Source organism: Lepisma saccharinum, chromosome 6, assembly GCF_977018435.1.
Source record: "Lepisma saccharinum chromosome 6, izLepSacc3.1, whole genome shotgun sequence".
NCBI lineage: Eukaryota > Metazoa > Arthropoda > Insecta > Zygentoma > Lepismatidae > Lepisma > Lepisma saccharinum.
The window spans coordinates 69,531,065-69,675,243 of NC_139234.1; the positions used below are offsets into that span (position 1 = coordinate 69,531,065).

Here is a 144,179-nt window from a genome sequence, read left to right on the forward strand (position 1 = left end):
ACAATTGATGTTGTTTCTGAAAGAGCCCTGAAGCAGTGCTCGAAGTGAGGGCGGATGGGATTGGATGTTATCCCCCATCTAGGAAGATTTTCGCAAAGCATCCCACCAGTTGTTTAATTGTTACCATGTTAAATCATAGGAGCAACCCCCGCCCCTAACTAACCCCATGGCTCGTCCAAAGATCTCCCTGTCACGGTATCTAGTGACATGTGAAACTCAGTTCGATATAAATTATTTTTTGTTTATTGATTCATTTTATGTTCAAATATAAAAGTGTGAGGTTTTTGATTTTGTGGATAAATTTGTATCCGAGCCAGACGTCGGGAGTTGGGAGACGGGTTTTTCCTGAGTGACAGCCGCCGCTTAGAAAATGACATATTTGCACCAACACGGAGAAAATAAAGGATTATTTTCGTCGCTACCGGGCTTGAAGTAACAGCGGGTGAGCAAACCCATTCTTCACGGATGACCAGAAAAATCAGCTGGAGCCCAAGCCTGCAAGGATCGAGGACGCGCTGCCGACCGCGTTTCAAGACAATGGACACAGGTCATTCGCATCTCCTCCGAAACCGAAGCCAAGCCACCTTGAGCGTGCTTTTCAACGGACGAATTTGAATCTCTTATAAATATGCGGTACTACCATTCCAGACACAGTTTTTGACCCGGATTTCATAGAGAGAGCATCTCTGCGCTACACTCTCTCGTGGTTATTGTTTTGTGTCCGTGGACTTCGTTTCCTTAAGTACCGTGAGCAAATTGCAGATAGAGAGTTACCAGCGTGCGCCTTATTTTGGTGAAGATTACGCGGTGATCTGTTTTTGCCAAGCGTGGACTACATAATTATGGGCGGCTAAAGGAGATAGAAAAGGGAGTCCGTCGCCTCCCCGGCACCCGCAACGATGCAGAAGCCAGCCAGACGACGCCGAAAACAACCACTGCTTAAAGCCCGAAGGACGTTTTCAGATCGACGTTCCAACTGAAGCCCGTTACCAGACCAGAGAGAGAGAGAGGGAAGGACGACTCCAGAACGACGCCCTATCGAAGCCCATTACCAGAGAGAGATGATTGCAGATCGACGCCCAATTGATGCCCGACGCTAGAGAGATTCCGGACCGGCGCGTGACCACGTACACCCGACGCTAGTGACAAGAGGAACGCCCGAAGTACTGAGGAGGTGCAAGTACACCATATCGTCGCAATTATTCTTCGTCGCGATCGACCTCGGAGAACAATTTCGCCACAAAGGAACCGTGTGCAAGTCCCGCGTCCAGGAGAGATGAATGACCACGCAATATTGCAGAGTCCGGTACAGTATTCTTCAGAGGGTCTTATGTCCATGTAAACGTGCATTGTTAGTATGAACACCGTACTGTTAACGCCGAAGTCTCACTTATTTTCAAAGTGACTCAGGAAACCCCAAACCTAACTGCCGTGTCTGATAATTTTTGGTATTGTTGTAAAAGGGGTTATTTCATGTTCAGATGTTCTAATTTAATAGTCTGCATTCAGGGTTAGAAGCTCCATTTCATTTCCTTAATATTTAGTGTAAATTGTCAAAGTGTGCTCCATTTTTTGTGTAACCGACCGCCCCGTCGCGCCATTTAATTTGTCAATACATGACTGATGAGTACTTTTAAATTGTGGAAAGCGTAGGTTTTTTTTTATTGCAAGGTCGTGCGCGTGAAGTAGCATTATTTGTTGCATAGTGGTTTTTGATGTAATTTTTGCTCGCGCCGACGATTGATTTGTGTATTTCCGGCAGCTGGAGCCAATTAAGTTTTTGCATCGCTATGTAATTGTGTAGTTGTTCTCATTGGACGAGAGAGGCTTATGTGTATTACCCCCGTCCGAGAAACTTGTATAATGTCGTGCTTACGACTGGATGCATACGTTCATTCGAACGAAAGATTTAACCACGCCGACCCAATGGACATTTCCACTTTGACATGAAAAACGTTTTAAATCCATTCATTTTACAGATAATGACACAAACATGAGATGTGCAAAATATCTCGGCGATATTTGTTTCGGTTCTCGAGAAACACGCCTTCAAACACCGCTGAAATTCACCTACTACGTCACGGATTTGAAAACGTCCTCTCCACAGACAGGAGGTCCTCTGACGTCATCACTTAGAAATGCGTGCAGGCGGGGCTTCTGCTTATCCCGACAACTTAGCATGAGCCGCGGAAGCGACAGAAAATTCACTTGCTTCTGTGTAAAACAAGTATCTTACAACTTCCAGTGCAAAAATCTGTGCTTCATTTCTTGGAGATGAATTATGCCCTAGCAGTATAGTAGTATTTACTAAAATTCAGCCACTCGGTAGAGGGTTTTCCCATTAGGGTGCCAAAGCAAACCTTGTAACAGTCAATGGCTGAACACGTGAACAGCCTTGTTCATTGCGAATACATAGGTTAGTTCTGACTGGCAAGAACTTAATATTATAGGAATGCCTTTTCTGGAATTACAGTTATTTTCGTCATAATATTTTCTTCACAAATTTTAAGATAATACTTTTAGAACACACAGGTTTACCCACCAATTTCTGCAATATAAGAGGTGATACGGTTTAAAAAGGTACGGTGAGTTTTTCAATTTCCTGCAGTAAATGACAGTTTTCTTCAGTTAATATATATATATTGCAAATTTTTGTATTTAGCCGTATTCGAAGTCGGGGTGCAGGAGTACATCCCCCCCACACACACTCTACTACCAACTGCACAATCTAAGTATCACCCAACCTGCCATGATAAGAGACGAACTTTTTCTTCTGTCCCATCTCATTTCGAAAACATTCACTTGTCCCATCTCCTTTTATGAGACGAGACGGAACATGCCTCGTCTCGTGAGCAACACTAACATTAACAATAGAAGCATCCCCCTAGATGTCCCCAAAGTCTCGAGCAAACATCCTCCCATGTAACAATTTCCAGTTCAATGAAATGTCAGTCACAAGGAAACAGTCATGCCCAGGTCGAGAGTCAAACCTGGAACATGCGACTTTCTGAGATAAATCATGAATTTTGTGTATAATAATTACAACGCCAGTTCATTCCTGGTAATTCTGAATCAGCAGTTTGGTTTGCATATATAAGCAGGATAATATTTAGTTTTCGAAGGCTGTACCGTCGAAACGAGGAGTCAAAAATAATAATAATAATAATAATAATAATAATAATAATAATAATAAAATATTAAGAAAGGATTTTTTTGTATTTATAATGATAAGCCTCTGCATACGTTGTTAATTCTATATTTTTCTAGACTTGAGACGAGAACGAGAATTGCCCTCCCAAACCGAGACGGATGTTTATAAATTGAGACGAGACTGTCAATGAGACATTTACAAATAAACACGAGACAGACATTTACAACTCTCAACGAGAACGAGACCAAGGATGCCATGTCTCGTCTCGATAGGATCCTTAGTGGTGAAGTTGTGAACCAACCAATTAATCCGTTCGGGGTAACGAGATGAGGCGGCTTTTTTCGCAGTACAAAATTCAAAATAATTATATCGTACCATTTCAGTATGGGATATTGTTATACACATGGGCGTGTATATATAGTTCACGGGGGGGGGGGATGGATCAACTTTTGGTATGATTAGGGTTGCTTTATTTCGTAAGTGAAAATCCAGGACACTGCTGGCCGGAAGCTTGTTGGGGAGCATGGGGGGAGGGGATGTTGGACCCGACAAAGTTGTGTGTTTGTAGTCACGAAGTATTGATACTTTTCTGTTCATCTTCTGTCACTACGTTTTTAAGAACCAAATTTCTTTAATATGATTCGAGGGGGAAAAAATAACTGATTTGATAGTCTCAATGCAGTTTCTTATCGCAGAAATTACGAAACTATCAGGAAATTGCAGATATTGGTCTGAAGCACCATCTGGTGTGTGGAATTACGAAATTTCCTTCCCATCCGTATCTTGTCCTATACGTCTCTAATTTAAGAGAATGAAATAAGTCCGAAGGAATTTTTTATGAACAAGGGGATAGAACAAGGAAGTTGGTAATTTTAGTGAACCAAAAAAGAGAGGGGTTGGACTCGTTGAATCCCCCTTAAATACGCCCATGGTTATACACATTATTTCCTTGTAATAATTATACATAAACTAAGTACAGATATGTACTATGCAACTAATGTAATCTTCTCAGTGTGTTTTCTCTTATCTGCACAAAAATGTTTGATCATAATTTGCGCAACAGAAATGGAACACAAACTGAAATTACTTTATGGAAAAGAAAGTTAAATAGGCTTTATAAATAAAGTTAAGAATGTGAAAATTCCTATTTTGCACTACATAGGTTACGGTAAATATCGATCAATATTAGTTTAAAAAATATTTTTGAGTGTCGTGTCAGCAACCAATTTTATAAGCAATATTTTTTGCATTGCCTGAGAACACACCCGCAGCTGAACCCTTTCATTTATCTTGCACGTGAGCAGCACGGATATTTCATAGAAGAATGATCATTACAAAGCATAGCTTCCTATCGCTCCTTCTTCCATTATTTAAATCGGTACAGATTTGTAAAACTGCTGCACGTGTTTGCTCACCGTGGGCTACCCATCCGGAACTGGACGCTCGAAGCAGACGACAAACGAGCTCTCCCTAAGGAGTGACGTAGTAACATGGCGGCGGCGTGTTTTCAGCGCAACGCTAGCCTCCCAACTTTGGAAGTCTCGTTTCTGCCTTAAACTGGACGCAGAGACACGCGAGAACTTGCAGGGGCCATTTTTCCAGGGTGTAGTTTTTAAAATTGTTGTAAAAAAAATTGAGTGGAAATGTCCATTGTCTTAGTTAACCGCTTTCCGAGGGCTGGCACTTAAGTTAATTTAAAAGAGCACAGGAGCTGGCAGACAAATGCCCTAAATTCACATTAAGGTTTAAAACAAAAAAAGGAATGATATGTTAATGAGATCCGTGATTTGTATCTATACTTCACATGTAAAAATACCTCAGAGGTGTGGAAGAGAGAAAGAGTGAATGAGTGAGCGTTTGAGGAGTCTTTGTAAACAGTTGTTGATTGCAATATTTTTTTTTTGTAGTTACAATATATATTCACTTTTTACCGTTCGTCAGTGTTGTTATTTGACGTTTTTTCAGGTACCAGATATTATGCTATTAGTGTGTTATGATTGTTCGAATCTACATATCAAAGGTAAACAAAGCAGTGTAACATTTCAAGGTATTTATCCCCGCCTCGCAATAGTATGACAATAAACGACCGTCTCAGTACAACTTGAAAACCTGGACCGTGAGATTCACGACCGGTTTCCCGTACACATAACGACGTTTGGCCCCGTGCTGGGGTATGATTGACACGTCATTTCGGGGACCGTGAGTGCACTCGTTACATCCCAGATACATTTTTCACTTCGAGCGCTGCCTTGAAAATCTCTATAGTCCTTCCACGCCCGTAGCAAGGTAGGGGCCAGAGGGGAAGGGGCTCAGCCCCCCTCTCCTGGCACTGCCATCAGTCCCCATTGACATTAGGTAAAACTATTTTGTATAATTTGTTTGCAGTGAAGAGTGAAAATGTAGATAGCTCTCAACTTTAGGGATAAATCCACACAACACGAACAGCAGCTATTACATTCGCTCATCTTGTTTATGAGCTGTAAGTATTTAGAAGATTCTCTTCTCTAAACTTTAGAAAATTTCTTCATTGGAAATTTTCTTTGTCTGTACTTTCGCTGCCCCTGTTGTGACCTCCCGTTTAGACGGAAATCTGTGACTTTGATGTCATCATGCAAATTCCCTCCGCATCTGCATCAAAGGTCAACAGCTCCCAAGTTTTGGGAACGAAGAGGAGTTTCATTGCTTCGGCTGGGGGTGAAATGTACTATAGGCACTGTGGTTGAATATTGTGCATTTTTTGTGTGTGTGATATAAATATCTGTATGATCTAAAGTAGTATGGAGTGTCTAAGGAATGATTTCAGTATCAGCCAATTAACACACAAAGAGCTGTTTTAAAACATGTAGAAAATGTAGTATAAATTTTATATAACTTAATGATCCCCTCTCTCGCACACACATAATTTACTTCATTTAATACTGTTATTTTTTTAGAAATGGACTTGGTTTACAAAGGCCCTCCCCCCTGATAACCCGTGAGCCCCCTCTGGAGATCAATTCTAGCTACAGGCCTGAGTCCTTGATCAATACACTTTTAAGTCCTGCATTTTTGTTTCTTCTTGACATCTTCAAAATGACAGAACAGCAATAAGGTGCTTAGTTTGTTTGAGTTTGGTTTGAAGGCCACTTTATACACAGAAAGGCTACTCGGGACTGGACCTACAGTTTCAAGTGGGATCCGAAGCACTCCCTGCCTCTACCAGGTATCAAACCCTAAACCCCTTTATAATACATCCTGAGCACTGACAAAAGGATATTCTCTTTCACTTTTTTGCTGAAATACACCATTATCATCAGGATCGCAATTAGAACAACCTGCCACGAGTTCAGAATCACCGGTTTCGAATTCTTCGGCTTTCACTTCATCGCTTGCCTCAAGTTTCAGAAATTTGTGCAAAACTCCACTTTGTTTTTCTATATTGCGCTCTTTTTCTCGTTCGCGTTTACGATATTCTGAACCCGAGAGTTTTTTCCCTTTTATCAGACATACTTTAGTTTACCATTACAAATGCAATAAATATTTTTTTTTAAATCGCTTACGACGACTTGACAAATGGATTTAATTTGAATTTTCTTTGCCCCAAGAAGACCAAACTGCCTCAAATAATGCAGCTTCCATTTTTTATACATTTTGACACCCTCTTGAGCTTGCCGCCCCGTGCAAATGCACATGTTGCACGTACGGTAGAGCCGGCCCTGCTCTTGCGTATATCATACTGTAGGCCAAGCGAGTGATAACCATCTGAAAGATGAATGATGAATAACTACACCACCCAACTCAATCTAAAGGTTCTTGGTTCAATCCCAACGCAGTTTTAACATTGCGTTACCTGGTGGAGGCTGCTTTGGGCTTCTCATCCAATTTTCGCAAATGCGATGAGAAGATATAGAGTTAGGTGAAGTACTCCGATTTTCATCTATTTCATCCCGAAATATGATGAAAATAATATAGCCTTATAGCTTTTCAAATTACGTACGTGCAATATGGCGCTGGAATTTTCAATTCTTAGCGCTTCACGTTGTGCTAATTATCATTTGTTACCAAATATCAAGAAAAGAAAAGAAAAGGTATAGGCCTAGCAATATACTACGCGGTAAGGCGCAAATAAATAAGATTAGGTCAAGGTTTTAACTGGATTATTCGGCGATTGGTTGGTGGAATATTGAGAATTAATAAAATTTTCTGAAATAAACGATTCAATTACTTCCCGTTACTTAGACTTCGGCTAATAAACAAGATGAACGAATGTAATGGCTGCTATTCATGTTATATGAATTTATCCTTCATCAAGTTATGAGCATATGTCTACAATCTCACTTGCCACTGTTACAAAATAGTTTTACCTAACTTCAGGGTGGGGTTACGGCAATGCCAGGGGGCAGCTCAGTTCCCCTGACCTCCCCTTGGCTACGGTCATGGCGGGAAAGAAGTAAAATAAACCAAGTCAATTAATCAATCAATCAAAACACGTGTAATCATCATAATGATTACAAATAATGACTGCAAATAATGATCATTAATTGAACAGCCACAGGCTGAACCTCGCCCTTTAATAAAGGAAAATTGAAATTGAAATTGAAAAATTGATTCCATGAAAATTTTCAGCAGAAAGTAACTGTAAAAATAACTTACGTTGGTTATTTTGAAAGAATATGTAACTGTAACTGAGTTACTTATGAAAATGAGTAACTGTTACTGTAACTCAGTTAGTGAAAACCAAAGTTAAGTAAGAAAAATACAAATACAGTGCATTTCCCATATTTCCCGACTTTTCTCCGTTTGGCATCATTTGCAGTAGCTAATTCAAGTAGTTTTGTGTTATGCCATGAGAGGCGCTACATTCGATTTAAATGCACGTCGTTCACTATCTTACCGGTAGAGGGTGCGATGATCAGTACCTCAACACTAAATGTTTTTGTTTTCCATCACCTGTAAATTATTTTTAATATTACTCAACTTTAATGAGTTCATAATGAAAATGAGTGCTTGAAATTATGTTTTCGTATTATCTCTCGAAGATTATATGTAATCTAAACCATGTAAGTGGTTGTGTAGTGATTCATATGAAGTGATAACCTGAGCCACCGTACGGCAGTTCCAAGTTTTGTGCAAAAAAAAATAGTGTGGTGGCTTAAATTTCACATTGCCAAATTGTGTCAGTGAAGTAATAGGGGAGCTTTAAACTAGTACAGGTGTCCTAATGGTAAAAATGTACTAACCTAAATACGTGACGAATTCTCAATTATGCATCATTTAGGTAATTAGCATATTCAACTAGCCTATTTGTTGAATGCATTTTAAAATGAAAATAGCTGTCAATCGCTTATCTTAACAGCAGCAAACATACATTCGGTGAGTAAACACCAAACATGTGCATTCCTAAGCGTCAGTTACACAGCTATATAACACATCTCGGTAATATTATAGTATAAGGGAAACATGTATAAATCATATATTTCGCGGTAACACTTTCCTATACCGGAGACGAATTTCTTCAAATTTACAGGAGAAAGTACTTACGCAAATCATTCTCTGTAGCGTTGTTGATGTTCGGGAATGTAGTTTTGATCCATTTTAATGCGAATGCATGTGGTTTTCTACGAGAATCTATTTCCGACTCGCTATTGCTGTTGCCGCCATTTGCTTTCTGCACGAGAGCACAGTACGCTCTTGTATTGTCCGTATATGCTAAATTGAACGAAAGGAGTGGTAATGGAACCTAACCTAACCTAGTAGGCATACCTCGTCCCCGTGATGGTTTGTGGGGCTATCGTGAATTTTTGGGCTAATGTCAATGGTTTTTGGGGCTACCCGTGGATGGTTTGTGGGAAATAAGGAACAACAGTAAGTACTCGTTAATGTAAGAAATAGACATTATTTTCGTTAGAAATTCATTATTTCACCTAAAGAAATGTTCCGCAATGTAGAATAGTACATTAGCAATGTAAAAAATTGTGAAATAAATCATTGATAGGTGTCTCCGGTATAGTAAAGTAGTACCCTATTTTGGAATGTGGAACATTTCCTAAGGTGAAATAATGCATTTCTAACTACGATATTGTCTATTTCTTACATTTCCGTGTACTTACTGTTACTTGTTCTTTCGATTCTGTAACACATTATGGCAGGCGATAGCGAACTGGTTCAGGGAAACAGGGCTAGAGTCTAGTTTACGTCCTTCTTGCCTGTTTACAAAACCGTGCTAGCAGACAGCCGGCGCTCTGGCATCTCGTAGGGTAAGTAAAAATGTAAAGGTAAAGTGCTCCCCTGTGTTTAGCACCACGCCATGAAGGCGTATAGGGGGTGTGGGGGTAACGCCCCACACTTTCTTGATCCGGTCATGAGTGGGGGTGATGTGATCAGCATCACGCCCCTGACCACCTTTACCCCCCAGGGTTTCCCCCAGGTACCCATGTTATTCGACGCTGGGTGGGCGCCGGGTCCGCTTCCATCGTTAGAAAAGTTCCCGGATTTGAACCGGCCGGGGATCGAACCCGGGACCTTGAGCATGGTGGTCAGACGCATTACCGACTGAGCCACGTTTTTCTTTTTACACTTTCTGTCACTAATCATTCACGGGAACGAGGTATGCCTACGAGGTTAGGTTAGGTTTCATTAGCACTCATTTCACCCCTAAATATGTGTTTCATCATCAAAAAATGTCCTCAGTACGTTCAATCACGCATATATCCGGACAACATCGGTTTTTCTCGATTTTCTCCTCCAAGAAATTTTTCCTCGCCTTGGGATTTAGTTTGTTGAATTCCTTATACAATAACCTTTCCAACGACAGACGTGTCGGACAGAGATTTTCGCAGAAAACGACATGTTTTCTCATTAAAATGGATCAAAACTACATTCACGAACTTCCACAACGCTACAGAAAATGATTTCTGTAAGTACTTTCTCCTGTAACTTTGAAGAAATCCGTTTCCCTTATACTATAATGTTACCCACATCTCTCTCCACCCTCTATTTGCACAAAATTTTCTTCTTTTTACTTTTGTCTGATGAACCAACATCCATGGAAGACTCAAAGAGTACATGGTACAGTCAACAGCAAAAATAATGGTAGGCAAATTGTCCACCGCTATTTTCACTACTTTTGGTAAATATGCGATAATGCCCGGACACCTTTAACTCATTTATTTCCTTAATTTTACCACTGGTACTTACCTTTTCTGCATTGCGGAACATTCTTTAAGGTGAAGTTATGCCTTTTTCCATAAAATAGTGTCATATTACGAGTGATTATGTCTTCCTTGTTCCGCTTTGGTAACAGACAATATGGCATGCACTCGTCATGGATCATCGTGCCGTGCTTGTGTTTTGTCGTTTTGGAGTGGGTATGCAGTGTTTCAACCTTCTTATCTGAAAAATACCTACTTTCGTGTTCATTATGGCATCACAAACCACTAACGGATATCCCCAAAAAACCATTCGTGATAGCCCCAAAAACCATTTCTGGCAAGGTTAGGTTAGGTAAGCATAGTAAAAAAAAATCTCGTAAAAAAATGCACATTTGGAAACACTGACGAGACCGTGTGACTTTCGACGCTCTCGCCATCTGCACGCACACAATGGAAACAACGGCATAATATGGCAGGCAATGCAAGTTTCTTACGTAAAATGTGATTAATTATTGTTCGGCAGCATTCAGATACGAAGTTTTTAGTTACCCGTGAAACAAAATACCTCCAAGAACGTCCAGAATGCTAAAGAAACTCATTTCAGTAAGTACTTTCTTCTGTAAATTTGAAGAAATCCGTCTGAGCGATATCGCATATTTACCCTACTTTTTTTTTTATTCTACATCCTGTATTGTTTTAAGGGTAAAAGTTCGGTATATCGGAGACACATTTCTTAATTTTTACACAAGAAACTACTTACGGAAATGAGTTTCTGCAAGCTTTCCAACATTCGTCGAGGTATTTTCTTTCATCGCGGAATATATATGACCGGGAAATCATGTATTTTTCAAGAGAAATAACTCACCGACGCATAATTGTCATTTCTTTCACTACGTGAACTGCATGCATCGTACGTTTGATGACGTAAGCCCCTGTCAGTGTTTCCAACCCCTTTTTTTCACTGTGCTTGCCTAACCTAACCTTATCGAAAATGGTTCATGAGGCTATCTGTCAGCTACCGTGCATTATGGTTTGTGGGGCTATCCCTCAGCTACCCGTGTAAAATTTTCATTCGTGACCAACACGATAGTAGGTATTTTTCAGTGAAGAAAGTTGGAAACACTGCATACCCACAACTAGAGTCAAAATGTGCCTGCCATAACGTGTGTTACGGAAGCAAAGAAAGGAATCAAAAAAATCACTCTGTATGTGAAAAATTGTCTTTGTTTTCGTGTAAAAAGCATAATGGCACCTTGAACTATGTTCCGCAATACACAATTGGTAAGTACGAACCATGCAAAACACACAAAATATCCGATTTTAATGTGTCTCTGATATACCGAACTTTTACCTTTTTAAGGAATGAATTAAATGTTCGATCTAACACAACATATTTCTTCATTTTTACAGAAGAAACTACTTACGGAAATTACTTTCTATAACATTGCGGGACATTGTGGAAGTGTGTAATGGTTTCTTTTTTCTGTTCAGGGTATGTAGCCACACTGACCATTCACAATAGCCCCACAAACCATTCACATAGTGTTAGGTTAGGCAAACATAGTAAAAAAAAAATAGTTGTTTCTTTTTTATTTCTGCTAAAATAGCTTCTCAATGAAAGAAAATATCTTCAAGAACTTGTACAATGCTATAGAAAGTATTTTCCGTAAGTAGTTTCTTCTGTAAAAAAGAAGAAATGTGTTTGTGCTAGATCGAACATTTACCAGGAAGGAAACTATGTTGGTTCGAAGCAGACATTGTTCTCCACTTATTGACATCTTTATTTCAATTCATTGTCATCACATTGTGTAATTCAGATGGAATGAAAATGGTGGTGGACAATTCGCCTACTGTTTCTTTTGCTGTTGGGTTTACAAGGTAAATGGTATGAATTTACAATACCGGAAGTATCTCCAATTGCTTTCAAATATGGCGGTCACATATAGAAATTGCAAAATAACGTGCAGATATTACCGCTATGATTGTCCATACACTAATTATGGTAACCATGTTTGATGATGTGTACAAGTGAAGTTCGCTATGGGTTGCTTTACATGTGAGAATGTGGCATCTTGCATAAAGGTGGAAAACATGTTTGCCCCACGAACCATTCATGGTAAGGTTAGGTTAGGCAAGCATAGTTAAAATTCAGGGTCGTCATAAACATAGTTTTGGATGCTAATCATTGCAAAAAATAGTTGTTTTTTTCATAAATCAAGGGTGTTTACTCCGTTCACGGACCCACTTATTTCGACTTATTTTGCAATTTCTAGACGTGACCGCCATTGTTTTAACTGCAGATTCCTGATTACGAGGCCAAAATTAGTGAGTATGTCGTTTTTCGAAGCAATTGAAGATACTTCCGGTATTGTAAATTTGCTTCAATTATAGGCTTACTATGCATCTGGAATTAAGTTTCTAAACCATTTGTAATGAAAACTATCTAACCTCTGAAATAATAATAAATACAAACCATAATAGCTGTGTTTCTATGACAAAATGCGAGATTCCTAAGATCATTTTGTAGTGTTCCAACTAAATGATGACCCTGGAATTCTGACCCTTATAAATGAAGGAGTAGAAAATAGCCAAGAAAGGTAGTTTTTTTTATCTTGGTCTGTAATTTGTCAATTTTTTAAAACAATTGACCATAAAGATTGCAATTTTTGTTTTGATGGGTGCAATTTGTGATGCTGGATTGGTGGATCAGCTCATTAAGTGGTCAAATTTTGAACTTGCCACCTATGTTCCCAAGTCCTGCCCTAGACATGGGTGTTCTTTGTGAGTATCCCTTCATAATTTCATCTAGTCATCACTCATTCCCACCCAGATAGCACGAAGGTTTGTGGCACGCTTGATATGAGCATGATGCAAGCAGTGCTGGATCTAGAAATTTTGGGCCTCTGCAAAATATTACTAAAGGCCCATTCTATATAAAATATACGTACTTGTGAAAGAACATTGTCAAAGCTTTTGCTGTTATTCAGGTTCTAAAATGTGTGTGTGTGTATACTATACAATACACACATACACAGAGAGCTCTGGAAACATTTGATTTGATTTTCTGCCACTTCTGGCTAATTGAGACGACGATGAATAATGATAGAATGAAATTAAGGTAGGAACACTAACATAGAACAACCATACCCAGGCTGGTTTTCGAGCCTGGTATCCCCATCGTAGCATGCTGTGATAACCACTGAGGAGGTCGGCATGTCTCATGAGAGCTAGGTAGAATTGTGTTGTATTTTTCACACAGACGTTTTTTTTAAAATCATGTGCAGATGAAACTTTTGGCCCAAGTTCCTTTTGTTTTATTGCGCATTCATTCCCAGTAGTCTACGATACTTTGTTTCTTCCATCAACGGAGAATTCCTTGTCCATGGGGAGCGTGCATGCTTGGTAAGGAATTTGTTGTTTTTTCCAACATAAATAACTGTTTTCGAAATCCAGTGTTCATTACTTTAAGGAAGGTTCAAATTTCATGTGACAATGATTGCCGAAATTCTACGAAAATTAGTCTTTGTGCTAGGAGAATTTGAAAAAAAACATAAAACAATCTGATCCGTTACCAAACTTTTTGATAAATCACTTTTGAAAGCTGTTTAAGGAGAACAATTCAGCTGGTTATGATGAACCAATACCTGTTTCATAACATATCTGTAAATGGTCTGCTTTTGCTATCAGAAGTTCGTCATGCATTGGGTTGGGTATGCAGTAGTGTTTAGGTAAGCAAATCAGGTTTAAGGGCTCCCAAAGTAAGTAGTCGCATGCAACATGTGTGTAAGTATTGGCTATACATTTATGTGAAAAATCGTACAGCAAGATTTTGTGCCGAAATTGGACTCTTTGAGAGAATCCTAGGCCTCCCCTGGTTGCATTGAATTCTCTTCGCTCACTTTCGCTGCTACTGTGCACGCTTTTTTTTTTTTTTGTTTTTTTTAAAAAATTGATTCAGCATTGCGTATTCATTGGTGTACATAGCTGAAGAGTATTTTACTACTCATGTGCGAGAGGTTTTCCAATAACAATTCCCTGCTTCTGCTGTACCTCACAAAGCAACTGTTTTACAACCAGTCAAACACCAACAAATGATCCCACAAATTGTTTAAAAGTTGGTATATATTGTTGAAAATCAGTTCTCAGATGTTTTCAGCAAATTAACAATGTTTTTTAAAATAATGCAATTGCTTTTATTTAGATAAATGCTAACATAAATTTATAAACCCAGTGATAGCCTACAGGATTAGTTTAGTGCAGAAAACCCGGTGTAAATATCTCTTATGATTTTCATGATATACATTTTCAAAGTTTGGATTGCATGACTTTTGAAACATACTGTAGTATGCACAATTGCTAGTAGGTGGTTTCCTGGCACCTAGTTTTGAAGAAAAATTTTCGAGCACTGCACATACAGTAAAATCTATACTCCTAGTTCCACACCACAGATCTAGGGAAGAACCACTTGCAGTTAGAAAGAAAATAATGTTCAGTTAGTGGTATGGAAGCATTAAATGGAGGATTTTAACCGAAAAGTACTGCATATTAACCAACTTAAAATGAAGAACGAAACCTTTCACCTTACAATATTTCGGTGGTATTTTCTTCTTTGTTCTGTGGTGTTTTATTTGAGTATGTTAAGGGCAAGATGCCCATAAAGGATTGCTCATCCACAGGCTCCCCCGCACTGCAGGGTTTCGCGGTTTGTAGATCTGGCACTGGATGCAAGCTTGTTTCAAACATGCAGCTTTCTGTGACAAGCTTGTCATGTCAAGATTGCTGCAAGTTTCACACACGGTAATTAGTTGGCTTGATTCAAGCATGATGCAAGCTTACAGCTTGCCATTATATGCTTACAGCAAATTTGTTCTTGTTGACTTGACATGAAAAGCTTGTTTCAAACTTGAAGCAAACTTACTGTGCTATCTGGACCATGGTTTTAATACAAGAGTGGCAATGTGAGATTTTTGTTTTCGGTATTGCATTTTGGGGGATAACGCAAGGGTGCTAGGAAAAATAACATTACTCAGTTCAAACACAAAAACATTTCCTCCTCTTCCAGAAATTGAAGATAGTGGACAGAACTTGCTATGAAAGAAACGTGTTGATGTAAGTGCCAAGAAAATGCCTGCAACTGTGGAATCTGATATACCAGGTGAGTCATTTATATTTTGTGGCTGTTTACTTTTTTACAGCACGGGAAGTAAAATCTATGTTATTTTTATGTATAATAATCTAAACGACTTATTTAGATATTACTGGAGATAGATTTCTGTCTCAATCTGTTAAAGCGTATTTATGAAACCTTGAAATTTACCTTACACACGCATATGTGCTTATGTGGACAATTTATGGGTAACCGTTACTCATTGATGATGTAATTTTTAATTTGCTCAGTTTAACTTGAATTTACTAAAGATGAAGTCAGGAAACCTTGTTGAATGAACAAGTTTATGAAGTAATGCAAATGAAGGGCTCGGGAGTAAAACATGGTAAGTGGTATTTTGGTGATTATTGAGTTTATTAAGAAAAAAGGTTATTAGAAGCTATTCTGTAGATAGAGTGTTCTTGTGTTGTGTTTACCAATTTTAAGAAGGCTTCACTGAGTCTGATGCAAATTGCATGACATGGTAATTACATACGAAAATTGAAGGATGGCTCTTTTTTACTTTGTTACTCAATAATGACCAAAATGTCACTTACTGTGTTTTACTCCCAAGCCCTTCAAATAGAATGTTATGTACTATGTACTTAAAAATTGGCTTGCATATAATGTTACTGTTTTCTCCATTTTCTAACTTCACTGAAGTTGTAACTGTTGAACTATGAGATTACATAGTTTGATTTTTTTTTCAGAATCTCGTAGCATTACTGACAGTGTTGGCAGCCATCACAGTGATGCATCTGGCCACACTACTGTTACATCCAGGCCTCGGATGGATGTTGTTTGTGTTATGGATCTGCATCAAACAGAGCATATTTTGCAAAGAAAAAAGTCGTTTGAAGAAGTTCGGCAAGCTTGTGCCCTAGTTCATGCCAATTGTCACCACATTCAAGTAAGCAGTGTTTTGCTATTTGTTTCCCAGAAAAGTGATGTGAATTGAGATAAGTGCAAGCTACTCAGCTCGTCATGTTGAATGGTTATATTCCAATATTTCACCAAGGTCATTTGCATTCTTCAGGGATGGTAGAACAGGAACACTTACATGTGGATACGGTGTAGTAAAAAGAGTGTAAAAATGGGTATCCATAGAAAGTTAAAAGGTTGTAGTACAGTAACGGACAGTTCTGGGTTGTAATGATACCATTAAGAGTCAGTGAGGTTGTTACAAGCCAGAAGTGTCCATGTCTGTACAACATGTAAAAGAGTGGGTTAAAACCTGTTTGAGTACAACGTCACCTTGTAATCAATAGGTCCCGGGTTCGATACCTGGTGGAGACACATAGCGGTTCGGGTCCCACTTTAAACTGTAGGTCCAGCCCTGATTTAGCCACTATGCATAAAATGGACTTAATACACCAAGTCAATCAAATCTTGGAGTAGAAGGTTCTCTCACATAGAAACAGACATGTTTTAACCTGTAACTTTGTGCATGTAGTACTAGAAGAAAGGGTCTAAATATGGACTCCCCTTTTTATGTTGTCATTTTCGGAGGAAAAAAATTAATATATCAAGCACCTGCATTTAAAATGCATATCTATGAAATATATAATTAAATGTAATAGCATGCTAAAGAATAGAAGGTCTCCATTTTTAAAAAAAAAATCAAAAAATGGTAAAATGTTGTATTTCAAAATTTTGGTCTAAGTATGGGCTACTAGTGGCAATATCACAAAAGGCAATTAAAATTTTTAAAATACAGTCATTTATCGCTAAAACATTATAAAATTCATATTTAAGAATAATCTGTTGTTTTGAAAATCACGCAGAATGGGAAAAATCGAAATTAAGAAAAACATCCAAATATTTGTTGAAAATGTGATCTCAACATTAGATCTCATGTCATAGCCCATATTTAGACCATCACGCTATTTTTCTTCTTCAACTTATTTTCGCTCTCTGTGGTAGATATTTCACATACAAATCATGGTATTATAAAAGCCCACATTTGTTTTATGTACCACTAATATCATAACCTATACAAAGCAGATGAGAATTCTGAATACGCTGAGTTAAAACATCCCTGCAAAAAGTTTTCAGAGGTCGCAATTCTATAACAGCGTCAAGGCCGAAACTAACCACCACTTTCTCTTGTGAATAAGCGCCGCAGCCTTTGTCCTTGACAGATAACCAGATCTAGTGGCCTCTACCAGGCTGCACCACTCGGGAGCGCTGATAACTCCAAAACCCATATTTAAACCTTCGCCCAGATTTAGACCTTCTCCTCTACTACTTTCTAATTTTGTATAGATACTTGTTTTTATAGTTTTTAACTCTGCTGGCTCCAAATGTAAGTATAGTGGAACCTCAGTTTTAAATTTTTCAGGGAACCAAGATGAAAAAAGATCTTAAAATGCAGGAAAATTTTACTGAATTATTTATTGATTTTGTTTTTTTACTTCGCTTTTCTGCCACTTTTGGCTAATCGTGAAGATGAGGATGACTTATGATATGATGAAATGGATGAAGGGACACTCGCAAAGAATACTCGTGCTTAGGCTGGAATTTGAAGCGGAGACCCTTGCCATCATAGCACACTGTAATAAGCACTCCAGCATGGGGACCAGCAGAAAATGTTATTACATGGTGCTTTATTGGGATCATAGAGATTGAATGTATGTTGTATAATGGGGGAAAATGTAAAATTCAGGAACATAAAATCGGGATTTCACTTTACTCCTATTTTAGTATCCATGAAGTACCCTTGGTGAAATATTGGAATGTAACCATTTGATGTGCCAGGTTGAGTGCTTTTCTGTGTATATTTTGATGTTTGCACATGGTGTGAGGAGAGCTGTGATGTGGTTTCTTTCTCTTTGGTTTGCATGTAAGTAGAATATTTTTGTTTAAAAACACACAAAACAGATAAACAGCATGATATGGGACACTTTAAAAGTTTGTCTGAGCTTTATCCTCCGTCTTGGAGTTGTCATCAGGGCTGGTTGGGAGACGGCATACCACCATGTATCGAACCCAAGATCCCTTGATTACAAGGTTCCAATGATGCCACTTGCTGTGTAGCTGGGAGATGTTGTTGCAGTGTGGAACTTCGACCGCATCTCCTTCGCAGTCTCTCAGCCAACCCTGATGATGATTTGATTGGTTTGATTTGGTGTTTTAAGTCCACTTTGTGCACAGTAAGGCTAATCGAGACTGGATCTACAATTCAAAGTGGAATCCGAACCACTATGTGCCTCCACCAGGTATTGAACCCGGGACCACCCTGATGATGACTCCGAGATGGAGTCGAAAGCTCGGACAAACTTTTCAAGTGTCCCATATCGTGCTGCTTATGTGTTTCGTAACAAGAATGTTGCCGGCACATAGCGTAAAACGTTTTTTAGAATATTTTTCTTAACCCTTTTCAGTTTGAGAAATTGGACTTTGGAGAAACAAATGTCCTGGACACCTTCTACAATGCGGATGTTGCTGTTGTTGATTTGTCTATTCAGTTACAACAAAGTGCCTTGTTTTACCACTTGGGAGTCCGTGAGAGCTTCGGCATGAAGGAGAACATTCTGCTTTACAACGACTGTGACACGGAAGCTACCTTACGCCTCAAGGTAATGGTCATGGAACAATGTTCTCCTGATGGTAGATGTTTAACATCATAGCAGATTTTATATCTTATTATTTCAGACCAAAAACCTTGCCTTTCACATGAAAATAAACCTCATTATTTTCATATCTTTGATCTGATTGGCAAGTTTTGTAATTTTTGTGCTGTGTTCTTTAAACCTCAGTGTGGTAGATATTTGTACCTTCCTACTACATGCTAATTGTAGAGTGGTTTGGATGTACTTTGAAGACAAGATCCAGTTCCAGTTAGCCTATCTGAGCAAAAGTGAACTTAAAACATGCTTTGCCAAAAACTTGAAGGCTTGGGAGGTGGCACGTATCCACAGGGAGGAACCAAACCACCAAGATCAGGTTTTTGTGACGTGCAATGCCTTATATGGGTGGCTCAAGTATTTTAAGTATTTTGTGCTGCCCAGGTGGCCGATCATGGTTGGTACTCAACTCACAATCCTGTCACTGAAGATTCTGGATTCAAGCCCTGGCCTGGATGTTTCTTTGAGAATGTCTCTTCACTGCATTTAATCATAATTCATGCTCATCATCATCGTGATTGACCAAAAGTGGTAGAAAAGCAACATAAAATGTACAAATTCAACAGGGGGATCATCAACAATAAATTATACAATTAGGTTTTTGCAACAGAGGATCCATTATTGTCATTCCGTTCTGTGGGTTCAAATCCTATATTCCCTGTTGATATATGAGTTCTAAACCATGGAGGGCAGTTCAGTTTGTGTTTATATACTGGGTATTTAGAACAGGACTGACATAGGTTAGTTTATAGTTCACTCTGCATTTGTAAAGTAAATGTCTTTATCTAAGATAAAACCTGTTACAATCATCTGGTTACATATATATGATAGCAAGGGAAGATATGTGTATACATTAATTATGAAAGTGAAGAAGCCATTCAGCTTCTTGGGCCTCCCTGATGGCACAGTGGTAGCTTTGTGGCCTTGTAATCAAGGGGTCCCGGGCTCGATACCCGGCAGAGGCTCATAGTGGTTCGGATCCCACTTTAAACTGTAGGTCCAGTCCTAATTAGACTTACTGTGCATAAAGTGGACTTAAAACACTATTTCAACCAACCAACCATTCAGCTTCTTCATGGAATACTTATTATTTCATATGAGAACAGTTTTTGATAGTGGTAGATTTTATATCGGTACTCTATCAGTATGGGCAAAAATATGTATCTGCTTTTCCCTGATTATCAGTGTTGCACTAATCAGTTTGCATTGCTTTGAAATGTTTTCTTTACATGTACTAATTTTCTTCTTAAATGTATATTCAAAGTGTGTTATGTTCTAGCGTTTCTTAAAAATTGCTTTTTTACACAGTGTACGATAATTGTATTGGAAATAATGATATTAAAAGTGCTTGTGATACATGTTTTATTATTGCAGATATCATGTGGCAGCTATACGTTTGTGTCATACAAGGTTGTGGAGTGTGGAACGTGCGTCACTACAAATCCAACAGCAGTTAGGGTCAGTGGGGAGGAAGGAAACGTAGACCCCAAGCAACATCTAACTCTGAGACTGAGGAGATTGTTGCAAGATGTTGAAATACAGTCAAAGTAAGTTCTGTTTTCATGTTTCTTAGGCAACACTTTCTTGAGTGTTCGCATAATGACAGGAGGTTATTTTATAAAAAGCGTGAAAAATGTCTGTACATAGGCAAGTCAGTAAGTAGGTCACAAATGTTTATATAAAAAAATACTAAGTGAGATACTGATCTGAAAATCGCTTTTACTTTTCAACATAATCTCCACCAACATTGATACACTTATCCCATCACTTTGTCAGTTTCCCAAAACCTGCTGCACAAAAGTCTTTGCACTGCTGTCCTAGCCACAGTCACACCTCAAGTTCAACATCTTCATCATTCCGCGAAACGTTTGCTGCCACTGTGCACACACTTTTAAGAAATTCAAACGATTATGCTGTAGGCTAAATCATGAAGACACCCTATTGCGGTTGCTATGCTATCTCATCACAAGACTGGATTTTAAAGGGAAGTCCTTTTTTATTTTTAAACACGGATCATGGAATAAATAACAACAGTGTTGACAATTATCTTCCACCAACAAGTTTACATGCTTTTGACTTCCCTTTTTCAGCCCACATTCCTTTTTTCCCCCCATCATCTTTGGTCCCTGTATTGACAAGTTATCAAATATTTTGTTGGGCTGTTTTTTCCCTGAACAAAACATTCAACAATTGTCTATTTGGTGCAGTTTAGAGGAGAGAAATTACAAGCACCACCTTCCTTACCTCCTTACTTTCCCTCCATAAGTGTTAGGAGTATGTTGCAGTGATTGTTGAAACAATGCGATCTGGGCTTACGCATCAACAAATGCATTGTAAGTGGCATGCCTGTTGGGTTGAAAGTGTACTTTATCCACTAGATTTAGACATTTATTGTGGAGTTTTTTTTTAGAAAAGTTTTAACTTAACTGTGCGACAGTGACGACAGTATTAAGTGTCAGTAAAATAACGAAGCCAGGTACAAGTGGCACCAAGCTATGGAATGCGGTAAGCTGTTGCAAGGAAGAATTCATCGAAACAGGTGGAAGATTATTCACTGTATTTTACCTTTAAAAAAAGGAAATTAAAAGTGACTATATTTTTACACTCCACTAAAAATATTATTTTAAATGAAAGCAAAATATATATATACCATTCATATATAAAAAAAGATACTGTACGAAATTTAACTTATCCCTTTTTATATATAAATGGTATATATTGCACTTTCAATTAAAATAATATTTTTAGTGGAGTGGAAAAAATATCTTCTTTTTTTCTCCTTTTTTTGGAAATAATTTTCCCTTTTTTGTCCTTTTTAGAGGAAAATGTTTCCCTTTAAAATCTGGTCTCTAATAAACACTCACCTGTCAGCTCGAATCATCTCCTCCGCCCGTGCCATCTCCTACAGTCCTTGAGTACAGGCCATTTTTAAACTGAGTTGCACGTGCATGCATCTGCTATCTAGCACTGCTAACTGAATATCATCAAGCTGGATTGTGCTGCCACCTAATGACACCTTTAGAAACTACTCTGTAGTATTTTCGGCTATCCCACATCAGTTTGTGACCTATTTACTAACTTTCCCTCGTACTTACAAGTGGCTAGTCTTCACTTCTTCTGTCCAATGTTTCAGATTCTTCTTCGGGGTATCCCAGGAATTAAAACATTCCAAAAAGGGAGAAGGATGAAATAAGAAGACATGGCTGTGCTGAATGTAAAAGTTAGTTGACTGCAGGATGGGGTGGTAGTGGAGGTGTACTGCCTTGAACAGTAAATGTGATGCCTGAGCAACACAGAACCGGTTCTCCTTGTATGCTTACTCTTGCAACCTAAGGAAGGATCTAAAATGGATCCAAAAATGACAGAAAATGCGTGTAAATCCACTTCATGCACAGATAAGACTAATTGGGATGAGATCTACAGTTTAAAGTGGGATCCACCATGTATCAAATCTGGGAACCTATGTTTACCAGGTGACAGCATTATCATTACACTATCAGGGAAGCTCACTTGGAAACAAGGAGTGAAGTCTAGCCACTTAAAAATACAAAATCTTTTTTCACATTTTTTAATAAAAAAAAGTATTTAATAGACGGAGGCCATACTAGTACCAGTGGTATCAATTAGAGTTTAATCACCATCATGAGTTCTGGAACCTCGAAGTCCTTATTATGCCACCTGCCGCTTTTGCAGAATCCATATATCCTGGATATTATGAATAATGTAATTTTCAATTTAATTTGCACCAGTATTATGTGAAAAAATACATTATGTGTCTGACTAGCGAGTATTTCAGTTTTATAATTATCTTTTGTGTGAAATTATAAATATTTTAAAATTAAACTGGTAAATTCATATAATATAGTTCCAATGGAATTGTTATACATTAACTGGTTCGATATTTAAATTTAACAAGCACAAAATGGCATTAAATAATGGTACCTTAATTCCTGGTTTCCCTGCACCTGTTAACTAAGGACCATCACCCTTGATGAAATTTTCTTATGGTAGTATTGTTAATAGTAAATGTTAACAATATAACAACAATGTAAATGTAATACCATACGGTATTGTTGCAATAAGGTACTGGTATTACCAGCATGCTTTATATTGAAAGGAAATGTTTTCTCAAAAGCTGAGGCAACAATTTGGGTGTGCCATACATTCAATGGCATCTTGATTTTGAATTTATTTATTTACTTTCAAGTAAGGTTTGAGTTTTGGCATGTAGGACTCAGGGTCCAGTCTTCAAACCAGCTTCAGTGTAAGCAGCTTACATGTAACATTTTTGCCATATTGTATCGACTTGGTGCAAAGAATGTGCAATGTTAACTTTCATTCCATGTTGTGGTTGCAGAGCTCACATGAAAGAGAAGTTTCTCTCTGACCTGAGGAAGGCGAGGGAAATGTACACGGGCGATGCTCTTGCCAAGGAACTCCATAACATGAGGAAACGTTTAGACGACCCCAATGTCCTCTCTGGAGAAGTAGTGCTCAATGTGTTGATATCATTCAGGGAGATACAGGTATGATATGTAGTTATTTTTCCTTCATTCTTTTTCTTAAATATAATCCTTTATATTGGTTTTGCTTTTGTAGTATTATATACAGTGGTACATCTCCATAATTTGCATTTTCATATAATCCATCAACTTTTTTTTGTGAAATAGTATTGTGAATATCTAGTGTGATGCACTAGACATTCCAGCCACATTACCAAAATTATCTATTGTGTTGTATATAGTAGTATAATGTAGTTTGCAAGATATTGTACCAGGTGGTTATAATTAAAGTGACAGTGTTCAGAGTGGTACAGCACGGGCTGTAATGAGAGTAGCAGTCTGAAACTTCGTAGATATGCTAATGAAGCAATGCGCTTGCGAATTATGCAAAAAAAGATGCAAAAGATTTTTCATTGATATGTATATCATTTAATTCATGTATACATCACCAGTTCTTTGTCAAACAAATCTCTCAAATTATGTGTCCACTTTATGCTCAGATAGGCTAATTAATGGGACTGAAGCTACAGTTTAATGTGGGATGCGAACCACTATGCAATGTGCCTCTTGTGATTACACGATGACAGTGTTGCCCAGCACTATCGAAACTGAACCCTAAATTTTGTAGCACTTTTCATTGGGTGTTTTGTGTTTAGCGCATGGAGTTCCCAACATTGCTATTTTTTTCTTGCTTTGAGATTGAATATTAATGAATGGAAGTATGAAGCTTCCAATACAAAACATTTGTTCATCGATGTTTAGTAATACAAATTAATTCCAAGGCTGTATGAATACACAGAGTTGCTGCACAACATTCACAAACCTCCACAGAGTGTAGAGGCTACCAAGGTGAACAACCTTTCCCATATGTCCTGATCATTGAGCCCTCAAAAAATGGGAATTTCCACCCCACATGGCTTGCCACTGAAAGTTATAATCTCTGTTGGAAAACATTTGTAAAATGATACAGACGCACTGTTGTAACAAATTGGTACAAAGACCTATCTTCGGTCAATGAATATCTCTGAACAAAACTTAACAGAGCCCTTCTTCAATGCAAAAACATATAATGGGATATGCAAAATATGTTTTTAAATATATACATACTGTGTTGTGCTTATTGAAATAGCTGCTTTTCAGTAGTTCAATTATTTATGAATGTATTGTTGTTATTCCCTCTCTTTTCTCCAGGATTATGATGCTATGGTTCAACTTGTGGATGATCTGAAAACAATACCTAATAAAAAGAATTATATCAATACTCCAGCGATCAGGCATCTTTATGCTTTTGCATTAAACAGGTATTTTTTTCTGTTAACAATATACAAATTAAGTTGGGTATTATAAAAAGTGGGAATGGTTACAGAGTTTGTGCCTCATAAATTGGCTCCTTTTTAGATGAATGTTCTCAAATGTAAAGTTAATTCCATCTCACAAAAGCACTTCCTTAGAAATTTGATCTGGAAGTTAAATCTTGCAATTGTACACATTTTCTTTGAATATATTTCACAGAGATCTGCTAACAAGTCATGTGATAGAAAGAATATAAATTGCACCAGTATTTAATGCCTTAAGTGACCCTATCATGTAAAGTGTCTATATATCAGGTTGGTGATGGACACACACATTTCTGGTAAAAAAAAAATAACAAAGAATTTCAACAATACAGTTTGGTGTTTCATTCTGAAGGTTAATCATAACCTTTACTTGTTTCATAACGCATCAAACTTTTGGTAGCACAATAAGTTTCCAAACTGTTCAAGTAACGAATATAAGGTAAAGTAAAGTTCGCCATGCATATAGCACCATGCCATGAAGGCACATTTAGGGGATGTGGGAGTAGGGTCCCACATATTCTCGATCTCGGCCATTTTGGAGGTGGTGATCAACACCACGCACTGGCCATTTTTAACACCCCCCTCCCCTCTCGGTTGTCACCAGGTACCAATTGAGTGAACCCCAGAGCTGCTTTATGCAGGTACAGGGCAGGAAAAATTCCGACAGATCATCGAACTTGGGTCTGTAGCATGATATTCAGATGCCCTACCGACTATACCACCACGGCTCAAGATGTAACCGAGATGCAAAACAATATAAGTTTATTGTAAAATCTTGTGTGTCATTCCACATTTTGCCATATAAATAATCAAAGTTGCATTCTTTGTATAACTTGCAGGATAATCCAGACTCAGAAGTTTTTGTGTGTGCAAAAAAAGCTGCAATTATCATGTATAAAACTTAATTTTGCATATAATTTAATATTTTGTGACAAAATGTGTTGCATTACGGTTCATAATCACATATTTCATGTTTCCATCTAAAACTAAGTGTGCATGGCGTTACACATTGAACACAGCCCCAAAACATATTTTTTTTAAATGCTATTCCTGTATTATTCTGTTGTCTTCCAGGAGAAATAAGGAAGGAGACAGAGAGAAGGCATTGCAAGTTATTACGAAAGCTTTGGAGAAGAAAGAAAACCATGTACCTGACATGTTGTGTCTGTGTGGGAGAATTTATAAAGATAAATTCGTGGAATCTCTACACCGGGACATGGAGAGTTTGCAAAATGCTATTTATTGGTACAGAAAAGGTTTCGAGGTTCAACCCAATGAGTATGCTGGCATTAACCTGGCAACATTGCTTGTAATAGCTGGGAACGAGTTTGCCAAGTCTGAAGAACTGCAACACATAGGTAAGGAATGCAACAGAGACCTGAAAATAACTTTTTTTAGCACTCATAGCATTGGAATAAGGCCTTATCAAGCAAAGCATTGTGTTATATGTCGCCCCCTACATGCTGTGAAAGTTGGTCAGTGTTTTATGGCGACAGCCTGATTTACCATATTTACTCATGTATAATGCACACTTTTTTCCAAAAATTTTCTCCCCAAAAACTGTGGTGCGTATGTTATATATCATTGTAAACCTTGAATCCTGCAGTTTCTGAATATGAAAACAGTATTCCATACAAGATAACGACACTAATGTGAAATGCGGTTGAAATAAGTTCATCAAAAAATGAAGAAACGTTCTGATTTTTATGGTACTTTGGATGAAAGAAAACATAAGGAAAAAGATAATAAAAATTAAAATGTGTTACTGGCCAAATAATATGACATACATGGAGTGTGTAAATTCATTAATGGAAGAAATCTTGGGCTGCTAACTGCTATTTGGAACTGAATGTGCCTCGTATAAATGTTACATTAGTAACGGAAACAAAAAGTATATGTTTTGAAAAAGGAGGAATGAGCAATTGAATAGGTATGACGTCATCACTCTTGATCAGCATAGCAACAGATTTACAACCTACAACTAAGAAAGCCATTTCTTGAAACTGGATTGTACTGTGCATTATATACGAGATATAATTTTTTGTCACTTTTACACATCCAAAACCAGAGTGCGCATTATACATGCACGAGCACTATACGCGTGTAAATACGGTATATTTGTTGTATATGTTTGTTTGTGCACTTTCAATACAGTGGAACGTTTATAACTCAAACCTCAACATCTCAAATTCCTTGATAAGTCGGAATTTTTCGTAATCCCTTTGAATTGTCCATAACACACAATACTAATTTTACCTCAACTCGAATAAAACCTTGATAAGATGAATTTTTGTACAGTTTATGGGATGCCGTTCAAGCTCAATAACTCAAAGGTAGAGTATGAAAAACCTCTGTGAGTTGAAGTTAAATTCTAATCACCTCTATAACTCGAAGTTTTAGTCACACTGACCTCAATAAGTCAAAGTGTAGGGTGCGTACGTACAATGTCGGGTGATCAACAATCATGTCTGGTATGTAACCATCATTGTTAATGTTTATAGACCTCTATAACTCGAAGTCGGCGATTTTGGCCCTCAATATCTGAAACCTTGGTAAGTCGAAATCCTTGATACCTCGATTTTTTTATTTTTCCCCTCAAGTTCGAGTTATCAAGGTTCCACTGTATTATGTTTTTGTATATTTTCGTTGTGTTTGTGTGGGTTTGTTTATTTTGTGCTCATAATATTGTGTTTATGTATATTTCTGTCTGTTTATATTTCAGTGTTTTTACTGTATATATGTGTGTGTATGTGATAATGTGTTTGCATATATTATGACGAGACTAGGTATTGGAGAGACCATCCCGTCCAGCAACGCACGGTGACGCAGCATTGTGATTGCTCTCGTGAGATTATACCTTTATATTTCCAAGTTACAAAAAAAAAATCAACATCCAAAGATAAAACAAAGGTTGACCAACCGGCAAAAAGGATCAGTCCGGCTAATGAATTTAGCTCACCCCTAGCCCTTACCTTTAATTTATATTCCCGCAGACTTTTAGAAGGAAAAACAAAACATCTAATCTATGCTGATAAATTAAATTCGTAAACTCAACTAAGTTCAACTGTTTCACTTAACTGGGAGGGGGGGGGGAATATGCTAGTTTTCAGTACACCCCAACCCAGAACAGCAGACTCGATCATAAAAAAAAAACTTTTACTGAAATGGAAGTTCGGCTTATTGCCTTGGGAGACCAGAGCGTGATAAACCTTCCCATCCTGAAAGAAATATTATGATTAACATGATATTAATTAAATTACACTAAAGCATGCATGGATACAAATCTTTGATTCGGAGTCAGAAATATTGGTTCGACGATAACTATTTATTTTCACCAGAACGTAAACAAACTTGTATTTGACAATAAGTATTCTTCTCATTTACCATGTGCCAAGTACACAATACTACCCTTCCTACCAGAATATTACATAGGTTTCATGTACTGGCATTTATTCTCAAAAAAGATATCAAAACTGAATCATTCATCAAAAGTTTTTCCGTAAAGACAAACGTGTGAGACCTATAACAATCTTTACGACTGATAATAAATACCACAACGGTTATTATTTCCTTTTGTTCAATATGGCTGCCTAGGATGCCAATTTGCCCGCCGAAACTAAACACCACGATAACACACGAATTATGGCCATAATTTGACACTCGGATGCTAGCATTAATTTATACGCGAAAGAACTCTTGTGTAGTTCACGATCCTTCCCGTTCATATAACTGCGATGCAAGAAATGACAGCGGATTAGTACTTACAGGACAGCTGACATCGGAGGAAAATTCCATGACCTTTAACTTCAAATATCCGTTTGTAGACACCATGGACAGTAACTGCTCAACGGAGTTTTTGAAGAACAGTCCTTCACAAACAATTTAAGGCAAATGGATTCACTTATCAGTTCCAATTAGGTTTGATTTCCATTGATTCTTATCACAATTACTTTCACATTCGCCAAAGCTTCTTCTTTCTCCCGGACCGAGTTTTTGAACTGTTCCGCCGATCCGATTCCCACTATGTCCATTCCCCTGCTTATGCACAGGCAACGGGTTCGATGACCCGTTCCTCGAACCCGTTCACTTTTATTGCGCCGTCTTCCGGCGTTGACGAAAGTTCTTTCTTTCTTTTTTTTTTTTTTTTTTTTTTTTTGCAATTTCGCAACATACTTTACTATTGCGATAACTTTGTAAATGTACATAGGCTAATCTAATTTTGAAAATATTATTTTTTGTTGTATACACATTCCAATCTTATTTATAACCCTTATTCAAACTTTCGTGTTAATTTTGACTTAGAGTACATTGATGCCATCTATTGACAACTTTTTGTATTAATCTTCAGTTCAAGGTAAATTTAACACTCAAATGCCATCTATCGGCAATTTCGGCACAATCTGCCTAATTTACTTTACAATTGTCACAGTTATGACAGATATTGTCATAGTTGGCGTCCAACTAAAGGCCGAACCCATCTAAACAATTCTTACAATAGATTAATATTCAACTGAACATAGAACATTTACTCTCATAATCACAAAAAATAAACAACACCATTTACAACATCATACTATTTACAACAAGAACACTATATGAATTTCACAGGAAGGGAATGCTCATGTCGCCCTGGTCACCACTTGATTGCAAATTTCGTCAGGTATTGAGTGAGTGTATGACCCATCAGTCGCATGCTGTCCCGCCGCAAAACCTTGCTCACTTGGCTCCACAGCCCGCCGCAGGCAAGATTCCACTTGGACTAAAAAGGCAATTATTACCTGATATTTCGAATCCGGACAAACTGGGCATCAACATTCTAAGTAATCCCTTATTATTATTTTTTTTCAATAACACATGCCCAAACCCGCAAATGAATATCTTACTGTGCAATTTGTGTAACTCTCCTATCTTCACCACTTACTATCGTTAGTAACTGTAGTTCCCAACTAGCATACTCCGGTCCACCGCTGAATCCCTCCTACTTGGCCATATTAGCCCGCTGCAGGGGATCATCTACTTGACCTATATGCGTCATTTCTGAACAGGACACCTCACACTTGATTTGTATAAGCAGGCTCACTCACGAATCGAACGTGTGAGTCAAGTTCCTGCAACCTTTCATCAATCAATTAAGCTCTTCGTGATATACCTCTACCACGAAGGTCTCATGAATGTAAAGTCTCTATGCATTTCACAATAATGTTTCATTATGCATGTCGAATCAAATTCGATTATTTTAGAAAAATCTTTCAAAGTCAGATGGAAATACTGTCATTAAAAGTTATCTGCTGACATGTGTTTCTAATAACACGCGTGCCCAAGTTATCGCACCTTTATCGCTATTAACATGTTCCATCAGGATTCCCAGGCTGCTGACAACGAACAGAAACAAATTAACAATATGCGAAAACCCCTTTCTAAAAATTTCACTACTTCACCTAGAATGCAGGTTACCATCGGGTGTGAGTGTAAGAACTACTCCCCCTACCATCACCATACAATCTGAGATAAAGAATATAAATTTCAATTATTCCTATTAAACCTCTTTAAGGTTAGTTAGTCCGAGACTTTTCTGTGTCGGGATGAAACCTGTCCTCGGTTTGCTTGCTATCCCCCTTTGACACTTTCTCGAGTCACCATGTTACTATCATGTATCGGAACTACCACCCTAAAGGAAGAGCATGTGAACCTGTCCTTAGGTCACAATAGTGGACTTTATGTTCCCGCAGAACAAAACAAAAGCATAATTCTTTATTTAAACAAAGATTTCTCTTTTAAATTTATTTATTAATATTATATGTAAATACTTTTAATATAGGGTTTGCATACACGTTTCTTAAATTTCTGCATCAGAGCCGGAAACTAAATTAATGGATCAACATGTCTAGCAATAGAACTACTGACTTTATACCATCGATACCGTCCAAAAATATGCCACATTGTTACCCTATGGCCTTAAATGATATTACATCACGATTTGCAAGAGACAATACATGCACGCAAAAACTACTATGCAATCTGTATGTCCCAGTTTTACATACAAATAACATTAATGACTTCAATACCTATCTCAATTTTTTTTTTTTTTTTTTTTTTATTTATTTATATAAATTTATGCATCTGCATAAGAATTTTAGCTCACATATTGTACATCGCACTAGAAGACTAAACTCAATGGCCATGACCAAATCTAAAAGTGGATGACAGCGTTACTCATCATGAAAGTATGTCACATTCCCAATAAATTTTCACAAGACATGTTCGAATGGATATTTACTCCCTGTACTTCCGAAAAGTTTCACCGAAAGTTAACTAACAGATAATCATAAGGTAAGTCAGCGACATTACAAAGATGAAGTTAAAATTAACCTCACGTCATCCTCATGACATCTCCGACGTACATGAGTACGATGCATGATCAAGCTTGTTTTAATGATCAACGTACACGAAAAAGAGGATATAGCATGAAATGCTTCCAGACTAAATTCCCTCTTCTTGAGTTTCGAACCCCGTTGTCTTAATTTTCTTTTACGCACATGCTTAGGATGAGTCATTAACATTCTCTTCGCACCCGAGCGTTTATTCCAACCAGGCTTGGTAGTTCGTTTCAATTTGAACCTGGTGCCTTTACTGATTCTATTCCTAACTTTAATTTTCGAAAGGTTTCTGAGAAATACCCCTTTGTTCATATGTTTGTGCCATCTGTCAACATTGCACTGTGGTTGACAAATAAAGTCAGTTCCGAAGTATTTTTGTGCATGCACATAGCCAGATCCCTCTGGAACATTTAACTTGCCAGCATGACATGATAACTCCAAAGACAACCTTGGTGTATACTTTCGATCATCCCACGAGGAAAGAACCCCAACTAAGACTATTAAGCCATGATTAGATATGCAACTTTGATCTTGAGTGGACACATTACTTTTAATGTACCCGTTGACGTAACGAGTTTCCACACCAACAGCTTTTTCCAATGAATCCACAATTACATGATTATTCTCTGTCTTGGCTTCGCAAGGGACAAACAAACTACTAGAAGAGAGAGGTGCGTTTGCACAGCTTACAACAGCAAGTTCTCTTCTCTCAAATTGTCCTAATTCATACGTGAGAATTTCATTTTTGAGGATAGAATCTAAATGTGCAAAGTTCTGAGCACCCCCACAAGCACCTGAATTCCCACCAAAAACCTGCATGTTTTTGACACATTCTGTATCCAGTGACACATCAACTTTATGGTCACCCTGTATTTTTATGATTTTGTCATCATATACATTTTCATTTGTCTTTTTCTCCTCCTCCCTGCCACCGTGGCTTTCCTTTTCAGAAGGTGAGAGACAAACTGAAATTTCAATTTTTCCCTGCTTTAACGGATAAGAACTTGCATGAGATCCCCTTTGAAATTCAAGTAGACCCGCCTTAAGTTCCTCTATAAATTCTTTTTGACTCTGTACTACTTCCTGAAAGTCATTATTGTAATCTTTCCTGATTACATCCCAATCCTCACATAATTCATATAATTTCTGATTAACACCTTTAAAGCTGTCACCAAAGTCTCTTTTCAGTTCACTGGTGGAACTGGTGAACATTTCTTTAAGTTCTCCTTTGAGTTCCCTTGTGGTACTGGTGAGATTATCACTAATTTCTCTCTTGAGAGCTTGATTTCTCTCACTAAGTTCCCTTTTGGTACTGGTGAGATTATCACTAATTTCCCTCTTGAGAGCTTGATTTCTCTCACTGAGTTCCCTTTTAAGTTCCCTGGTGGTAGTTATGAATATATCACCAAGTTCCCCTTTGAGAGCTTCATTACTCTCTCTGAGTTCACCTTTGAGAGCTTCATTACTCTCTTTGAGTTCACCTTTGAGTTCCCCTTTGAGAGCTTCATTACTCTCCTTGAGTTCCCCTTTGAGAGCTTCATTACTCTCTCTAATGAACGCAAACAGGGCATCGAGCGTCACTGGCTCATGTTCAGTACCCATGATGAAAGATTTACTCAATCTACTAAAAAAAATCTACCTTTTTTTTTTTTTTTTTTTTTAAGATAAACTGCACGAACAATTCAACAATGCCTAAATCTCATAATCTTTCTATGACGAGACTAGGTATTGGAGAGACCATCCCGTCCAGCAACGCACGGTGACGCAGCATTGTGATTGCTCTTGTGAGATTATACCTTTATATTTCCAAGTTACAAAAAAAAAAAAATCAACATCCAAAGATAAAACAAAGGTTGACCAACCGGCAAAAAGGATCAGTCCGGCTAATGAATTTAGCTCACCCCTAGCCCTTACCTTTAATTTATATTCCCGCAGACTTTTAGAAGGAAAAACAAAACATCTAATCTATGCTGATAAATTAAATTCGTAAACTCAACGAAGTTCAACTGTTTCACTTAACCGGGAGGGGGGGGGGGGGAATATGCTAGTTTTCAGTACACCCCAACCCAGAACAGCAGACTCGATCATAAAAAAAAAACTTTTACTGAAATGGAAGTTCGGCTTATTGCCTTGGGAGACCAGAGCGTGATAAACCTTCCCATCCTGAAAGAAATATTATGATTAACATGATATTAATTAAATTACACTAAAGCATGCATGGATACAAATCTTTGATTCGGAGTCAGAAATATTGGTTCGACGATAACTATTTATTTTCACCAGAACGTAAACAAACTTGTATTTGACAATAAGTATTCTTCTCATTTACCATGTGCCAAGTACACAATACTACCCTTCCTACCAGAATATTACATAGGTTTCATGTACTGGCATTTATTCTCAAAAAAGATATCAAAACTGAATCATTCATCAAAAGTTTTTCCGTAAAGACAAACGTGTGAGACCTATAACAATCTTTACGACTGATAATAAATACCACAACGGTTATTATTTCCTTTTGTTCAATATGGCTGCCTAGGATGCCAATTTGCCCGCCAAAACTAAACACCACGATAACACACGAATTATGGCCATAATTTGACACTCGGATGCTAGCATTAATTTATACGCGAAAGAACTCTTGTGTAGTTCACGATCCTTCCCGTTCATATAACTGCGATGCAAGAAATGACAGCGGATTAGTACTTACAGGACAGCTGACATCGGAGGAAAATTCCATGACCTTTAACTTCAAATATCCGTTTGTAGACACCATGGACAGTAACTGCTCAACGGAGTTTTTGAAGAACAGTCCTTCACAAACAATTTAAGGCAAATGGATTCACTTATCAGTTCCAATTAGGTTTGATTTCCATTGATTCTTATCACAATTACTTTCACATTCGCCAAAGCTTCTTCTTTCTCCCGGACCGAGTTTTTGAACTGTTCCGCCGATCCGATTCCCACTATGTCCATTCCCCTGCTTATGCACAGGCAACGGGTTCGATGACCCGTTCCTCGAACCCGTTCACTTTTATTGCGCCGTCTTCCGGCGTTGACGAAAGTTCTTTCTTTCTTTTTTTTTTTTTTTTTTTTTTTTTTGCAATTTCGCAACATACTTTACTATTGCGATAACTTTGTAAATGTACATAGGCTAATCTAATTTTGAAAATATTATTTTTTGTTGTATACACATTCCAATCTTATTTATAACCCTTATTCAAACTTTCGTGTTAATTTTGACTTAGAGTACATTGATGCCATCTATTGACAACTTTTTGTATTAATCTTCAGTTCAAGGTAAATTTAACACTCAAATGCCATCTATCGGCAATTTCGGCACAATCTGCCTAATTTACTTTACAATTGTCACAGTTATGACAGATATTGTCATAATATTTCTTCTCCACTTGTATTTTAGTGATTTTCATATTTTTTTAATTACTAATTGTAATACATTAAATTTTGTCTCTAATGTAAAAATAGTTGAGTTCAAGAAAAGGCCACTGTCTTATTTCCTCAAAATAAATGAAATTGAAAAAAATAAAAAGATGAAGATTTATATCATTTGTAGAAGCAGTGCTCACACCAAGACAATAGATTTACGAGCAACTGCTGAACATTCAGGAAGATTATTTGAAAATCAGGAAAACCTTCAGCATTGCTGTGTTTTCTTTTCTTAAACTGTCTTTTATATCCCTCTGTATTGATTGCAATGATGAGAATAAATGTTTTGTTGATGCATAATTGAGTGACCAGTAACCTTTTTGGCGTAGTTTGAAATACAGTCAACTCTCGATTCAACGACCTTTCACAGTACCCGGGAATAGGGTCTTTATTTCGAAGGGGTCGTTATTGGAATTTGCACCAATTTTCAGCTGAAACTGAGCTCAAACGGACACAAAGATGCCTAGGAAATGGTAACACCATTTATCCTGGTAGTTATACAACCTGTTATGCACAGGATGCATGTTGTGAGATGGAAAATAGAACATGAAAAAGTTTTCACAAAAAATAATTTAAAATAATGTTACTTTCTTTCAGTTGTGCACATTCGTTGCTTTTTCCAGGAAATTCTTACAATTCTAGTTCATGAGAAATCCGTTTGCACCTAGACCTATGGAAAGGAAAACAATCTCTCGCTTATTGTAAGCAAAACTCGAAGAATCTTCGACACCAGTCACACTGTCGCCAGCAAAAGTCGGGAGATAATCGGGCAGGATGAATGTTGGATTTTATACGGGTCTACTGGATCATTGTCTGTTACAAGATTAACTGGTAACATTAGATCTCTCGGGAGAAACAACACAACCTTTAAAGGCACCAGACAAAAAGAAGAAAAAAAAGCAGGGCTGTAATTTTCGTCCTGTTTCGGCTGTGTAAAATACATCGCAAAAAATAAAGTCACGTTTTCTTTGCTTCAACCAACTTCATTCACCCTCCCCCCTTCCCCATTCAAGGGAGCAGTCCAAAATCCTTCCTTGACTTGCATTGTAATCCAGTGTAAAAATTAAACACGCAACTTGCAATCTGTCTTCACCCAATGTGTATTCTAGGATGCGTCCCAGTCGAAAGTCATTCAAGTTTGGAATTGAATTTCACTTTAAACTGTATATTTAGTCCCGATTAGCCCATCAGCATAAAATGAACGGAAAACAAGCTTTATGAAACTGCACATTTTCACATATCAAAATGGTAGATCATTATTTACTCTCACGTTAATCGATGATTTAATGTTGGATTTAGGAGTATTCTCGATGTCAAACATCCTCCAAAAGTTTTCCCCTTGAATAATGTATTTTTAATCGGTCTCAGCGACCATTCCTACATCCCTACATCGAGCACTTTTTTTTCTCACATGAATGGTTCTGAAGAAAAGCGGATGCAAATTAAATTTAACGTTTTGCTTATCAGAAGGCGCAGAACATGAAGTTGTTTTAACTCTTGTTTTCCTTTCTGGAGATCGAATTTCTTTATCGTCAAATCAAAACAGCTTTGCGAGATTCAAAACAATAACTTTTTCCTTCGCGCTGGATGAGTAATTGCTGTTATCGGCAAGCAAGAGCTTTGCAGACGCTAGACGAAACACTGATGCCAGCTGCATCGTAAAAACAAGGAGACTGGCTGGAAGTTTGAGCAACAGGTGGCGGAAGAGAAAAATCCCAGCATTTTAAAGATAAAGCAACTGTCGAAGACGGAACTTTTACCAGCAGTGTAAAGAAGAAAGAAATGACCCTTGCTTTATGTTTTACCATGTAACAGACAATAATACGGGTAATATTTCCTATGCAGACAACAGCATTAAAAAAAATAAAAAAGACCTGAATTCTGCAATTATCAACATTGCCGTGCACACCAGTGGCGGAGAATAAGCTGGAAAAAGCAGGGGTTATTAACTTTTTTTTTTTTTACTTGTTTTATAGTTTTTGTTCGTTTTCAAGAATATATCCAGAACTGGTTGCCCCATTTTAAACGTCAAAGACGAGCAAGAAAACTGTGGCTGAAACAATCTGCATCCCCCCCCCCCCCCTACGGTTGCTGACAGGAAAAGATGAGAAGTCAGTCAGCCAATGGAACACTTTTTTGGCAGATATTACGACATCTACACAATTAGGAAAACGTATGAAGTGGGAAACGGGAGTTATGATGCACGTAAGATCGAAGTAAACTTTTGTGGAAACCTGGATGACAACGCATTAAGCGGGTTGTCAATCGTTAGTTCGCCTACGTGGTTTTGATTATCTCTAACAGTTTCGCTTTTTTATGAAGTGTTGCAGGGAACAAAGAACATGTTTTGAATGAAAGCGGTTACCGGAAGTTGTGGGCTACAAGGCCGAGAGTTGCTCACTCACGGGAACCTACTGAACTCTAGGTCAGAGCTGGACAGATGGGCCAGACTTCCAGGCGCAAAGACTGCAAGTCCAGCAGTCATTTCGGTCTGCCCCCCCCCCCCTCCCCCTCACCCGCGAGTTTTCAGCAGCTCCTAGGACAAGGAAACAAGTCAAGGTCGATCCAAGCACATTCGATCTTCTCTTCTCACCTATCCAAGAGCAAGCGTGGCAAAACAAGCCTGGCAGGTTGGGTAGGGGCTATCGGGTGTGGGTAACATTAGTGCGCTTGAGGGAGGGGAGGGCAGAGGATATCGCTCAAGCATGGTGTGGTGGTGTCTGTTTATAGGTCAGACCCAATTGTGAGTGGTAGAGCGCTCGTGAAGGGAATGAGTGGGGAAAAAAAACTGCATTTTTGCCCGATTTCCTTCAATTTTTCAACTTTTTTTTCCAAAATTTTCAACTTTTTTCTAAATTTTGCACGGTTCCCGGGAAAAGGGTCGTTACTTCGAGGGGGTCATAGAATCGAGAGTTGACTGTATATCTCAATGTATTTATTTCCAAAGTGAAATGTATTTTCTTTTGTTGGTGTAAAATACATTCTAGTGCAGCAATGTAAGGCATGAGATTTTTGCATGTATCTGTAAAGTGACAAACTTTTGCTTTTTAGGAATGGTGCTCAACAACTTAATTGGGAAAAAGGGCAGCTTATCGTCTCTCCAGGATTACTGGGATATAGCTACGTTCTTCGAAATAAGCGTTTTGGCAGAAGATTATTCGAAGGCTATTCAAGCAGCAGAATGCATGTTCAAATTAAAACCTCCTAACTGGTGAGTGTGCTCTAAAGTTAATGTACGGTTATAATTAAGTAATTAATGATGAAATTTCTTCCTGAGGACCACGTTGTCTCATTATTCAGTGAAATCTCAGTTATACGTTTTATGGGGGACAATAGGGAAAAAATGTATAACTGAGAAAAACTTATTATTGAAAGATAATTAAAATGTTAAAATTAAGTACAAAGAAAGAAAAGAAGTACTACATATACACCAAAGTTTGCTGTATTGCACTGATCTGTTCTAAATCGTATTGTAAATTCAAAAATCACGAGAAATAGACAGTAAAGGTTTTTGAGAAAATGTTGAACATTAGGACGTTTATCTCAATATTATGTTTACCGTACCTCTTTTTTTTCCCCACTTTATATGTTTTTCAAGCCCTGCCCATGACAAAATTTGCCAGAAGGCTGTTCTGTATGCTCCCCCCTCCCCCCCCTCCTTGGTTTTGTACACAATGGCATAAGCAAACCACATGAATATTCACTTTGAATGCTGTGAAAGAAACTAAAGAGATGCAATTTTTCAGGCTCTTGAAGATCATAACGGTTCAAAAGGAGACCGGAACCTTGATGGTCCAGTGGGTAGGGCATCAGACTCCCATCTGGGAGACCCGATTTTGATTCCCAAGGTGCTTGATCTAAGGTTGGAATTTTTTCAAGCTTTGCTCCTGTATACAGTTGGTCTGGGGTTCACCCAGCCTCAAATAAATGAGTACCTGGCAGGGTAAGGGTGGCTGAAGCATGGTGCTAATCATATCACCTCCACAAATGGTCCATATCGAGAATGTATGGGGCCCTACCTCCACATCTTCCTATATGCTTTTATGGCACAGTGCTTGGGTAACTTTACCTTTCTTTTTAAACCACAAAAGGAGACAAATTGTAAAAAATGACTGGAGGTGCATCTAGCCTTAGGAATGTCATGTCATGTGAATGACTTTGTTCCCAGTAATATCAATAAAATTATGTTGAACAAGGTGAAGAAACTTAAAATGGAGGAAAATGTAAAGTCCAGGAAGAAAAAAATTGAGGTTCTGCTGTGTCAGTTTCAGTAGATATTGGTCTAAAGTTTGTCATGGATGTTACTTGTTATACTGTAAAATCCTTAATAGATAGATTTGATGAATGTATAGAGACATTAATATTATTGTCAAACATAATTTCAGTAATAGTTTTTCTTGTATGTGCGCATTGCTTGCATTGTAGAATTATTTTCCTGTAGTTTACGGTTATTACAAGCATAAGAAAACAGTTTTTCTTTGTGACGTTTCAGGAGAACACATGCTCCTTTCATCAGACATTTATTTTCATTTTGACTAAAGATACAGTTATAACAATGGTTAGTAATTTTTAAACAAAAAGAATCCATTATATAATGGATGTTGTTAATGTTTCATTGTTGTAATATAGCAACTTAACTGTGAAAAGAAGTAGTCTGTTTTATTTTTATTTCATTTTTTTTTTTCACAATGAAAAACTGTTATCTTATGCTTGTAATAACCGTAAACTACAGGAAAAAAATAATTTCAGTAATTGGTTTAAGTGAAACATGTACCAGTTAAAAGATATTTTACTAAAAGAGTAAGAAATACTTAAGTGCAAATTAATAAGCACTGCATAATTACAAAGTTTGGAAGCAGTAATGGTGGCAGATGTTTATCAATTAATTTATTTCATGGAAATAACTTGTGGATATTTTTTGTGATAAAAATGATAGCCATGCGCATAAGTCTATCTGTGGACCAAAAGTTTTTTCATCCTTGGATACGTTTTGCTTTCTTCTTTGGTTCTGAGGAGTTCTTATCTTCAACACAGGAAAAGGAAGTGCCCTATTTACTCTGTGGCAGCTGACTCATTAGCTTTGTGGTATGTCTTACTCCTTGCAAAGATTGTGTTGTGTGACGTTTCACAGATAAGCAGGTGGAGGCTAGTTCCTGTTCATGTTCATGGTTTAAAAATAAATGTTGAGCTGCTGGTCCAGATAGGGGAAGCGATTATCATGATTTAGTTAGTCATTGATTAACTTCAGGTAAGTTTGGTGAATGTTGCAGTTCAGTAATATCAAATGAAGTACCAAATTAGTATTGCTGTGTTAACCAGTCATGTGTTTTGTTTGGTAAACTCTGTTTAAGGGACTGAGGTAGTTTTGCATAAGGTGCACATTTATATTTGAATTCTCTCAGTATGATCCAGAGTATATACGTAGAACGTTGCATGAGTTCTTCATCATGGATTTATTTCACGTTACAGTTGTAAAAGAATGAATGAGGTAGAGCTAGATAAAGCTTATTAAAAATGTTGGTAATAAATATGTTTCAATTCCCATGTATTTCACATAGGCAAAAATAAATATCCGTCTTGTTTATCAATTTCAACTTAGTTTTCTCTAAGCAGAGAAATATTCTGGCATTTTTCACAAATCCAGTTCTGCTTTCGGGTCATGTGCTTTGTGTTATGTAAATAATAATATAATAACCTGTGGTGTAACAGCCCATAAGGGCCAGTGCCTACGTACTGACTGCCAGAGGTGGGAGATCATCCAACCAATTAAGGGGTAACGTGTAGTCAACACAAAAAAAAAAAAACAGTCGTCGTCGTAGGTTTACATGACCAGATTATGCTACTCATTCATAGTTCCCAAATTTCCTCACAATAGTGGGTGGCCATTGGTCCCATACACAGGCCAAAATCTCAGAAAAAAGTTGTTACACTTCCTCCAGGAGACTCAAACTTGCGTGCGTCCCATAGCTGGAGCCCAAAGCTTGCACCTTAGACCGCATTGCCACAGTGCAGAAATCATTAATTTGTAGCTATTCGAAAGATTTAACATGTACACTTGCTGGAAATACCTGGCAGAAAGTCCTGTTGCAGAGGGAGGCAATGTTTTGAACTCATTATCCTCCTTAATTCATTGTCATAATGAAAGTCATATTCTACTTGCTAGCTGTGTATGTTACCGTTCATCTTTCGTTATGTATATGAGTCCTCATTTGTGATTAGGTTTTCATTATATTCTAGCATAAAATGCAAACAGAGAACACCAACAATTGTAATTGTTTTCTTACAGGTATCTAAAATCGACCATTGGAAATATTGCCCTCATCAATCGATTTCGAAAGAAAAATGAAGAATTGGAAGTCACACCCGAAGAACAGGTGTTTGCTTTTTGGATGGACTACTTTGTGGAAGCAACCAAGCCAGAAGTCCAGAACAACATTAGGTTCCCAGTAGGTATACTTAAAGTTGTTGTTCATAAAATAACTTTGGGGTTCACCTAACCTATAATCAATTGTATCTGAGAGGTTACTGTGGCTGGAACATGATGGTACCTCCACGATGCCCAAGATCAAGAATATATAGTCTCTGAAATGATATATAAACAGAATGAGAGGAAACACTTTCTGCCAAGAGAATGCCCTGTATATTGGGAAAATTTAGAGAGACCAACATATGTAAGAACATGCATGTTTTAATAACAAATAAGCAAAGTGTTGCCAAAGGCGGAAATATTTTTTTTTTGGAAATCGTGTGTATTGATGCACAGATCTCACTGAGGTAAATTATTGCAACGTTTCACAATACCAACGAACAATTTGGATGGCCATCTATTAAATTTGACAGAAAAAGAACTTTGACGAAGTTTCAAAAACATTGCACAAGGGAATAAATGGTCTGTTCCAAATGTTGATGTTTTCACAATATTACGAGGGACACTGACAACACTGTTGCTGTCAAGTGTCACTAACAGACGTGTTTCACCTCAGGCTATTACACTAAGGCACTTTTAACGACAAAGGAGAAAGTTGGTTATTCTCGAACATATGCAATAAATTACATACACCTTGAAACCCTGAAATGTGGGTACAGAAGAACGTGTATCAATTGTTATGTTTTCTGTGCCTTAGGTGGTTGCTGTTTGCCGCGAACGGCATTCCAGATTGTGTCTACTTATGCTGATGTTGTGTATGTGTTTTCAAAATGCCATATTCTACACAGGAAAGAGTGTTTATTGTTGAAGAATATATCCGAACATCGTCATGTTCTGGCGTAAGAGAAGCATTTAGTGCCAAGTTTCCGACTACTCCCTCTCCAGATAAGTCGTCAATTTTTCGTCTTGTGCAAAGGTTTCGCCAAACTGGGTCAGTACATGACAGGCAACGTTCAGGGCACCCTTCTGTGTTGGAAGCTGATGTTCTGCAGCGTGTTGAACAAAGAATGGTGATGTCGCCACAAAAGTCTGTTCGGAAGCTCGCCTCAGAATTAGACTTACGCAAGTCAACTGTTCACAAGGCTATACGGAAATTGAAATTTTACCCGTATAGAGTTTGTGTTGTTCATGAATTGAAAGTGGTGGATGTCCCGGCACGGTTGCATTACTGTCATTGGTTTCAATCATTCGTTCGACAAAATGGTGTCAATGTACTGAATAAAGTTTTTTTAGCAACGAAGCCTGGTTTCAATTGGATGGGTATGTCAACACCCAAAATTCCAGGCATTGGGTGACAGAAAACCCACATCAGTTGCATGAACTACCCTTGCACTCTCTGAAAATCGGTGTACAGTGTGGAATATCGCGACATCGTATTGTGGGACCATTATTCTTTGAGATAACAGTGGATACTGCTGTGTACAGGGATCTCATAATGCAATTCGTTGCTCTCCTGGAAGAAGATGAACGTGATGCTTGGCTACAACAAGATAGAGCAACTTGCCATCTAAAGAATCTCTTCGTATGCTGAGAGAATTTTTTGGTGATCGTCTAATATCCAAGGATTTATGGCCCAGTCGCTCACCCGATTTAACATCTGCAGATTTTTTTCTGTGGGGTTACTTAAAGGAGAAAGTATACCAAACGAGACCCAGAACATTGAAGGAGCTGAAACGAAACATTACACAGGAAATTGATAATATCGGTGCTGCAACCCTCAGGAAGGTATCTGAGAACATGATCAAGCGAACCAACTTATGTATCCAAGAAAATGGTGGACGCTTCGAACATTTGCTTTGATTTGTAGGGATACCCACATTTCAGTTGCAAGGTGTATGTAATTTATTGCATATGTTCGAGAATAACCAACTATCTCCTTTGTCGTTAAAAGTGCCTTAGTGTGATAGCCTGAGGTGAAACACGTCTGTTAGTGACACGTGACAGCAACAGTGCTGCCAGTGTCCCTCGTAATATTGTGAAAACGTTGATTTTGGGAACAGCCCATTTATTCCCTTGTGCAATGTTTTTGAAACTTCTTCAAAGTTCTTTTTCTGTCAAATTCAATAGATGGCCATCCAAATTGTTCGTTGGTATTGTGAAATGTTGCAATAATTTACCTCAGTGAGATCTGTGCATCAATACACACGATTCCCCCCCCCCCCCAAAAAAAAAAGAAAGAAACCTATGGCAACACTTTGCTTATTTGTTATTAAAACATGCATGTTCTTACATATGTTTGTCTCTCTAAATTTTCCCAATATACAGGGCATTCTCTTGGCAGAAAGTGTTTCTTCTTCCGTTATATGATCATAAACTCATAAACACCGGGTTGCCTGACTTTTCGGACACACTGTAGTTTATATGAAAAAGAAACATTCATATGTTTTCCTTGTTGGACCAGAAAACTGGGAACAAAATTAACCTTTAGACGCTGGACTGGTCAAAATTTTGACCACCACATGTATACTCGTTGAGAATGGATAGTCAATATATCGACCAGCAGCGCGTGGCTGCAATTAATGCACCATTTCTTGAAAACTGCACATCATATTTCAGTTCTGTCTTTTTTTATATTTAGTGTACATATGAAAGTATGACATACTCGAATTACAAACTGCTAACAACAAGCGAAGTTTGAAAAAGTCCTTATTTTCCCTTCATTTGCCTTTGTTACCACCATATTATGATACAATAGATTTATAAAAATGACTATAACTTGTAGAGTAATGCATCTTTTTGAAAATTTTAAATTCTACAAGCAAGAATGAGTAAAAAGCAATATGTTAAACAACATCCGACAATTAAGAATTCAGGGGGAAAGCGGTAGTTGTTGAAATTTGCCCCGACCACATATTAGCACACGGCAGGAATTAAGTTGCCATTTCTTGAAAACTATACATTATATTTCAGTTCGGCTTTTTTGTTCATTAGCTTATTTCTAAAGGTATTATATATTCGAATTACAAAACAATATATCAATTGTTACGATTATTAACAAGCACTGTTTGGAAAAGCCCTTTGTTTCCCTTTTGTTACTATGGGATAAATTGAAGAGAAATGACTGTAACTTCCCAACCACTGCATCTTTTGAACAATTTATATTCTAAATGTAAGAATAAGTAAAAGACAACATTTTAAGTAACATCTGACAATTAAGGGTCCAGGGGGGAAGCGGGGGCAAAGGCCCAAAGTTCAAAATTCCGAACCCCGTAATTTCCATTTTTTTTCCAAGTTGTGGCACATGTATTACACATCCTCATAAAGTTGTCTTTTGTCATGCTTTCCTCCAAATTTGGTCCATCCAGCATCCATTGGGTCGATGGTAGATGCGAAATTCCAGACATTGTCCCACTTTATATAATGTTGTTATATTATTTTTACTCAAGAAGTATCAGTCTGATTTCAATGAAACTTTGTACAATTTTAGAAATGTACCACTGCTACATACTATATTTTTCATTCACTTCGGTCTATTGAAGGGTGTACAGGGGTAATTTTTTAAAAAAAATCAACTTTCTTCTTCTTCCTCTAACACTAATTATTGAGAGGCACAATGTATAAATTTTACCTCCGCTAGCCCTGTCTTTAAGAAAGAAAACAACAAATTTTATTTGTCTACGACAATTAGTTCTCGAGTTATGATTTTTTTTTGTACTTCGTGTCAAGCACGAGAGGTCTGGCCTCTAAACGTTAATAATGTCTAAAACTCATGTCCACACTCAAATGTTTCGGGTATGCTGAAATGTTAGTCAGCATAAAAATTTGAAAACTACAAAGAATCCAATTTCAATACAAAATACACAACTGTTCTGAAATTTAAATGTTCATTGCAAAATTACTTTAATACAATTTTGTGTTTCTTTCTAGTTACTAATTCTGGAGCCGAGCAAAATCTACATGCCAAGCTACGTAAACGTGAACCTTGGTGCAGAAGAGAAGTCTATAGAAATTTGGAACCTTTGCCTTGATAGCATGAAAGGGAGTTGCAAACAAGTACACACATGGTTATTTACTGCAAATATGATAAAGAGTGTCAGGTAAGGTTACTTAAGCACCATATTCTTAGTTACGTTAACTGCAGAAAATTATTTAAATAATTATCTCATGTGAAATTATGAATATTTTAAAGCAAAACTGTAATAGATGCATGTAGTGTAGTTTCAATTAAAAATGTTATTCGGATGTTACATTGTCTTTTTTTATGACAAATGTCTAATTAATAGCTAATAACCTTTTTTTTTACTATTTTTTAGCTTGTATAAACGAGATGAAAGATGCCTGTTTCTGTATGTGCACCAGAATTCAGATGACTTCCAAATGTTCTTTCCTTCAGCTGAGTGTCGTCAAGTATTCTTTGACTTGGTGTTGGAAATGACGGCGGATCAAGAGGGAATGATCATGGATTTGGAAACAGAGATGCTCACTGATCAAATTAAGGTATGTATATTGCTTTGTTTTGTTGCATTTTCATTAGAGACAATATGTATGAAAGCACATTTAAAACACTTTCAAAGGACACAAACACTACAACGTTTTCTCCAGCTTGTTACAAAAGTAAAAACCACAGATTTTGTAATTTGTATTTGTACATGCAAGGAAATCTTTTTTTTTTTTTGTGTGTGTGAAAATCTTATAGAAATGATTTTAAGACATGAAACTTTATTTTCTTTTTCATTTGATGTGTAAAGGGATGCATTTTTTTTAGAAGATATTTAGATGTCAACATATTGTCCTCATACTGAAGAAACTTGAATAAGACCAGCCCTTTTCTTCCACTTCTTTGATCATAAAGATGAAGAAATATATAGGGTGTCATCCTACAACATCAGCAAACTTTGACCATCTGTAGAGAGTTTTAGTATGAACAACTGGTAGATTTTTTGGCTGATATTTTGGCTTCCAGTTAAGAGACTACTACTTGAAAAAGGATTTCATAAGTCCAAAGCCCTCCTTGCACTGTGAAAAAGATGTCCCATGAATAGGAAATAAACTACAGTGAAATTGCAATTATACGTTTCGCGATAGTACATTTTTCTCATTAGTACGTTTTTTTCTGGTGATCCCTGCCAATTCCCATAAGGCTGCGTGCTATTATATTTCAGTTATACAATTTTCAGATATACGATGTTCCCAGTTATACGTTCGACGAGTTCAGTCGCAACAAGAAAAATACTACAGTTATATGTTTTTAACTCGGCTTGCTTGAAAGAGTGCTGCTCTTGGAGTTCAAGATTTCCGTGATGATAACATCTGCCACCCATTCTCATACAGGTTTTCTTATCAGCTGCAACCATGGGACCATACTCGCGACTTGGAATTCTATTTTTGTCCCTTGCATCAGAGAGAAGGGGAGGGGCTATGAACCCTTGAACAAGGTTGGCCGGTGCTAAATAATCCTGCTTTTGTTCTTTGCATTGCTTTCGGCAAGTTGTATCTGCCTAAAGCAGATCAGAGATTGATATCTTTCAAGCTGTCAGACAAGTCATTGGCCCCACACTTCCCAGCCTGTCGTAAACATTACAAGTCAACAGCGGCCTGCAGGAAGGGGGAGTTCCATTGGGTCTTATTACTGTCATATTTTAAGATAATACGGTTGTTGAAGACAGAGACGTTGCAATACTTTTTATTATGCTAAACGAAATCGCAGATAAACGAATTATTAAATGCTGTGACTTATTTTTAACATGTGAATGTTTTTGAAGTAAAGCAGCGATCATACACTGTGTGCTAGCACTTCTCCCCGTTTGTTACTATGGGATAAATTGAAGATAAAAGGGTATAACTGCTCAAACACTGCATCTTTTTTAAAAATTTAAATTCTAAATGTAAGAATGAACAAAAAGCAATATTTTAAGTAACTTCCGACAGTCCAGGGGGGAAGCAGGGGCAAAAACTCAAAGTTCGAATTTTTCCATAATTACCCAAAATTTCTGAATGCCATAATTTCCATCTTTTTTTCAAAGTTGCGGCGGGAGCATTACATATGCTCATACAGTGGTCTTTTGTTGTCCTTCCCTCAAAATTTGGTCCATCCAGCGTCCATAGGGCGTACGCTAGAAGCGAAATTCCATAATTACGCAAAATTTCCGAATGGCGTGATTTCAGTTTTACTCCCCCCCCCCCCCCAAAGTTGCAGCACAAGCATTACATATCTTCATATAGTGGTCTTTTGTTGTGGTTCCCTCAAAATTTGGTCCACCCAACATCCATAGGGCGGACGCTAGAAGCGAAATTCCGTAATCATGCAAAATTTCCGAATGCCATAATTTCAGTTTTTATTTTCAAAGTTGCGACACGAGCATTACATATCCTCTGGAGCTACGATTTTTTTGTACTAGACTGAAAAGCACACGCTTGCAAAGGTGACGGCTTCAACGGGAATACAGGCACATGAGGCTCTGTCTGCTAAAGGTTTTAAGTCCACTTTATGCACAGAAGGCTAATCAGGACTGGACCTACAGTTTAAAATGGGATCCAAACCACTATGTGCCTCCACTGGGCATCTAACCCGGAACCCCTTGATTAAAAAAACTACGACGTTACCACGATGCCATCAGGGAAGCAAGAGAGAAATGTATATGTAACCCTCCCCCCCTCGAAAATCCTGGGCACGCCACTGACTCTAGTGGTTAAAAGGGTTAATCTTGTGTTACCCCCAAGATAAGAGTTAGGGTTTTGTTTATCAGAAGGCAAGACAATAACGAAAAATTGCATCCTTTATGTTGGATGCATTGTTGTCAGAAGCGATTGGCAAGGGACTGCTTTGGAAGAGCTAGACATAACACGGGCTCCGGTAGCAGCCTCCCTCCAGACAGACTGGCACAACGCACAGGTGGCGGAATAGAATGTTCTGCGCATTTTAAAGATAAAGCACTTGTTGAAGAGAAGAAAAGCTGGACTACAGTGTTCATGGTTTTTTTTTAGTCAGCAGCTTGCTTATTCCTGAACCAAGTTACAGGAAGAAAGGGGGATGGATTATTGCATTGTAAGGGACACACGAGCAATAAAAAGAAGGCTGCTTCGTGAATAGCCCTTCACAATGGTGTGCCCAAGGGGGGTTGGTGGGATCATACCCCCCTCCCCCCTTGGCCCAGTATTCCTAAAAGAAGAATGTTGTAGGCAGGAAAACATGGAAAAATTAGGGCTGACTACTAAAAAAGGTATACTCAAACCCCTTCTTTTCAAAAATCCTGGGCATGCCACTGACCCTGCACAGCAGTTGCACATTAATTATCTCTTGTGACAGGAGATTAGCGACTTTTTTCACTCGTTCCTAAACCAATATTGGATAACCGGGATTGGCAAATTATTCTTACTTTTCTCCCAGCAAACAAGAAAGGACAGTTTTCCAAGCAAGTTCCCCTCCCCCGCTCCCTCTCTCCTTCCCCCTTCTACTAAGAACGATTACGTAGATAAAGAAATGGGAATAGTGATTGCGCCATGTTCTCAATTTTCTGCATACGTTTTTGTTGGGGGGGAGGCGCAACAAAGACATCTGAGTTACGCTTTTAGAATGTGTTAAAATGCTAGAGAAAGCAGCAATAGTTTGCTTGTTCCCCGATTGTGAGGCTGGAGCTCAAGGTCGCATGGTGAATGAATAGGCTGCTACAAAAACAAGGAAGAGGTGAGGGAGAGGTCGACTGGCATACGGGACAGGCTTCTGACAAATTTTGTCATCGGCGGGGTTTGGAAAATGTATAAAGCGGGAAACAAGAGTTACAGTAAATATAAGATCAAGATAAACGTCCTAATGTTCAGCATGTTTTTTTGCAGGAATTTGGCTGAATGGATTAGTGGGTAATGCTTGCTTGTACCCCTTTCATCCCCCGATGCCTTCAGTGTCTATTTCTCGTGAATTTACAATAACGATTTAGAACAGATCAGTCCAATACATCAAACTTTGGTGTATATATATATAGTACTCCTTTTCTTTCTTTGTGTACTTAATTTTACCATTTTAATTATATTTCAATAATACGTTTTTCTCAGTTATACGTTTTTACCCTTCTGTCCCCCATAAAACTTATAACAGAGATTTCACCATGTAATCGTAACAGGACATTTTCCATTGTCTGTCTTTCTATCTACTGTATATTCTGTCATGTGTTTTGAGAGAGCACATCTTCTCTCTTCATGGGTGAACGCATTTCTTTTCTACAATGGCCCTGTGATTTTTGTGTAAACCCAGATAGAATTATTGTCACTAACATTCAGACACATATTAGAAAGTAACTGGGAGACATTAACACATTACATCTTGGAAAGCAAAACAAGTCCTATTCTTATTTTCTCCACTAGCTGCATATTTGTTGAAATATCCCAAAGATTTTGATTGATTGCTTGATTGAATTGGTGTTTTAAGTCCACTTTATGTACAGTAAGGCTAACCAGGACTGAACCTACAGTTTAAAGTGGGATCCGAACCACTGTGCCTCCACCAGGTATCGAACCCGGGAGCCCTTGATTACACGGTGACGACGGTGAATCTTTTGATACAACCTCCTTCAAAAAAGGTTTTATACTGGTTGGCGCCTATTCTGGAGCTATCGTTATAGGCAACCTCCGTGGCAGAGTTGTTCCTGAAGCATGGTAGGAAGGCTTGAAATTTGCATTCCTCTGTATTTTTCATTTCTGTATTTCTTCAATTCTCCCTTCATCCTCTGGCTTGATTAATCTACAGAGTTAGAAAAGTGACATAATAAAACAAAAAATTACAAATACCTACATGCAATTGTAACTTCCCTTTTTTTCAGTATGAATATGAACTTGATGATCAGGGAAAGAGAACAGTTCTAGGCAAAGGGACGTATGGAGTTGTCTTTGCCGCACGAGATTTAAATACTCAAGTCCGCATTGCTGTGAAAGAAATCCCTGAAAAGAATTTGGGGTGAGTAACTGATACCTCTAATACTCTATATGTAATTGTATTTTTACTGGTTCACAATGTAGCATCAGGTTCAGTTGCAGTTAATTAGTAATTGATTATAAACTAACCCATTGCTAAGTTAAATAAGAAATAGAGGTATTCCAATACTACTTGCTCATACTGATATATGACAGAACCAATACTTTTTGAAATGGTTGTAGGTGGTGCTTTTTTTCCTTAGAGAAAAGGATTTCAGTATGTTTTGTAAGTCAACTTGCGTTGATGATACAAGTGATAATTATACAAATGATACAAACTTAATCATTAGAGCTACAAAAATTACAGTATCTGCATTTATGATTCTCTTCTTGTACACATTTACATATCTGAAATTAACATGAACGTTATGTGCTTATAAGTACAGTGGAAACCCAATTTTTAAAATATCAAATTTTATTTTCGTGCATTATACAGTCAATCTTCATGGCCCCAATAGAGCATAATCGTATAACATTTTCCTGGATTTTCCAATTTTCACATTACTAGGTTTTTTATAATCTTGGTATCTTAACAGATGCATTAAGTGTTTTACAGGCCCTGACATTATCCTACTCCCAACTATGCCGTCAATCTATTTTCATTATATTGATTTTGGAATTAACTAGCACAATCCACAAATATAACAGTCCAGTTTACATTGCAAAATCAAGGATAATTGGAAAATTTGGAGCAAGGAACAATTAATGATGGAACAGGAACGTTGGCCAAAGTCAACAGTCTTTTGTTTGACAGGGTCAGAACAAAAATGAATGAATTGGTATGTTTTCTAAGTCAAACATCCATTAACATCATTGAGTTAACATACATTATGGAGATGAAAGCATTGAGATTCTTCGTGGAACATTTGCAGTTTTTTATGCTTTCCCAGTAGAATATACAGTTGTAATGAAAATAAAATTTTCTGTAGCTGTTCCAGTTCCTGATATATGTTGCATAAATAATAAAGGTTGCAAATGAAAATATGGCAATGATAATGTAAATCATGTTATGAAGAAGTTTTTAAAAAAACATGAACAAAATGTAAACAGGACCCTGTTTACATAGTTTTAAAAAAAGAAAAAATAAGTGTAACGCAACTGAAAATAATAAATAATAACTTGCATGTAAGTTGAGCACAGGGAAAATAATCAGTTATGGATTAGCTGTATGGAATTTTGGTTTTAGTTCTTAATAGTTGTCGAATGGATTTTTTCATGCTCTTAATTGTTGAACAGGGATGTGCAACCACTCCATGAAGAAATAAAGTTGCATTCTCAGTTGCGACACCGGAACATTGTGCAGTATTTGGGCTCAGTGTCTGAGGATGGATTTTTCAAAATTTTTATGGAGCAAGTTCCTGGAGGTATGCATATAAAATTGACTTTGGCACACTTCATAAAATACATTAACCTTCTCTACTGCATGCTAAATGTTAAAGTACCCTTTCTTTTGGAACTGGTGACCCAAATCAGTTATTAGGAATCAGCAGATACCAAGGCTGTATCAATATCTACATGTATTTCTGTAATTAACAATTTAATGTAAAATTCTGCCGTTTAATTTTTTTATATGAATATATATCCTGATTTTGTAAGGTTAATTTCAATATATGCAGTTTCTTTTTTCTATGGCAAAGCCCATTGAAGTCACCTGGTCGCATACATTAATTATGACGTGAATGGATCATTCAAGGTTTTCGTAAAATATTTTCCATTTTTATATCTGATCAATTTAATATGAGTTATCACTAAATTTTATATCAATATTTTATTGGTTTTAGGGTAAAATTTTCATATTGATTCATTCCAGTTAATTATTAAATAATGACACCACTTTTTACATGCATGTATTAACGATTACTACATAATTCTTTGCTTTATTAACATTAATTTCATAATGCATTATTTACCTGATTGTAACTTACTTTGTATGAATACCTCTGAGACCATATGTAACTCCTTAACTTATTAAAAAAAAATTAGCATCATACAGGGTGTTTCACTCACTCTTGGCCCCTGATTTTTACCTTATAACTTTCAAACTATGGGCGCAATTCAGTGAAATTTGACATGGATGAGAAGCACAGTTACGGAAGGGTACAAGTGTGTTGGTGCTAATCTCTACTGCAACTCGTGTGACACCTGCGCTGTGCTTGAAGGAGGATATGAATACCTTACGTAACATGGAGAGGCATGTCCAGGCATGCCTCGGTGCTGATGGCAACCAACTACAACACTCGCTATGAGGTCATCATGCTTCTCGTACAGCAAGGCATGTCCATATCAAATTTCACTGAATTGCGTCCATTTGTTTGAAAGTTATGAAGGAAAATAATGGGCCGAGATTGAGTGAAACACCCTGTACTTTCTTTGTAAAGTACATAGTAAAAGCAATCCTAACAGACTCTGTGCTCTTTTTTACTTCTTAGTGCTGGGAAAAATAAAGACTTTATAAAGCTTGAACTGGTGTTCTTTACAGTATGTGTTCTATACTTTATCATGGTAACAACAAACCGGTTAGATATCATTATTTTGAGGTCATGTTATGAACATCTGTAATCTAAATTTGCTTTGAAAGAAGACATTTAAGAAATTCAAAATGATGCAATTGGTAAGAAATAGAATATACCATTTATAAATTAAGTTGCGGCTAATCTTTGCAACAATAACATGGTAGGTATGAGACTTTTAGAAGAAGAAAAATGAGTATGGGAATGACTGGGATCGAACCAAAGGCCCAAATATCGTTCTGTTTAGTCCCTATGTATATAGTATGTATCTATAATAATTTATCAACATTAGAGCATGAAAAATGTAGTATTAAAATAATTTGTATGCATAATTTTTCCTATATTGCTTGCATTGTTGATTTCTTCCTCTTGAAGTTTACAGTTATTACAAGCATTTAAACATTTCCTATATGACATTTCCGTCGGAAATGGAAGTGGCTAACGCCCTCAAACCATTTGGACGAAAACTAACAGTCCCAAAATGATGGACAATTAATAGGATCTGCCCTGACAAGATCTGCCAAAAGTCCATGACCAGAGGCTAACTCATAAAATAATTTATTTTTACACTATAAAGTATATTTGTATTACATTTTGTTTGGCACTGCATTTCGCCATGCATATTCAAGCACTTAAATCTTTTTATAAAGCTGTTGTAAAAATTTTAGACTTTCATAAGAGATTATGACACATTTCTCTACTCTCAAAATTGGTCATTGACCAACCTGTGGAAGCACACGGGGAACCAAGCGTTCTTGTTGTAAATGTGTTTGGATTTTGTGTTTCTGTATTTTACTTTCTGCAACAAAATTTGCATTCATTGTGGAACATTTTAACGCCTCTGTGATTTCTCTTATCCTATTCCTGTCATATTTTAGAAAGTAGTAGTTTTGTAATTAAGGCCTGTGCTTGCAAGACGTATTATGCCTTTTGTCAAGCATAATATAGAAATACTAAGAATTGGGTATTAGTGTTTTACATAGACCTCATTACAAAACTTTTACATGCGTCAGTGACTGAGTATTGTGTAAGATTACACTAGCTTGCCCTTTTATTGATTACATACCATCCTGTAAGAAGTCTAAGAAGACAAGTTGAGTTTGATCACTTTAAGCAAAGAAATCATCTACATCATTTTTGTAATTTAAATTAACGTAGGATAAATTTAAGAAAAACTAAATATGCTGACCAAGGCAGTAATTTATTTTATTAAAAACATAAACTAAAACATAACGTTTCAACCTTCTAGCAAGGTCTTCATCAGACTCTGTATCAAGTACAAAAGTAACAAGATACACCAAAAAGGGCATTATATATACACAAACATTACTCCCTCCAGACTATTAGAAAGTTGTTAGGAACTTTCCAGCAGGTGGCTTTCACTTTCCAACTGTACTTTCACCTAAAAGGCTAAACATAATTACTTTCATATAGAATGTGAAGAGCATGCTCTTTTTCCTTCATTTTTCTCCCTTCTCCTCTCCTCTTTCTCTCTTGTCCTTTCCACTCTTTCTAACAGAGAAGAGGAAGAGGAAGGGAGTATCTACGAAGTGAAATGTAAAGAATGTCAGAGTGTGTACATAGGGGAAACGAAAAAAAGGCTGAAAGACAGGTTGAAACAACATAGGGATGATGTACGACTTAAGAGAGAGAGAAATGCAATATTTAAACACACGAGAGAAACAGGACATAGAGTGGGATGAGGCTGAGCAGATAGGAAGGGAGAAGAGAATGCTAGTGATAAAATGGAAGGAAGCCAAGGAAATAGAGAAGAGAGGTGAAGAAGACATAATGAACTGGAATGGGGGACTGAAGTTAAACAAAGAATGGAAGAAGGTGTTAGAAAGAGTGGAAAGGACAAGAGAGAAAGAGGAGAGGAGAAGGGAGAAAAATGAAGGAAAAAGAGTGTGAGATATTCTATATGAATATCTCTTCACATTCTATATGAAAGTAATTATGTTTAGCCTTTTAGGTGAAAGTACAGTTGGAAAGTGAAAGCCACCTGCTAGAAAGTTCCTAACAACTTTCTAATAGTCTGGAGGGAGTAATGTTTGTGTATATATAATGCCCTTTTTGGTGTATCTTGTTACTTTTGTACTTGATACAGAGTCTGATGAAGACCTTGCTAGAAGGTTGAAACGTTACGTTTTAGTTTATGTTTTTAATAAAATAAATTACTGCCTTGGTCAGCATATTTAGTTTTTCATAATCATGGAAACAAGGCTTAATGGTGTGATAAATTTAAGTGTAATGAGAAAATAAATCTTCCTTTTAGCCTTCAAATGAGGTTTGACTGCATCCGCCAATGGTTTTTTTGTTTAAGGAAAAGCTAGACATATTAACAATATTTTGGAATAGTGGCTGTTTTTTAATGTCAGATGGGTAGAAGATAATGAGCAAGGTAAACTTATGGCGAGTGAAATTAAAACAGAAAATGCACTTGTATAGTTAACGTTACAAATTCTTATAGTTTGACAATATATGGCTACGTTCTTCCTCTGTATTTGCATGCAATGGATTTTCATTGTTACCCCACAGTACAATATTTCTTCTGTGGTAAATATGCTGCATTACGGGTACTTTGTTATTTTAGTGCAAGGGGGAGATATTCCAGTCCTATTATTGTTAATCTCATTGCATATCACGTGGATTGCAATCATTAAACTCCAATGTAAATTAAAAAAAATCCTGAAATCAATTACAATAATGAACCATCAAGTAAGATTTTTAGTGTAAGAATTAAAATGTTGTTTCTTGTCTTGGATTTTTCGAAAACCAGAAAATGACCCAATATCATATATATTTAGTAAATGTATGAGACATTAGAATATTTTCTAGGTATTTCCTTTGGACAATCCAAGACAAGAATCAACAATTTTAATTATTTCTTTTATTTATTTATTACATTCCAATGAAAAAAGTTGATTTGCTTTCCAAATATCGAGCTCAAACGTCATTATGCATATTAATTGATAGTTTCTCACTGTTCGAGTACGTTGTCTACCCCTGGCAGATGATTCTGCTTGTATTGGGTAGGTATACACGCCGAAACACGCCCTCTCAATAAAGATGATATTATTATTATTATTATTATTATTATTATTATTATTATTATTATTATTATTATTATTATAGTCCATAGTTTAAAAGGCCTTAGAAAAGTGTTCGCACAAGTCAATAGAGAATATGCTCAGTGTCCCATCCTGTGATAGATAATCCTTGGTTGAGTTGTTATGTTCCAAGGATGTAACATTATTGACAAAATTCATTGTATAACTGCTTCTTTATGTTTTTGTTAAATTTAACCCATTGTCATAACTGCATAATTTTTAAAAAAGACAAATGTCTGATGAAGGGACTGTGTGTTGTCAAAAGTTTTTAATGTTATTTGGGCAGTGGTTTTAAGTGTGTCAGATGTATTTTTTTTTCCGTTACTAGTCAAAGTGATCAGTAGCAACTACATTTGTCAACAATGATTCCTATTTCTTCTAATAATATACAAAAGGTATTGAAATCTTTAGCTTGTGCAGTTTCTGGTTAGCTAATTTTTTTTCTGTTCTTTTCAGGAAGTTTGTCAGCTTTACTGAGATCAAAATGGGGACCCTTGAAGGAAAATGAATCCACAATATCATATTACACAAAGCAGATACTGGAAGGGCTTAAATATTTACACGACCAAAAAATTGTCCATAGGGATATTAAAGGTTATTTCTCTCTTTTATTGTAATTAATGGTGTATGTTTTAGCTTACAAGAATAGTGTAAAATAATTCGATCAGTTTTTCTTTGTTATTATTACCAACATAGGGATAAAGCTCAGTAATCAGAATAGCCATGATGCAAATTTAAATTTTTTCTATATTCTCTTTATTATTTAGTAGTTTGTATTTTACAATAAGGCTTTAAAAGGGCTCCTGCATAGTCCTTGTAGGAGCCCCCAAAATGTCGTCGTTGACTGAGCATGGTGAGGACAGTTGGAGAACCATGACAAGTGGAAGTAGCTATATCTGGTCTCGAAAGCCAGAACACCGTAGCATTCACACGTGACCCAATGTAAAAACTGCTTGGCAGACTATGGTCCACAGACGGCTGTTGTGAGATATAGTTTAGTTTAGTTGGTTTTAATGAGGCTTTTAAAGAAAATAAATTCATGATGGTATCCTTTTGTCGTATGGATCTTAGCATACGTTCACTTTGTCTGGGGTGATGTTAAATTTTAAAATAAGTGACAAATGCTTATGTGATATAGCTGCATTCTGCATTGACATTTTGATATGTTAAAAACATTGAAGAAGAATAAGCTTTATCACAGATAAAGCATGTAATCGGTTTACATGCATTACATAAATAAGACTGATAAGATATCAATATCTCTTATCAACTAGTTTGAGTGATATTGGTTCAGATTTTACAACTGATTCTAGCTGATACTTTCCCAGGTGTTCGAGTAGCTCATGAAGTGAGTAAAATACTAATCAATTATGGGAATTACAAAAAATAACAAATTTTATTATTTAGATGATCTTGTAAGTGAATGTGTGTTTTTGAGAATAAAACTCTTGACCAATTCATGTCACATACTTGTGATGCAGTGCATTTTTGCTTTTATAGCAACTTTGATCAACCATAAATTTCTACAATATTCAAATTTCACAATTGGTAAGAATCTGTGTTAGGAGAATGGTATCTCCGGACCTCATACTTCTGATAATTAAAAATATTTACAACTTTGCATATTTATTGCAGGTGATAATGTTCTGGTGAACACGTACAGTGGTGTGGTGAAGATCTCGGATTTTGGAACTTCCAAACGATTAGCAGGGCTTTGCCCGAGCACAGAGACCTTTACTGGGACTTTGCAGTATATGGCACCTGAAGTAATCGACAAAGGACAAAGAGGCTACGGTGCACCGGTATGCATATCTTTGTATCTTAATGTGGATAACATGGGCACTTAAATTGTATTCCTCATATGTAAGGATTCAAATTTCTCAGTTTTCTAGAGAAATTATATAATGCATAAACACCAAGCTCATGAACTCTCAAAAGAAGCTTATTGAAGCAGATTTATGCTTTTTGTTGACTTGATTTATTGTAAACAATGCAAAAATTATAACAGTTTCTCTGTTCTATTGGTGTTGCTTGCATGAATTATTTGTTGGTTTTTTTTTTTACACAATATTACCACTGTTTCATTCTTCTCCTGGATTATGAATCAGGCATAAGTTGGCCAAAAGTCTCTTATTTTTTAAAGGAAATTAAATATGTTCTGAAACTTTCCTACCAAGTAGCATGATGATATTTTCTCAAGTTACCCACTGAGTGAATTCCACTATCTACACTCTAAAATTTGTATAAAAAATTACCTCATCAAATACTATTCCACTAACTTCGATTCAGAGCATCTTGATTCATAGATTACCAGTTGTCAGTCTGTTAACCTTCAAATTTATTTTGATATGGTGCTGACAGAATACATTTTAAAAAATTTTGCTATCAATGAAATACTACTACTTTTAAATTTCCTGTGTTATATGATTTAAATACAAAGAAATAAAATATGAAAAAAAAACTGCTTCTAAACTGTCGGCCTGTTACCTCTGGAATTGCTCTATTTTGAACCCTTGGAAAAATTCTGACGAATGTCGTGGAAACCAGATCAAAATATCAAAATTTTGGAAGAGGAACCATATGTAAATGCCTCTCTTTCTTCTTCTTATGAAGCTGTGGGTTTACCAAAATATAAAAGAAAGTGTTATTATGCTTATCTGTATAATGAAGGCACCACAAGACATCACATTATTTTAAATACTTGTTGCTTTCTCTCTCTAGGCAGACATTTGGTCTTTGGGCTGTACAATAGTGGAAATGGCTACAGGAAAGCCTCCTTTTATAGAACTTGGATCTCCACAAGCAGCTGTATTTAAGGTTAGTGCATTTAATTAGTATAGGGTTACTATATTTCATAAGTGAAAATCCGGGACACCTCTGACCAGAAGCCTGTTGGGAACGCAAGGGTAGTAGTACAAATAGTAGTAGTAGTATGAATAGTATTAGTTCTACAGGGAGGTTATTTCAGTCTTTCACCGCCAGCGTGGCGGCCGGTCGTCGGACTCTTCATGCAACAGGTCCCGGCAAATTGCGTTCAGGAAGTCCGTAACAGAAACCGCTTGTTTTGTAATGTTTCCACTTTTCACAATTACAGTTACAATTACAATTGAAATAAGCACGTACCTTGTCGCAAGGATGCTGGAAAAGGTGTCCTCGCAATTACAAATATTTCTGGCACCTTATTTCTGACGTCTAATCTTAGATTAGTCATCGCTACTTTATCCTCAGTTGTCGCGACAGCGCCGGCAGCTTATCGGGGGTTGGGTGAGTTGTCAGCCGCGAGATGGCGCTTCATACTGCACGTGTCGGCAGTGATGCCAACCGTAGGGACATGTCCCTACGCATAGGGACTTTTCACTAAATTTCGCCCGCGTAGGAACGTAGGGACAGATTTTGCCAAATGAGGGAAAACGTAGGTACTTTTTTCAATCTTGGTAAATTACATTTTATGAATTAGTTTATCTGGATACTTTAGCGAGGAGGAGAAAAAAGAACTAACTAACAGATCTCCATCAGAATTTTGGAACATGTTATCGGTTACCAAAAACTTTCAAGGCAAGTTCCTTTTTGAAAACATTTCCACTCTCGCGAAAATAGTGCTAACATTGCCGCATTCTAACGCGGAAACGGAAAGAATATTTTCAATGTTAAGTGATACAAAAACAAAAAAGGAAAATAAAATGGGACCAAAATTGTTAAAGAATGCAGGAAATACAGCATCACCAACCAACATCTATCTCTTCACAGCAGCAGCATGTATGACTTCAAATAACATAATCAACAGTAAACGACTCAACGTTATTCATTAGGGGTGTGCTGGATTCTTTACTTTAAAAAGTCGTTAATTCTCGACGTTTTCTGCCTTGTAAGTTTCTGGAACTTATCGAAAGTTGTAAGTTTTTATTCTAGAAATGCAAAAACAATCACTTAAAGTGAAAATGACTTGTAAAATTCGAGATTTCCAGTGCTTCGGGAAATTTCGAACATTTCCCGTCCAGAAAATTTTCCGACTTGGTCGGGAAATTGCAAATTTTTCAGTCCCGAATGTCGGGATTTAAAAAAATTCCCGTCCCGACCCAAAAAATTCTGTCCAGCACACCCCTATTATTCATTAAGGCAAGAATTTACAATACCGGACCCTTCTGTAATTTCTATGCTACGTCTTATACTCACGAAATAATTATTCGTGATTATTTATCTCAAGTTAACATGTTGGGGTGAGGGGGAAAAAATGTTCATTAACGTGTAGAAGTTGTAAAATAAGCTTTTCAATTCTCGCAATGATTCTCCGTATACAAGTATGGTAGCCATATTTGTTGATATGAACAAATTAAAATTACTTACGCTGTCTACAGCGTTGCCACACTGTTGATTTCATACTTGGAGAGCATGGATCGTGTAAGAATGGCGGAAGAGAACAGTAAAAAAGTTGTTAATGTTGTACAGATTGTTAGGTGGAGTGTGCAGGAGGATGGCTGTGGGCTAATTAATAAACTTATGGATTTCAGTATATTGCCCAAAGAACGTGCTTACATGTGACAGCGACAATCACGATGTAGAAGAACTGATTTGATTACAGGTAAATTTGGCAACAGTACATCAATCATAAAATTGCAGGATACGAAAATGGCGTCTTCGATGATGAACGTTTGCCGTTAAAGTGCTACGAAAATAATATTTTTTATCGGTTCGTAATCACAATTACCGCAAAACCATTCAGGAATAGCCCCACTGACCATTCTCGGTAAGTTTAGGTTAAGTTAGGTTAGGCAAACATAGTTAAAATTTGGGCTCGAAAAAAACATGCACGGGTAGCCCAACAAACCATTGACGGATAGCCCCACGAACCATTCAGGTACGGTTAGGTTAGGTTAGGATAGGCAAACATAGTTGAAATTTGGGGTCGTAGTAATATCAGGAATGTATATTTCGTTTTTTAAGTATTGGAAACACAAAATCTTCCGGTAAATAATAAGCAATCGTGCCGATCGCGGACCACTCAATGTCACTTATTTTGCAATTTCTACACGTGACCCCCCAAATCTTAACTTGAAATTCGTGATTAGGAGGCCTCAATTAGTGAGTATGCAAAATATTAAAAAAATCGGGGAGGGGTCATGTATTGTAAATTCGCTCCTTCATTAATTGTGGAAGCACCGAGCAGAAAGATTTGGTAAGTAAATGTGTATATTTTATCTTCTGTTTTGCATGCTAATGAGGTGTTGTTTTTTTAGTCGCTTTACTTATCTTAAGGGCATTTGGTCAGTTGTAGGGAGGTTTTGACTACGTCTTTAGGGACATTGCCGGAAAATGGTTAGCAACACTGTCGGCTACCAGACGTAGAGCTAGAGAGTCTAAGCTCATGTTCACTTCTGTCTGCATTTATCAGTACGTGTGTTGTTTATACTGTGTTATTGAGTTGGCGTGCTAGTGCTTTATTGTGTGTTAATTGTTATTCATTCATTAGTTATTCTGCTAAACAAATATAGTCTTGAACAAAGAGTTTTTATGTACGATAATTACGTGAAAACGAACTCTTGCAGAAAAGTGGTCAGGCAATTACGAGACACAGGATCTCTTGAACCTAAGAAACGTGTTGTATTGCTGTTGAAGTAGGTCATTTTCAACATCTCTTATAACACAGGAGGTTAGTGATCATCATTATTATTACTTTTAAATATCATTTTACGCTTTCGGTTTGCTTTATGCGCCGGGATGCTGTCTTCCTTTCTGTCAACTGAGGTTAAGTAGCGATGTCTAATCTAAGATTAGATGTCAGAAATAAGGTGCCAGAAATATTTGTATGTGGGAGGACACCTTTTCCAGCATCCTTGCGACAAGGTACGTGCTTATTTCAATTGTAATTGTAACTGTAATTGTGAAAAGTGGAAACATTACAAAACAAGCGGTTTCTGTTACGGACTTCCTGAACGCAATTTGCCGGGACCTGTTGCATGAAGAGTCCGACGACCGGCCGCCACGCTGGCGGTGAAAGACTGAAATAACCTCCCTGTAGTATGATAAAGTAATACAAATTATCACCATACTTATTATGGATAGTAAAAAGAGGTAAAGTTCTCTGTGCATTTTGCACCATGCCGTGAGGCATATATAGGGGATGTGGGTGTACGGCCCCACACATTCTATCGATCTTGGTCACGTTGGAGGTGATGTGATTAGCACCATGCTCCCAGCCACCTTTACCCCCTGCTCCCGGCCACCTTTAACCCCCAGGTATCCATTTAGTTGAGGCTGGGTGAGCCTCGGTGCCACTTTGTGCAGGGACAAGGCCAGAAAAAATCCAACCTTAAATCACCCACTCTCTGGGTGTAGAATCCGAGTCTCCCACACGGCAGTCAGACACCCTACCCACAAATCCAATTATGGACAGTATCATATTCTTTACACTCTCTTCTCGGTGACAATGAACTAAGCTGTTATCTCACAATGTCGAACCTTTATTTGAAAACTGCAGACTGAACAGATAGGCTCTTGAGTGCCGACTGCTTACCGTAAGCAGCTTCCTAGACAATGGAAGAGAATCATCTTAACTGAAATTCAGCACTGCAAACAGAAGGAAATAAAAGTAGCATTATTGTTGTCGGCAAGTGCATTGAGTGGAAACACATTCTTGTAGCTCGATAACTTGTATTATTGAGAGGGAGCGGTTCAACGTGCAGTTAGATTGTTTTGTAAAATGAGCATTTTAAAATTATGTCTGCACATTTATGTATAAATAATATTCCTGATAGTTAGAGGCACATATTTTTGGTAAATAAAAAAGCAAAATTTCAGTATAAAAACAGAGTCAATTTCTGGTTCAAAAGTGGTAAATAAAATGAAATTTCACTGTTATAGTGGTGAAAAAGTGGTATATAAAATGACATTTTGGTTTTAAAAATGTGAATATAATCCCAAATTTGATTTAAAAACTGCACTATTACACAAAATAAACATATCCCTTCTAATAGCACATTTATGTCCTTACCAGAATATTAAGTTTATTTCTGTATAGAGGGTTCATTTTTTGCTTCTCAAATATTTACAGCAGAATTAATCAATTTTCCGTGAATTGCATAACTCATAGGATACTTCAGACTTCAGAAAGTGTTGCGTCGGTATATAAACGGTAAATTTCGTGTTTAACAGTCTATTTCGCATCATTTCGTGACAAAACAGGGTAGGAAAATGCACCTCACACCTTTCAGAAACATGAAAAATTAACATTACAATGTGTTATTTCACATTTCGTGTTTTTGTCAAAAACTAAATGTGCATGCCTCTACTGATAGTATAATCATACTCATTTCTGCTTTCTCACCCGATTCCTAATCATATTTTAGGTGGGATATTACAAAGTTCATCCTGAAATACCACCAGAGTTGTCAGAAAGAGCCAAAACTTTTATATTGCGATGTTTTGAACCAGATCCTGACATCCGATCTTCTGCTGCAGAATTGGTGGAAGATGCCTTCTTAACTGAGTGAGTATCATAAATTCATTGGAAAATATTTATGATGATTGTGTGTACTTTATCATGCACTGGCACCAAGTTTGCAAAATTGTATAAATAATAATCAGGGCCCAGATTTTGATGACATGTCATCTTTTTGTCCTTGTGTAGTATGCATTGCTCTTAAGTATTAAAATCCTGAATATGAACCTCTGATTATAAAAATTTGAATTTTATTGTGCATTTTTGTGTCATATTTTCAATTTTTTTAAGTTTTTGGCCATTTCTTAAAGTGTTACATCATTTTTCTATCTTTTTTCTAGTTTTATGTTATTTTTCAGTTATTTTTCACGTTTTACTTCTTTTTCTGGACTTTTTTTTTTGGAGTAATTGTAAAAAAAAGTAATGTAATTGCATTATGTTTCACTCACTCATTTTTAGCCAGGAACTGACATTTATCGCCTTGATGTGTGTAACAATGAAAACAAAAATTCTATCGCCACGTGAATGTAGGAACAAAGCAACATTCCTCTTGACATTTCCTACTGCAATAATTTTGAATAATTTAATATTTTTACAGATTTTTCTACTTAACATTACACACACTTTGAAATTTCAGTTCTAACGTTAGAGAAATAAAAACTATGCCGTACGAATTGTCATACTCTGAAATAATGACAAAATTTTAAAATATTTTTTTTAGGTCAGTTTATTGATATTTTTAGGTCATAAATCATTTTTCAGATATTATTAAGTCATAAAAATCCAGGCCCCGGTAATAATACAGTGGAACCTCGATTTTACGTCCCCAGATTTTGCATTTTTCCATATTTAAATTTTTTTTCAGCTTGGTTGTCTGAAAAATGTAAAATGGAGGTTCTACTGTATCTAAGTATGTATTCTCAAATCTTAGAATTGTTTGTCTTTTAGTTTACGGTTGTTATAGGCATTTAAATACTTACTGATGTAATGTTTTCGTTAGAAATGTGTTCCCTTCACCTAACATTTATTTTTAGTTTGATTAATGTTGCAGTTGGGTGGCATTCCATTGTTACTGGTTGAATGTCCAGAATATATTTTTGGCATTAAAGTAACTATTCTACTAATAGTTAACCAACATTTTATTTACAGTTTCTGTGCAATGAATTGTGAAACTAAACACACTTGATTAAACATAATTACACTTAAAGTACTTTCTCCGATGTATTTTATGTCACAGGTGGGACACTGCCTCTTTACTTAAGAAATTTACTTTAATTTAAGTGAATTTTCAAATTATGACAATGAAAGAAGGTAATTCGCCTATTACGAGGGTCACTATTTATATTTTGAGCCTAACAATGAAAAAACAGGAATTTGGCATTGAAAACTGCTTTATTGTTTTTCGAAGTATTCTCCTTTATGGTCAATACACTTTTGCATTCGTTTGAACCATTTGTCAAAGCAGTTTTTCCAATCTTCTTGAGACACCTCCATAATATGGTTTTTGAACGCATCAACGGCATCGTCCGCCGACGAAAATCGTTGTCCACGCAATTTATTCTTGACATTCGGGAACAAGAAGAAGTCATTGGGTGCAAAATCAGGACTGTACGGTGGATGACCCATCACTTCGATTTTTTGACTGTTCATAAAGTCGGTTGTTAGACGAGATGTGTGACAGCTGGCATTGTCTTGATGAAGAATGATCCGACGGCGTTTGTTTGTTTTCCGTATTTGACCAAAGACCTCTGGCAAACAAATTGTTTTGTACCATTCAGAGTTGACCGTTCTACGTTCCTCTAAAGGCACAGTTGCCACATGACCAGTTTTCCCGAAAAAACAGGCGACCATTTGTTTCGATGTGCTTCGAGCGCGAACAACTTTTGTTGGATTGGGTTCATCTTGAAACACGCATACAGTCGACTGCTGTTTACGTTCCGGCTCATATGCATATATCCATGATTCGTCACCTGTTACAATCTTATATACGTCTTTTGAAGCACCACGATTGTATTTATTGAGCATTTGTTTGCACCAATTGACGCGAGCGTCTTTTTGAGTTTTTGTCAAATTGTGTGGGATCCAACGAGAACATACCTTTCTCACAGCTAAATGATCATGTAATATTTTATATATGCTGGTGGAACTAATGCCTATGGTTGCCTCAATCTCACATTATGTCACATGATGATCTTGCAGTATTAGGTTTTGCACAGCATCAATGTTTTCTTGAACAACAACTGATTTTGGACGACCTTCGCGAATCTCGTCGGTGAGCGAATGGCGGCCACGATTAAATTCGTTATACCAGCGTTTCACAGTGGCAAAGGATGGGGCTTCATCGCCAAATGTGGAAGTAAGTTGATCGATGCACTCTTGTCTTGATAATCCACGTCGAAAATCGTAAAAAATCATCGCACGAAAATGTTCAAGAGTTAATTCCATTTTATTGTTGTCGCGCAATCTCCAAGGTAACATAAACAACACAAATCAAGCTATTGACAAAACATTTGAAGTACGTTATGGTCAATAATGCCAGACGATTCCGTGCAAATGTCAAATCGCGCCTAACTTCAATCAGTGTTGCCAAGGCTCAAAATATAAATAGTGACCCTCGTAGTATTCTAGTGTAGTTGAAGGGGAAATGGAACATTTGAAGGAGAAATTCATTATTTTTGGGTGTCACGGTGGATGCAATTGAATACAAAAGGACATCAAAAAATTAAAATAAACAAACTATATGTAAAATATATTCTACCTTCTAACTTAATTATGTATAAGTTATGGCATTTCATTTAATTTCAAAAATTGCGATTCACAGGCACTTTGACATGAAATGCCCCAGTTATAATTTTAGAAATCTTAAGAGTTTTGCATATATTTTAAACATTAGCTTGTTTATTATGAGGGCTGATTGGTTATGTACAGGAAGAAGAAGGCGAACAGACTGGCTGCTCCTCAGGAGTTTAGCAGAAGCATCTCCGTGCCAGCAGACAGAGTGATCAAATGCGAAAAGAACAGCCATGGTGGTCGAGTTGCAAGTTCTCCAGATGACAGGTAAGTGTTGGCCAAAATAACTTGTAAGCAAGTTTGAAGGGAAAAAAGAGTCTGCCTTGTTTGATTCAAATAATTGTATTTGTGTCAACTTTTCGTCTCGGTGCATCAGTGGTAGCAAGTATCTTCTAAATGAAGGTTCCTTAGTTTATCTCGGAGGCAGAAAAATTCTTGTTGGTCTGACCAACGTCTAAGGCCAGAGCTGCAGTTATGTTCATCTTAAAGGTTTGCATAACCACTTTTCGTAGATGCAAAATAAAATAATACAGTTATCTTAAGTGTTTTTTATCTTTCCTGTGACGTTTCATCCTGGTTTCCCAGAACTTTCTCAAGCCAAGATAAAAACACACAACCTTAGTCAGTCTACACTTCTAAGGAATGTATACAAGGTGTCTACCAGTCAAGAAAGTGATGAAAGTCAAGAAAAAGTGAAGAAATCAAAAAGTAAGTCAAGACGTCAAGAAATTATACTTGTGGTCAAGAATTTTTGCGATCGCAATGACTGTGATTGACTGATTCATTTAGTTTATTTTACTTCACTTTTCTGTCCCTTTGGCAAATCATGAAGATGAGGATGAAGAAACAATCACAAATATATAGGGCCGACAACACAAGCCCCATGTAAGATTATACTGGCTGAGTCCAGATGTCAGAGTAGTCTGCCAAATGCAGTACAGGATGCGTTAATAGTTAAAGTCTAATCTCTTGGTAAATATAGCTTCAATTTTCATCTTAACTGGCCTTTTGGTAGGGGTTTTTCATTAAATAAATATTCATTTTCTTAATTGTTAATTTCCAACTATACTTAAGTAGGGGTCGTAATAATAAGAGTTAAGAAAAACTAAAAGAAGTAATGAAAAGTCAAGAATTTTGGATTTGTTATTTTGGTAGACACCCTGGAATAGTTTATGTCCTTGTTTCTTCCTAGGAATGTTGGTTTTTCCATGTTGCTGTACTCTCTTCAGGTGTCACAACCTAGGTTAGCAACAGCAAGGTGGGAAAACCAGTTTTCCTAGAAGAAACAAGAAAGCAAACTATGCATTCCTTAGAAGTATAGAGTGAGGTTGTATGTTGTGTACGTGTGGTCGTCTTGGTGTAAGCTTGAGAAGGTTCTGTAAAACCAGGACGAAATGTCACAGGAAGAGTAAAAAACACTTAAGATAATCATATTATATTATTTTGCAAGTACAGTTACTGCTCAGAGCTGAAGTATCATATATTGCAGTTATTATTTTTATTATTACTTATAAGAGGTAATTTTGGAGCATATGCAATGTAAAATAATTACAGAAAGCAAATGAATGAAAATAAATATGCTGGAGTAGTAAACATCATGTACAAAAAACTACTTGAGATTCTAGAAATATTTCCGTATTCTTTTGCACTAGTTACCCGTTATCCTCAGGTGTTTGTTTCTTAATGGATTTTGACCCATTAAATCATTTCTACCCTCCCTGATATGTTAACTAACTAACATCACAAAGATAAGCAAGTCTGCTTTGATATGACTATTAATATATTTTTATAGTTGTGCACATAGGGTTGGACACTACCTTAAGTGGCAGATAGTTTCATATTATACCCATGTTTTGACACACTATTCACATGCCTCTTTCACAGATATGTATTTGCATAGCAAAGTTACCAATTCTACATTCCATTAGATTCACTTTGCATCACCAGTGTTGCACCCTTAGTGTCGTGGTTGTAGAAGGAAGTCAGCAAACAAAGCAGCGAGAGAAGAACAGCATTTCTAACAGGAAGCTGATAAGTCTGCTCACTGATAAATTAGCATCCTCATTGTAGATAATTGAATAACGGGGAGGGAGAGAGAGAGAGAGAGTCATTTGGATGAGACGGGAAGTTGAAATTCCCAGTCTGTTAATATATATCTGTGAAATATATGCTGTCCATCTTAGCTTTAGAAGTTTTTGCATTTTAGTTACAATGATAAAGGTACTTTACCATCTTTTTTTAATAGACGAGTCATGGCAAAAGCTAATATTTTTTGTGTTTTTGTTATGATATTAAATCATTTGTGAATAAGCTATTGTGACATTATTAATGCCTTTAAATATGTTATATTGCAATCAGTGGCGAAGCGTAGATTTCCTAGCAGGGTAGGCACAAAAGTGCGATAATTTCCATTAGTTCTTAAATATGTAAAAAGAAAGGGAGGGGGCTATGTCATGGAGAGTGGTTCAATGTCTCTCCAGGCCACTTCTTTACTTGCCAGTGGCGTGACGTTCTCGAGCCCTGTTGTCAATTCTTCATCACTTTTATTCTAAATTTATTTTGCAATTGAGGTGAAAAGGGCTAGAACCCCCCCCCCTTATAATTTTTGGGTCAGTCTGACGTTTGTGCCGTGAGCAGACGACAGAATTCCGCACTTTCAGCGACTGTCAGTTTGGTACGTTCTACTGCTGCCAACTTAGTTTTTTTTTAGCAAGACTTCCTCGCACCAAGGAAAACACCATTGTTATCTGTTGTCTAACTAAAGGAATGATTGTAGTTAATTCCAGTCTTGGCTTTCTAGATAAATGAATTTCTAACACCTTTATGTGCAAGTAAACATAATTTAAATTTTGAATATTTTCGTCTCATTTGTTCTGCTCTATGCAAATCGTGACGATGAGAATGTATGGAGAATGAATTAAAGATGATCAGGAAACATTGACATGACCACAATTAGGTCACCTGGCTTCGTAACGTGTTAGGATGACCACCACGTGGCTTTCAAGAAATAACATAAGTAAAGGTGACCTCTCTCATTCAGTGTGTATACTTCGCATCCTAGTTTGTTCTACACCTTGTGTTAGTAGACACCTTTATGTGATAATAGAACATAGGATCTTTGTTTGGGACCCGGCAACACGACAGGTTACTATGTAACATATAAACAGGTTATAATAAATGTAGTTGCTTGAGACAATAGAATCCCAATTTTTAGGCGCAATTCAGCTCTTTTCTGCCAATCCAACGTGACAACACTGGCCTGTTCCGCCAGACCTGAAACAGACATGGCCCGCGCAATAACCCCATAACACAAAACTCTTTGTCCTAAACCCAAAAAAAGTCTTTCCTTGTATTGTACTCTCATTGACCGCCCTCTTCTCTTGTTATCCCTTCAGGGTAAACGAAACTGCCTACCTCTTCGCTTGTGTCGGCTGCATAAAAAAATGTCTGCTTGTAATATTTATTCAACGACAGTGTTAACGCATTTTATAACGTTTCAACAACTTTGAATTTTTAAAAAATATTTTGCTGTCACTTGTCACTGCTACTTGCAAAGGAAAATATAGTTGAAAACATTTTAGAAATGATTGTTATAAGAAGGAAACATGAAAGACCAAAAGTGGGTCCTACCTTACCGATGATTACATCTTCACTGAATTAAGAACTCGATTGTTCTTGCATTTCAGTCCGGCACATCTTGCATAAATCTGATCGCTGCACAACACACGAATCACAAACAAAGCTCTACCGCCACGAACCTCGCGCTCCGAGCCACTCTCCCTTGTAGCGCCCTGAGCAGGAGGCAAGTTTTCACAGAGAGGGAACGAACGAGGGAATCCCCGTTCACGATAAACATGAATTATTCTATTTCCAGTGAAAGTAAAACTACTTTGTAAATATAAGGCATAGCTAGCATTTTAATTTACATTATTTGGTATGAAGACTTACTTTACACATATAAGTTCTTTAGACTTTCTGTTTACGCTATGGTGTTGGGTGAATCGACAAGACCATCAGCACTCTGACCAGAAAACGAAGTCAGAACTACACTACTCCGTAATTTTCAATTTCACTTACACTTGTCGATGAAAGGAAGGAAAACCTAAGTTTCGTACAAAATGTGGAGAATGTACAATGAAATAGAAATATCTCTGCACGAACACAGGCTAATGTTTACAAAAAATTCCGGTACACCACAAATTTCCAACCCTGGCGGAAATGCAGTGTTGCTGATATTCTGTTCGTGCTAGTGGGTAACACCACGAGGCCGGCCTCAGGAGCACGCTATAAGCATACGTACAGTACTCGTAAGATTAGGCTTCCCGCATATACGACCGTACGACGGAATGTAAAGAGAAGAGGCCCCAGCAAATGTGCCTCACTCCGTGGAAAGTTCGTATACTGGACAGGGTTAGAATTTTTTTGTAATTATCATAAATGAAAATTCCAAACTTTTCCATTGCATTACATGTGTTTTGACAAAATAAGTAAATACACCTTTCAAAGAGTAATGGCGTGGGTAGGCCCGGCCTCCTGGCCTGATAGGACGCTTCGCCACTGATTGCAATGAAAATAAAACAATAGTAATAGCCCTCAACGTTAGTTTTTAATTCAAATTCTTGGTTTACTATTTTCTCTTGAAGCATTAGAACTTTCACAGATTATTGTCAAACATATCGGATGCAAAAAGCTATGTTAAAGGAAGCTTGCTCTTTACGTGGGGTTTAAAATATTAGAATTATATTTCTGTGCAAAATGCTGGACCTGTAGAGTCTAATTCACATTTTTTGTACCTGTAAGTTGGGTTCCTGCCTGGCAATGGTTAGCACTATTGTCTTTGGTGTGGGTGGTCCTGGGTTCAATTCTCAGTTGAAATCCCAAAAGTTTGACCCAGTATCATGAGGCAATTTGGGAACTACTTGAAAAGTAAAGGGCTCTGGTGTAGAAAGTAAAGGGCTCTGGTGTAGAAAGCCAGGTAATAGGAAGGATGGGACTGAAAATTCACTTGGTGGGCATTGAGGTGGTGTTTGTTGTTTTTATTTGATATAGCAATCAGAAAAAATACAATAATGGTTCCATAGTATGGCCGTATTTAAATGCTTTCTTCCTATTTCCTACACTTGATTAATTTATATTAATGTTTATTCAGTATATTTGGAATCATAGCCCTGAGCATAAAATACATAATATAATCATAAATTTTAACTGAGTATGTTTTCCAAAAAAATTGATTTTGAGAATTGTGTGTTATTTTGCATGTTCACTATGCTTTTTCTGTGTACAGCCCATAATTACTTCAAGTGCTGTGGCATGATCTTCACATGCATTATGGAATAAATGCCGTTATTCTACAAGTTGTCATTTTGCACATTGAATATATAACTTTAAAGTATATACTGGTGATTGCTTATGTTTACTTTATAGTTTTTAATTTTTACATCTGTTCTTCCATTGTTTTCACCTACTTTGTTGTTTTTCAAATTTTCATTTAATGCAAAAGGTAATAGCTTTCTTGTCACAAATCTACAAGCCTGTTTGGCATCAGTTTGCATGGTGATTTGTGTCTAAGATCATATGTGGAATCGAGCCAATGTTTGGAAGAAATAAAACTGATTTGATGATATCTTAGAAAACGTTATTGCAGCTTTTCAAATATCAGAGATTGTGTTGGATCTTTCCTAACATAGATGTCACTGCCAACATTGGTGCATATATTGGAAAGATTTAAGTTTTTAAATGCATTGCAAATGGAGCTGATGTGACACCAATGCGGATGTATCGATACCTGAAAGAATCTATTTGAATTTAATCACCGATACTAGCTGATAACTTTTCCAGAGTGTGGGTATGTTATGAACCCACATGCCACTTTTATGGAATCTAAATATCCTGGATATTATGCAGTGCTTCAGAATATTTATAAATTATAATATGTAAGTGTTCTATTTGAATTATGGTATATCAATTTACCACTTTTACTTAATGTTATTTCACAGTATGAAATGAGGATATTACAATAGCCATAATTTAGGCAGGAGGGGGAGAATACACAAGAAAATATTTCGAAAGTACTATTTTCAATGGTAAAGACTTGTTATGTCACATCCCGGCAACATACTTGTCAAAATCTACACAAAACACACAAACAGCATGATAAAAGAAACCCAAGCTTTCGATTCCATCTCGGATGATTGCTGTTTTTAACAAGTACTATTTTCAACTATCGTTTTAAGAGTTGTTCAAAGACAAAAATATAATCGGGGTCATTTTAATAAGGGTTTTCATTTACCACTGTGGTTTTTCCCAAAGTTCTTTACCGCTTTCATTTTAATATTTTGATTTTCTCAAAATTTTTGGAGGGAGTGTAGCCCCATCAGCCCCTCCTCTGCATATGGCAGTGCTCCCAGCGAGCCAGCGTACCTATTTTAACCTATATGTAAACCTTATTTCTTTCCCGTCCGATTTGAATCTGAGTTGAGGTACATGTCAAGTGCAAGTTATTTTACTACGGTTCTTTATGTGGTTACCTACCATGTTCAAATGGTGTTATAAGCAACAGAATCGATTCAGAGTGGTATCGGCTCAACCCTAATTGCAAGTGTTCATTTTCATTTGTCATCACATGCACAGAATCATAAGCATGTTTCTGATTATCAACTCACTCCCTGACCTTTTTCATGTGCTGTAGTGGCTTCAGTACTAAGTCGAGCCCTGTGAACTCTGTGGGAACCTCTTTGCTCTCACCCATCAGTATGCCTGCAGCTCTCTCCTTCACCAGGTATGATTCACTTTCACTTCCACTTAATAATGCTTCCAATCTGTAATAATAAGTGTGTGTGTGTGTGTGTTCAGCAAGCTTTTGCAATTTTTGTAACTTTGTAAACATGGTTCTTGCATGTAGCATATTTTTCTCCAAGCTATAATTCTTTTGTTATATTGGATCTGTGTAAGTTAAACTAGTTAAACTTAGAATATAACAATAAATGCAATTAAAGCTTAGCTTAGGCCTTGTACCAACATGATTATGAATAAATAATTCCATTTAAAATACTAAGACAACATACATACCTGTCAATTTATCTCAGCTGGGCTGTTAATATATTTTCTTCAATTCACTAACTGCTTTCGTTGCTAAAACAGATTAAAAAGTGTGGCATTTGCAAAGGCAATAGTATGCTGCATTCTACTTTTTGCACAGGCAACACCAGAAAAATGCAGCCCAGTTTTAACCTCTTATATTAGTATTCAAGCTGAAGTTTGTAGTTGGTTTCTATGACAGCAGGTGAGTCTTTATTGTGTTCTTTCAATAATTAATCATTTTTCTGGATATTGTTTGTACTACACAGTTATGCTTCATTATTTTTGTGGATTTTATAAAAAAGAAAATGAGATCAAGTGATAATACACAGGGTGTTTGATATTGTTGTACCAATGTCAGTTTAACAATCCTGTCCAAATGCAAGTTAGGCAGCCACAAGACTCGGAGTCAGTGTGCCATGGAATGTTGGCCAGTTCAGATGCACATCGCGGCAGTGGAGGTGTTCAGCCGAACACATTCCATTTAGGAGAGAGAGAAAGAGAGAGCAGGAAGTGTACAGAGAAGCATCTGGATGCCAGGGAATATGCTTTCTCTGGGCTGAACACTTCTCTTTCTGCACACTGCCATTGACCATTGACTCTCCATTGCTTGACCTCTGGCACGGCTGGATTGAAAGCCTCCACTGCCACAATTCCCATCAGAATCAACCAATATTTTATGACAGACTGACTGCAAGTCTTTCAGCTGGCTGAGCATGAAAAACTTCCATGCATGTGTGCCTGTTTTCAGACAGGGTTGCCAACAACATTGGTAGAAAGAATATGAGACACCCTGTATAATGCTACTGTAAGATACGCATAATTAACAGAAAGCCAAAGATGACATCAACATTGCATTTTCTGCAGGACAGTAATTATTTATATGTTAGCCAAGTATCAATCACAATCTCAGCAGAGAAGTCTTCTCATTTTTTTGAGCAACAAAACCACATTTAAGTGTGTTTGGATTAAATTAAAAACAAAATTGTTTGTGGAAACATACTTCTGACCCATGAAATTATCTGCATTCTTTATCCTAGAATCCTGATTTTCTTTATACTGTTTGAGTTTGTTTATTTTGCGAATAATAAGTATTTTCTTTACAGATGAGACTCTGGTAACAGTATTGAAGTGCATATCTCGTGCTATTCATTAACAGGTTCATACTCCTACCTTAAAGACATTGAAGCCCACTTAACACAAAGGACATAAAACGTCTTGCTGTTTGTAGGTTTATAGCTAAGATCATTGGGGAATGAGGTAATATAGAAAATGATAATTCTTCTACACTACCATCCAGTGGCGGCCGGCAGCAACTATGATGGGCAATGCCCACCCCCACCCCCTCCTTGAGGTTGCTCCACTACCTATGATGTTTATCCTCATTTGGTAACATGGAAAACTGTGTGTTTATGTAATAATGCACTAATACGAATCATCTTCACACACTAACCTATCTTTTATACAGTACAGGACACTTCCCTAAAAACACAACAATTACAAGAAGAAGGAAATAACAAATCGTCTTACCTTCTCCTTGCCCCCGCACACGTATTCCAACTGGATGTCTAAAATATCCTAGACATTTGTAGTATGGTGACATTTGTCACCATAGGATTTTTTACCTTTATATTTTTAAAAAAATCAGGATGGCCCTTTAGGTGCATCTATCTATTATCAAAGTGTTCATTTAACTTTGGAAAAATACTGCTTTCGTTTCTCCAAAAGTAAGCAGAAAAGTAGATAGTTCCTTTCTCACGAATTACTTCCCCAGCGGGTCTTACAAATCAGTCATATTAGCGACTTATCTCTAAAGGTGGCAACTATGTCAACACTGCAAAAGTTCCCTTGCCATGCCAAGCGGAAACGGTCTTGGCTGGTGTCTTATGACCAGCATGGCTAACCCTGCCCCCTGTCACCTTGTTCCCCGCTGAGACTTCTTCAACCCTCTGCACATGTGTCAATTTGGTTAGGCCAGCTCTTGGGCAGCTCAGACCGTTGCCTCACGAGGGTACAAAACAGCTGGTGATGCAGTGAGGAGGTTGGGGCAATCGTCAGCTTAACCAATTGCAAGATTCGAATCTCCTTGTCTGTATATCAATGTATTAATTTAACAATACTTTAGCAAGGTATGCTTTCCTTCTGAGGGTAATGCCATGGCACGGCTGCTCTCCCCCTTGTGCCGCCGCTGCTACCATCATGTTCCTGTAAACCGTACATCTACTTTTTTGTTTTTTTCTTTTTTCAAACATGTTTGAGGCCTCGAGATGGCATTGCAGTTAACTGTTGCCTCATAATGAAGGGTTCTTAATTTCACAATTTATGTGGTTTAACACTTTAAACTGTAGCTCTAGTGTCAATTATCCTAAGCATAAAGTTAGCGTGAACTATAATTTACCAAACCTTGACGAGTGTCCCCTCATAGTAATTTATCCTGAAACCTTGTAATCAAAGGGTCATTGTTAAATTCTCAGTAGAAAAACACAGCATATATGTTTTGATCCTCTTTACTGTAGGCCCAATCCCAATCATATCTGAACATAAAGCAGATTTCAAACAAACAATTGAAAACTTTTGCCAAACACTTGGATACACATGATCCACCTTTCTATATAATACCCTATGTCATGTTTAATATTGAAAGCAGAGATAAATCTTGATTGTAGTGGTAGTGTGGGAGAAATGAGGGAAATGTTAAGCCAGGTGAGAACATTCATATACTGCCTTTTTAGCCTAATAATTGGCTTTAAGCCTACGAAATGGCAAAGTTTTATATATTTTGTTCTTGTTCTGGCAACATTGTAAGTTTTAAAGGTAAGAATATGTAGTATTGATTATTGCTTGAATATTTCATGAAGCATATCAACCTGTGACTTGGAAGACTCTCTGATGTCGAGAAGAAGTTCCTCCGGAGGCCTGTTGTCACCAGATGTGGATTCCCCCAAAACAGAAGCTGAACAGGATGGCTTCTATCTGTTGAAGAAGGATTCCCAGCGTCGTATGACGTTGACACGTGTGCTGAGCCAAGACGAGAAGAAGATATGCGAAGTGTGGATGAAGAGCATTCAGCAGGATGTGGAGGAGACTGTTCTCACAATGGTAATTAAAATTGCCTTACGATTTACCACACACAGCACATGTACTATGTAGAAATTTCAAAAGGTGCAGATAGAAAATTCCACAGGTGAACCCATTGCTCGCTCGGCAACTTGGTTGGTTGAGCAACAGCTTGGATTGCCAGAGACCCAGGTTGAAGTCCTGCAGGTCTGCCAGTCATGAAAGTCAAGAAAATGAATAAGTAGGTCAAGAAATTATGCCTGTGGTCAAGAATTTTTGCTATCACAGTGACTGATTGATTTAATTTATTTTACTTCACTTTTCTGCCCCTTTGGCTAATTGCAAAGATAAGGATGAAGGGACAATCACAAATATGTAGGGACAACAACACGAGCCCCACATAAGATCATACTGGCTGAGAGTCCAGATGCCAGAGCCTTGCTAGTCAGCCAAATGCAGTCCAGGATGCATTAATAGATAAAGCAAGTCTAAATATCTTGTTAAATACAGTTTCAGATTACATGCCGACTGTCCTTGCGGTAGGGGTTTTTCATTAAATAAATATTTATCTTCTTAATTGCTAATTTCCAGCTTTTCCTAAGTAGGGGTTGTATAAATAAAGGTTAAGAAAAATGTAAAAAAAAGTAAGAAAAAAAACCATGAAAAGTCAAGGATTTTGGACTTGTTATTTTGGTAGACAACCTGTTCTGGTCGAACCTGTATTTTTAGCTGAAATTTCTACATGGTAATAAAAAGGTTTGTAATTATTATCATGGTTAAATTGCAACTTCGTGACTATTGAAATAATATTCTAGTTAAGAGAATATTGTTTGTGGACACATTAAAGTCTTCTTGTGAGTTCCAACCTGGCTGAATGGTTCTTGTCTTTGGTGCAAGGAGCTCCAGGTTTGAACTCTGGTGGACATTTCAAAATTTTTGAAGTCAACTCAGCATCATCTGGATAACTGGGGAGCTACTTGGAAAGAAGTAGCAGCCTTGAGTCTTTAAACTCAGAATACATCAGAAATGAGATGATGCACTGACCAGGCATCATGCAGTGAACAAGCTGCTTCCTGGACCTTGGCCCTTAGAGGTCTGTTACACCACCAAGTTTACTTTAGTTCATAAATATATGTTGCAGAAAAAAAAAAATTCTTCAGGATTAATTTGTATTGCATTTTGTGGGAAAAAACATAAATACTATACATGTACATTACTGTATTTCAGTAATTGCCCATTGTTTTAAAAATAATTCCTCAGATTTATTTGTAATATTATCAGTTAAAATATATTTTTAGTAAGATGCAGGCCACTTGTATCCATTGTCCACATAACATACATTGAGTGCTCACTGAATTGCGAACACCCCTCCTAACAATAAGGAACGGCCCAGTAGCTGCTCTGATCACATGACCACCCCAACTGGAAGTATCGTGGTGAATGTATAGACACAAGGCTACATGTTAGTCAAACAGCACACATTAAAATGGGACGTGGTCAGGATTTAACGTTGTTCCAAAAGGGCATGATTGTGGGTGCCCGAGCATGAGGTGCATCAATAACTCGGACAGCGACACTGGTTGGATGCACCTGTTCCAGTGTAGTGAAGGTGTACAGAGAGTGGCAAGAAAGTGGAAAGAAGCAGAATTGCAAGGGCATACGGAACGTGACACCGTGAGGAGAGAGTCGAGTCAAACGGCTCGTGACAGCTGAACACACAATCAGCATCCGGGAATTACAGGACCAATACAACAGAGGACGTACAACACCCATATCCCACACACTGTGTGGTGCACACTGGCACTAATGAAGTTCCACATCAGATGACCCACTCTTCATCCAGTGAGCACTCCTTGTATAATTTGTTACAGTCTTAATGCCAAGACAAAATTAAGCAAGGTTTTTTTCTTATTCAAATCTTTCCAGACATTGTTATAATTATAGTAGAGAAAAAAATAGTCAGTTTTTTTTTGTTTTCTTGTTGTTGTTGTTGCTGCAGAGACAGTGCATATTTAGAACAAGAATAAGATTTGCAAAATTCCATGGTGATTTTTTAAAAAATATTTGTCCTACCAATCACTTGGAGTAAATTTGAAATTACATGCACATTACTTTATTTATCAAACAAACTATACATGCACCGTATAAGTTATATTTTTCCATATTAAATATGTAATTCCACAATGTAAAAGGAAGGCACTAACATGTCCATATCTTATGCTCTTTCCACAGAACCATCTGGAAATATTGATGCGTGGTCTGAAGGAGTACATACCGGAACAAAACCGTGAGGTAGTTGAAAATGCAATCCATACTTTGAAGGAAGAACTGGACTTTGATGCTGCAGCGATCAATCATCTTCATCTGGCCATTTACCTTTTCCAGGATGCGGTATGTATCTCTGCAAAGCAGGTAGAGACAGATTGAAATGACACATGCTGTAGGGTGAGAGTGTTTGTAAACTGTTGTACTGTGATTCTGGCAAATAACAGATATGCATAAGTACATTGTAGGTTTAGAAAGTTTCTTTCCTTCGCACCTTTTTCGTATGTTAACCTTTTGGGACGCATGCTTATTTCACTTACGCGAGCAGTCAGATGTTTTACTTCATATATACAACATGTATAAAATAGCTGCTTTCACAGTCTTAATTTATTTTGTTCTACATGACTGTTTTTTATGTTTTTATTTTTATACTTTGTTAATTTTTTTTAATAATTTTGATTTCTTTTTATTGGGTAAGATTATTTTATTAATTTTGGAGGCTCATTGCACAGTGGCTCGGATCCCAATTTAAACTGTAGGTCCAGTCCTGATTAGCCTATGTACATAAAATGGCTTGAACACCAATTTTAAGTTTCTAATTTTTTCTTTATTATTTTATATTGGTGACAAAGTTTTTCAAGAATACAAAATAACTTAAGTTATGTAAGAGATTATTCATTACAGTATTTTAATAATTCACTTGAACTTACATGAAAGCAAATAAAAACAAATGCAAAATTGTCCTCCTCACCTGAAGATTCTTCAAGAAATCATTCTTTTTCACTTGTATCTATGAGACATGTTGAATAAAACAATCACTCACAAACAGTATGACAAACAAAAATAAAATACTACACGAGAAGGTGTTTGTTGTAAAAAGTACAACATTCACTGATGTTCATTGTTCGAAAACTTATTTGCCACTGACAAACCATTAGGGAAGTTATTTGAACTTATGGAAGTGGTGGAGGAGAGTCAAAGAAAAGAATAGATGTGGGCGCCACGTTGCAATGATACCAAATACATTTGTTAGAAACAAAAGAGCAATGCTGTTGTAAAATTTGCAATGGCGCGAGTTCCAGAAGGTTAATCAAAAACAATAACATAGAGAGGTTCTAGCAAGATTCCCACATACATGGGGAAAACCTGGAATAGTCATGGAAAGTAACATACAAGTGAAAAGTCAGGATATTTTGTAAATTCTCTTTCAAAAATGTGAAAAAATAAGGGTAGTTAAATGTGTTGTGTACAGTACACTCCTGTTCACTTAAAGTTGAACTTTATAGAGTTGAACAGTTGAAGAATCTGCCACTTTATCTAAAAGGGAGTGTACTTGCTTGTTCTATAGAACTGAGTACATTTCACTTTTCTTTTTATGGTGACAGTAGGAAATTTACATATTGAATATAATCACTAATAATGATTTGAATAGATTCCAATATATAGGGTGTTCCGTTCAAATCTCCCTAATTTCAATGAATTGAAGAAAAAACTCATAATTTTTGTTTTCCACACACTAAAACACCTCCACATGTGCCCCATTGGTAGCACGAACAATATCCAGTCTGTATTCAACTTCTTACCATGTTCTCCCCAACATGTCCACTGTTACTGTATCACGTATGCGGGTTCGTAACTCTGGGATGTTATTCACTGGAGTCCCAAATGCAGGATCCTTGACGTAACCCCAGAGGAAGAAGTCCAGTGGAGTGAGGTCAGTTGAATGTGGCGGCCACCGTATCAGTCCATCGCATCCAATCCAGCAATTAGGAAATGTCGAATTGAGGGACCTCCGAACATCCAGACTCCAGTGTGGGGAGCCCCATCTTGTTGGAAGATGATGTCCGGTTGTAGAGCAACTACGTGTGGGTACACAAACTGCTCCAACATGTCCAAGTACAGAGAGCCTGTTACTGTATCTTCATTGAAAACAAACGGACCGATCCTGTCCTTCATTAGACCACACCAAACATTCAATTTTGGGCTATCGCGTACATGTTTTCTGTACACATGTGGGTTTTCAAATCCCCAGATCCATACGTTATGCCGGTTGACAATCCCCGACACGTGAAACATTGCTTCGTCTGAAAACAAGACGTCAAGGAAGTGAGGATTCATGTCGATACGCTGCAGCATTTCCATACCAAATTATTTGCGATGCGGCTTATCATCTAGCTTCAATTGTTGCACTTTATATGGATACAACCAAAGCCGCTTGTGCAGAACTCGATGCATTGTTGTTGGAGGCACATTGAATTGCCTAGATGCCTGGCGGTTGGATTAACTCGGGCTTCTCTGAAACCCCGCTCAAATTTCTTCCACCTTTTAGTCTGACACACGACGGCGAAATCCACCAGATTGTTTCAGGACACTGCTGGTTTTTAGAAACTTACTAAACCACAGTCTAATTGCATAAGGTGCAACTCCTCCTTACACTCGTCTGAAATTTTGTTGCGTGCAATCACAGATTTTGTCTCTGCATACCACACCACTACCTGTACGCGTTGTTGAACAGTCACCATTTTTATTTATGCGACCATGGCACTGCATAGTGAGCAAACTGTCATGAAAACAAAACTGGAAGATCTGGCCTTTCATTTGGTGTTACAGTTATTTCACAATTCATCGTACTTCGTTCCTAGTAATTAATTGAAAGTAGGGTGATTTGAACGGAACACTCTGTATATGTTTTTTTTAAATAGAAACTCACATGAATTTATAAATATTACAAAAAAGTGTATCTGTTTAATTATATAAGTCCTGGGAGAATTCCACTAGTTCAGAAGTTGAAATTTGTATAAATGAGAATGATATCTGAGAGTTTCAAATGTATTACAATAGAGCATAGCTTAGATCGCATAATTCTCAACAGGAAAACAATTCAACATGTTGGATTGTATTAAAAGTTAGCACCATGATCTTCTTCAAACTCTTTCAGAAAATTAGTTGATTGTAGTCAACACTTGTAAATTTTAAATTATTTTGTCAAATTTCCAAGGGATCGAGAAATTATTGCCTTTCAACATGTTGAAGTGTGCATGTGTGTATACAGGGTGATTCAAAAGGTCAGTTCCATAGGACAACTCTGTTATCAGTGCACATAGCGAATAATGGAAAGAAAGGAAAGTCGTATGAAATATGTGTGTGTCAATCTAAAGTGCTTCCACGTAGCATCATTTCCCTCTTTCCGTTTTTCACTATGTGCATTCATAACGGAGTTGTCCTATGGGACCAGACTTTTGAATCACCCTGTGTATAAATGTTGGAATGTGTGTTTAATTTATAGTGCTATTCAGTTCTGCTCAGATAAAAATTAAACATACTGCAGTTTGGCAAATAATAGGTAAAATAATCATAATGTTTCGCTGCTGCGTAAATTGTAATGTTTTCCATTAACTTTTTTTAGGTGAATGCGGTGCTCAGGTCACACAGCATCAAACCTCATTGGATGTTTGCATTGGATAATTTGGTGCGAACTGCTGTTCAAGCAGCTATTACTGTTTTATCTCCAGGTTAGTGCCTCAATTGTCTGGCTATTCGTCCAGTAGCTCAAAATAATAATTCTGTGATAGTAATCACTCACTAATAGAACAACGTAGTCTCTATTGTGAGAACTTATACAGTTTTACAAATTAGCAAGTAATTTCAGTATAATAATTTGCTTTCAATCTTTCATGTCTTTCAATCTCTGAAACATGAATCAACTATATATTGAAGAATATAGAATTCGAGGCACATGTCAAAAAAAGGGCCGATATTTTTTTAAAAAAACAAGAAAATTATAGGAGAAGAATAATGTGATTGCTAAACAAGTACATACCTTGGCTATTTTTCGACGTAGTCACCATTAACCTCCAGACATTTCTGATAGTGTGGCACAATCTTCCGTATACCCTCTGCATAAAAATCTGCCACCTGAGAGTGTAGCCAGTCCAGAACTGATGCAAGCCATTTTTTCAGGTAAAGAAAAGGAAAGAAATCGCAGGGAACAAGGTCGGGGCTGTAAAGGGGATGATTGAATAGTTCCCATCTAAATATTTCAATTGTCTCAACAGTACGAGCAGCTGTGTGTTGCGGTCGTTATCATGGATCAGAAAAATTCCAGAGCTTAGCATTCCTCTCCGCCGATTTTGGATGGCACGTCACAGATTATTCAGTGTTTCGCAATACACCTCTGCTGTAATTGTTTGTCCTGGTTCCAAGAATTCCACAAAACTCACACCCTTTTGGTCCCAAAACACGGTTACCATGATTTTGTGAAATTATGGTGTTTGTTTGAATTTCTTTGTTTTAGGAGAACCAGAGTGCCGCCAATTGACTGCTGCTTTGACTCCCCGGTGGCGTACAATATCTACGTTTCATCCCCCGTCACTATGTGCGAAAGGAGGTCATCCGCATCCTTCCCCAGCGGGCTAAAAAATCACGTGCAGCTGTCCTTCTTTGCTCTTTGTGAGCGTCTGTCAGCATTTTTGGTACCCACCTCGCACACAATTTGTGATACCCCAGGTTGTCAGTCACAATTCGATGCACTGTTTTCGCAAACACTTCTGGAAACTTTGGCAAGTTTAGATATTGTCAACCGGCAATTGGAACACATTTTCTCGTTAACGCGTTCCACCAGATCGTCCATCTGAACACTAGGCCTTCCATTACGCTCATCGTCATGGACATTTGAATGCCCTTCCCGAAACTCTCTGCACCATTGCCTGACCTTCCCTTCACTCATCACTGTTGGTCCATGAATGGCACACAGTTCCCGATGGATGTCAGCAGCATTCTGTCCTTTGGCGTTCAGAAATCGTATGACAGATCTCACTTCACATTTGGCGGGATTTTGTATTACGGCAGCCATTTCACCTTACTGCTACTCGCACGTATGCAACCCCACTCTGACGATTCTATCTCTGTTGCAAGCACAGAATACTAGGGCATGAGGCTCCTGCGCATGCTCAACTTCATCAGTGTTGCCAACCCCTCGTAAAAAAATATTGGCATTATATACACATTATTTTACATCATTTTTTTTTTTTATTTTTAAGCATGGATGTATAAGATAGAATCATGATAATAGTATATTTGCATTTCACAATCTCAAATGAAATTAATTATGTGGTGTAAATCTGCAAGTTCCTGCACCATGGCTGTGCGGTCTAAGGCATCATACTTTGGGCTCTGGCTACGTGACGCGTGCAGGTTCGAATCTCCTGGGGGAAGCTTACCAACTTTTCTCCTGAGATTTCAGCCTGTGTATGAGACTGGTGGCCACCCACCATCGTGAGGAAATTGGGGAGTTACGAATGAGTAGCGTAACCCGTTAATCGAAACCTACAACAATGACTGGGGGTTCGTTGTGCTGATCACACGTCACTCCGTAATTTACATGCATGGGTATTCTCCCACCTTAGGTGAGTGAGTGGGATCAGATGGAAGTGAGGCCGGCAGTTGGTAGGTAGGCCTGGCCCCTCAATGGGTTGTTGAGCATGGGTAATTATTATTAAGAGTTTCAATGTTCTAAGTCTGCAACCATATAATCAACCTCTTTTTCATATAGTACACCCTGGAAATTGCATTATTGCCTTCCAACAAGGCTCTGATACTTCAACTCGAATTCAATATAATCGTGTGTGGTTTGTGTTCAGTGTACTGTCCACTTGTGTATGTCTCTCTCCCTTCATCCATCTCATCTATCACCATTCGTCCTCATTACCGTGATTAGCCAAAAGTGACATTAAATAAAACAAAATCACCAATCAAGTGATCATAGTGGAGTTGTGGTCAGCACCATGCTCATACTGCTGCTGTCTTCCCTCACACTTCCTGATACTTGTTCATGAGAGGCTGGATGATCTCCTGAACCACTTAATATGGAAATTAGTGAAGAAATTCACCCACCCTGGGAATCAAACCATAATCTATCTCCCATGTGGTCATCAAACACACTACGCAATACCTGTCAAACTACAAATAAATATCTGATGAAGGGAGTGTGTGATCTAACACATTACTTAAGAAAATGTGTTTAAATGCTTGTAACAACCATAATCTAGAAAATCATGTCGTACTTGTTTAGGTGAATCTGTCTTTCATGGGTGGCATTTATAGTAGGAACATAACAAGCTTAATCTAATTTATTCTTATCAAAAGCACCTCCTTTTTTTTCTTTCTTTATGTTTGTCCATTTTTATAAACCAATTTTCATTTTCTCAGAGCTCGGAGCCAACCTAGCTGGACGAGACCATAGAGACCAGGGAGCTACGGATGGCGTGGAGGAAGGCTCAACGTCTGGTGTTTCCACGGTGAATTCAATCAAGTCTCAAAAAACCCTCGACACTTTCCCCAACAGCAAATTTCAGCACGATTACCGAGAGCAAATGGATTCTCTGAAAAGTGAAAATTCAAGGTAATTTTCTATTTACATTTTTTCAGTACATAATATGTAGGATTCACGGTAATATCTGTACTGCACTGTGTCATATATTGGCAAAGAGGTATTTGATAATTTGTTATTTCAGAGCTAAGATCCAAGAACTACTCAGGCAAAGAAATTTAGATACAAAGCAGTCATGCAATATTATTTACATTTGACGTTTAAACCTTTTATGCCAGATAAGTAATGATATATGATCACAAGCAAATAGCAAGGTAAACTTTAATGATATCAACTAAAGGTTAAAAGATTAAGAATCAGTAACTTACGTGTGTAAGCATGTGATTGGTCGAACTACGTTTCGAAGTTATACTACCTCTTTCTTCAGGTTGAAGCGATGTTTTCAGACACCTGACATGGTGCCTCGTCGAGAAAGTGTTGGTTGAGGATTTAGGTCAAAAGGTATAGGAAAAGACACTTACTAAAAAGATGAGGTAAAATACACATACTAAAACCGTGCAATACTCTATTAAAACAAAAGAACGTTCAAAGCTGATGAAGGCGAACTGCCGATCGGTGCTCGGGGTAGGTGAATGCACGGTGTCAGCTCATACTTGGAGAAGGAAAACTCCTCCCCTCCAATCTTTCCCCAACTGGGGCTCGTGAGTCACCAATCCAAGGTGAATTCAACTTCCACCTCGGCGGTTTTCCTAACCTCAGGGGTAACATGGAAGCCCATCTCGTCTCTATTCCCAGTGGCTTTATCCCATTTTTTAAAAAAGTTTATTCAGCCATCTTCCAAGTTTCCGTAATCCCTATTGAGTTTATTCCTATCATCCGTGCATATATAGGCTGCCTCGTACACATTCCTATCCAATTTATTGTTAATTTTCCTGATGACTTCTCTTTTGGCGATCTTATGCCAGTTAACTAATACATGTTCAGATAATCCTGTCTTGGGTATACCCTCCTTTATATCTTTATCGTGCTCATCCCACCTAATTTGCATACTCCTCCCCGTCTGTCCCACATATTCCTTTCCGCATTCACATTCTATCCTGTACACTCCCTTTTGCTCTTCAGGGTTATCGCGTCTATCTCCCCTCCCTTTCTTATAAGACGTGAAGTGTGTTTCAATGCTCCATGGTGCTCTCACCCCACATTTTATTCCGTATCCCCTTACGGATTTTTCAATTTTCTCGGAAACACCGTTAAAATACGGAATCCTGACAAAATACGTGTTCTTTTCATCTTTTCCTACCTCTGTTTTATCTTCATCTTCCTCTTTATCATTTTGTGATAGTTCTTGTCTAACAATCTTCTTTGCTTTCCTAGCTACTTTTTACATGTCATGGATAGTATACCCATTCTTTATACCCACCTTCCTTATCCATTCTTCTTCTTTTTCTTTCTCTTTTTCATCATTCCACAGCCTTTCGGCACGAATGAAAAAGTTAAAAAAAAACATTTAACTTATTTCTATTCGAATGTTGGGATCTCTTATGGAGGTACAGCTCGCCAGCCAACGGTTTATGAAAGACCCAGGTTACAATCCGTTGTCCGGTTTTAGTAAGGCATAAAGTCTAGAAAGTGATTCTTTCTGTTGGCCAGATCTTCTCTGGTAAAACCAATTCTGGGATCTTGCTTGCCCAATTGGTTGAAAATGCTATCAAGTTTAGTTTCATTCCCTATGATGAGGATGTCATCTACGTATCTCCCATAGTATTTTACCCCTCCCCCCACATGCTCCATGTCGGCTTTTTTGACATAGTGCACGAAGATGTTGGCCACGAGGCCAACCCTTCTTTTTGTCTGAAGATTTTATCGTTAACATAGGAGTAATTGTACCCCGTAATGAGGAAAAACCACCTAACATATTCCCAGGCGACCAAGATTTCAACATTTTGGTCCAGTAACCATCTATACAAACAATCCCCGGCTTTGTCCCGGGGGACACTGGGATACAGATTAATAACATTGAAACTACAGATTGCGTCTCGTTCTATGGCAAGGAAAATTAACAATAAATTGGATAGGAATGTGTACGAGGCAGCCTATATATGCACGGATAATAGGAATAAACTCAATAGGGATTACGGAAACTTGGAAGATGGCTGAATAAACTTTTTTAAAAAATGGGATAAAGCCACTGGGAATAGAGACGAGATGGGCTTCCATGTTACCCCTGAGGTTAGGAAAACTGCCGAGGTGGAAGTTGAATTCACCTTGGATTGGTGACTCACGAGCCCCAGTTGGGGAAAGATTGGAGGGGAGGAGTTTTCCTTCTCCAAGTATGAGCTGACACTGTGCATTCACCTACCCCGAGCACCGATCGGCAGTTCGCCTTCATCAGCTTTGAACGTTCTTTTGTTTTAATAGAGTATTGCACGGTTTTAATATGTGTATTTTACATCATCTTTTTAGTAAGTGTCTTTTCCTATACCTTTTGACCTAAATCCTCAACCAACACTTTCTCGACGAGGCACCATGTCAGGTGTCTGAAAACATCACTTCAACCTGAAGAAAGAGGTAGTATAACTTCGAAACGTAGTTCGACCAATCACATGCTTACACACGTAAGTTACTGATTTTTAATCTTTTAACCTTTAGTTTATATTCGATTGTGAGCAATCAGCACATTACCAGTATATAAACTTGAATGATTTTTCATGCTGAAAATAGAGCTTGGTGGATCCTCATGACTTTCATGTCTGGCATAGGTGATCTAAAGTGGGAATTTTTTCAATCTTGTATCTACTTAAATTGGCTTCACCCAGCCTTTAATGAATTTGCTGGAACGTGGGGCTGAAATCATGAATATGTGAGATCCCAGCTGCACATCCCACTATGTCCCTCTGTGACATGGTGAATGTGCACTGTGTAACTTTATCTTTACCTTTATTTATACACACAAAAATTGACTGTTTTGTGGAGAGTTATAGACTGTTGAAATAACTTCTTCTCCTATGGTGCTGCAGCTCGATATCGAGCCCTGGCCTCCATAATAGAACCCCTCCATGCTTCTTTGTCCAGAGCTCCTCCAATTTCTCATTCCTAACATTCCTTTCACATCTTCCTCCACTGCCTCCATCCATCTTCTCCTGGATTTACCTACAGATGTTCTACCTCCTATTGTACTATAGGCCACTATCTTGGGTATGCGATGTGCATCCATACTTTTGACATGTCCTGCCCACTCTAGTCTTTTAAATTTAATAAAGTGGGATATACATAATTCTTTGTGTAGATGGTACAATTCATTGTTATATTTTAGTCTCCATCCATCCCTGTCTCTTACTGGTCCCCATATTCATCTCAGAATTTTCCTTTCAAAAGCATCCAGGTCCATCTCTAATTTCTTATTGAACGTCCAGCTCTCGCTTCCATAGTACAATGTTGGTCTGATTCTAGATTTACATAGTTTGGCCTTAGTTACTCTGTGTACTTCCCTGGTTTTGAATATCAGCAATAGGGAAAAATAAACTTTGTTTCCCTGATTTATTCTTGTTTTGATTTCATAGCTTTCATTTCCATCTTTATGTATTTTTGCTCCCAAATATACAAATTATTTTACCAGGTCAATATCGTCATTACCTACTGATATTGTTTTTCTTGCATCATATGCCTTGGTCTTTCGACTGTGGATCATTATTTTTGTTTTATTTAAGTTTATTTGTAGGCCAACTGTTTTAGCTGCTTTTTTAAATTGAGTATATGTTTCTTCTGCAGCCATTGTTCTTGAAATGATAATTACGTCGTCTGCGTAAGCCATTATCTGAGTGGTCTTATATACTATAGTGCCATTTCTGTCTATGTTTGTATGTCTTATTATATATTCTAAAACCATATTGAAAAGTAAAGGAGCAAGTCCGTCACATTGTTTCAATCCCTGGTTCACTACTATGTCTTCTGTGAGTTTGTTTTGTATTTTAATTTGGCTTTTGGTTCCTGTCATTGTCTGACTAATCAGTTTAATCAGTTTTTCTGGTATTTTAAATGTCCGTAATATGTTTTCCAATTGCCCTCTCAGTACACTATGATATGCCTGTTTAAAATCTATAAAATCATATATAGATCGACATTGTATTTCCAGCATCTCTCGGTAATCTGTCTTAATGTGTAAATCTGGTCTGTTGTTGATCTTCCTATTCGAAAACCTGCTTGGTATGCTCCTATGCATTTTTCCGCCAAGGGTTCCAATCTCTCTATAAGAAGTCCTGATAATATTTTATATGTTGACAGAAGTAATATATATACACCTCTGTAGTTATTACATGTTAGCTTATCCCCCCTTTTTATAAATAGGGCATATAATACTATTCTTCCGGCATATGTTCTTCTTCCCAGATTTTATATATCAACTGGTATATTGCCTTTATTAATTCTGGTCCTCCTTTTTTGAATAATTCACTGGGTATGCTATCTCTTCCCGGTGCCTTATTCCTTTTCTGTGTGTCCATTGCTTTTTAAAGTTCTTCTTCTGTTTGTGGTTCGATTTGTACTTCTATATTTTCTTGCTGTTCTCTATTTCTCTGCATTTCTATTACATTATCTTCTCCGTTCAGGGGTGGGTTTAATAGCTGCTCAAAATAGTATTTCCATACTTGCATAGTCTCCTGTCTTTCACTTACTATTTCTCCCTCGCTTTTGCAGATTAGATCTGTTGTTGGTTTGTATCCTTCTTTCTAAAAGCTTGTTTTATATTTGCCTTAAATTCTCCTTCTATCTGTCTCAGGTTATCATTTATATATTTCCGTTTCTTTCTTCTACAAATTTTATCCACTGCCCTTCTTGCTTCTTTATACACTTCTTCTCTTCCTCTAGTTGGTCTATCCTGGTATTCCATATATTTTCTATTCCTACATTCAATCACTTCCTTACATTCAGTATCAAACCATTCCTGTTGTTTTGGTTTCTCTTGATATCCTAGAATTTCTTTCGCTGTTGTTGTTATATTCTCCCTCACTTTCTCCCACATTTCTTCTATAGAGTCTTGTATTATTGGGTTCCTTTGCATTTTTTCCTTTATAACTCCTCTGTATTGAGTTAGTTTTTCTTCTTGATGTAATCCCTCAGTCTTGTATTTGTCCTGCCTACTATTTTTACTTGGTTTATTTTTGTTCATTCTGCATCTATATTTTATTGTTACCAGGTGATGATCTGATCCACAGTGTGCTCCTCGCATGTTTCTTACATCTAATATGCTTGTGGCAAATCTTTTATCTATTAGAAAATGGTCAATTTGATTAAATGTTATGCCATCCGGTGATATCCATGTTCTTTTGTGTACATCTTTATGTGGGAAAATAGTGGAGCTAATTATCATGTTCTTACTTACTGCAAATTCCATTAGTCTCATCCCATTCTCATTGACTATGCATACCTATCGTTCCTCTATATTCTTGCTCTTTTCCAATTTCGGCATTCGTGTCTCCTAAGACTGTTATTGTATCATTATTGGGCATTGAATCATATATTCTTTCCAGCTGTTGGTAGAATAAATCCTTTGTTATCTCATCCTTTTCCACTGTTGGGGCATGCGCATTTATCAAGGTTAGGTTAAAAAACCTGGTCTTAATTCTTAAGGAGCATATTCTTTCACTGATTTTTTTGTACATTCCAAGATATTGTTTTTAATCTTCTTATCAATTATAAATGTCACTCCAAATTCTCTTCCTCCTCCTTCTTTTCCACTGTAGCAAATTGTATGAGTCTTATGTTCAGTGATTCCTTTATCTTTCCATCTTGTTTCTTGTATAGCTGTTATCTGGATACCATATTTCTTAAGTTCTTGTATTAAACCTTCTATTGCCCCTGGTTTATAGTGTGTTCGGATGTTCCATATCCATTTTCCGTTGCCTTTGTCGTTTCCATTTGTGGCTTCCATTCCGAGGCTCCTTTTCTGGTTTTGAAACCTTTCTCATTTTGCGGTGTGGGGTTGTCATCCCCGCCCCAACCCCTATACTTGAGGACCAGGATTTTTTATTGAGGTTTACTCCCCTAGAGAGATTGGCTTCACTACGCCTTCGGAGCCCTCTATGCCCCTTTGGTTTTCTGTCAGGGTTCCTTCCCTTAGCCTTTGGGGATCCTTCCCCTCCCTGCAAGGCAGCAGGGGCTGAGCTTTTTTAGTGGCGGCTCTAGCTCGTCACATCACAGGATTTTACTTGGAGTCTTGCAGTATTTACCGAGATGTAGATGCTACTCCACATCTTGCTGCCTCCTCTAATCCTGCTGCTGCTTGTCCGCGACTGTTTCCAGCTAGCCAACATATCTGCTGGCCGTTCCCCTATCCGCAACCTGGGGACGTGCCTGGTTGCTTGCAGCTCTGCCTCTGGGAAGGTAGCCCAGCCCAGGTTGAAATATCAGGTTGGTAAAATTATCAGAAATTTTAGGTCATATGGGCTAATCGGGACTGGACCTAAAGTTTAATGTGGGATGCAAACCACCATACAATGTACTTCTACCAATGGGCTCTGGCTACGGGATGTCTGCAGGATGGGGTCTCCTGGGGGAAGTGTAACAACTATCCTCCTGAGATTTCAGCCTGTGTATGGGGAAAGTGCCCACCCACCATTATGAGGAAATTAGGGAGCTATGAATGAGCAGCATAACCTGATCATGGAAACCTACAACAACGACTGGGGGGTTCATTGTGTTGATCACTCGTCATCCTGTAGCTTATTGGATGAACTCCCACCTTGTCAGGTGGGAGTGAAGGTGAGAGTGAGGCCAGTAGTCGATGTGTAGGCCCTGGCCCTCGTGTCCTGTTGCACAATGGGTGAACTTTAAAACTATGAACTTGAAAAAAAAATGTGTACCATATTATTTATTACTTAATCATCCAAAATGTGAGCAATATTTTATAATTGTTCCATTGTAACAAATTCAGCTTTCTTACGTCATGTGGAAACTAGAATTCTTACATCGTGCAACTATGTATGGCCACTGCAGATTGTGCGCTTGAGAAACTACAGGTTCTTTCTTTCTAGGTTACTTCAAGATTTGCTAGACAATCAAAAATGTTACCAGCAGCTATTGAAGCAAGTATTGGAGGAACAGAGTCTTCACCTTCAGGTGTTGAACCAGTCGTTGCAGCAACTCACCATTATCAATAATCTCACAAATGTGAGGAGTCGACAGGATTCTGAGTGAGTTTGGTGCTTTTTACATAATTAATATGTAGAACTGGCATCACTTTTTTGGTCTTGATGTTCTTAACTAATTTGGCTCCTATGTACAGGTTGTCTACCAGTTGAGAAATCATGAAAGTTAATAAAACGTCAATAAATTATATTTGTGGTCAAGAATTTTTGATATCACAATGACTGATTAATTGATTTCATTTATTCACTTTTCTGCCTCTTATGTCTAATCGCGAATATGAGGATGAATGGTGGTAAGATAAGATGGATGAAGGGGCAATCACAAATATATTGGGACAACAACATGAGCCTTGCTAGTCTGCCAAGTGCAGTCCAGGATGCAATAATAGATGTAGCAAGTCTAATTTTTGTTAAATACAGCTTCAGTTTTCATCTTAACTGGGTCGGGGAGGGGCTCATGAAATAATTTAATCACTTAGTTAAGTAGGGATGAAAGACTAAAAAAAGTCAAGAAAAGATTTGAAAATGTGAAGAATCTTTGATATGTTATTTTGATTATTGTACCACTCTTGCCTTTAGTGTGGATGTCCCTAACTTTGATCCCTGGTGGGAGCTCCAGAAATTGGTGACTCTCATCATGAGGACAACTGGAGCCAACTTCCAATGTGGAGTGATGAGTAATGTGCTACAAAGCCAGAGGTCTCAGGTTTGAGCCCTGGCTAAGGCATTGATGTATTATGTGTGTCTCATCATTTATCTGTAATGTTGCAATAAGCCTAAGAAGATAAGTGATATTAAGTAACTGTAATAGGGCGAAAGAAAGACATATGGGGAGGTATTTTAAACGAACATTAGTGGACTGCTACAATGTAGAAAGCCAGAAAACAGCAAAGGATGCCCAAATGTCAACTACCCTTCCATGTATTAGGATGAATCAAATGAAAACTGAACAGTGGATGTATTGGGTTATATTTATGTATGTGTGTGGCGACAACCTGTGTAGGTGGGAGCGGGTGGAAACCTCTACTGCATAATTCACTCGCCCTAGACAGTCGTGTGTGAGCACGTGATATGCGTAGGTGGTCGGCAGCAGTATCATTCGTGCAGGCATGCAGTCAGTCAGTGCTTCATCTGCGGCAGTGGAATGTTGTCCTCTGGAGTGGTTTTGCTGCATGACAACGTGCAGCCACATACGTCAGCTGTTACAAAGAACACGTTAGCGATGTTTGGGTGAACAGTGTTGGAATACCCACCGTATAGCCATGATCTATCACCCTGGGACTTCCATATCTTTGGTCCATTGAAAAAGGCATTGAGGGGTCGGCGCATCCACTCTGACAATGAAGTCATGGACAATGTTCGCAACTGGTTCCAATCTCAGCCAAAAGAGTTCTACGAGCAGGGTATTCACCGCTTGGTGAAACAGTGGGACAAGTGCTTGTGTAACTTTGGAGATTACGTTTGAAATAAACCTTGTTGATTTCATTCTGTAGCTCCTTGTTCCATTTTCATTTGATCCTCCCTCATAGTACACACTGGACTGCATTTTGCTGACTAGCAAGGATCTGGCATCTGAACTTACAGCCGGTACAATCCTCTGTGGGGCTCATGTTGCGTAGTCTATACATGTTTGTGATTGCCCTTTCACCCATTTTATCTTATCACCATTCAAACTTATCTTCGTGATTAGACAAAATTGGCAGAAAAGTGAAGTAAGAAAAATTTGCAGGCCTTGTTTAATGTAGTTATCAAGTTGAGTTTTTTCTTGTCAATGCAGATATTTGGATATTGTGACAATTGTTCAAAATATCTATAGATCTTAGATTACAAATATTATGTTGCAAATATACCATATCACTTTACCAAAGTTTTGCTTGAAAATATTATTAGAATCAAATTTTAAAGTAGCTGCTATTTACTCAGTTGCAGCACAATTTCAGCAAAATTAAATAACATTCAGTGGAACTTAATTTTACATTTTTAAAGAAACTAAGGTGAAATAACTGAAAATGTAAAATGAAGGAAATGAAAAATCGATGTCACTGTATTTTGTTTTGTGTTGTCTTCTTTATTCTGTACGTATATTGGATCTATTGACTGCCTTTGTATCCTTCCTAGCTACAGCTCCCAAGGCAAAGAGCCTAGTGCAGTATCTCCTATGCCGCTTGTGCCACAGATAAGCGTTAGAGACAGTTCTGCAGATGCAAATCTTGTGACATGGCTGGAAGAGCTTCATCTGGACCAATATTCTATTGACAGGGTGTGTATGCCAGGCATGCTTGTACTCATAATCAACTAGCAATAGAAATATTTCGTATTGTAACAGGGTATATTTCTGTTGAATTTTCTTGTTTGCTCACTCTTTTGTGCTATTTTGTCCCAACAGTTTCAGTGCAGTGATGGCTGAAATAATCATATTGATTGATGTGCTGTAAAAGAAGTGATAGGAAGGAACATTTGCAAGAATCATAATTTTTTCTTTAACCCTTAAACGCATAGCGTTATCATATGGTAACACTCAACATGTGGACACTTTCGTACTAGAGGCTTGTTTACAATGAATGTGTAGGTGGATCTAGTGCCAGGGGTGGCTCTAGGAGCATAAAGCTTGCGTTTGAGATAATTAATTTCGGTCCGGGTAGTGGCATTGTTGTCAGAGAATATATTTACTTTGACCTTTGATTTTTTTTTATTCGAAATGTCATATGCTGGAAAGTAAATACGGTGTTTTTATCCAATTGTCTTTCATTGTGGTGTTCTGAATGTTTTCGTCATTTAGTACACACATGTAATGGAAAAGTTATGATGTTTCATGTTCAAGAATTTACATCACTTGTTTGAATTTTACTCATAATGGTGACATTACCATATGGTAACACTATGCAGATACAGTATCTACAGGCTTTTCAAAAATTATTTCATTTATTCTATTACACTGCCCAACAAAAAAAAATCATACCTCCGGGGTCAAAATAGTTGATTCTTAAGGAAACAATCACGCTGATTTCGAAAATCACCATAAGAATGTCCTTTCACGTCAGGTTCAAAATATATGAACAGATTTAGTATTATCATTATATATTATACATAAAGTAAAACACTTGCACTGAGATTGACACATGGTCACACTTATAAAATCATGCCACAATAATGTTAAATAAGCTTACAAATATACAATTGATATACATGCAGTGATACGTAACAATAGCATAGATAAGATGTTAACATGAGGATATATCCCCCCTTTGAGGTATTTTTTTCTGAACCTTGGGATTCAAGGTCTATTCAACTTTTGATGATTACATGATTTAATGTACCACTAGTATCCCCCTTAGCCAGACCCTATCTACGCCACTGATACCTTATCTTGTAAAGAAACATGTCTGTTACCTTGCTTACAAATGCTGGCGTTTGTGCTGCCGCTTGTAATCCTGTTTACTCTCCCGCATAAGAAACCAACAATAATCCCCCATCATGGAAATGTCTTGATGAAACCTTTCCCCTCGTTTATCAGTAACATCTCTTAGATTTTCAGGGAAAAAGTCAATATGTGAATGGAGGAAGTAAATTGTCAAGGACATATTGCAGCTCATGTTTTTGTAGCATTCCAACAAATTTGTGACCAATGTTTTGTAATTTTCGGCTTTTCTGTTTCCAAGAAACCCATGTACAACACTTTTAAAGAACTGCCAAGCTGCTAACTCAACTCTTGTAAAAGATTTTCAAACTTTCGTCCAAAATGACCTTCCTGCTTTGAGGGTCGATGAAAATTCCTTCCTTCAGTTATGCATACATCATCTCAGGAAACTTATTTTGCAGATACATAAATGCGTCGCCATCTTTGTTGAGTGCCTTCACAAAGTTCTTCATCAACCCAAGTTTGACGTGCAAGGGAGGAAGAAGAATTTTATGAGGTGAAACCAATGGTTCAGCTTTTATGGTACATACTCCTGGAACGAATTCCTCCCGCTTCTCCCAATGTTGCACCACATAATGTTTGTCTTTCGCACGGCTGTCCCAAAAAAACACAAAAAGCAACAATATTTCGTAAAACCACTTTGTAATACAAGCAGTAAGCCAATCACTTTCAGGTCCACATATCTTCCAACCATGATCCTCGTATTTTATAACACACACACAATTACAGACATATTTTCATGATTGTTCATCAAACCAGTAATGTCTGTACAGAAACACATATTCCCCTCCGTAGCAAAATATTGTGTAAAGGGCTGGTGCCTGTGACGAAACTTAGAAATTTTTGTACCAAGGGCAAGTAATTACCATTGCTGAAGTTAGAACCTAGAAGTTTGGATGCTGCTTCGGACAAATGTAAGTCCCGTGCTAAATCATTTAAGTCTTTCTGCTGTATTAAATGTATGTCACAGCCAGAATGTACTGGTACATAGTCTGGATCTTTTGACGTATAGGCCGCTGGCTCCGGTGAAACATCCGGTTCAGGTTCATCACGGTCTCCTCCTTCGACTTTCCATGTTTCAGGGGGTACAGGTATAGGTAAATCCTTATTGTGAGGCACAGGTAGCATGGCAGAAGGAATATCAGGATACTGGATGATGTGTTTACTTTTTCTACACACGCCGGATATCTTAGTCATGCAGAGGTAACAGTCAGTAAGGTGGTTTGTTCGTATTCTCCACACCATCAGTACAGCAAACGGTAAGGCTTTTTGTTTTCCATGTAACCACAACCTAAGATTTGTTGTACAAGTTATGCAGCACCGATGAGAAGCCCATGGTTGTCTTGATTACCAATCCGTAGAGGCATGCAAATTTCATTTTTGACGAAAACACGAAATATGAAATAACATGCTGTAATGTTCATTTTTCATGTTTCTGAAAGGTCTGAGGTGCATTTTTCTACCCTGTTTTGTCACGAAATGAACTGCAAAATGTGAAATTGACTCTTAAACACGAAATTTACCGTTTATATACAGACGCGACACAAAGTCTAAAGTATCCTGTGAGTTAAATTCACGGAAAATTGATTAATTCTGCTGTAAATATTTGAGAAGCAAAAATGGACCCCTTTACACAGGAATCAACTTAATACTCTGGTAACATAAATGTGCTATTAGAAGGGATAAGTTTATTTTGTGTAATAAGTGCAGTTTTTAAATCTAATTTAGGATTATATTCACAATTTTAAAACCAAAATGTAATTTTATATAGGACTTTTGATGTGATTATTCACCGCTATAACATCGAAAGTTTATTTTATTTACCGCTTTTGAACCCGAAATCGACTCTGTTTTTGTACCGAAATTTTGCTTTTTTATTTACCAAAAATATGTGCCTCTACCAATCCGACACACGAAGTACAAAGAATAAGCAAGTTTTGTAATGTTATATATTTTCTTCCTTTGTGTTTTGGGTGTAAATCTACCACACACATAAAAAAAAATTATCCGGATGCTTACTAACAAACTACCTCTGAATTCTGACCACCTTACATAGGGTTCTATGTTTCTTTGCGAGGTAATGGGGAATGTGATAAGACAATGGGGCATAGGTTTTCTCACGTGAGTCATCGATGGGCTATAGGAAACAGTAGAGATAAGTGATATGTAGCACGAGTGACCAAAGACATGACAGTTTTATAACCTGAAGCTCGTAAAATTTTTGTTATCTGTTTGAAAGAAGGGGAGAGGGCTTGGAAAGGCAGAATGTCATCCTGGCAAAGTATTTTAATCTTTCACTCTTCCATTTCTGCTGGTTGACTGGGCTTACTTTACGTTCTTCATTTCAACAAATTAGCAGTCCGAGCGAAATATACCTAATGCAATATCTCAGAACTGTGGCGTAATGTGCAAGTATCATTATCATTTCCGTTATCTACGTATTAAAATCATTAAGAATCACCAATTATTTCCTTGGAGGTAAACATCATGTTGGGTAGTGTTGTTATTGCATGTAAAGCAAGAAATTTAAGTTGTAATGCCCTTTGTCGTCTTTTGCTTGTAATTTATATTTTATTTTAATAATATGAATAATAATAATTGCCACCAGAACAGGTGGAAAAAATTCCGGTTCTCCCCTGCCGTTGAGCAAACAATAATAATAATAATAATCATAAATGACAATTTTATGGAACATTTTTTGCCTGTTCAGTGGATCAGCTTTGTTGGAAAGCATTCTTGCATGCAATTTATTAGAGGTAAACCTACCAGATTTGGTTACATTTCCAGTCTGGTACTTGAAAACCTTCCGTGGATACCTCATTCGTTTTGACATCTATCAAGGCAAGAGTGTAACAAGATTCCACTGACATTGAAAAGAAATTTAGAAAGGCTGCAGCCCCTCTTATCCATATGCTACATGAATTTGAGAGGCAAAAATTCTCCCAGCTTGAATTTAGGTGGGAAATCACTCTATGCTACATGACATCATTTCATGTTACACCTAAGGAAGCTTGGCGACTAATTACAACACAAAGACAAGTTTTAAAAAAAAAGTGCAGTATGCTGGAGGTCCACCAGTAATGTTCGTATTGGACATGTCAAATATGTTGTTGGACATCCCTTTCCATGTTTCATATGTTTCTATGACAAGTGAATGTTCAAGAGTGATAAACAATATGTAAATATAGATTAATAATTATGTTACCTGAGTGCATTTAGCTCAGAGAATGTGAAATTAATGTACAATGGATCCATGATATTTGTATTTTTTTAAAAAATAATCAAATTTTGAAAGTAATTTTAAGGTTAATTGAAAAAAAAATTAAGTTTTCAAAAATTAATCAATTTGTAGGGGTAAACGCATAGTGTTACCATATGGTAACGGGGCATAATTCAAAAAGGGTGAACGAAAATTTTCTAAAAATGATTCAAAATCACTTATTAGTACATAACAACTGATATAAACTAAAAAAATTGACATTCATGTGTTTTAAGGGTTAACGTATATTAATATACTGGCATGAAATACTGACTTATCTGTGATACTGGTTTCTATGATGTTCTATTAATTTTGGGCCACTACCACCATCCTCTTGAGAACTTGTACTGTTGCTCAGTGATGAAATTTCTTGCCTATTCATTGCTAGCATTTAGTAAGTGACATTGACGAACATGTAGATTATGTTGAGGGGAATAAACAATGCGGTTGATAATATAAGACGTAAACGACTTACTAAAAATATATCCGCGAAACTTACTTGTAACTTGTTTACATCTTACATGTCGATTATGTTTATGAATTAAGTGGCACTTATACAAGTTACTTGAAAAATAAAATGTACATCAAGTTAGTGATCTTTATTTAATTAATTTCAGTTCCTATTTGAAGAATACTCTTTGGAAGATGTACTCTATTATATAAACAGAGATGATCTGAAGAAATTAGGTCTTAGGTAAGTATAATTATACATTGATGGTCATATTTTTATTTTTTCCTGGATACAATAGCATAGTTAAATGCATGAATAGGCAATGGAATGTAAAATAGATGAAATACAGCAACACTTGGCAACAATTAACAGGTTATGTCTTAAAAACTACAGGTGATAATTCAAGTTTCTTTTTCTTTATTTCTTTCACTATTCAGAGTGGTCCAAAAAGGACTTTACAACTTTGTAAGTGTGTAAAAAAAATATTCGGAAATGTTACAGAAGTGGTTGTGGGGTCATTTTGTAAGGACGTACATCAAGTTTGACTAGTGTTGTGGAATAGTTCCAAATTCCACCACTGCAAGCGCCAGCAGCAGTTCCGTTAAAAATGGCTGCTTTCACAGGTAAAGAGTAAACTTTTGGTTTGAAGGCTGCATCCACTTCCAACAAGACGGTGCTCCACCTCACTGAAGTCCAGGATATCCTCAATAACCGATTTCCATGTCGTTGAATGAAACCCCAAAAGTAAAAGTCAAGGAATGTCAGATGAGGTGGCCATGCAATTGACCTACTTCAGCCTATCCATCGACCTGGAAATCAGTTATTGATGATATCCTGAACTTTGGTGATGTAGTGTGACAACTTGGAAGTGAATGTGACCAAAATACACAGCAAGCTCGCTCTTGACCTGTAAAAGCAGCCATTTTTTAATGGAACTGCCGCTGGTACTTACGGTGGCAGAAATCGGTACTATTCCACAGTGCTAGTCAAACTTGGTGTATTTCCTTACAAAATGATGCTACAACCAGTTCTGTAACATTTCAAAATAAATTTTCATACACTTACAAAGTTGTTAAGTGTTTTTTTGGACCTCTCTGTATACATAAGAAGGTATAGCATACTGGAATAAAAAAAAAACAATATATTTATTGTCACTATTTTACAGAAATGCATTTTGAAAAATGTTGATTTTTCCCTCCGAAAATTATGTTGTAATTAACAAGTGTTTGTTTTTTACACTTAGTCAGGGTTGCTACGCGACTGGAAAACCTGGAAAACAGGGAAAAGTCAGGGAATTTTGCATATTTTCTGGAATTTACACGCATTTTGGAGTTGCAGGAGAACCAGTAACAAAATGAACGAACGGTTCATTTCCACTTCCGAATTCGGTTCTTGTGATTCCAGTCCCCCCAAAAGATTCAGTTCAGAAACTTGTTCCTCTCGTCATTATGACTTCTAGTCTGTTACGTACAAAATTATGGTTCCTTCGCATTTCAATTCTATATTTATTCACTCTCGGATCTAGGTCCTTGGATCCGCTCATTTTGTGACTCGTTCTTGTGAACCTGTTCAACACCAGAATTTGGAGAGCCGTGAGATTTTTCCTTAGAGAACAAGCTGTTCAAGACGAAACCTACGCACCAGCCATCCTCAGAATTTCTTGCGGAAAAAATGTTGCTTTAGCTTTGTGTGTGGTGAGGAAATTTTATTTCTTCAAGAACACAGCCATTCTCTTTTGATACGTAAAGCGGAGCAAGTTGGTGTTCGGACAGTTCATTGGTTTTGGATCTGCAATAAAGCTTGAAGAGCAGAATTTCACGTAACTGGCTGTGGTTGACGTCACACTGGACGGGTTGCGGATGCCGAGTAAAATCAGAAGCAACCTGATCAACTAGTTCATTTGCTCATTGTCATAGTTTTTACATTGCAGAGATGTGTTACACCCGAGAAATTAGTGATTTTATGCAGTATCAGTGACGTCATTATTCAAATATGCACGTGTTTTGTGCATGTAGAACGAATTTATTTTTTAAAAACTGGTGCAAAATAGAGGAATTAAACGTATACTGGTCACACATCGTTCTTAGGCTAGGAATGTTGGTTTCATAACGATAGTCATTTTACGTATTGTTTGCGTGTAGAATGAAATTATTCTGAAAAGTGGTGAAAATGAGCCCAAGTTCCTTTTGTTTTATTAGCTACGATTTCATCATGCTACAAATGCAACTTCTACATGGTTTGATTTTGATTTATGTCTGTTAACACATACCTCAGAGTTTTAGCGATTACTTAAGATTTTGTGAATATATGCTTTTGTGGTTATGTTAGGAATGTCAGGTTTGGTTGTCTTAGAATTAAAATAAAGACCCTGAATGCACTCTACTAAGGTTCCAATTTATTTCTACATTCATTCCCACTAGTTTACGATACGTACTGTCACTTGTCAACTGGAGAATACCTTGTCCGTGGGAAGCGTGTATGATTGAGTAAAGTCATTTTGAAGGGTTTTTTCAACATACATAACTTCTTTCGAATCCAAATAGTGCTCATGATTTTAAGGAAGGTTCAAATTTCGTGTCACAATGATTGCCAAAATTCTATGATAATTAGTCTTCCTGCTAGGAAAATTTGAAAAAAAATAATCATAAAACATTCGGAACTGTTACCTTTTAAAAGACAGATTTCGATGTTTTCCGTAATATAAAATTGGTTCTAGCATGTGGAAAACTCCAATAATGGAGATATTTGATTCCAAAGTATGGCCCACGTATATATTTTTTTTTAGGTGTATGGTTGATCACCGGCCCCATTCAAGTTCTGAATTTCTGTAATATGTAGCCTACTATTTTCAATAAATTAAAAAATATAATCATTAAACTTATTGGATATTTTCTAAAGGTACATGACCTAATTTTCTGTTGTTTCTCATTTCTATTGATATAGGCTAATTGAGGTTGTATACAGGTTTCATTGTAAAGGTTTGATATATATGCCTCATTTTTTTATTGATTTTTTTACACCACCTTACGTAATTGTAATGACTTAGTGAAAATTGGGAAGTACAATAGTTATTTATTTTTTCATTGAATAGCATTATATTAATCACTGGTAAATTTTCAGCTAATAACTGTGTATATTCATATAATAATTAATGTGCCTGCATATTTAATTGAAAAACATGAGGTTCAAAAGCAAAAATCATGACGACAAACATGTCTGGATAAATTTTATTTCTGGTCTGGAAAACCTGGAAAAGTCAGGGAATTTCATAATCAAAAAATCGTAGCTACCCTGTTAGTAGATTGTAAGTAAATATCATCTTCTCTCTTTCATTTCAGAGGAGGAATTGAGCTCAGAGTGTGGAGAGCCATAATACAGTGGAGGCAGGAGCATAACACACCCAATCTTCATCCCAACCCAAATAATCCTAGGAATAAACGACAGCCGCAAGACTTCCAAGAAGATCCAGCAGGTTCTACAAAGCTTTAAGAAAATAATTACTGTTGGCTTTATTTATAGAAAAACATCTAAGAGATATAGCATACAAAGTAAGTCTGTAGTTCAGGGAACTAGGAGATATATAGTGAAGTGTGATGATGCCCAGTTGCCTTGCATTTTCTAAGACCTATATTGTAGGTGTTGTCAGCTAGAGCATCTTGTGATGTGACGATTCCAACTGCTGATGTATGAATATCAACAAAATATGGCATATCAACTGCTACCAGATTTGATAATTCCGATATTAAGTATCTTTCAAATTTTCACCATGGAGGACATATCGGTATAGTTTTGGCATGTTTGTTTTGAACCACCTAACAAATATGGGTTTGAATCTCTTGTTTTCTTGTAATTACTTCAAATTCTATGATTGCTTCTTCTCATAAACATGCGAAAACTATTTGTGCACTCGCAACAGAAATATCTAGGGATATTTATAATGCACAGTCATCAGTTGACATTGAAGTCAATGTCATAAAATGATCAGTGAGTACATCAAAATTGGTAACATTTTCTCGTCACATCACCAGAACATCTGTTAGGCTATTCTGTCACAATAGAATGAACTGTGCGAGTAAGACTTTGGCACAAACGTTAAAGTTAATTTTTTGTTCATATTGAGCAGTTTTGCCAAAAATATGCCATCAAAATGTGAGATTAATAGTATTGCAAGCATGTGATTAGTAGTTTATATCTCTGGAGCATAATGCTAATCGCACCATCTCCTGCTGCCAAGAATGTATAGTTTGTAACCTGCATGTGCCAGAGTAATATATGTCTAAATAGAGGAGCGGAGTAGGGAGCACATCTGTTTTTGTTTGGGAGTAATGAGTGAGTGAGAGAATGTGTGAATGTATATTGTAGCATTAGTTAATTGATCCTGCATATTGTAAGGAACAGTTTCTTTAATGTTGGAGGGCCTCCCCAATGGTGCAGTGATAGCATCTTCGCCTTGTAATCAAGGGGTCCCGGGTTTGATTCCCGGTGGAGGCACATAGTGGTTTGGATCCCACTTTAAACTGTAGGTCCAGTCCTGATTAGCCTTACTGTGCATAAAGTGGACTTAAAACACCAACTCAAACTCTTTAATGTGGAAAAAATTAACTCCTTTTATGTTTTGTCTCCTACATGTTGTTTTTTGTCCCATTGTAATGCCCAATGCATTGAAGCAGTTCACAAGGGCAGTATATGTAAAAAATATAACTAAAGTGTTAGAGGACATACATCTGATGACCAGATATTTCTAAGCTCAGATCATGGTTAAGAAATAGAAATCAATTTCTAACACTTGCTGGCAACCATATTAGTACTGTGGGGCTGTTTGTAGTTGACGTGCAGTGTGGTGCCGACCTCCATGGCAGAGTGGTTAGCACAGTGTGGTACGATGCCTTGGGTCCCGTGTTCAAACCCTGGCCTGGGCATGTTTCTTTTTTGTCAATGTCATCATATCATCACTCATCCCCATCATTTCAATTATCCAAAAGTGGCAGAAAAACGATGCTAAATAATAAGAATCGAATGAAAGATAAGCAAAATTCCCAAAGGTGGGGGGGGGGGGGGAATGCAGTTACTTCTTTTGAAGTAATGTGATATATGAATTATATATTAGCAATCCCCTCCCCTAAGGGACAAAAATTTGTAATGAGAGAAGGGGTACAGTATCCAGATTGGGAATTCCCCTCAACTCCGTACAGATACCACCCTGGACCTAGGACTGGTTTTTGTCTGAAGTAACTGTCTACTTTTCTTGAAGACTGGAGTGACAGTTACTTCAGACAAAAATTAACTGTATTATATTGCTGAAGTGCAGTTACTTTATTTCAGACAAAATATATGTAGCACTTGTAACATATTTCATGACCTACAAGCAAACTGTTCTTTTATCATTGGGGTTGCAGGTTTTTTCATTATAGCTTAACTAATATCATATATTTCAATATAAAATTTGAATGGTAACAAAAGTCAGTCACATATAACATTTGTTAGCAAAAATTGTGTACTTAAGCTTGAGGATGAAATTTTCTTCTATGTAAAATGTAGAGGAAAGCTCACACAGGTGTAGTGGAACCACAGGAAAAGAGTCTGTGCAGACCAGCAACTCGTGTGCATTATACTCCCATGTGGAGGGGAGGGGCAGTGTGGGGCATGCTTCCTTATGGCCTGAGTCGAAGGGATGAAGGAGAAGGTGAACGAAGCATTTTGGCCAAAGATTATTTTGTTTATGGTCACTCTGTAATGTTCACTTGTATGGCCGCGGTGGCTGAGTCGGTAATGCATATGACTACTATGCTAAAGGTTCCGGGTTCGATCCCTGGCCGGTTCAAATCCGGGAACTTTTCTAATGTAAGGGGGGCCCGGTGCCCACCCAGCATCGAATGACATGGGTACCTGGGGGAAACCCTGGGGGGGATAAAGGCAGTCAGGGGCATGATGCTGATCACATCACCCCTACTCATGATCAGATCAAGAAATTGTTGGACGTTATCCCCACACCCCCTATAATTCCTCATGGCGTGGTGCTAAGCACAGGGGAGCACTTCACCTTTTTTTTACCTGTAATGTTCACTTTTTTTCACATGTACTTTCTCAAGCTTTCACCAAATCACGTGGAGAAGTAGTACATAAAAAGTTAAGAAGGTAGTCAGACAAGTTGAAATAGGATGTCCCTGGTGCCATAGTGGTAATGCCGTCAGCTTGTAATCAAGGGGTCCAAGGTTTGATACCCAGTTGGAGGCACATATTGGTTCGGGTTCCACTTAGTCCCAATTAGCCTATCTGAACATACAAGTGGACTTAAAACGAAGCTCAAATCAAGTCCAAGTCAAGTTGAAATCAAGGTAAGAGTTTCCTGTCATGATATTCTTCTATCTGCATCTGGCCGACAACTGTAAGTTTCCAACAATCTACCTTTGTGAAAGTGTTGGCATGTGGTGTGAGTTATGCTTTGTCTGTTACTTTCGTTTCTCAGTCAATGCAGTCATTAACTGCATTACTCAAAAGTAACTATTGCTGTATTGCAAGTAACTCGTTGCTTCCAAAGACTGAGAAATGTCTCTCTTCAATTGTTAACCTCTTGAATCCCAACCTGTACATAGAGAGCAGAATCCCACGACCATGCTATGAGGAGAGCATTAGGCAACACCCAGCGATAGTGCAAACAAATCATCTTATCACATTGGTTGCTAATTCCATGATTTTTAGGGCTTCTACACAACACACTTGTAGACCAGTAATCACTAATTTCAGGGCAATGTGTTATCCCCATGAGAAACATCAAAGAAAAAAATATGTACATTTGTGCAATTGTAACTGGATACCACTTGAGACAATAAACTGTCAATATCGGATGATCCGATTTAGCGTACTCCATGTTGGCTCTCTTTTTAGTCCATGCACACAAATATTTCAATATTTATATATATATAAAAAGAAGAAGCTTCAAAACACTTGCCAGGTGTTGACAGTTCTTCAGCCACGACGGCAGTATAATCATAGTCATTTTGAAACTTATAACACGGATTCTCACGTGCATCACTGAAAGGATCGTTCACATATGTCCAATCTCAGACAGACTTTGCCTCATCTTCCGCATCGGATATATCTGAATATTCAGACTGAGTACAGTCACTCTCCTCTTCTTCCGGAACATAATCCGATGAACTACTATCCTCCTACTACATATTTTTATGCTTTTGTTTTACAAAATATGCAACAAAACAAAAACACACAGGTCTCCTCAATAGCACAGTTACTTACTTTCAGCAACAGATGGCGTAACGAGCGTTCTTTGCTTGTGATGGTCACATGCTCAAATGATGTCACAGCAGCACGTAGACTTCGGTCCTTCTTAACCAGAGGCATTCGTACGTTTTCATGGCCACTTGCAAGAATATTTCCCTTTCTGCCAATGGTACCAGCTACTGCTAGTCAAGAGGTTAAGATAATCATCTGTTTGATTCAGTAAGGTTCCCATCATGGGTGTTCTTTGTGAGTGTCCCTTCATCAATGTCATAATATCATTCACCCATTCTCATCATTACAATTAGCCAAAAGCGAAAGAAAGGTGATGCTAAATAACAAAAATCAATCAAATCAACAAAGGTGAGAAATATGAATTCTAATTACAGGATGTAATGGTATGAAATAATATTTGGGCACTATAGACACCTTCAGGTCAACAGGTATGTCCTCTAATTCCTCATAAAGTGTAAACACCACATTCAGATGAAATCTCGTTTTTTTTTTATTTGAGCTTCCATCGGTTCATTTTTTTTCACAGATTATTTTATCTTTTTATCCAGTGTTGTTCCTGTTTATGTATTAAGAATTAGAATCATTTAATTTCACTAAGTTATTTCAAAGCTTGATGTTCTATTTTTTTATTATATTGGGACATCAAAACATCAAGGTTATTTATAAAATGTAGTACAATGAGCAAGAGACAGAGAGTATGTGTGTGTGTGTAAATATTTTGTAAAAATCTATTTTCGCAGATAGGATTTTTATACTGGCATGTGAAAGAGTGAAGTTAATTTTTCACTGCAATGCAGTGTGTATGTTAGTGTGAGTGTCACTTAGAAATGATGGAAGAGTATTGAGCCAGATCTGTACAATAAGTGCCTGAAAGAAATCTTTCTATGGTTAAAGTTTTTGTTGTTGTTGTTGGAATGAGCAAAATGTAGTTGTGATTGCCTTGTTTTGTGCCTAAATGTTCCTAATCATTTTTGATACATGGGCTTGTGTCAAGAACAATATCTACATGGAAAATGGGTGACTGATCTCTAAACTCTTATATGCTCTCGTGATAATAACAGTAATGCATTCTTCTGGGAAAGTATAGGTACCTGCCTCAGAACATGTTGACTTCAAGAGACACTTTATGTTGAGCACTTTCACAATTTACCAACAAGAAGACTTAAATATTTGCACTAGAATCATTTTGAGATCTAATAACTCCTTTGCTGAGCATGTTGGACTCTGTGCTGAAGTTTTGGACAGGCTATGGCCCATTTATAGAGGATCTGAATATGTAACCATGTCACATAGAAAGTATATCTTGTCTTGGTGCACTCAAAGTAATATATCAAAATTTTTGGAAAATTTTTAGACCTAATAATTATTTCATAAATTACAAAATGTATATTTTGAAAAAAGAAGAAAGTTTTTTGACACTTTGTGAGTATACAATAGATTTTTACACTAGAGTATTTGTTAAATACTGTTTTATATGCATATGCCTTAGACATCAAAATGTGCTTTGCTAAATGATGTTCAACTTTTTGGTTTTATATTGAATCATGGTAGAAGTGTACAAGGACTATTGCCTTTTTTAATATTTCCAAATTTTCAAACCCACTTGGGTTCTCCATCAGAGTAGTGAAGTGGATTAAAACAAGATAAAAGTTAAGGATAAAAGTATAATAGATAACACTTGATGACAACCATCCATGTTATCATCCTCTTGCTGTGTGTTCATAAGCAGAGATCGGCCTACGTGGCATAAGATTTCATTTTTTGAAGATATGAGAATGAATGGACTAAAAGCATGCACACTTTATTGAGAAAGGAATTATGAAAATTAAGGCAAGTACATGTAATAATCACTACATTATTAAATGTTATAATGTGATCATGTTATAACTTAAGTAGATGAAACTTCAAAGTAAAGGTGTGTATTTAATTTTTCTGACTCCAGCCCAGATATTGGATTCATCACATTCATTCTGAAAAACAGGTGAATGAAAAGATTTTACACAGTTGGTATTCTGGGCAACAGAATAGCTTTCAGTGTTCAATTTCATATCTAGGTAACGACTCTTAACTTCTCAAGTGTAAGATGCACAACTATCACTAAAGCCTTTCTGGATTGAAATCACAAACAAACCATGACTGTCTTTTTGAAATTATTCACAATTGAGAGTTGAGCCTCGTTATATTTGCTTACCTTATTGTCATAAATGAAAGACAATAAACAACCAAAATAAGAAAAATGAGCCATATTGTTATTCCTGCAGCTATTGACACATTATCCTGCATGTGGAATTCTTCATTCACATGCAGAACCTTGAAAGATAATATCTTTGACTGTTTCCTTTATCAGTGTTCTCACAGAAGGTGGGTGTCTTTGTTCTTCAGCCAAGGACATGTAAATTAATAAATCTGTTTGAAAGAAAAATTGTAGACATGCATAAAAATTTAGTATATATGCTTCACACATTTGTCAATTTTTCTTCATAAAAATTTTATGCGCAAATCTATTGCAGCTGTAAAACTAGTTACAGTATTAACTATTTTCTTTCTAGATGACGTTCAGACCAATATTCTTCTCTCTTTGTCGGTAATTTACACAACACTGGTACCTAAAAGATAAACTGTAAGTCAGGCCCAGATGTACGTTGTAAGGTGCCTTTCTATACAGTATACCTTGGTATCAGACCCCCCATATAGTGTTATCGCAAAGAACATTACAAAATACTTTTTCACCCCACTTCTCAACATTTGGGCATGCTGTAGGTGCTAAACATGTTTGATACCATGAATTCAGAAGCTCATTTGTGACACTTAAAAAGTTACTGGCAGTTTTGCTCAACAGAGGTCAAAGAAACGGGCTTGACAGCGAGGTGACTTGAAACTAGAATAAACTCTGTGGCACAAGGACCCCCTTTGAAGTCCAAGACTTGCCAAGTCCCATTGCAGCTGTTTTCTCACTTCCTAGAGAATAGCCCATTACCATTGTACTGAAATAGCTTGAATTCTCTCAGAAACTCAATACTTGGCAGAAACATGCATTTTATTCTTCAAAAACTGTAAGATTTGTCCTGATTAGCCTCTTAGAATGAAATGTTCTTAAACAAATTATACCAGTGAGCTTAAACTTTAATCTTTCTTCAACCAGGGATGGGTACTGCAACTTGGAGAAGTATGCATTGTTGTTACTTCCAGTATAGTGTGTTGAATATGTTATGTTAAACTAATGTAGACTAAAACTGACTATCGTAAAGATTCCAACAATAGCCTTGTAAGCTTCCATAATGAGAGTCAGTGTCATTGTGAGAGTTCTGCCTTACTGTTCCTCTGTCTAGTGCATTATAACTGCTCTCATGACCAATTTTGCGATTTCTTGTAAGAAATGTTAATCTACTGGCATAAAATGTTATTTTTTTTGTAATAAACAAAGTTAAACCAGATGAAGTCTCCTCATTTTTCTCCTTTCAGCAAGAACATTTGGTAGATGCCATCAAATAACACAGACAAATTTTCAGTGTAGAGAACATAATTATTTATTTATTTATTCCAGAACAGCAGGAGCCATTTTAAACTGGAAAGAAACAATAGAAAACAGTAGCCTAGTGTTAAAGTAAGTTAAAGCTCCGTTTCAGAATATTATTACTTATGTACAATTTTTTATGAATTACTGATACAAGATGATGATGAGCTGAAGATATCTACGGTAACCAAAAAAGTTCTTGCCTTTTTTGACGTCCCATTAATCATGCGCTCACAGAGAGGAAACGAAATGACGCACTTGCCTGCCAAGCGATCAGGAGTTAGTCTGACCATCGACTGTCAGTAATACAGGCACGTTGTCCACACGCAGCAGTCATAGCTCGTCCAGTCTCGAAGAGAAATGGAGGTATCGAAGAAGCAGCTTGTTTGCGTGTGTTTATTGTAGGACTTTAGTATAAAGTGGGCCTGTCAGCTGCCACATTTGCCAGGCATTTGGGGAGAATGCCGTGAACGAATGCACTGCCAGGCATTGGTTCCAGAAATTCCATTGGGGGAGATGTGAGCCTTTCGGATGAACCTCGCAGTGGACGACCACATGTGTTGGATGACGAGGCCCTGAAATCAGCCATCGAGGAGGACAGTGGTCTAACGTGTGATGCAGAAAGGTTCCATGTTTCCGCTGAAACAGTCAGACTGCACCTGCATTGGATAGGGAAGTCATACAAGTTAAGCAAGTGGGTACCCCACAGATTGTCGGCAGCCAACAAGGAATATCGAGTGACAGCCTGTTTGTCCTTGCTCACTCAGCACCTGAACACACCCATATTTGATCGCTTGCTCACTGGTGATGAAAAGTGGGTCCTCTATGACCCTCCCAAGCGTACCAGACATTGGTTGTCGCCACGTGACCCTGTTCCTCACACCTCAAGACCACTTCTGCACCCACAAAAGGTTATGCTCTCTGTATGGTGGAATTGTCGGCACGTGGTGCATTACGAGCTCATTCCACCTGGTCAGACCATCACTGCTGACCTCTACTCTCACCAGTTGCAAAGGGTGCACCGTGCATTGCAGCAGAAGGAGCCAGCATTGGTGAATCACAAGAGTGTGCTGTTCCTGCACGACAATGCCAAGCCACATGTGGCAAAGAGGACCCGGGAGACCCTTCAGCAACTTGGCTGGGAGACACTGTGCCATCCACCATATTCACCAGACCTTGCACCAACAGATTACCACCTGTTTCATTCCCTCGACAACCACCTCCGTGGGAGATCCTTTGCAAATGAGGGAGACCTGCGGAACGCACTCACGGACTTCTTTGCATCCAAGCCCACCGAGTTTTATCACCAGGGTATTGTGCAGCTGCAGGAACGTTGGCAAAAGGTGTTGGATGCTGATGGAGATTACTTCGAAAGTGACACATCAAATTACCTGCAAAGTGGTTATCGCAGTGCGTTATGATGCCAGGGGTCCTGGGTTTGAATCCCTGTCTGAGCATGGGTGTTTTGGTGAGTGTCCCTTCTTCATCATCATTCATACTCATCATTGTGATTAAGGCAAAGAAGATTTTTTATTGTTTATTACTTTGATCAGGCCGAGATTTATGTGGAGGGCCGGTGCTGACAACATCAAGAACTCACTCCCATCTATGCACAGTTTCAGTTAGTCCCAAGTTATGTCAGATGGTTAGTTATACTTTTTATACTTCCGAATTCTTAATATATTTTTTTCCTTCAATATATGGCTGATTTCAAAGCAATTTTTCTCCATTGAAAGCTGAGAGCTGCAACTCTCCAAATCCTGATGAACTCTTGATCATATACACACACCTCATAATTGTGAGTATCCCATAAAACTTACTAAGCCTGTTGATTGCTTCTAATCGTAGCAGTGTTCATTAGATTACATTTTAAAAAAGAGTTCTGAGAGTTCCTTTAGCTTTCCAATGATAAAATTAAGGAAGTAGATAGAAAAGCTTAAATTAATTTCATTCAACAAGATATTTGCTCTACAGAAGGTTGTTTCACGTTGATGGTAACGATTTCGATCACCAGGGAGCAGCACGTAGGCATAGCACAGAGCAGCCAGAGCCAGTAGGACGAAAGTACTGTGTGTTGACTTGCAAAAACGATGGTTGGTGTGTGAGTGAGTGTTTATATGGCACCAAAAATTCCAGTCTTTTGGGAGGGGTACATCTGTGTCCTTTCCGACGTTGGTTATAGTTATAGTCAGATAATTAAACAGTGCCAGATGAAAGCCTTCCATGTGTCAAAGAAGGGCATCAATGCAGTGTTGAATCGCCATAAAGCTTGCACTGTACCTGTTGCTGGAACCAGTCAAAGTGGGCCTCGGACATATCGGAAGCCCAAGCGATCCTCCGATGCTGTGTGGAAAGTGAGATGCTTGGTGTGATGTGAAAACCCTGCAACGCAAAGAGTGATTGCACAGGCAGTGCAATGTTTCCCTGCAACTGTAAATCGCATCATAGACCAAGATTTACAACTTGTGCGGAAGCACAAGGCTCAAGTTCATAAGTTGCGTGCCTCACATGTCCAGGAGAGGAAGACCAACAGTCGGAAGCTCTACGCACGCCATCTGGCAGGGGACCGCTGGAAGTATGTGGTGTCCCAGGATGAAGCATGGGTGTATCTGTCGGGATGTGGTAAAAAGGGCCATCTACTATGGTCCACGTGATGCAAGAGGTCGATCTGAGTGGGTACGTGAATGTGCTCAAAGTTTTCCGTCCGGGTTCATGGTTGTTGGTGGTTACTGCCATAACGGCAAACTTCCACTGCGCAGAGTGGGAAAAAAGGCTAAAATAAATGTAGCCTATTACCAGACGAATATTTGGCATGTCCTCATGTTCTCTACACCCTGTGGACGTTTGTGGCAATGTAGGATAACATAGATTTCCCTGCTATGTGCACACACACACAAATGCTTATAGCACATGCTGCCCCTCCCCCAATTCTGGATCTGCCTATGTGCACCCTGCTTCTACAGGGGAAGAAGTTTTGTGGAAGTGGATAGTATCTCCATATCTTAATTTATATTTCAGCTGCATATTTGTTTCACACGAAAGGGACTATGCCAACCTGGACCAATTTTCCCTGTCATGGTGTATCCTCTTCTTTCCATCTTGCCTCGAGCATGGAGGCAGCACACCCTCAAAGTTTGTGCCTCCCAGCTTCAACACTAAGATTTTAACAAGTTTCATGTCAATTTGTCATCGTTGAAAACAGTCTTCCATCCAAGAATATATGTGCAGTGCAGTGTATGCTTGTTTGAAATTTGATGAATTTGAGAATTGCGTTATTTTCAAAACACCTCTTTCATAATACCAGTGTGTAAAGATCTTAAGCAACACCCACCAACAAATAACCTTAGGATTATGTGCAAACTTGTTTTGAAACTATGGACCCATATTGATTTTGAAAAAAAAAAATATGTGTTGTATATTACGTGAAAGCCCAAAAGCTCTCAATTTAGGCAATTTGCACAATTAAATGTGCTTAAATGCAATTTGAATAAATAACGTTTGTTTAACGTTGGTAGGGTCTCTTAGTTACAGTGTTAACATTGCTGCCTTGTAATCAAGGGGTCCCTGTGGAGGCACATAGTGGTTCGGATACCACTTTAAACTGTAGGTCCAGTCCCGACTAGCCTATCTTTGCATAAAGTTGACTTAAACACTTTGATTGTGACAGCAACCTTGACTATGTACTGGCAACCCTGCCTAATATGCAGGTAACTGCAGGAAAAAATCCGACCATGACTCACTCGACGTCACAATGCACCTGCCTACCATGAAGAAAGACAAGGAATCCATCAAGCAGAACCAACCCCCCCACCTCCTATGGCGAAAAGCTCCATGGAATGTCATCCAGCATGCACTCAACGCCTACCCGTGGTTTTTGTTGATGGAAGAGGAAGTAAATGAAGGCGTTGAGAACTTTCTACTAGTTCTGTATGCCACGATTAAAGACTTCGTGCCCACTGCGAGACGGAGATCTACGAAATACCCCGTCTGGTTCGACAGAGAAGTTCTCTCTGTGTTAAAAAATAAAAAACAGGCTTGGTACCTATGGAAGCAGCACCCTAATATTCACACTCACAGTACCTATTGTGACATCAGACGTCTTTCAAAAAATACCTACTTAGAAAAAAATATAGTGAACACATAAATAACATAACAACCGAATGTACTACAAACCCTAAGAGATTTTTCACATTACTAAATTCAAGAAAACAAAGCCCACGTATACCTAAAGAAATTGTTCATAATACTGATATTGCTAGTGGAGAAGAAAGAGCCGAACTTTTTAATGCTTTTTCCATCAGAACTTCTCACCTTCCTCAGTTTCCGACCCTCTCCCCCACTTAAATGCTGTCTGTCCTCGCACACTATCTTCAATCAAAACATCCCCCGAGGAAGTAAAATACCTTCTCGCTTCATTGCCCCTCCACCGGTCCCTAGGTCCAGATGAAATGCCCACAATATTCCTACGTAAAACTGCCGACTCCTTGGCTCTTCCTCTGTCTGCCTTACTCAACAAATGTTTGTTTCTCTAAGGGTGTTTCCGAAAAACTTCAAACGGGCCAACATTGTGCCCATTCACAAAACTGGAGATAAAAAATGTATAAAATCCTATAGACCAATCTCACTTCTATCGCCACTATCAATTATTTGTGAAAAAATCATCAAAAACAGGTTACTTCAGTTTCCATCACCATATATCAACACAGCACAACATGGTTTTCTTCCAGGCAGCTCTTGCCTAACAAATAATTCCGTCTTACTTTCGCATGCTGCCAGAGCTATTGATAATAACTCCCAACTTGACACTATATATTTGGACATTTCGAAAGCCTTTGACAAAATTAATCATAAATTATCATCCAGATTTAACATCCATGGCAAATTTCTCTCTTTAGTCCAGGACTACCTCCATGAGCGTGAACAACGTGTTGTTCCTTCAGGTACCTCTTCTAACTTTCTTCCCATTTTGTCTGGAGTTTCCCAGGGGAGTGTCTTAGAGCCGCTCCTATTCCTTCCGTACATGGATGACCTCCCTGAAAAACTGTCCTCCCTCCCTATCAATATACTTTTGTTTGCGGATGACTAAACTCTTTAAGGAGATCTCATCGCATCATGACATGATGATTCTTCAAAATGCTCTCACACAACTTGTTAAGTGGTCTCGTCAGTGTAATTTAGAACTAAACCCTCAGAAATGCTCTTTCCTTACTTATTCCCTAAAAAAGAACAAAGTGCTGTCTACTTATTCTATTGAAAGCAATCCAATCCAAAACATTTCCACCCAAAAGGACCTAGATATTATCATGGATGAAAAACTCACTTTTAATAATCATATTATAGCTACCACTAAAAAAGCCATGCGCCTTCTCGGTGTTCTATACAGATTTAGCGAAATTCAAAACCCATCATCTCTTGCTTTATTCTTTAAATCTTTCATCTCGCCCATACTTGAATACTGTTCCCCAATTTGGGCAATGGCCTCAAAAACCAATCTCACCAGAATAGATTCTGTTCTCAGTTTCTTTTTTGCAATTGTTCACCATAGAATACCTTCCTTTCAACATGTGTCCAAATCAGACAGCATCCTTTCGTCGTGATCTAGCTGACATGAAATTTTTATACAAGATAATAAATGGCAAAATCAGAACAGATCTCCTAATCAGTGAATTCACAGTTAGGGTACCCCAAAAGCAAACGCGTAACCTGAAACTCTTCCACAACCCAACCACTAGGCTATCCCTTCTACAACGCTCCTTGTTTTACAGGCTCCCAGAAATCTACAACAAACTTCCCCTGAATGTAGATATTTTCCTTCCAGAACGTAATTTTTGTATATTATTGACCAACAACATGTAAATCTATCCCATCTTGTTATTGTTTTTATCTTTTGTTTCTACTTTATGTTGTTTCAGTGTAAAATCGCCAAATAGACTGTATCTGAAACTTTGAGTAAATAAATAAATACATTTTTGGTCAAAGTTACACTTCTAAGCAGGGTTGTTAAAGATACAGGAACCCATAAATTGTAATGGGTTCCGCAACAGGACTGCCTTTTTTCTCACACAATTTACCTTGGTAAATTCGGTCCAAGTCGTGTATTGTTTCATTTAAATACGGAACTTGGAGCAGATTTAAATTGATCCGGAAAATAGGTTCCTGAACCGTATTTAAATTGATCCGGAAAAAATATTTCTGGACCGTATTTAAATACATTACAGATTAAAAGGTTCTTTACGCTTATGGTTCAGAACCCATTTACGCTTGCTGATTTTCTCTTCTGGACAGGAATTGAATTTAGCTATTGAAAATTCCTGGACTGCTTTTAAGTGTCTATAACAATTTCAAAATTGGTTGATTGACACATCAACGTTTCCACCAAAGATTTTTTTTCTACTATGGTATCAATAAAGTAAAGTGGACGGTAAAGTGGAAATTCAGGAAATTTGATGTGGGTTTATCCCATGTATATGTAGGACTCGATGTTTGGTTTATTTTTATTCGATAGTAACGCTGAGCCAATACCACTTTGAATGGCTACAAATGTCGATGTTTTTTCCTATTCCCACCGGTACCGATACAAATGCTTAAAAAATTAAATAATTAATATTGTTATGTAAGTATTCATTCCACTCTAATTATATGTATAAACATACTAAGATGTGTTCATGTGTAACATGTTTATCACAAAGTTCAGTTTATTCACACAAACAGGGGAGTATTATGGCGCAGACTGTGCCATCGAGATTTTTTGGGGGGATTTTTTTTAACCTGCAAATGATATAAAATTCAACATTTATATATTTTTCTAAAATAAATGTAGAAAGTTTACACCTTAAATCCACCATATTGAATCCATTAGATGAAGAAAAAAAGTATATAGGGGTAGGGGTGCCCACAGGTCTGTTTCTGAACGCATGTTGTGTCCACTCAACTTTGGAGCTTTTTTTGGGGGGGGGGGGTATTTTTATAATTGAAATTTCAATGGTAATTCAAACTTGTGTCCAATGCTACATTGTTCACGTCAATTAACCATTGCTGCTATACCTAGGTATAGATATCAATTTGTAGACAACCAAGGGAATTGTAACGGGTAATATGTGTTATTGGAGGAGGGCAATATCCAAATCTTACATGTTAGGCCTTAAATTGACACTTGGATTCTGGGGAGGGGATTGAGAATTCAATGATGTGGGGGGGACAATACATCCAACTCTTCAATATCAGCATTAAGTCTTCGATTATGGTGGGTATTTTAGTTATACCCTGGAGCAAGCGAACGAGAAAAAGTCTGCGCAAGTAGTGGCCTGACATGCTCCACCAATGAACACGTGAGAGTATTGGGATTGCATGGAAGGGGGCGGGTGGAACGACTGCAGTTACCAGCCTTCCCAGCAGCGTGTACTGCTTTGCTCTGCACAGTCGATTTCCCCCCTTCTCTGCCGCTATGCGTGACCTTGCTCCAGAGATTTACGGGACAAAGTATATGGGAAATTGAGCATTGAATTCAGGGGGTATCCAATTCTTGTGTATTACTCTTGTCTTAGACTGTTGTGCAAATTCTGGTGCGGGGATTGAGAATTATTTGTTTTGGAGGAGGCAATATCCACTCTTCAACATAAACAGTAAGTCTAAAATGGTCATGGAAATTTTGGTGGGAGGATTGAGTAATACGTACTTTTAAGGGGGAAGATATGAAGCTCTTGATAAAGAGTTAAGTCTTGGATTGTCAAGGGATTTCTGTAGTGGGTGGAGAGTTCGAATATTATATCACAGACAAACGCACGTTTTCGGCGCCGAACTTTCGAAAAGGGTAACTATCGCGGGATCCTAAGAAAGTATTGACACCCCATTAAATTAATATTCTTGAAAGCCTGCAAAGAAACGGGTGTAAAAATTGTCTTGCTCGCTTCACTCGCACTAGTATCTTCAGGAAATATGTGTTTGACGTTTTACTCGGGTGAATGTGAAGTTTTATACTATCGCCACATTACAAAACATTGACGATATTCTCGATATTTATTAATAACATAACTTCTTAAAATATAATGCTTAGTGTTGGTATACTGCTTAATTTAAAGCAGGTGCATCATTTGGATGGTGTACTTCTATTAGCAATATTATTGTATTGTTGAATTCCTGTATGCTGTAATAGTTGCACTAAGTGTACGTCATATGTTAACACATTACACGTTACTCGATAAAAGAGAAAAATAAATATTTTCAAATTCACATGTCTAACTTCTTGTCCAGGACAATGTTACGTTAACAAGTGAAATTTGCATTGAAGATAAAATCCAGGCAGTGACGTGCACTGAGGAGTAGCTAGTCTAGCAGAGATAGATCAATCAATCTCAAATGTCTAATTATTTTCAAATCACAATATTTATTGTTTTGTTGAAGCCAAAGTTCATATGCAACACCTTTTTTCACGCGCTTCTCGTCCCTCGGTGCGTTCAGCCATGGTTCAGCGGCCTAGCTCGCTCTTTCTCCGCCTCACAGTTCCAGGTAGAAACGGGTTTTCGAAGGGAAAGGGAAGATTTCTGCCTCTACCTCCCTTACCCCCTCGCCCCCGCTCCAATGGTTGAAAACCCGTGCTTTCAGGTCCTCCAGTCTATCTCCTATAGGACAGATAGGGGATTGGATTCCCTTCGCTTCCTTTGTAAATCCTCTAAAGAACTAAGGGGAAATTTTTCTGCAGTACTTCTGTTCTCTGTATTTACACTACTTTTTACACGTTGTATAATATGGGATGTACTTTTATTATTTATGCAATTGGAACGTCTTATGTGCAGACAAAAATGTTAGGCTATGCTTTTTTTTAAAATATGGAATATATAATGATTAATTATCAAATATTTGCTCACGCTCTCTCTTGTTCTCTTTTTAGTAGTGTTTTATTTAAATATACTAATCTCTTGGCCTCCAATAAAAAAAAAATGGATAAGCTAAACAATCATAAATACGGATGTACTTATTTGGGCAAGTGAACGCGCGTTCTAATTCTTGTTGTTGGTTTCGTTTATTTTACTTCGCTTTTCTGCCACATTTGGTTATCGCGAAAATGAGGATGAGTGATGATATGATGAAACTGATGAACGGACCTCACAAAGAACAATTCAGGCCGGAATTCATGACGAGCGTGCATTCTTGTTCTTGTGTGTTGTACTCTGCCTGCAGTGAATAATGAAAAAATTAGAAATGAAAAATGTATCCCAGAACTCAAAAAGCCAAATGAATATCATTGAAGAAAGTAGAAAAATGGTTTGTTTAAAGGTGTGTTTTATTACCCATCGCTTTTTCTAGCTGTATAGATTTAATCGGAATAAGTAGATAAGAGCTTGGAAAGTCGTGAGGGACAATCATAAACAGAGAATTCTAGGCTCCTGATTTCACAGTGCCCTGCAGATGCACTGGGAAGAAATTCCATCTTCCATCGCTTTACCTAATTTCTGCCATGACGATGAACGTTGATTAAATTAAACGGGTGAAGATTGGTTGCAAAGAAACACTCATGCAAAGGCCAGGGCTTGAGCCCGGATCCTTCAGTAACGAGATCGTGAGATGGGGAAATTAGGGAAATCAAGCAATGCAAAATGTTTGAAAAAAACGTTAATCATATATAAAGATGGTATTTCAAAAATTCAATTGAAAATTACTACTCAGGAAAAATGCAGTTTGCTTTACCGATACCCATGTATCCGAATGGTTAGCGGCTTCCTCACATGTTTGTTGTTGGCCGACCTCTGTGGAGGAATGCAAGTGGTCCCGGATCTGTACCCAATGGAGGTATATAGTGGTTCGGATCCCACATTAAACTATAGGTCTAGTTCCGATTAACCTTTCTGTGTATAAAATGGACTTAAAACGTCAAATCAACCAACCGGGGGGAGGGGGGGAGTGATTACCACAACCTGGACATGGGTGTTCTTTGTGTTTGTCTCTTCATCTTCGCGATTAACCAAATGTGTCAAAAAAGCGAATCAAATCAAATCATTCATTGATTGATTGTTTCATTTGGTTTATTTTACTTCGCTTTCCGCCATTTTGGCTAATCGCGAAGTCGATAAGATAGAATTGATGAAGGGACACACAAAGATCACCCATTGCCAAGCCGAGATTCAAATCCGACATCTCTGGCTCAGTAGTCAAATCAAATCGTTTTTGATTTTCGAAAGTGGGTGGAAGTTATGTGTACAATTTTTTGTACTCATTCCTAACTTTGCAATTTTTCCTGTATTTGACGTTCTTCTTTTAGAAATACTGGACCCTAAAAGGGGGGGGGGGGTTATGACCCGTTGGGTACGCCACTCATTGCTACCCCAAGTGTCAACGTCACCGCACGTCACTGAATCCAGGTAATCATTGCTATGGATTACCAAAATAATTATATTTACCTCAAGCAGAGGGAGCGAGTTCTTTGAAGGAGGAACCGTATTATATTCTCGCCCTGAGCTTAGAAATTTCTATCTAAGCCTCCCGACAGGTTACGTTTGCAGCAAGTTTTATGTATTACTCCAAGCGACAACGGCGCTCAGCATCTTCCGTGCCAATCTTGCCTCAACCGTCGAGCTGTTCATGTCACAGGCAGCGAGAAAATCGGCAGTATTGCAGCGGAACTATATTCTGCGCGCACGTTTGGGTCTACATGTGTGAAATGTTGCTGCAAACTTAACCTGTCGCGAGGCTGCAGCAAGTTATTTGTTTTGCCAGGTTGAATTTTCTATCTTAAGTTGTGTAACAATTTGTGTTAAATGTGTGGATTTTATAAATCTTATTCTCCTAATTCACAAACACTGTTTAAATGCATATTTATATACTGGACATTTCCACTCTAACCTAAAATATGATTTTAACTGTATCACTGCATGCCTTTCATTTTATATGAACGTTGTGCAAAATAGTTTGTGTTAATTCAAAATAGTTTGCGAAAAATTGGCATTAGAAGTTGTGCCAAATTGATGCTATACGTCACGAAAACCTAACGGCCTCTGATTGGATATTCAAGTTATGACGTTCTCGTTCGGCAGTGAACTCGGTCGTCTGCTTAGCGCTCTAGAAATCCATGCACGAAAGCGTTCGTTGCTCCTCGTGTTTGTAACACTGAATATTGACGAGGATTCTCCGAAAGCCAATTCCGGCAATCTAACATGTGCAGATGTATTCACGGTAGCTCCATATTTTGCACAAAGAGGAGCGAAAGCAGCGAGTTAAGTTTTGAAAGGGAAATTTGACATGGTGTTTACTTTCATCGACAGCTTAGTCAAGATCATTTAATATTATTCTATCGAAAGATTTTTCTCAGTAGCAATCATTCCTAATTTTCAGTTATTATTAGTAGTGCTGGTATTATTTTCAGTGCAATAAGTTTACCTGGAGAAAAATGTCAGTGTCTTTTTGCACGACGGTATAAACCAGCGTGTTTTTCTTTTTTCTTGCGTAGCTGAAAATAAATGTAGGCGCAATTGCGCAAATGAGCGTCGGGAAGGGCGGGGGTTCGATCTGGTCCGTTCACCAGCTCCTAGAAGTTGGCATCGTTCATTTCAAGTTACAAAAAACAGAAAGTATATTATTTTTATTGTAAAATAATAATAACAGAAATAAATTTCAGTTAGATATTATTCCAACCATGTGCGTTGCCAGAATTTTTTGCTGGAGCTCGGGAAATGATAAAACTTGAGTAGTAGAAATAATAACAATAATAAAAATTGATAATAATAAAATTGTTATTTTACAATGATAAATATTATATACTAATAAAAATAAACAGATGAGTGAATATCTAGTAGAAAGTTATTTCATACATTTTTTTGTTCAATTTCACTCAGTGTGCTGAAATTCACAGTTATTGTATTTGTTATTAACTTTTGCATACATCATTCGCGAAATGTCTGTAAAAGGTAGGGGGAAATTTTACTCATAAGGTTTATGTTGTGTCCTCTCTATATTTTTTTGGAATATTGAAAACTGTGGAACCATTTATTTTCTTGGATTAAATGGTAGAACATGGAGATACAACTTGTTTCCTATATTTTCCTTTAATTTTTTGATCTAACACACTTTGTACTGTTTTTGTTCAAATACTAACTAAATGATCTTTATTTCCCCTATTAACAATAAATATAACAAGCTCTCTTCTTTTTTTTACTTGAAATGAACAATGCCAATTTCCAGAGGGACTCCCCTCCTTACGACGCCCAAGATTGCAACAGAAAAATCAAAATAAAAAATGCGCCAGATCGAAAAAGTTGAGTGTAAAATTCAAGAAACATATTTCTATTATGTAATCCAAGGAATAGGTTGTTCAAATTTTCAAAATTCCAAAAATTAATTTCTTATGTGAGAGGTCGCACTATATGACCAAAATTTGCTCCTAATTTTTTTTTCTTGAACAAGGCGTGTCAGTGTAAATAACAAAATATAGTACTTTGCATTTCAGTACACTAATTGTATTTGAAATGTAAAATAAATAAATAAAAATAGTTGCGCTGCATATTCGCTCATCTGGTGGACCGAATAGAAGAGCCTGCCCAAGGAAGGATGTAATAAAATTATTATAGAAATAAAAACTTTTTATTTTATTAGTTTATAATAATTATTGTTGTGCAATAAAAATCATAACCATTATTATTATTTTAATGTTTTAGCTTTTATCAGAGCCTGAACCCCCTCCTCCGTACAAAAATTTCTGGCTGCGCCCATGGTAATGCACTACACTGTAATCAAATAGAACAGTATTTTTAGTAACTTGCACTTTTTACATAGCTTTCACAGACCAATTTCATTGTTCTTGTAAATCGCACACAAACAAGTCGTTCTGTTTTTTTGTTTTTTTTCGTGGGTACATTGAGAAATATCATATTGGAGCATCTGGTACTCGTATTTGTGCACAATGGTGAAATCTTTATTTTCCACTGTGATATCCACAACACGTCCAGCTATAAAATTCGGGCTGCTCTGCTCTTGTAACCCACAAGATGGAAACTTGATTCGGCACAAGGCAACAAAAAATCTTATTTGTAATGTTAACTCAGCAGAGACAACTGTAATAAAGCACTGACTTAGTGCTTGCTTAGCGGTAACGACCATTTCCTGTTCAAGTAGTTACTTATCTTTTCCAATCCATTATCTCGTAGCAAACACAGACACGTCCTAACACCAAATGCAGCCAACGCGAAGTGCAGACGACAGAAGGAGCCGAACGACGACGTCACAACATGGCGCAGGTGTGTTTTGCGCGCAACGCTCGGCTCGAAAATTAGGAACTCGATTTTTTACCTAAAAATGAACGCACATGAACGTGAGAAATTGCAGGGGTTATTTGTCGATGGTGTAAATTTTAAAAATGATCTTTAAAAAAAAGTAGTGGAAATGTCCATTTAATTTATTACATTTAAGCAATCAATGTGCTAGCTTTCCGTTATTTCGAAAAGTGAACAATTAATAAAATATGGACAGTTCAACATGTTATTGCATTCAAATAAAGGTACCAGTTTCATATATCGGAGACACATTAAAATCGGATATTTTGTGTTTCGCATGGTTCGTACTTACCAAGGTGCCATTATGCTTTTTATACGAAAACAAACACAATTTTTCACATAGAGAGTAATTTTTGTTATTCCTTTTTCGCTTGCGTAACACACAATATGGCGCGCACAGCTTGACTACAGTTGTGGGTAAGCAGTGTTTCCAACCTTCTTCACCGAAAAATACCTACTATCGTGTTCGTCACGTGTGCAAATAAATGTTTTTCGTAATAAACTGAAGATTTTCAACGTTGCTTTGGAGAGGAATAACCTGGTCCATATTCCAAGCTGTCGGCGGCTAGCAGGAGATTAAGAAACATTGGGCTTTTCTGAATTCAGTGAAAATATTAAAGAAATAATGGATGAGTGTGACTCCAGATTTAAAGATTTTGGAGAACTTAAAATCAGAATCCAGCTATTTAGAAATCCTCTTGGCGTTAACATCGAAGAACAAGAAGCTTCTCTCCAACTTGAATTGTGTGATTTGCAAGGCGATGTACGAGGGACGTTCCGAAAGTAAGTTTCGTCATTTTTTTTTCACAGGGAAGCTTTATTACAAACAGAAGAATACAATGTTATAACAAAATACAATATTTTGGCTATTTTTCACATAGTCGCCACCGACGTTGATACATTTATTGTTACGTGAAATCAATTTCAAGATAGGTAAAAAATCTGTGCCTAGCAAATTTAAGGAAGTTCTTCATAGTCTGTTGCACCTCTTCGTTGCTTCCGAAGTGACGCAAGAAAAAGGTGGACGTCTGATGGGGCAAGATCGGGGGCTGTAGGCCGGGTGATTCAATCTCTCCCATCCCAGACGTGAATGTGTTCTGCAGTGACCCTTGCTCTGTGGGGTCTTGCGTTGTCGTCCAAGATCAAAACCTGAACAGGAAGTCATTGCTCTCGCGCTCGTAACGTGTCAAGTGTTCACCCCTGAGCACAAGACTAGAAGATTGACAAAAGCCCATTCATAGCTCATGACAGCACGCACTTCCATTTGTGACCACGTTTCTGCTATACTGGTTTGCACTCGAATGAGCTCGGGTACGTCACGTCGGTCTGCTGCTTATCTCTATTCTTCTGCACTTTGCGCAAGCGCAATCGCTCTTCTGCTCTTGCTCCTCCCGTCGTGAATTCAGGAAAGATTGTCTTTTGTTATGGCAATGTGTTTTTTCACTTTGTAATACAGCTTCCCTGTGAAAAAAAAATGACGAAACTTACTTTCGGAATGTCCCTCGTATGTGTTCCTTCAAACTAGGCAAGAAAAGGGGCCAGAGATTTTCAAATACCTTTCAAAGGAACGCTTTCCAAACCTTCGTAGTTTTGGGCAAAGAATGACACCGATGTTCGGCAGCACATACACGTGTGAAAGTGTTTTTTCTTCATTGAAGTTCATCAAGAACCGCTACAGAAGCCGACTGGCAGATTCTTCACTGCTTCACCTTCTGAGACTTTCAAATACAGAAATTGAAGTGAATATTCCAACTTTAATAAAAGAAGCAGATCGGCCTCAATTTTCACATTGAACACTTACTATGAAGGATTCTTATTTGCATGGTGTGTTTTTCATTTCTTTTAATTCATCCATAAGTATTGGGTTTTTGTGTAATAAATTCTAATTATACAATTTTGATTTGTGATTCCATTGTTTTTTTGCCCCATTTTAGAAATTTATGTCATGCGAAAGTACTACATTTTCAGTTCAGTACATAAAATTTTTGTAATGTTTAATCCCCCCCCCCCCAAAAAAAAATGCGGCCCGCCAATCAACTGCTGGATATAATTTTGGCCCTCGGACCTTTTGAAGTTGGAAACCACTGATATAGATGATCCACAGATAGGCAATACTGTACAGGGCCGAAATCGAAAGAAGAAGCAGTTTCGGTATGATGAAACTGTTGAAGATCCACAAAAACGGTACCGAGTTGATTTTTACATATTACCAGGTCCTAGACGATTACTTTAGCTCTAAGAGAAAGATTTGAGCAGCTTAAGAGTGGCCTGGAGGTTGGCATGAAAGTAGTTTCCTGGCCCGATGCGATACAGAGACACCTAGCGACATATCAGAGGACTAGGAAGAGAACCTTCCTCCCTTCACCACCCCCTCCCCTCCGCGTGACTCCCGCAGTGAGGTTTCCAGAAAAAGGACACCCACCTGTTTCTTTTCATTTTGGTTTCGGAGGCTAAATTTCTCCACTGGCAAAGCAATTCGTATTTCACTGCTTGCTGGCTGACTCTTGCATGGAGCAAGACGAGTGGCAGGCTCCAGAGACAGAATCTTCGTCACTGAAGTTTTGATTGAATAAATTTGGTTGATTACAGTGGCTACTATAATTATGTTGAATTTTCTTGTTGAGGTTAGAATTATCAATTGAGAGTAAAGAAGGAGGTAGAGAATATCAGTTGAAAGAAAGTATTTTTTTGAAGGGGGTGTTTTTTTATACAAAATCGATATATAATAATAATGATAATAATAAGGCAAAAATTAGTAACAATTATTATTTCAACTATTAACGAATAGAGTCCCTATAATAATTAGAGATGGGCAGGAGCGAAACTACCTGGAATATAAAAAGAGGAAACGTGGACATGCGTAATAACATATGGAAAAACTGAAAAGGAGAAAGACGGACAAAACAATGTAACAAAATGTACAGTAGTAACAAAGATGTCAGGAAACAATAGTATAATATTGAACTTACACTTTGATGAAGTAGTTTTCTTTATTATGATCTGAATTAAGTCCCTTTGCACAGTTCTCATCGTTGGAGTTCACAGCAGCTTTAATCGGCCAAGATTGATTGATTTTGTTTGTTTTACTTCGCCTTTCTGCCACTCTTGGCTAATGATGATATGATGTAATCGATGAAGAGACGCTCACGAAGGACACGTATGCCCAGACCGGATTCGAATCCGGGGCCACTGGGGTCGTAGCGAAATGAGATAAATACTCCGCCACGGGGCCGGCTAATCGGCCAAGGGTGGGGACAAACTCTCAGTGGTGATGGGAATCCCCTGTGGAAAAATATGACCAGTTCCTGCATCACATTAGGTGCTCTCTCCTATTGTGATTTTTCCCAATGTTAATTGATTGCTTCCCAAGTGAAATTTCACTCCAACTAATTATAGTATGATCTTCAAGATCAGCACTATACGTGTTACAAAGTACTCTTAAAAAAATCACAGTGAATTGGTCAAAATAAAGTGACAGAATTTCGAGGAGAGGCCAAGCCTCTGTGGACCCACACATGGCTACGCCAATATACGTAAGTAAACCCGTAGTGCTACAGCCCCTGAGGGCCAGAGCCCACCTACCGACTGCCGGCCTCACTTCCAGTCCAACCAGTTGTGTGCGGTCAGCACGACGAACCCCTAATATTTGTTGTAGGTTTCCGTGACTCATTCATAGCTTCCCAATCTCCGCACGATTGTGGGTGGCAACCGGTCCTATACAAATAACCTGTCCTATACACAGGCCGAAATCTCAGGAGAAACGTTGATACGTTTACCCTAAGAGACTCGAACCTGCGCGCGTCCCGTAGACGGAGCTCAAAGCATGATGCATCGGACCATACAGTCACGATGCAGAACAGCAGGCCCGTAGCCAGAATTTTATTTCAGGGGGAAGGCTCATCTCTTATCAGCAGCTGCCATCTAAGGGTGAAAAAGTGGGGAATAGAACCCCTGAAAATGAATTTCTCAGTATATTGCAAGTTATTGTACAAGATGTTTAATGTAAGTAAAATTAATCACCGCTATACCCTATTTTAATTACATATTTGTAGGATTTCGGAACGGTCTTCAGCCTCACCCCCCCCCCCCCCCGGTCACGTCGTGCCTGCGGGAGAAAATATACATAGGCTAAGTTCTGATCCCTTATTCTGATTGGCGTTTGTTTGGAAGCAGTGATGCCAAAAGCAGGGAAATTTCCCTCGGCACAGGGAAATTTGAGGGTGAAAAGGGAAAAGGGAAATTTAATGACAAATAGCTAAAAAACAGGGAAATTTAAACTCACATTTTCGTTTCATTCTTTTAAAAAGTTCGAAAATATTTTTTTCAGCGTGTACTTTTTCCAAATGAATAGTTAGCAACAGTGACACTTTTCAGTAAGCTTTCCTTCTCCCTGTTATAGATGACCTTGACCGGTCAGTCTTATATTTGTCGCGTTTCCTAGAAAGGCCTCAAGGCACGAGCCGCGCTGCACCTGGAAATAATTTGGGACGCGATTTTCAATTTTTTTCTTGTTCCATCCATCATTTCAGAACGTGTCTTAGTGGCTGTGTGTGTGACTTTGTGTGTCCTGTGTCGTTGCAAGGAGAATGGAAGAGGGGACTGATAGGAACTCCCAAAAAGGTTAGAAAACGTCGTGGGGATTTATCTGCGGATGAAAAGATATCGGGGAAACATGTGAAAAAAAATCATATTGAGTGGCTGCCCATTACTTCACACTTTTATGATTTTCATAAATATTTTATAATAATAATAATAATAATAATAATAATAATAAAGTGGGCCTCCCCGATGGTGCAGTGGTAGCGTCGTCGCCTTGTAATCAAGGGGTCCCGGGTTCGATACCCGGTGGAGGCACAAGTGGTTCGGATCCCACTTTAAACTGTAGGTCCAGTCCCAATTAGCCTTACTGTGCATAAAGTGGACTTAAAACAACAAATCAACCAACCAATAATAATAAAGTCTATTCCTCAGGCAATACAGGCGTCAAAAGAAAAATATTAACAGTAGACCCCTAGCTAAGCTTTGACAATGGGTGGGTTTCAAAGTCCCTCAATCATTGCGTCGCAGACGAAAATATTTTTGGTTTGGGGATTTTTTCAATACATTAGTGTTTTATTTTAAAATTCAAATGTTTATTTTAGGATAATTATATTATGAAACTATGATCAGTTTCTAGTATTTTATTCAATGGGGGGGGGGGGTTGAACTCACTAAACCCCCTTATATACGGTTCCGATTAACAGTTATAGTAATACAAAGATACAGCTTCAGATGTGTTTTGAAAATCGAGGGAAATTAAGGTCGAAAAAGGGAGATTTTACACTGGTAAAAGGGAAATCCTGCATTCGGAGATTGGCAACACTGTTTGGAAGTAGTGATGTTCTATGAGACACACACACACACATATCTCCTCAACAGGTCCTATAGACCAGCAATGTCAAACTCAATTCGTGAGTAGGGCCGCATAACGATAATGTCAAAACTATCCGGGCCACACATCTAGAACCCCAACACCTTAAAATCCAGAACTAAGTGATTCGACCCAATGGGGCCGAGGGGGGGGATGATTCCAGTGATTATTATTGCAGCATCGATATGTAAATTATATATAGACCTCCTCCATATTTTTTCATGGTTATAGTATTTTACATGTTACTTTCGAGTATAAATTGGTTACAATTGTAACTGTTTGTTTTGCAATTATAGTTTCGTTTCGCACAGATTTCACTGTTTTTTTTAACAAGCTTCTCAAAAGTCTACAATGAGTTTTTTGTTAGCATGAAACTCTTAATGCAGACAATAAATGTTTTGTCAGTCATTCTTGATCATTCGGCTGTTTCATTAATCTTCATTATGGAAAACAACTTTTCACCAAGGAAAGTGCAACCAAAATTAATAAAATTTCTACAGCAAAATAGCTTATTCGAGGATACTGCTATGGGAGATATAAGAAAAATCAAGGATAGCCCACCTATACGAGTTGCACTGCAATTAAATAAGTTCCATTCGAAGTCAGGACTTGTACACACATCATCAAAAGATAATGGAGCAGAGCAGAACAAGATTATTGCCCTTCGCACCCTCTGAAGTATTGTTTTAATATAACGGAAGACTGTAACTTTGCAAAATGGCCTCCACTTCCTTCAAAATATCAACTCTTGTGTCACGGGGAGGAATCATTCAAGTAGTTTTACTGTTATATCGAGATAAGAATCGCATCCACGAATGAAGGGAGCTAACCGAGCTAGATCACAGACGTCCGTAATTTCACATATTGTGAGCGAAAAGGCAACAACACGAACAATTTTCGCTTCCAATTGTTCATTGACTAAGTCATAAATCCTCTCCTCAACTGTATTTCTGATTTTTTTTTATTAGCGTTGCTTTTCTGCCACGTTTGCCTAATGGCGACGATGAGGATGAGTAATGATATGATGAAATTGATGAAGGGACACACACAAAGAAAACCCATGCTCAGGCAAGGATTCGAACCCGCAACCTCTGGTGTCGCAACGGGTTGTGCTAACCACTCCGCCACAGATTATGGCAAATTTATTTCGTGATAAAGAAATACTTCTGAATGAATTTACTTTATCAGGGTACACAATTTCTACGCTTTTCACTATTCACTTCACAAGAAAAGTAAGCATTTCACTTGAAAAATCTACATTCCTCTTCTATAGTCCTTTTCTTACTCCCACGAAGTTTGGGCAGCCATATGGTTCTCTGAAACTTTTACAGAAACTGACTTTTCTTCCAGGTAAATCCTTGAAAATCAAGAAACAAACTCATAGGCGACAGAAAGTATGCACGCTGCCCAGCTGGCAAGATATTTCGTACTTCAGAAGTAACATGTCCATCAGCTTGCTTAGTTGACACAACACCTACTCTATAATGGAATGTATACCTGTGTAGGGAAAATTGGTCAATGTGTTGAAGTTTGGATGAGTCTGGTCTTGTATCAAGAGAAAAGAGAAAACGGGATAACTACAAATGTATAGATAATTTCAAGCATGAAGTGTTAAGTGGGGCCAAGGCGGGCCGCATTAACGGATGCTGGTTCCCACATGCGGCCCGCGGGCGGCGAGTTTGACTGGCCGAAATATCAGGAGAAAAGTTGTTACGCTTCATCCACGAGACTCGAACCTGCGCGCGTCCCGTAGCTGGAGCCCAAAGCGTGAAGCCTTAGACCGTACGGTCACGATGCAGAACAGCATCTAATGGCGAAAAAGTGGGGAACACCTGAAGTTGAGATTTGTTTCCTAATTTTGATTTGGCAAAGGGGGCCCTCTCACAGCACCAAGCGCCGTCAACCCTATGCCGGTCGTTTGAGTATCTTGAGTTTGAGTTTCTGTAAGTCTACTTATTTATTTATTTGAGAAAATTTCAGATACAGCACAGGTGGCCATTTTACACTGAAATGATATATAGATACGCTAATCGGGACTGGACCTACATTTATAGTGGGATTGAACTATTGGGCGTCCACCAGGTACCAAACTCGGGACCTTTTGACATTATGAGGGTCATCTTTACCATTACGCTATAGGGGAGGCAAAATATATCCGAAACTAAGAAGACATTCTGAATGGACATGTAGAATGTAGGAGGCAGGGTTCGCGCTGAAGAGGAAGAAGACAGGGAATTCTACCTCACCTTTCCTAACCTGTACATCTCTAATGTAATTCTCAACCAAGCCAAGAATCTTGTCCTACATTTTATGTCGCTTTTGTTATTGTTAATGAAGAATTCAAATTAATAATTTCTTTAAATCTCAAGTTAGCAAGTCAGCCAAAATTATGTTTTTATACTAAATTTTACATTAATTGAAGATTTGCAAAGAAACAGTAGACCTTTTCATGATCTTTCCACTCCAAAAACAAATGTTTTGTAAGAGTCACATCAAGTTTATGATTGGAAGTAGTGAAGTTCTAGGAACCACACACACACACTACACATATATGTAAGCAACAACAATAGTAGGCTATTGTAATTTGGAGAGGATGTGATTTGTGAGCGGAACAAGCATGGGAATTTAACGAAGTTTCTTTGCGAATCATTAATTATGTGTGTGTGTGTGTGTGTACATGTATTTCCTATCTGCACCGTTGACTCACAAAGTACTACATGTGAGATGAAACTATCGAAATGTAAAAAGAGGAAGCGCTACCACCCTCCCCGTCTTTTCTACATTTTATTCAAATCGAACACGAGGCACGTATCTAGATATATACATTTCGGAGGGGCGTCCTAACGCAATGTCTCAAAATAATAATATTAATAATGTTAAATTAAAATAAGTATAATTATATTAAATTAATTAATATATTTTTATTACATGAATAGGTAAGAAGGCGGTATAACAACAGTGATACAGTATAACATCACGTATTCATTATCTAGCTTACGTGTAGTTAAGGTCGGCAAAATTTGTAAAAAAATAGAAACTGCCCTGGCAAGGAAATTAATGTCAAATAGATAAAGAATATAATATTTATTGAGTATGAAAAAATGATGTTAGATCCAGTTGACGAAAGTAAAATTCCTGGTAATATTTTGCATGTTATTATAAGTAGTAATAATTCTTGCATAAATCTTCTTTGGTACTGTCATTCAAAGTCGTATTGCTTTCCAATATTTTTGCGGAAATAAACAATTTGCGATTAAACAACAACCTTATTTTCATTACTTAATTGAAGTTATTTTATGATCTCATTATTTAATTTTTGTACTTGGTAAGTCTTTCGGGGGGAGGTTGGGACTCCTGGACCCCCCTGAATACGTTCTTCGCGGTAGGGATCGAGATAAAGTTACTGTGTCACTGGTTGCAATTCACGGTAAATATGCTCTGCTTCTCTACACTCAAACATACACAAACTCATGGCTTCCTGCTTTCTTGGTTTCTTGCCTGGGAAAGAGGCAATAAATCAAGCTGTGACAGCTACGGGACCTTCTGACGAGGGGACGGAACCCAGCTGTGCAGAGGATTCAAACACCCGCGCGAACTAGCCCTCCCCGTCAGCCTGAGGCAATTCGAACAGAGACATCTAGTGGCCAAGTGGCGAACTATGATGGATGAAATTCGGCTGAAGCGGCCGTATCTTTCGCCGTCAATAATACATGACATTTTTAAACAATCATTTTGGGCTGTGCAAGTGAGTTTTGAAAGAAAAGCCCTCTCTAGCTTAGTCATAAAAGGATTGAGCATTACGTTAGTATGCATCATAATGGCCATTTTCGTTGGTGCTACCCACAAATCCCATAACCATTCTGTGCTTATTTACGTATTTCCTTATGGGAAATTGAAAAAAAATAATGGAATTTGTGCACATTTATCGAACTGAAATTGCATAAATGTGTCATGTACTCAAAGTTTCATAAAGTAAGTTCACATCTACTGCGTGTTTTCCGGCAAATTTTTGTCCTAAAACGTTATATTCAACAAAATGCAAAAAAGCCCATGTTAAATGTAAGCACTTTCCACGGCGACCTTCGCCAAACTCCACCTCCCTCTTAAACATCATAGTGAATTTTTCAATTTCTTTTATGATATTAGTAAGCATATATACACCATCTGATCTTTTGTCTGACAAGTGTAGAAAACTTGCCGGAATGTTAACACATGAAGACTACTGAATTTAAAGATGAACTAAAAGTACTTTGGGCTATAATAAAACAATTACACCAAAGGAGACCTTAAACTGATAAAGGGTCATGATTTTGCACCTAATGTGAGTGTATAACGCTTGTTTCCATTTTACGCAAGATAACATTATACGAAAAAGAATATTACATGCGAAGGTAAAGGTAAAGTTCCCTGCGCATTTAGCACCATGTCATGAAGGCACATTTAAGGGATGTGGGGGTAGGGCCACACACATTCTCGATCTCGGCCATTTTGGAGGTGATGTGATCAGCACCACTCTCCGGCCGCCTTTACCTCCCATGGTTGCCCCAGGTACCCATTGATTTGAGGCCGGGTGAACCCCAGAGCCGCTTCATGCGGGGACAACGCAGGAAAGAATTCACACCTTACGTAGATCACCCACGTGGGAGATCCGGGAATATTACATGTAATTATTTTTAAAATCCAATCATATGTCACAGACCTACAACGGTAAACATATGAAGTCAAGCCTTCATTTGTTTCCTAATACTTGTCTTGTTACATTTAAGATACGTTTAAGAGAGAGAGAGAGAGAGAGAGAGAGAGAGAGTTTTCATTAAATTTAATAATTTAATACAAAATTAGTGTCGCATTTTTTTACAGTTTAAGTGTGGTCGAGCGAGATATCCTTTTCTGCTTAATTGTATTGAAATAGCATAACAAGTCTCAATATTTATTTATAGTTTAATCTTTTACTTAGGAATATATTGATTTTCAATTTCCCGTTTCTGCATAATGACGGGGGGGTCGAAAGGGAGTGGCATATGCCGCCACCGCTAAGGGCGGCAAAATGACTAGCGCCGGTCCAGAGTTCTACTCGATAGTTTCAATGCATTTTGTGAGAAAACTGACAACATGGATAATAATCGTTGTCAGTCCTACGCAGGGACGTAGCTAGGTTGATCAGTTCGGGGGGCCAAATCTGAAATTTGTTCCTATGTAAATATTTCCAGACAGTAAAGGTAAAAAACTCTGTGTGTGTAATGTACACACACACACACACACACACATACACACACCACACACACACACACATATATATAATATTACATTATAATATTGCTACGTATATAGTGCATTGGTATATTAAACTACTAAGAAGTGTATATAATGTACGTATATGTGAATACTGGAGGTCAAATAAAAATTAGAGTTCAGCAATTTTCAGTAAGCAAGTCAATTTATGTAATTACTATTAAACTATTACTTTACAGTTTTCCTTAATGCATTTTACTTTCTACTTGTCTCAATGACAACCTCTTCTTTTTTATCGAAACTATATCCTCTGTGGAAGTGCTAAACTGATAAATTATTCTGTGTAGGATCTTTCCTATTCATTCTGGAGGATACCGGGATTTTTTTTCACCTGTTCGAGCGGTTCTGGTGCCCACCCAGCGTCGTACGTATAAAGTGGGTACATGGAGAAAACTCTGGCAGGTAAACAAGGCCAGGGACGTGGTGCTGATTGATCACATCACCTCCACCTTCGGCCGTGATCAATAAAGTGTGGAGCCCTAACTACACACCCCTATACGCTTTCATGGCATAGCGAAAAGCACAGGGGAGCACATTACTTTACTTTTTTCATTATTTGGTATCCAGTACGTCATCATTAACAAATCATATTACATACACGCACACGCACACATATACACAGTTTTTTGGGGTAACCATTATAACTTGTTACTTATTAGAAACGCTTATATTGAAAGCGAAGCGAACAAGAGAAATATTACTAATTTAATTTCATACCTTTCATTCTTTCAAACAGGCAATAACAAATACTTTCACGAGTCATCATGTAAGTAAACTGCTACATTTTCTTCGTCCTCTTGCATCTGCCCCTCCTCCCTCCCCAAGCCCTCCTACCTCCTCACTAAAGTTATTGCTTGCTCGAAGGCAGCGAGGTCATTGGACTGTTCTGGTACTTGGCACCCTGGATAGAAGCAAAATCTACCAGAATGAACAAAATGAATCGAAAACAAAGGTTTACTGGGAAAGGGAAAATTTAACCGTATTTGCGTATTGCCTTACAGAAACGGTGCACTGAAACAGCAGGGGTACAATAACTCAACCCAGGGATAAGTCTTCCCTGCCATTTGAATGCCATTTCCTTCCCATCATCCCTTAAAGCAAGAAAGACCGCTCCCTGCATTGTCAGGTTCGACACAAAGGGGTCTAGTCATACAGTGATGACCACAGATTAGAAATAGGTCTCGCAGGAACATTTTATGACGGGCAGTTCAGAGAGTATTTGGGACGCAGTGCCGCCTTTGGTTGTCCGCAACCATCTCGCCAACATTTGTTGAACAAACTTGTTGTATGGTCTCCATTCAAGCTTTGTGCTGGTCTTAGGGCCGCCTGTCAAGATGTTGCTTTCCTGAAGAAAGAAGATCACGTTTTATTCTAATTTCTGGGCCTTCCCGATGGCGCAGTGGTATCGTCGTTCCCTTGTAATTAAGGGGTCCCGGGTTCGATACCAGGTGTAGGCACATAGTGGTTCGGATCCCACTTGAAACTGTAGGTCCAGTCCCGATTAACCTTACTGTGCACAAAGTGGACTTAAAACAACTCAATCAATCAATCAATCTTATTTCTGGCTGTGAATTTAGGCAGGGACGTAATTATAACAATAATAGGACGTTATAAAAACATTAATAATAATAATAATGATAATGACGCTTTTAACATTGAAATTATTGTCAAATTTAAATTCTAGCACATTTAGTAGTATTCCAGCGCAAACAGCACTTTAAATTATGCGAGTGATTTGTAACTCCTCTAGACACTAACGTGTGCAGGGTTTTTTTTCAGAGGGGAGGGGGAGAGACAGTATAACATATTTCATAATTAACCACTTTTAAGCTTCCTTTTGAAAGTTGCTCAAAGACAGAAATTTCGGGAGAGTTAAGCCGCATCAGCTCCCCCATGTGTACACCAGTGCCTCGAGATGTAGTAGGAAAAATAGATGCGTGCCACTTTTTTTGCGGCAATTTCGAAAATTGTGCACTTCTTAACTTGCACCCTGCATTCTCCCAAAACAACGTTGATGGTTTGTGCAAGTATCATGCACAAAGACACTGAAGTAGGTGTTTTCACACTTTGTTTATTTTTGCCTTGAGTTCGTGTTATCAGTAGGGAGCGGGTTTATAATAGCCACAAAGCATGCTAAATAGACAGGTAAATTGGCGCCAAAAATGACAAAATTTGACAACTTCAAAAAGCACAAAAAATAGGTAGTAAATATCAACTTGTTATTACCTTTCTTTTTCAGTTTCACACCTATTTTTTTTATTCTACGTATATTATATTTTTTTAAATGTTGTGCCGCTTTTCTGTTACTTTTAGTTAATCGCAATGTTGACGATCATGAATGGCAATTAATGAAGGAAAACTCACAAATCGCCATCACAATTATGATATGTAATATTCAGAATATTATTGGCGACTCAAATGTTCTGTTTCTTGTTGTTGTTGTTTTTTAACATTCTTAAGAATAAATTCATGTTTTTGCTTTATATTGCATATTTATTATAACGTCACGTTTACCACGGCGGACCTCCTCGGTGTGGTTTACCACGTTGCCTTGTAACCAAAGAGTGCCAGGTTCAAGTACCGATGGAGACGCATTGCACAATGGGTCGGAGTCAAATTTAAATTATAAATCCAGTTCCAATTAATCAATTTGAGCATAAAATGGACTTTAAACTATTTTTGATTACGACGACAATGGGATCAGTTATTGTAATAGTGAAAGAAAATAATATCTCCTTCAGGATTCAAACCTGGGACTCAGTTTTACAGAAATTGTAATCTCTAGACCAGTGGTTCCCAAAGTGTGCCCTGGGGCGCCCTGGGCCGCCCTGGTAGGCGTACGGGGCCGCCGCAAGATGTTCCAATATTTTCACTGAAATTCAGTCATTGATATGATTGTTCCAAATACATGTTCTTATTTAGAACATTTTACATAAAAATGTTTCGGAATTTGAAATATATGTTTATTTTTTAACTTAAGGAAAGCAACCTATGCACACTAACAGAGCGTTACAAGTGTTAGATAGGGCCTCCCCGGTGGCGTAGTGTTAGAGTCACCACCTTGTAATAAAGGGGTCACGGGTTCGTTACCCGGTGCAGGCACATAGTGGTTCGGATCCCACTTTAAACTGTAGGTCCAGTTCCGATTAGCCTTATTGTGCATGAAATGGACTTAAAACATCAATTCAATCAATCAATCAATCAAAGCAAGTATTAGATAGGCCTACATTCTGTTGGACGCCGTGAAAAAATCTTGAAACACTAATGGCGCGGCGAAACGAAAAAGTTTGGAAATTCCTGCTCTACACCATAAAGATTAGCTTTGTTCCTTCGTTCGTCAGTGCCATATATATTTTTTAAAACAATGCAAATATATGTAAATATTATTTCTCCATTCTGTGAGGTATCGGTAGATCGTTAACATCTGCTAGCATTGCCAACAATGCATTAGTGTACATTGTTATTAGCTAGGCTTCCACTCTCCCCGACATCCATTCTAAACAATGGCATTACTTATTTCATTTATTCCAGTGTTCGTGGCGGAGTGGTAAGCGTAAAGGGCTACGGAATCAGAGATCCCATGTTCAAACCTCCACCAGCCATTGGTGACTCATTCTGTTTGTCTATGCTCCCATCACCTTTCCATCCATCCATCATTCATCCATCCACATCGACTTGTAAAAATTAACCTACGAGGTAGGAAAAAAGGTAAAATAGCCAAAATGAAAACCTATTGAATTCTAGCCGCCTCAGTGGCTGAGCACGTTAGCTACCGAATTACGATTTTGTCCCAAATTGATCTAAGTTCGAGTCCGTGAGTTTTTGTATTAAGTCCTCTTCATGCACAGATAGGCCAATCGGGACTGGACGTACAGTTTAAAGTTGGATCCAAACCACTATGTGCGTCCACTAGATATCGAACCCAGGCATATCTTTGACATTAGCTAGAAGTGTCAGTAAAGTAATGTAAAATCAGGAAACGGAAATCAAAGTACATCCAGTGTTCAAATTGAAATTTTTAATTTAACTCCTGACCAGGTAAAGAATTTTCCTCTTAAATATTCTCGATCATATTTTGCTATTGCTAAGAATTTGACGTAATCATTCAAGTAAATATTACATTAATATCAGCATATAAATTGTCAGTTTCTGTACTGAATTTTACATTAAAATTAAGACTGTTGTTGGTTTGCAAATTACAATATGTATTTGATGAGAAAATATTTCCTGATTAATTTGCCTTCCTCTAAGAAAAATAATTCTGATATGAAATAAAAGTCCACTGAGACGACATCTGTGATTACTGAACTCTTGTACACTAATTGGAAAATTTGTGTTATTTACTTTGAACCATCAGTCCGTATATTTTAGGTACAAATCTCAAAATTTGAAAAGGGAAGCTGATATGACTTTTCTCCTCAGCATTTTTTCAATTTGAACACTCGATATACAGACATATACATATTTCATTATTTAAGTTAAACTACGAACACACACACACACACACACACACACATATAATTGTTTTACAAAACTGATTGGTACTCACTTTGTAATTCGCCCACAGTTCCATGCATTTTAGATGATAGGACGATTCTCGTTTTCCTTATTTTTTTCACATGGTTTCTTCCAGTTGCGAATCCCTATTTTCCTGAAACTTGATTCTGCATATCCTGTGCCAAATTTACGGCATGGAAAACAAAAGCATGTGTCAAGTTCCACACTATATTCTAGCCACGGCGCAGATGCAAACCAGTGTTTTTGAAATGACCGCTTTCGCTTTCCGAACGTAGTATTTGGAAAATTTTTGCAAAAGTGGTTGCCTAGGATTATCTACCCCAAGATCAGTAATTGTTTTCACATTAGTACATTCACTTGTTTTGTCTAACTTTGGAACGTCAGAACTTGGACCAACACCCTCTTCATTGCCGTCATCTTCCACATGTTTTGAGATAGTTTTAAAATATCCGGTTTTGATAAATTTATCCATTCAAGATGGAAATGCACAACAACGCTAGAACTCTTCCCACACACGAACAAATACACAGTGACCGTAGGAACCCGATAGCAGACCTTCCTCGCAAGCAAGAACACAAAGCTAATCTGTGGCTCTGAAGCTGAAGCATAAAGCAATTTTAAATCTCAGAACAATGTCAGTACTGGAGAACTCTCTCCATAGCCTATGTCGCTCGACCACCTACTGTTGACCGCTCGGCCACGGCGGAGTCTTTGATTCCATCTGTACTGGAAGGGTCATTTGCAACAACAGGGTCGGATCTCTGGTTTCCAGGAACTTAGGGCAAGGGTAATAACCTCTAAGCAGGCAGATTTTATGACCTTGGTTATAATCTGGTAAGCAAGGAAAGGGTGGAATTTTGCTGTCCTACATTTGCTTCCAAAGATTTTCTTCGGAACAGTGTTTCCAACTCTGCTACAAATTTACCAGAAAATAATATGTAGTATTAATTTAGGATAACTTTTAATCGATCAAAATTTTGTTTGCGGGGGCCAGAGTTACAACTGCCGGGGCCAAAGACCCCCCAGGCCCCCCCCTAACGACGTCCCTGGTCCTACGCGCTCTCTCCCAAACAGCAATGTTGTAGCTATGTGGGGATCCTTTGGTAGGAAACTGGTGCTGGAGCGCTTGGAAGCGTGTCAAGGTCATTCGGGCGAGTGAAAGATTCGACGCAAATACGATCCCCCTGCTGCTTCAGTGTCTGGGATTTTTCGAAGCCACCGGCGTCCCGATTTCATTGGGACAATTCTATCTTTATAATCATGTCCAGACATTTCCCCCCGACTAGTCAGGACGTGAAAATGTCCCGATTCTCCTGTGATAAAACTTCCAGGTTCACATGTGTTCTTTCTCGTTTTGAGAATCGTGCTTTTATTTGTAATTAGTGACTTCAAGCGTGTCGGAGGAAATGCCGAACTATAGCAGTTAAAATATGTAGAATCGGGGGGTTGCAAAATTGGGCCACTGCTGACATTATTATTATTATTATTATGGTTTTGTTATCATAGTACTTCACTTACACTAATTGCATGCTCTGTATAATAGCACTTGTCAACTTTAAAATATAGATACGCCTGATTAATTTTTCATTAAATTTCGATAAAACGATAAATACACTTAAAACAAGAGAACACTCACCTAAAACTGTAACGCAAGAAACTTCATTTTATTTTGCCATTATGAAAATATTAAGAAATTTTTAATTTGGCGATGGTCTTGGTCACTTCTTCCCCTTCAGAGTCTCATTTTTGTGCGCCCCCTGGACTTACGGTCTCTAGGCTATAGCCTAAGATAGCATAGTGACAAATGCCCACCTGAGTGGAATGGAATGGAACTATGCCTTAGAAATAGGGGGAGGGGGTGATACCTATTGGAACGAAAGATTTTCGTAACATTTCAAACATTTAAAGCAACACAACATAGCATGTTTTGTCCTGGGAAATAGATCTTTCAGCTCTGAAATTATCAACGCAACGTAACGCAAGTAAAGTAACGAATGGAATTACCGTTACAATTATTCCTGCAATTTCGATAAAATTTACTAACGCAAGTAGCGAAAAGGTAACGGGTTAGCCTTGCATTAGGTTACTTCCCAACTATGCGTCAGATATATGAAAATATGGTAAAATAAAAAAAATAATATGAACAAAAGTCATACGCCAATGGACATGAACGTCCGCAGGATTTTTTCCAGGGAGGGGCAAGGAAGGTATTTTTTTCCAGGGGGGCAAACAAGGCATATTTTCCCCAATAATAGTGTTGTTCCCTCAAAAACATTGCTTAAATTTGAATTTATCATATTCCTACAATAATTAACACATATTATTGTGGCTGAAATGAAATTATATGTGAAAAATATATAATTGTTGGTTGACTTTCATTTTCCAGGGGGAGGGGGGCACGGCTCCCCTTGCCCTCCTTCCGGACGCCCATGCCAATGGATGCCATTAGTCACTATTGGAGAAACGTAGTAACGAGGCCACGAAGACTTGTATAAGGTACGTTAACTTGTAGTGTGTTTATGTACGATAACCTTGAAACGTTTGCAATCAATTGTAAATGCCTTTGTTTGTTCAATTAGTACTACTGTCATTTTGGCCTTGACTTTACCGTTATCATTGAAGATAAGAAAGAATCGGTGAACATGATAACCTATCGGTGGAGTATGCGAATAAAGATTGTGAACAATAACATATATACTGCTTCGAAAGTGAGAATATTTACCTTTGAGAAATACAATGTGTCACTGAATGTGCCTGTGAGGACAAGGGTGTTTCACGTCATTGGCGGATTTGTTTAGCTTTTATTTTTAAATTCCAACGTTGTGTTTTGTTCTGTTCTAACCAAATTAAAGCTAGTTCACATTTGTGTTTTCGCTTATTTTAGTCCCCCATTGCTTTCAAGAACAATTTCGCTGATGGGGTAAATAATGAATCCCAGAGAAAGCTCGAAGAAATGAATGGCCCTAACCATTTCACCACAACAAATAGGGAAAGACCAGGGTTATACCAGAAAGTTATTCCTGCTAGTGGGTTTGTAATTACTATCATCACAATTAGATTGATTGATTGATTTGACTTATCCTACTTTGCTTTCTTCCACTTATGGCTAATCGCGAAGATGAGGATGAGTGATGATATGAAATTCAAATTGATGAAGGGACATTCACAAAGAACACCAATGATCAGGTCGATATTCGAACCCGCTACGGAGGTCACAATTAGAGATATTTACCATTACTTTGCTTTTTTTCTTTTCTTCAATTTGACAAGCAATAGGAAGTCACGTTCCTGTAAGGTATGTAGCGTCATGTGCCAGTGTGGGGCAGGAGAGAGATTTTCAAACGTAATATGATGTAGTGCATGTTCGTGGAGTTCTATGGGGAAAAAACACCTTTTCGTTGTAGATTTTAGCTCTTTTTTAATTGGCTCTTGAGATGAAGGCATAGCTAACTCTCTAGCCTTCTTAAACCCAAAGGTTTATGTCTGCAGCAACACAAGCCTTCCATCTTTCCCTATCCTGTGCAAAACCAAACCAACCTTTTCAATCCTTACCGATTTCCTTTAGGTCCATCTCAACGTTATCCCCCCATCTTCGTCTTGGCCTTCCTACAGGTCTCTTACCATCAGGTTTCCCAACAACAATCCTGTAAACGCTTCTTTCCTCTCCCATTCGTGCCACATGGCCTGCTCACCTAAATCTTCTTGATTTAATTATTCTAATAATATCTGGACGTGAATTCAAATTAAGCACTTCGGAATTATGTAATCTTCTCCACTCACCTGTCACCTCATTCCTTTTAGGTTCATTTTTTTAGAAGGCACATGTGTCAAAATACACACATACACATACAAGGTCTGTCCCAGAAGTAATGAGACAATTTTGGGGGGGGGGCAGTCAGAAGAGTTGGAGGATGGATCTATATGTCAGGGAGGTTGGTGGGGGATGTCAGGTATACAGCCTGACGTAACTCAGTTGCCTCCGAGCTATTCCAGCATTCGGATCGCCAGCAAAGTGAGAAGCTGTTTTAGCTTCGCGTCACTGTCGAATATGCAGCGCAGTTTGGATCAGCAGCACGGTGCGTCAAACTTGGTAAATCCACTACCGACATGCTTGAAATTCGACAAACCTAAGGGGACGAGACTTTAACGAAAGCACAAGTGTGCAGGTGGCACAAGGCGTTGAAAGGAGGAGAAGACGATGAGAACGAACAACGCTCAGGGCACCCATCAACGTTCAGAACTGCCGACCATGTGACTCAAGTGTTTTGGACTCTGACCAACGATTGAGTGTGAGGTTAATCTCAGATAAGGTTGGACTGCCGAATTTTACACGCTGGTATTCGATCGCTTGAGAAAAAGAGTCTCGCGCGTCCGCCCTGAGATCGCAGACGCCTGGTTTCTCCACCACGACAACGCGCCATCTCACTCATCGCTGCAAGTGAGGGAATTTCTCGCCAAGAAAAATATGACAACGCTTCCCCACCCACCATACATCGCAGCCCTCACCCCGGCCGACTTTTTTGTGTTCACGAGACTCAAATTCGGCCTGAAAAGACACAGTTTTGTGAAGATTGACAAAGTCCAAGCAGCTGTGACGAGTTCTCAGCAAGGCTTCTCAGGTCAAGACTAACTGCGCTGCTACGAAGAGTGACAGAAACACTGGAACTGCTGTATTGACGCTCAAGGATCCTACTTTGAAGAATATGAAGACGATTTTTTCCAGAATTAGTCTCATTACTTTTGGGACAGACCTTGTATATACAACTCAACCAAGATGAAAAAGAAAAACACCGGTGTAAACTAAAGTGGTCATGTCATTTAGTCTTTTCCTCTGGCTTCCGTGCCCGAGCGTCTCCCTGTTGCCATTTATACATAAATTTCCTCCCTGGCTTCTTTGTCAAAAACAAAAAACAACGTCAAATATTACATCTCTACTTTCGCTGTGTACATTTCTCCTTCATGATGATTGGCGGGTCTACAAATCTTGGGCCCCCCGCAAAATATTACCAAAGGCCCCCCTCTACCAATTTACCTTCACACACACACATACACACAGTGGCGCAGGAACGGGGGGTACATTGTACCCCCCAATTTTTTGAAGGTGGTACTGTACCCCATAAATCGGTAAATCCAATTGTATCCTCTGTACCCCCCCTAGACAATTTGACAGACGCAAGGTGCTACTGTTAAAAGAACCTAGTTTCAATTCGCTCAAATGTAGAAACAATGAGATACCTCTGGGTACAGATCAGGGTGACTAACGCTACAGATATATGGAAGGAAACAACAGATTTAACCCACTACTGAGGGTACAATTCGTACTATATTCTTGATTAATTATATACAAATATTAAATATCTTTTGAAGTCTTTTCATACAGTAATTTTTCTTCTATTTTATTTTTTATTAATTCCAACTAATCTTCTTCGAGCTTCTTCTTCTTGTAATCAATATGGCATCTTCTTCTTATGGCCTCTTTTTCTTATAATCATTATGACATCTTCTTCTTATAATTAATATGGCGTCTTCTTCTTATAGACTCTTCTTCTTATAATCAATATGGCATCTACTTCTTATAATTAATATGGCATCTTCTTCTTCTAATTAATGAATTTTCTTCTTCTTGCAATTAATAATTAAATTGCCTTCTTCTTAATAATGCTGCTCCTTCTTATAAGGCTTCTTCTTAATAATGATTCTTCTTTTTATAATTGCTAATGCTGTTTCTTCTTGCAATTAATACATATTGTGTACTTTTTCTTCTTTCTTTTCTTTATCGATCTTTTTCAAATTGATGGAAATATTAATAAAATCGATCTCCCAGACAAACAAAGAGAAAGGAGTTAGTTAAAGATCGCCGCCTGGCCGGCGCTAACCTTAACTTGGAGCTACAATGTATGCGCTTCCAAAAGTGCTTGGGTGCTGCCATGAGATGGCGCTACACCTGGGAAAAAACAACCCAAAAGCCACACGAAACTCTAAGTTCGTGGGAACTGTAATAGACACAGAATCGTAATTGCAATTCGACTTCTTTACTTTTGTATAT

General features: G+C 37.8%; 1 protein-coding gene across 2 annotated transcripts; it reads left to right on the forward strand.

Moving 5' to 3' along the window:
- Nucleotides 1-8,040: 8,040 nt before the first annotated feature.
- Ask1 (apoptotic signal-regulating kinase 1) lies at nucleotides 8,041-109,574 on the forward strand. Of its 2 annotated transcripts, XM_083124086.1 has the most exons (28): nucleotides 8,041-8,190; nucleotides 15,344-15,436; nucleotides 16,138-16,337; nucleotides 18,811-19,005; nucleotides 20,428-20,600; nucleotides 23,411-23,579; nucleotides 24,747-24,856; nucleotides 25,967-26,250; nucleotides 37,768-37,927; nucleotides 41,003-41,162; nucleotides 45,011-45,180; nucleotides 45,397-45,580; nucleotides 49,897-50,030; nucleotides 51,284-51,411; nucleotides 56,124-56,261; nucleotides 57,303-57,469; nucleotides 58,389-58,484; nucleotides 63,011-63,150; nucleotides 66,031-66,159; nucleotides 72,581-72,670; nucleotides 75,828-76,068; nucleotides 78,259-78,417; nucleotides 81,698-81,803; nucleotides 84,499-84,691; nucleotides 91,648-91,806; nucleotides 93,880-94,021; nucleotides 99,056-99,132; nucleotides 102,228-109,574. In XM_083124086.1, the coding sequence occupies exons 2-28, from the start codon at nucleotides 15,406-15,408 to the stop codon at nucleotides 102,376-102,378; spliced, it is 4,086 nt and encodes a 1,361-aa protein (XP_082980212.1). In that variant the 5' UTR covers nucleotides 8,041-8,190; nucleotides 15,344-15,405; the 3' UTR covers nucleotides 102,379-109,574. The 2 variants fall into 2 exon arrangements, with proteins under 2 accessions (XP_082980212.1, XP_082980213.1); XM_083124087.1 differs by lacking the exon at nucleotides 72,581-72,670.
- The last annotated feature ends 34,605 nt before the right edge of the window (nucleotides 109,575-144,179 follow it).

What these genes read in the sequence shown, in the direction of transcription:
- Ask1 (XM_083124086.1), top strand. Translation starts at nt 15,406, where the DNA reads ATGCCTGCAACTGTGGAATCTGATATACCAG. An exon ending in CCAATTGTCACCACATTCAA is followed by an intron (nt 16,338 to 18,810) that starts GTAAGCAGTGTT and finishes AACCCTTTTCAG; the next exon opens with TTTGAGAAATTGGACTTTGG. An exon ending in TTTACCTTTTCCAGGATGCG is followed by an intron (nt 78,418 to 81,697) that starts GTATGTATCTCT and finishes AACTTTTTTTAG; the next exon opens with GTGAATGCGGTGCTCAGGTC.